Source organism: Spermophilus citellus (assembly GCF_964194105.1).
Source record: "Spermophilus citellus genome assembly, chromosome: 1".
NCBI lineage: Eukaryota > Metazoa > Chordata > Mammalia > Rodentia > Sciuridae > Spermophilus > Spermophilus citellus.
The window spans coordinates 135,602,692-135,746,870 of record NC_138182.1 but is presented as its reverse complement, the minus strand read 5'-3'; the positions used below and the strand labels follow the sequence as shown (position 1 = coordinate 135,746,870).

The following is a 144,179-nucleotide window of genomic DNA, read 5'->3' as shown; positions in this document are numbered from 1 at the left end:
CTTTCCGCGCTACCCAGGGAGGGGTCCATAGGGCGTTGTTCTCGATTCCTGTCGTAACTTTAAAGGGAAACTGTCACAATGTCTGGAGCCCTTGATGTCCTGCAAATGAAGGAGGAGGATGTCCTCAAACTCCTTGCAGCAGGAACCCACTTAGGTGGCACTAACCTTGATTTCCAGATGGAACAGTATATCTACAAAAGGAAAAACGATGGCATCTACATCATAAATCTGAAGAGGACCTGGCAGAAGCTTCTGCTGGCAGCTCATGCCATTGTTGCCATTGAAAACCCTGCTGACGTCAGTGTCATATCCTCTAGGAATACTGGCCAGCGGGCTGTGCTGAAGTTTGCTGCTGCCACTGGAGCCACCCCTATTGCTGGCCGCTTCACTCCTGGAACCTTCACTAACCAGATCCAGGCAGCTTTCCGGGAGCCACGTCTTCTGGTGGTTACTGATCCCAGGGCTGACCACCAGCCTCTTACAGAAGCATCCTATGTCAATCTGCCTACCATTGCTTTGTGTAACACAGACTCTCCTCTGCGCTATGTGGACATTGCCATTCCATGCAACAACAAGGGAGCTCATTCTGTGGGTCTTATGTGATGGATGCTGGCCTGAGAAGTTCTGCACATGCGTGGCACCATTTCCTGTGAGCACCCATGGGAGGTTATGCCCGATCTGTACTTCTACAGAGATTCTGAAGAGATTGAAAAGAGCAGGCTGCTGCTGAAAAGGCTGTGACCAAGGAGGAATTTCAGGGTGAATGGACTGCTCCAGCTCCTGAGTTCACTGCTACTCAACCTGAGGTTGCAGATGAGTCTGAAGGTGTGCAGGTGCCCTCTGTGCCTATCCAGCAGTTCCCTACTGAAGACTGGAGTGCCCAGCCAGCCAATGAAGACTGGTCTGCAGCTCCCACTGCTCAGGCCACTGAGTGGGTAGGAACAACCACTGAGTGGTCTTGAGTTGTTCTGCAGTCACACATTAATAAGCAAGGTGGAAATAAGGAGAATAAGCACCAATTTACAGAAAATAAACACCAATTTCTAAAAAAAAAAAAAAATACAGATGAGCCAGGCATGGTGGTACACATCTATAATGTCAGCAACTTGGGAGATTCAGGTAAGAGGATCACAAGTTTGAAGACAGCCTTAGTGAGACTCCACCTCAAAATAAAATAAAAAGGGCTGGGGATGCAGTTCAGTGGTGGAGAGCTCCTGGGGCCGATCCTCGGTACCATAAAGAAAAGAAAAATACAGTTGAAAGCCTCAAAAATAGGCTAGATCAGGCAGACAAAAGAGTATCAGAACTTGACACAGGTCTTTTAAAATATCCTCGCTAGTTTTTAAAAAAGAAAGAAAAGAATATTCAAGACTGTGGGATACCATTAAATAAATGAAGATCCATGTTTTTGAAATACCTGAAGATGAGGGAAAGGTTTAGGCTATGAAAAACCTAATAGTAGAAAATTTTCCTAATCTTCAGGTATGGACACTCATATACAGGTGACTTAGAGGATGCCAAATATACTGACTGTAAAAGATCTTCACCACAGCACATTAAGTTATTAAAAGTACAAAACAAAGAATTCCAAAATCTGTAAGAGGCAAGTGTCATGTCACATTAAAAAGGGTATTCTTAAGACATCAAGCAGATTTCTCAAAAAAACTCTACAGGCCAAGAAAGAATGGAATAATACATTCCAAGTCCTGAAACATTTTAAAATGACTACCAAATGAGATACTATATCCATAAGAGCAATCTTTCAGAAAGAAATAAAGTCCTTACAAGACAAGCAAAAATTACTAAGGTAATTCACAACAGCAGATCAGCATACAAAAGACATGTAAGGAGGTCCCACATCCAGAAGTGAAAGAAAGACATATCAGCATGAAAGTATAAATCCTACTAGAAGAACAGACATACAAAAGAAAAATAGAAAAGAGTCATAATGGTTGATATAATAAAACATCAAACCACAAAGATGAACAAGAGAGGGTACCTGTCAATAATAACCTTAAATGTAAACAGACTGACTTTCCCCAATTAAGATACAGACTGGCCGAGTGGACAAATAGAAACCAACAATAAGCTGTCTACAGGAACCACAACTCACCAGTAAACATACACAGAGTCAGAAGAGTGAATGGATGAGAAGTGGTTTCCCATACAAATGGAAACCTAAAGCAAGCAAGAGTACCTGTCTGACAAAGAGACTTTAACTCAAAAACTACAAAAACAAAGAAGATCAGCATATAATGATCAAAGTATCAATTCAGCAAGAAGATAAAATGATATAGATCTATACACACCAAATGTTGGAGAAATTTTATAAAACAGTATTAGACCTAAAGGGAGGAAATAAGCCCTAATACAATAATTGTACAGAACTTCAACACCCCACTTGTGGCTTCACGTGACTAAGTCAATCAGGGTCACTCCAAGTGAATCTGGGTCGACTAAATAAAGCGGCGGACACAGAAATTACCTTTTTATTTGGGTTCAGTGACCACTCTTCAGCCACAGCTCCCACAAGGGGGGCAAGGCAGGGAAGAAAGAGAAGGAGCACACCTCAAACCCAGGTTTTATTAATGGAGGGAGCTAATCCATGGGACAGTCTATCCAAAAGGGAAGAGAGAAGGGTAACAAACAAGTGGGTGTAATTTAACCCCATCGTTGACGCCCACTCCTGGAGCTGCACCTTTCTTACTGAGCGGAGGTAAGGTCCAATTGTGTTGCCAGGTGCAAAAGTTAATCAGCTAGATGTTGCTAGGGCCGCTGTGAGCCAATCATCAGTTGGCAGTCTGAAAGTTTGCTGGGGCCCCTTCGGCTGTGGCTCTCAACATCTCCCCCTCTCTGTTTAAACAACAAGCATGTGGCTTAGGGACTGTGCCTGCCTTAGGTTGTCCAATAGTACATATGGTCCTTACCCGTTATCGGATGAGCTGACCTCAAGGCGTCAGCCTCCTGTCTTAGGTTGGTACCATTGCAATTGGATCTTACCCGTTACTGACTACCGGTCCAGTATACAGCCACACCTGTGGAGAGGTCTTTGTACCAGCGGGGGGGGGGGGAGGTTCTTTGCCTCACCTCTGTTGGCCCTCAAATTTTAGCTGAACGATCATGACAAGCAGAGGGGAGGAAGATACACCAAGCCAATTGACGGCTCCTTTTGGAAAAATTGTACCACCGATGACATCATCAGCAAAAATACCCCAACACTACCACAAGTCGCTGCACCAACAGATAGTTCCATTTTGGCTCCGTTGCCAAAAAATGGACAGGGGGGCCCAATGCTCCGGGGCCCCAAACCACAAATATACGGAGCACTGGAGGAACCCAGCAACCCCATCAGGGTAGTGCCCAGGACACATTGTCCATCAGATCCCTCATCAGACAAACCAGAGGGAGCGCAGGGTTGGACATCTGCGCCTCCACCAGATCAGTACTAACTCTAGAGATGGGAGTTCAAATCATTCCCACAGGGGTAAAAGGACCTCTTCCCAAAGGAACAGTAGGCTTATTATTGGGACACAGCTCTTCTACTCCAAAAGGACTTATGATAAGTCCTGGGGTAATTGATCCCGATTATGAAGGTGAAATAAAAATTATAGCCAGTTCTCCAAAGGGTATATCAGAAATTTCACCAGGAGATAGAATAGCACAGTTACTAATAATACCCAGCCTACATGATAAATTTTCCAGTTGTACTGTAGAAAGAGGTTCCAAGGGATTAGGCTCCACAGGTGTAGATTGGGCTATGCTTTCTTTAAATTTAGATTCTCGCCCCATGCTAAAACTAAATATTCAAGGACATGAATTTAATGGGCTACTGGATACAGGTGCAGACCTTAGCATCATCTCTCGTCAAGAATGGCCAAAACATTGGCCATTACAACAAGCCACTCAAACGCTTCGAGGCCTAGGAGTGGGGACTAATCCTGATAGAAGCGCAATGGTATTAGATTGGAAGGATCCTGAAGGATGTGAAGGAACTATACAGCCATATGTATTGGATCATCTTCCCGTAAATTTATGGGGACGAGATGTCCTAGATCAATTAGGTTTGACATTAACAGATAACATCAACCAAAATGCACCGACTATTTTGGCTAGACAAGGTTTTAGGAAAGGAAAAAGATTAGAAAAACAAGATCAAGGTATAGCAGCACCAATACAAATAGATCAAGGAACAGACAGACATGGGTTGGATTTTCAGAAAGGGCCACTGAGACAGTAAAAATTACTTGGAAATCAGAAAGACCAGTATGGGTTCCTCAGTGGCCCCTGACTAAAGAAAAGATACAAGCAGCCCATGATCTGGTCAAACAACAATTAGCAGAAGGACGTATACAACCTTCTGTATCTCCCCATAATACTCCCATTTTTGTCATCAAAAAGAAATCTGGTAAATGGAGATTATTGCAAGATTTAAGAGCCATTAATAATGAGATGGTTATTATGGGACCTGCTCAATTGGGGATTCCTCAATTGTCTGCTTTGCCAAAAACTTGGTATGTTTTAGTTATAGATATTAAAGATTGGTTTTTTTCCAATTCCAATTCATCCTGAGGATAGTCCACGTTTTGCATTTACTATCCCTGCACTGAATCATGAAGGTCCTGATCAGAGATATGAATGGAAAGTACTCCCTCAAGGGATGGCTAACAGTCCAACTATGTGTCAAATTTATGTTAACAAAGTAATCCAGCCACTTAGAAATCAAAATCCTGAACTACAAATATTTCACTATATGGATGATGTATTATTAGCACACAAAGCTAAAAACATATTGCTAGAATGTTATGCCACACTTACAAACTTATTAAAAAATTATAATCTAGAGATAGCAACAGATAAAGTACAATTAAATTTTCCAATTAATTATTTAGGAGTTCTATTATCTTCAACCATGGTCCGTCCACCAAAAATTCAAATACGAGTAGATCAACTCAAATCACTTAACGACTTTCAAAAGTTATTAGGAGACATAAATTGGATAAGGCCTTATCTAGGTATACCAACAGGAGAGTTGGGACCTTTATTTGATATCCTAAAAGGTCCATCAGATCCAAATTCACCCCGAATGTTAATGCCTGAAGCAAGAAAGGCATTAAAAATCATTGAAACATATATGGAAAATATGCATTTGGATAGAATTGATGCAAGTTTGCCTTTATTATTTATTGTACTACCAACAAAAAATATTCCTACAGGAATATTTTGGCAAGAAGGTCCATTATTATGGATACATTTATCTTATTCTCCTAACACTATTCTTACTAGGTATCCTGAGGCTGTAGGACAATTAATACTCAAAGGAATAAAAACAGCAAAGGGAGTGTTTGGAATTTCTCCCAATAAAATTATTACTCCACATACTATGAATCAAATTGATGAATTAGCTAATGATTTAAATACTTAGGCAATAATCATGTGCAAATCTAATGTTTCATTTGATAACCACTTACCATCTAATCCTTTATTGTCTTTTTGGTCATCACATCCTGTAATTTTTCCAAAAATGACAAGAAAAACACCTATCATGAATGCTCCAAATATATTCACTGATGGGTCAAATAATGGTACAGCAGCAATAGTTACACCTGATCAAACTTTTACATTTTTAGTACCCAAACAATCAGCTCAAAAGGTAGAGCTTAATGCAGTATTACAAGCTTTTGTGATGTTTAAAGATTCTGTATTTAATTTATTTTCCGATAGTCAGTATATAGTTAATGCTATAGTATCCCTTGAAGATGCTGGTAGGATTTCCCCTTCTTCTACCGTTTTCTCTTTGCTTTCCACTATACAAAGTCTAATCTGGGACAGAAAAGATCCGTTCTTTATAGGACATATCAGGGCACATACAGGATTGCCTGGAGCCCTTAGTTTGGGCAATGATTTAGCAGATAAAACTACACTTGACATACATATTTTCTCTACACTAGAAGCTACAAATTTTCATAAAAAGTTCCATGTCAATGCTAATACTTTACAAAAGTGTTTTAAAATAACTAAGGAACAAGCTAGACAAATAATAAAACAATGTCAAAATTGTGTGACCTTTTTACCACAAGTTAATCTTGGAGTCAATCCTAGAGGATTGATACCTAACCATATTTGGCAGTTTGAAAGTTTGCTGGGGCCCCTTCGGCTGTGGCTCTCAACAGGTGTCCATCAACGGATGAATGAATAAGGAAAATGTGGTATATATATACACACAATGGAGTTTTATTTAGACAAAAAGAAAAATGAAATTATGTCATTTGCAGAAAAAAATGAATAGAACTATCAACCATTATGTTAAGTGAAACAAACCAAACTCAGGTGGTCAAGGGTCTTATGTATTCTCTCATATGTGGAAACAAGGGATGTAAAAAGGAAAAGGTGGGGGGAAATCTCATGAAAATCAAAGAGAAATCAGTAAAGGAAGGGACTGGGGGAGGGAGGAGGACAGGGAGAAAGAATGTGCTGGGAAATGATATTGAACAAAATACATTGTTATATCATGTGCATACATGAATATGTAACAAATAATTCCATCATTATGTACAACCAATAAAAGTGAGGCAAGAGAAAAAAATGTAAATGGATTAAATTCTATAATCAAAAGACAGAATAGCTTTATAATTATAATAGCTTTATAATAATTCCATCATTATGTATAACCAATAAAAGTGAAGCAAGAGAAAAAATGTAAATGGATTAAATTCTATAATCTAAAGACAGACTAGATTTTAAAAACATCATCCAACTGCATGCTGCCTACCAGAGACCCACTTTAGCCTTAAGACAAACATAGGCTGATATGAAGAGATGAAAGAAGATACTACATACAAATGACGACCAGACAGTGCCAGGGTAGCTATACTTAAAAGGTCTTCACTTATTGATATAGGACTCAATCTATCACAAGAACATCACAACTATAAATATATATGCACTCTATATTGAAGTACCTACATAAAGTAAACATTAATGGTCATAAAGGGATACCTATGCAGCAAATAATAATAGTAGGGACTTCAGTATTCCACTTCAACAATAGAAAGATCAACTAGACAGAAAATCTATAAGGGAAAAAAACAATAAACCAAAACATAAATGAAATATAGAATAGAAAAATCATGAAAATAAAATAAATTGACTTAAAAAAAATCACAAATCCTTAGCTTGACTAAGTAAAAAACATAAAACTGGAAATAACATCACAACAGATATCTGAGAAAAGAGATCATAAGGAACAATTTTCAGTTATACATGTCAACACATTTGATAACCTAGAGTAAATGGATACATCTCTAAGAATACAACATATAAAGGTTGAATCAAGAAGAAATGGAAAGCTGGGCGCAGTGGTGCCCACCTGTAATCCCAGAGGCTAGGGAGGCTGAGACAATGAAATTGTTTTAGGGTGTAAGGTAAGAGTTCAATCAACTCAAAATGGGTATAAGTCCTAAAGCCATAAAACTCTTAGAAGGAAACTTAGAGGAAAAGCTCTTTGATGTTAGCCTTGGGCAAGGATTTTTTAGATCTCACACTAAAAACTCAGAATACAAAAGCAAAAATAATGGGACTGAGGCAAACTAAAAAGCTTTCACAAAGCAAAGAAAACCATCAACAGAATGAAAAAGCAAACTACTGAATAAGGAAATATATTTAGAAACCAAACATCTGATAAGGAATTAATACTGAAGTGCTGCTTGGATCTAGAATGTCCCCAAAGGCCTATGTATTAAACAGTGGCCTCAAGGAGGTGCTGTGGAGGAGGGTAAACTCTTTAAGAGGTGGGGCCTAGTGAAGAAAGGTCACTGGGTCATGCCCTCAAAAGAGATCAATACTCTGCCACTTGTGCCACAGGCCAAAAAGTGATGGGCCAATCAACTATGGGTGGAAACCTTCAAGACTATGAACCAAAACAACCCTTTCTTCTTCTGGCATTCTGTCACAGTGATGGAAAACTGACCAACATACCAACTGTAGAATTCAAAAGCCAAAAAGAAAACTACCATATGGACCAATAATTCCTTTTTTTTTTTTAGTTTATATACCAAAAGAAAACAAAATCACCACCTTATAGATATTTGCACACCTATGTTCAGTGTTGCAGCACTATACTCAGTAGCCAGAATATGGATACAACCTATGCTGTCCACCAATGGATGACTGCACAAAGAAACTGTAGTATACAGACACATTGAAATATTATTTGTTGTTCTAGAAGATCTTGCAATTGGCCACGACATGGGTAGGCTTAGAGGACACTATGCTAAGTAAAATAAACCAGATACAGAGAAAAATGTTGCATGATCTCACATATATGTGCAATCTTTTAAAAAGAAAGTCAAATATACGGAATTAGAAAATAAAACAATAGTTAGTAGAGTCAGAGTAGAGCAAAGGAAATGATAAGCAGATGAAAAGATGCAAATAAATACATAGGATGAGTACATTGAGAGACTAACACCCAACATTGGGTTTATAGTTAATAGTATATCACAGAAGTTTTGTCTAAGTGAGTTAAGTTCAAACTGCTCTGGCCATAAGAAATAGGTAACTAAGCAGAATGATGGGTATGTTAATTTGTTCCTCTATAGGAACTATATGTAAAATAACATGCTGGGAGGATGGAGGGGAGTCATATGGAATCAAATCTACAACTGTGCTACATCCATGTATGAACACATCACAACGAATCCCACAGCCATGGAATTATAAGGCACCAATTAAAATGGAAGAAAAGTAGAGCAAGTGAATGAGGGACAGAGGAGGGGAAGGAAAGGGAAGGTGCTGGGGAGTGAGACTGACCAAGTTACGTTATGTGCATGGATGAATATAGCATCATAGATCCCACTGTTGTGTATAATTACAATATACCAATAAAAAACTTGAATAACGTGTTGTATGATAAATATCATAAAATTTTATTTTAACATAAAATTATGTAGAATAGTAGGGTAGCATCTGATGTGTGTGGCTGCGTAATGTTTAAGTCAGGTTGAACATCCTCATCATTGATATTGAATAATGATTTTCACCATGAAGAAATATCATTTCTTCTAGCTTTGAGTTATGCAGTATATAATGCACAGTAGAATGACTATAGATAATGACTAACACTCCAGAAATTCCTACGACTGCCTAACTATATGTATATCCATTGGTCAACCTCTCTGCATCCCTTCCATTCTCCAGCCTCTGGTAATCAACATTCTCAACTTCGATGAGGTCAACTTTAGATTCCAAATGAGATCATGCAATCCTCATCTTTCTGTGCCTGGTTTATTTCACTTATAATGATCTCTAGTTCTACATATGTTGTTGTATGACAGGATGTCATTTTTTTATGGTAGAATGCTATTCTATTATGTATATGCAGTGCATTTTATTTATCCATTCGTCAACTAATGGACATTTGAGTTCTATCCTGGCATTTGAGAATAGTGCTACAGTGAAGGGTACTGCAGATGTCCCTTTGATATACCAATTTCATTTCCTTTGGCTATATACCCAGTAGTGGTATTGCTGAATCATGTAGCAGTTGTACTTTTAATTGTCTGAAGAACTTACACATCATTTTCAATACCTGTATTAATTTACATTTCTACCAAAGGGTTCCTATTTATCTCTACACTTGCCAGCACTTGTCTTTGGTAGTGTCCATTCAGCCTTACTGAAGTTAGGTGATATCTTATTGTGGTTTCAATTTGTATTTCCCTGACGATTAGTGATGTTAGGTAATTTTTCAACTACTTGGTGGCTATTTATGCATCTTGTCCTGAAAAATGTCTAGTTTGACCTGATTTTAAGATGGTCAATTTTAGTTTCGTTTTTGCTATCGAGTTCAAGTTCCTGTACACTGTGGATGCCAACCGTTGTCAGAGGCATAGTCCAAAAATATTTTCTCCCATATATTAGGCGTCTCTTCACTCTGATTGTTTCCTGGGCTGCACAGGGCTTTTTAGTTTGATGAGATTTCATTTTCTACTTGTTTTGTTCCCCTTTGCTTTTAAAGTCCTGTCCAAAACATCCTTCCCATTTCCGTGTCCACTTCTCCCATTTTTTCTTCTTGTAGTTTGTTTCAGGTCATCTATTTCAGTCTTTCACCCATTTTGTATTTATCTTTCTAACTGGTGAGTCCTAGGTGACTAGTTTCAGTCTTCTGCATGTGACTATCCTATTTCCAGCACTGTGTATTGAATAGCTGTCCTTTCTTTAATGTGTCTGTTCTGTGCCTTTATTGATAGTTATTTGGCTATACATGTATAGGGTTGATTCAGGGCACTAACTTCTGTTCCACTGGTTTGTGTGCAATTGTGCCAGTATCCTGCTGTTTTGATTCAAATAGCTTTGTAGAATATTTTGAAATCTGGTAGAATACTTCCAGTTTGTTCTTTTGTTCAAGACTTTAAAGAAAAAAAATCAACAAAAAGTTGGTTCTTAGAAACAATCAACAAAATTGGCAAAAATTTAGCTAGATGAACCAAGGGAAAAAAAATAGAGATGATTCAAATTACTAAAATTTGGAAGCAGAAGTAGGAACATTACTACCAATCCCACCAAATGAAAAGAAGAGTACTGTGAGAAATTGCATGACAACAAACTGGATAACCTAGGTATAGTGGACAAATTCCTAGAAAAACAAACTCAAGAGTGAAAGACAAAGAAATAATTATAGATCCATTCAGATTTTTAAAAAATTAAATCTGTAATTAAAAAAAATCTCCCAATAAAGAAAAACTCTAGATCTGATGGCTTCCCAGGTAAATTACAACACACACTTCAAGGATCAACACCAATCTTTTTCATGATTTTTGATAAAAACCTAAAAGAAAAGGGAACACTTTCTAATTCATTATGACTCCAGCATTACCAACTATAGACCACCTCTCTTGTAGATCCTAATGCAAAAAATAAAAGTAACAAAAAATCTTAATAAAATCTTAATAAAATTCAACAGCATATTAAAAATATTCTACAACATGGCTAATTGGGATTTATTCCTGAAATTAAAGGATGGGTCAATATATGAAAATCAATGTAATATCGCACATTAATAGAATGTTTTTAAAAACTACATGATCATCTCAATTGATGCAGAAGTAGCATTTTATAAAATTCAATACCTTTTCATTAAAAAAAAAAACAGGCAAGAAACTAGGAATAGAAGGAAACTACTTCAATATAATAAAAGCCAAATATTGAAGACCCACAGTAAACATCATACTTAGTGGTAAAGACTAAAACCTTTTCCTCTAAATTCAGGAATAGGGAAGAATCCTCATTTTCACCAAGTGCAATGGGAATCCAAGCCAAAGCAATTAGGCAAAAAAGAAAAGAAATCTGTGTTCATAGATATACTCTTACATGTAAAAAGATCAAATATTCTACACTAAAAATGTTAGAATAAACAAATTGAGCAAAGTAGTAGTATATAAAGCTAAGACACAAAGAACAGTTTTATTTCTATACACCAAGAATGAATGACCTCATCATTAAAAAGAATATGCAGGAATCAATTAACTAAGGAAGTGAAATACTTTTATGATAAAAGCTGCAAAACACTCCTGGCAGAAATTGAAACCATAAATAAAAAGAAATCCCAAGTACATGGATTGGAAAGCTGTAGAATGTTAAGATATTAATATTACTCAACCTTATCTGCATATTCAATGCAATTTTAAAAACTTCATTTGATTTTTGTTATAAGACATAAAAAGATTTATAAATATACCTATAAATAAAATTCATGCGGAATCTCAGAAGGCCCCTAGTAATCAAGACAAACTTGTAAGAGAAGAATAAATTTGGCAGGCTCATGCTTCCTGATATCAACATTTACTACAGAGCTACAGTAACCAAAACAGCCTTGTACTCCTATAAAAGATGGAAACACAGACAAACAGAATAGAAGTATAGGTATGGTGGTGTGCACCTGTAATCTCAGAGACTCAGAAGGCTGAGGCAGGAGGATCACAAGTTCAAACCTAGCCTTGATAACCTAATAAGTACCTGTGTCAAAAAATAAAGTGTTCAGGATCATAGCTCAGTGATAGAACACTTGCCTAATATATGCAATGGCCTGGGTTCAATCTCAGTATTGGAGGTTAAAAAAAAAAAAGTAGAAGGTCTGGGGCAAAACACCCTCACATATATGGTCAAATGATTTTTTTTTAAACAAGGATGCCAAGTTTATTCAATTGGAAAAGAATAGTCTCTTCACAAGTGGCACTGGGAAAAGTAGATATCCAGATATCATATACAAAGAAAAATCTTATTGATCAAATATTTAGCTGTAAGAGAAAAAAATATTGAAATCTTAAAAGAAAACAGATATGTCTTCTTATTACATTGGATTTTTTCAATGACTAGATAATGGATTAGATACCAAAGGCTTAAGCAACAACAATAAAACAACAACAACAACAATATCCTCAAACAAAATGGACTTCACTAAGCAGCTGAGCAACCAGCCCTGAGCAGATCAGTCACAGAAGCCAAAGGAAGCAAATAAGCAGCATTACCCACACACTTATGACCTCAGAAAACAGCCCAACAGTCCTTCCTGAATGGCATAGCAAATTGTGGCCCCTGGGAAGCAAGTAGGCAGCCCTTCCCATCCTCCTGTGGTTCCACAAAGCACACAACAGCCCATTCTCAGAAGCTTGATCCACCAAGTCCAGAGAAATAGAAGCTCAGCTCTGAGGAGCAGCTGAGCAGACCTGCCTGAGCAGGTCAGCCACTAGAAAGCCCACAAAAATCATCAGTGAAGCCCAGAGACGGACAGATGCCCTTCAGTGTAGCCTGGCAAACATCCTGCCTTTCTGGACCCTTGGGGTGGTCCTGCTCTCACACAATGCAAGTGAGCTGATGGGTGCTCCATACCTATAAGACAGTCCCCATCACTCTCAGAGCTATAGTGAATCTGCTCCATCTAAGGGAGATGCATCTTTACCGGTAGTACAATCCTACAGCCACTGCAGCCTAGGCATTGAGACATCCACAGAATCACCAACTCTGATTACATGTGAAGCAGCTACACAGACACTAAAGAACACCTGGAACCAAGACCAATGCAGCACATTCAACCAATACCCTAGGAAACACCACCAGTAGAAACCAACTGCCAAAGCCCTCAACGTTAATAGAGACAACTGACCCACCAGGTGCACAAATACCCATGTAGGGACACAAGAGGCATGGAAAAACAAGATAATCTGATGCTTCCAAAGGAACAGGATAGCTCTCTAGCAAGAGACCCAGTGAAAATGGAATTGAAACATTGAGGATTAAAAAGAAAAGGGAATTCACAGATTGCCTGATAAATAACTCAAAAGAATAATTTTAAGGAAACCTTATAATAAAGTACAAGATAATACAAACAATTCAATAATGTTGAGGCTAATTCATGATAAGAGAAATTCAGCAAAGATATCATAAAAAAAGGAACTGCAAATTTGGTGCAGCCAATATGGAAAGCAGAATGCAGATTCCTTGGAAAACTGGGAATGGAACCACCATTTGACCCAGTTATCCCACTCCTCAGTCTATACCCAAAGGACGTAAAACCAGCATTCTACAGGGACACAGCCACATCAATGTTTATAGCAGCACAATTCACAATAGCTAAACTGTATAACCAACCTAGATGCCCTTCAGTAGATGAATGGATTTAAAAAAATGTGGTATATATACATAATGGAATATTACTCAGCATTAAGAGAATAAAGTCATGGCATTTGCAGGTAAATGGATGGAGTTGGAGAATATAATGCTAACTGAAGTTAGCCAATCCCCCAAAAAACAAATGTTGAATGCTTTCTCTGATATAAGGAGGCTGAATCATAATGAGGATGGGGGGAAGCATGGGGGTAGGAAAGATGGTGTGGAATGAAATGAATATCATTACCGTAAGTACATGTAGGAAGACACAAATGGTGTGACTATACTTTGTTTACAACCAGAGAAATGAAGAACTGTGCTCCATTTGTGTACTATGAATCAAAATACATTCTGCTTTCATGTATAACAAATTATAATAAGTTTTTAAAATTAATATTATTGATTTGAAACAAAAAATCCAATCAGAAATCTTATTTATAAAATACTCAATGGAATAAGTAGTTGAGAACATCACACAGCAGAATTGATCAGGTAGAAGATATAATTTTTGAGCTCGAAAACAGGACTTTAAAAATGACCTAGTCAGATTTAAAAAGAAAGTAATTTAAAAGAAGGAAACAAAACTTAAGGGATACCTGTAAGCCAATAAACTTTCTCACACAGATATTTCAGAAGAAGAGGAAATGCACAGAAAACTTATTAAACAAAATAATTGCTGAAAACTTTCCAAATCATGGAAAGAAATGGATTCCCAGGTCCAGAGGCTCACATGACCCCTAATAGATTCAACAACAAAAATCCTCCCCAAGACATACTATACTTAAGCTATGTATAAATTGGCAAGAGAAAAGCATCCAGCCACATATAGGAGAATCCCCATTAGATTAACAGCAAGCTTTCCTGTAGGAACATTATAGGCTAGGAAAGAAAGTGGAAACTTATTGAAACCCTTGCAAGAAAAAAAAAAGGGGGGATGGGGAAATCCCTGCCAATGACGAATACCATAATCCAGCAAAGCTATCCTTCAGAAATGCAACAGAAAAAGACTTTCCAACACATATAACACAGGGAATTCATCACCAGATGGACCCTACAGAAGTGTTCAAGGGTGTCCTACATCAGGAATGAAAGTATGGCATACTTACCATCATGAGAACCCCAAAAGGACAAAACTCAATAGAGCAGGCACACAACAGAAAGAGAAGAGAATCACACCCCACTGAAAAGAAAACCACCAAACCACAGAGATGAACTAGAGGAAAAATGGAAGAACATTCCTGGGGAGGGGGGGAAAAAAAAGAAAGACAGGAACAAGTCTTATCAGTAATAACCTAGAATGTAAATGGATTAAATTCCCCATTAAAAGATAGACTGACTGAATGGATTAAAAAAAAAAAAACCTAGACCATTCTTCTGCCTATAAGAAACCAACTTCACTTTAAGTCTGTGTGTATTTACTACTGAATGGGTGGAAAAAATACCATACAAACAAAAAAAAAAAGCAAGCAGAAGTAGCTGTTCTTATATTAGATAAAATTGACACTAAATAAAAAACTAAAGAGAAAGAATGTTACTAGGTAATGACAAAGGAACTAGTTCAACAGGAGAAAATGACAATTATAAAGACATATGAACCCAATGTTGGAGTACCCAGTTATATAAAGTATTTTTAAATAAAAAAAGAGACTAATAGAATAATAAGGGACTTTGACATCCTACTTCCATTAATGGGCTTATCACCCACACCAAAAAAGAAACGTTTGCATTAAACTATATTATAGACCTTATGGATCTAAAGACATTCACAAACCATTTCATCGAACAGTTGCTAAATATACATTCTCCTCAACACCTGGAACATTCTTCAGGATAGACTATGTTAGCTACAAATCTCAAAAATTTTTTGTTAAAAACCAAAACCATAGCATATATCTTTGACCACAGAGGACTAAATCCAAAACTCAGTAAGAAGAACTTTTAGTAAATTCAGTAAATAAGTAACATTCTCTAAGAACTTTAGAAATTGTACCAAAACATGGAAATTAAACATCATCCTCTCAAACTACCATAGTTCAATGAATAAATTGAAAAGAAAATTTTAAAAATTATTGAACAATGAAAATGAAAACATCAAACCAAAAATCTATTGGATACAGCAAAAAACATTAAGAGGTAAGGTTATAGCAATAAGTGTGTGTGTCTGTGTGTGTGTGTGTGTGTGTGTGTGTGTGTGATTTCAAACAACCAAGCAATGCAACTAAAGGAAATAGAACAGTAAGAACCAAACCAGAAATGAATAGAGGGAAAGTAACAATGATGATCAGAGCAGAAATAAAAGAGACTTTTAAAAATATATAGAAGATTAACATGAAGAATTTGTTTTTGAAAAGATCAAAATATGAACAAGCTTCTAGCTAGACTAGCTGAGATTAAGAAAATCAAAATTAATAAAATCAGAGGTGAAAAAAGCATTACAACTGATACCAAAGAAACAAACAACAACAAAAAGAAATATATTAACTACTATGAACAATTACATATCAATTAACTGGAAAACCTAAAAGAAATTGTTGTATCCATATAAGCTATTAAAATTGAACCAGTAGGATATAGAAAACCAATAATTATGAATCAATAATTTAAAAGAAGTCTTTAATAAAGTAAATCCCGGGACTGGATGATTTCACTGCTGAATTTTACCAAAATTTAGAAAAATTAATGCCAATTCTTCTCAAAGTATTCTAAAATACTGGAGGGAGGGAACTCTTCCAAATTCATTCAAAGAGGCCAGAATTAACTTGATACCAAAACGATCAAATAAGGATATACACATATGCAAAAGAAAAAAAACTACAGAATATTATTGATAAATATAGATGCAAAAATTCTCTGAAAAATACTAGCAAATCAAATCCAAAAGCACATAAGATTTTTATATGATGACCAAATAGCAATTATCCAGGGATGCAAGATGGTTCACCATATGTAAATCAATAAATAGAACACAGAGTGAGGGATAAAAACCATATGGCCTTTTCAATAGAAAAAAAACATTTAAAGAATTCAATATTCCTTCATGATAAAAAAATTTTAAAAAAAACAAAGTATAAAATAAAATTTGTACAATTGTATTAGTAAAATGTTTTTTAAATAAACTATATTTACAAAGAATAAAAATGAGGAATGTACCTCAATAGAATAAGGGCTACATATGTCAAAACTACAGACTATCCTACATCATACTGAAAAAAGAAAACCTGAAATCATTTTCTCTTAGATAAGAACAAGAGAGAGATGTCCACTTTACCACTCTTATTTAATGTAGTTTTGGAAGTCTTAGAACAACGTGACATGGAAAGAAATAAAGAATACCCAAATAGGAAAGAAGGCCAAATTATCCCTGCTTGCAAATGAGATTATTTTATATCCAGAAACATCATAAGATTCAAAAAATCTTTTAGAATTTATTAACAAATTCAGTAAGATTGCAGTATACAAAAAAACAATATAAATAAGTCAGTAGCTTTTTAATACACCAGTATAACAAAATTGCTGAAAAACAATAAAGCAATACTATTCACAATAACTAAAAATAAGAAAAATACACCTAAGAATAAATCTGACCAGGTAAGTGAATGGGAAGTGAATGGGCTCTACAATAAGAATTACAAATCCCTGATGAAACCCAAGAGGGGATACACACACAGGAAAGACACCCCCATTCATAGGTTATAAGAATGAATATTGCTAAACTGTCCTTACTCAGAGTGATATACAGTTTCAATCCAATTCCTATGAAAATACCAATGACATTTTTCACAGAAATCGATAAAACATTCTTCAAATTGGTACGGAGCCCGAAAGACCACAAGCAGCTGAAGCAAGTCTGAACACAAACGACAAAACTGGAGGAATTATAATACCTAACTTCAAAACAAACAGCAAAGCACTAGTGACAAGATGGCCTGGTAAGGACATAGAGACAGACACACAGACCAAGGGAACAGAATAGCAAACTAAGAAGTCTATGTATTTACAGCCAACTAATTTTCAAGGAAGCAAGCAGGAAAACTTCAAGTCTGGAGAAAGTAAAGTCTCCAGTATATGGTGTGGGGAGAACTGTATATCCACATGCAGAAGAGGCTAGATCCCTCTCTCTCACCATATACAATAAGAAAAAAAACCTCAAAATGGAACAAAGACTTAAAATATAAGACCCAAAACTATGAAATTGCTACAAGAAAATATAGGGAAGCTGGGTGTGGTGGCACATGCCTGTAATCCCAGAGACTTGGGAGGGTAAGGCAGGAGGATTGGAAGTTCAAAGCCACCCTCAGCAATTTAGAAAGACTAAGCAACTTAGCAAGATCCCGTCTCAAAAAATAAAAAATAAAAAGGCCTGGGGATATATCTCAGTGGATAGGCACCCCCTGGGTTCAATCCCCGGTATCAAAACAATAGAGAGAGAGACACAGAGAGAGAGACAGAGAGAGAGAGACAGAGAGAAAGTGTGTGTGTGTGTGTGTGTGTGTGTGTGTGTGTGTAAAATGCTCAAGGTATTGGTAAGGGAATAAGGGAACAGTTATTTTTGAATAGGATCCCAATAACAAAGGATGCAAAAGTAAAAATTGACAAATGGGATTATATAAAAACTACAGCAAAGGAAACAGTCAACAGAATAAAGACAACCAACCTAGTGGGAAGAAATATTTGCAAACTATTCATCTGACAAGAGACGAGTTCCTTACATATCTGGAAACAAAACAGCAAAAAGACACAATCCGATTAAAATATGGGTGAACAACATGAATAGACATATCTCCCAAAAGATGTGCAAATGGTAGATAAGGGTATTAAAAAAAAAAAAAAGTTCAACACTGCTAATCGGGCACACGCTAATCCAAACCACAGTGATGGTCAAGTTCTTACCTTGCATGCATGAGCCCCTGGACTCCATCCCCAAAACTACGACAAAAGAACGAAACAATGAGATACTACCTAACTCCAATAAGAATGGCTATTATCAAAGACAGAAAATGACAAGTGGTGGAAGAAAGTGGACAACAGAGAACTCTTGCACACTGCTGATGAGAATGTGAATTGTACAGACATTATGGAAAACAGTATAGAAATTCCTCAATTAAAAATAGAACTACTGTGTGATTCAACAATCCCACTCCTGGGTATATATCCAAAATCAGTAATTGAAATCTGTACATCAAAGAGATATCTGTACTCACATGCTTACGGCAGCACTTTTCACAATAGCCTAGGTGTGGAATCAACCTATGGATCCATCAGCAGATGACTTGCTTAAAAAAAAAAAAAATGCAGTATATGTGCACAATGGAATAGTATTCAGCCATAATAAAGAATGAAATTCTGTCATTTTCAACAACCTGGATGGAGATGGGGGTCATTATGGTAAGTGAAATAAGTCAGGCACAGAAATAAATACCACACTGAGGGGGGCCACGCCTGAGCTATTTGAATAGTCTCTACTTGGCCTTGGAGCCAAGGAGATTTCGGTCTGGCATTGCAAGTCCCTTTGTGGCTAATTACACAAAGCACATGGTAATCTTAGTCTTCGATGGACCAGAGAGGCTGCTCTGTAGCTCCAGACTTGGGCATTACCCACTGGATGTGGACAGCCCTCCTCCCAACTTATTTGACAAAAGAACATTCCATTGAAATCCTTTGAGTCCCCCTTGTATAAATAAAGCAAACACGGGCTCCTCTCTCTCCTTCCAGTGTGGAAGCAGGACCCCTACGGTCACAGAGCCGTCCCACTCTCATTTTTCAAAATTATTTCTGTGTCGTGTGATTTTTCACCCTATTTCTCAGCCAGCACATTTCACACAAGGGAAACCCAAAATTCACAGCCTGCATGGGACATGGGAGAGAAGTATAGGAATCGAGACCACACAGTCTTACTTTTTTGTAAAAGCTAGTTTTTAATCACAAAGAATATTGGTTATCATATTCTGGGAAGGATGTAGAAGAGGGAGAGGAAGAGGTAGTAGTTAATGGGTACAGTTGGATGAGAGGAGTAGCTTTTAGTGTTCTACAGCACAGTAGGATAACCATGGTTGCCAACCCAAATTGTTATTTCAAAATTACTAGTACAGAGGATTTTGAATGCTCCTAACACAAAGGAATGATACGTATCTGACAGACCAGCCAATTACTGTGATTTGATCATTATACATTCTATATGCATATTAATACATCACACTATACCCCATAATTATGATCAATATGTTGAAAATAAAAATATATTTTAAAAAACTGGATTTTATGAAAAGTAACTTCTATGTCTCAAAGGCCTTTGGAAAAGCTATGCATGAAAGAAAATATTTGAAAAATCACATCTGATAAGAGCTTAATATCCAGAATATATACAGAATAAAAAATACAATTTGAAAATGGGAAAAGGACTTTAATAGACATTTCTCCAAAGAAAACATACAAATGGCCAATAAAGAACTGAAAAAAAATGCTAACATCACTAATCATTAGGAAAACACAGATCAAAACCACAATAATACTCATTAGGATGTCTCATATCAAAAAACAAATTCAAATAACAAATGTTGGTAAGAGTGTAGAGAAATTGGAACCCTTGTGCACTGTTGGTGGCAATGTAAAGCAGAGCAGCTGCTACAGCCAACAGCAAGTGGCAATTCCTCAAACAATTAAGTGGGGGACTGCCATACGACTCAGCCATTCCACTTGAGGGTTTATTCTCAAAAGAACTGAGAGCAGGGACTTGAACATATACCCATACACCTATGTTCATTCACTATAGCCCACAAGTTAAAGCAAACCAAGTGTCCACTTGTGAATGAACGGATGAACAAAATATGGTAGACACAATGGAACATTATTCAGTCTGAAAAAGGAAGGAAATTCTGAAATGCTGTGGCATGGATGAAACCGGTGGGCATTACGCCAAGTGCAGTTGTCCAATCACGAGACACATGTTATGATTTCACCTACCTGAAGCACAAAGTAGCCAGATTCATTGAGACAGTATATATGGTGGTTTCCAGAGCTGGGAGAAGGAGGAATAGAATGTTATTTAGTGAATACAAGGTTTCATTTCTGTAAAAAATGAAGAATGTTCTGGGGATAGATGGTGGTTATACAACATTAATGAACTTCTATGATTGAACTGTACATTTTACAATGGCAATTTTTAGGTTTGACATATCTTGCCACAATAAAAAAATTGAAACAATCCACCAGGGCCACAGACCTAAGGGAGCCCATGGAGTTAGAGGAATAAACCATGCATACAGGGACTTGTGAGAACATGTTGAGTCTAATGATTACCAGCACTTAGTGAGCTTTCTCCACACAGGCATCAGGAAAGGAACTTCAAGTGCTTTTTTCATATAAACTTCACAACTTGGAGGAAGGTAGGATTATTTGCCCATTTTACAGATGAAGGTAGAGGCACAGGTCTCACAGCTGGTAAGGGATGGGGCTAGGATTCACAGGCTGGTAAGTTTGGATCCTGATCTGAGCTTGTAATCACTAAGCATGTGACAATACACTGTGCAGTGTCTCAATCCCATGGGGTCCCAAGAGTGGGCCTCAGCAAGTATCTTAGTGAGCAAAGGAAGGAGAAAGCTCTTCCAGCTGGGTTAAGACAGAGGGTGAGGGAAAGATCAGGAGGAGTAGAGGGAAGGGGTTCCACTCAAGTCTAAACTTGAAAGACGAGAATCTGCACATGTGGACATGGAAGAAGAAGCACTGGCACTCTCTAGAAGTGAAAAGTAACCTACCAAAAAAGAATGGCCAGGAGATGGCCTGGCCATTGCCAGGTTAGACCAAATTAAATGTGCTTCTACCCCAGCCACACTTCCGTAGACCAGGAATATCACAACTGTACTAAGTGATAACTGCATTACAAGCACTGGTCACCTTTAATATCCGATGCACAGTGTAGCTTATGAGCAATGCACAACCCCAAACATCTGCTCTGACACATCATTCAGGCCCCAGCGTTGCACTTTCCCTCATCTCATGCACATCCTTGGAAGGAAAGGCTAATGAGTCCAAGTTCAGCCAAGGCTGGTGGACTATGCTGCCACTGACATCAGGGATGAAGATTCCCTGGAACTGCATAGAAAATTGAGCTACAGAGGCCTGTAGGTCAGAGAAAAGGCACATCAATCATAAAGGAAAACACGAAAACCCAACTTTCAACCTTATGCATTTATTTAAAAGGTCATGGGGAAGGCTGATGTTCATGGCACTAACTTGTAGCTGAAAATCCAGGAATATTTTCTGTATATATGTATAGCACATAGTTTGAATCTGTTTCCAGGATACATGGTTACAACAACTATTCTTCTAATTCTGTCATGTTATTAGAATAGGAAGATTGAAAATATTTCATGGCTTTGCTCAAAGACAAAACATTTGGTGAAACATCAGATTTCACACGATAACAACTTTCAGATGCTTGATGAAATTGCTGACAAATGCTGTTGAAGTAAGTAAATTTAGACAGGGTAAAAAAAATACATTAAAAGAGTTAACTAGGGCTGGAGATGTGGCTCAAGCGGTAGCACGCTCGCCTGGCATGCGTGCGGCCCGGGTTCGATCCTCAGCACCACATACAAACAAAGATGTTGTGCCCACTGAAAAACTAAAAAATATTAAAAAAAAAATTCTCTCTCTCTCAAAAAAAAAAAGAGTTAACTAATGGAATACCTTCAACTAAATAGTGAATTATGGTCTTTGAAGAAAATGAAATTTTAATTTGCCCTAATTAAAATTATTTGGTATGAACTACTGATTACTATCAACATTACAAAAAAGAGGCATCTTCCATTTTAAAGGAGTTCGAAAACATTTTCATGAATTTTAGACACCTTGTTTTCCTAAATGAAAATGCATGTGGAATTTGCAAAGGGACATTCCAATGAAATATAAGCTAAAAAAAGTTATACATTATTAAAATTCAAATACAAATAATCCTAAACTAACCTGTTTTGCAAGGGTTTTTTTTTTTGTTTGTTTTTTGTTTTTTTTTTTTTTGGCTCTTATTGCTCAAAGTATACTCTTGACTAAAGGTAAGAAAAAATTGAGCTGCTGCTTCTAGGAAGAATTCCTAACAATGCCCCAGGACTGAAAATTTGAGAGAGCTCTTCAAGAAATACTCCAATTCAAATACTGTTTAAAGAGACAGTGAAAATTATAAGGGATATTTATATGAAAAGATGAAAATATTTTGTAATACTTTTTGCAATAATAATTAATCATCCCAGCTATCCCTCTCCTCGGTCTATACCCAAAAGACTTAACAGCATACTACAGGAACACAGCCACATCAACATTTATAGCAGCACAATTCATAATAGCTAAACTGTGGAGCCAACCTAGATGCCCTTCAGTGGATGAATGGATAAAAAAGTGTGGCATATATACACAATAGAATTTTACTCAGCAATAAAAGAATAAAATCATGGCATTTGCAGGTAAACGGATGGTGTTGGAGAAGATAATGCTAAGTGAAGTTAGCCAATCCCCAAAAAACAAATGCCGAATGTTTTCTCTGATATAAGAGTCTGACTCATAGTGGGGTAGGGAGGAGGAGCATGGGAGGAATAGATGAACTTTAGATAGGGCAGAGGGGAAGGAGGGAAAAAGAGGGGGCAGGGGATTAGCAAGGATGGTGGAATGTAATAGACATCATTATCCAAAGTACATGTATGAAGACATGAATTGGTGTCAACATACTTTATATACAACCAGAGATATGAAAACTTGTGCTTATATGTGTAATAAGAATTGTAATGCATTCCACTGTCATTTATTTTTTTAATCAATAAAAAATAATTAATCATGACCCCATTAAAGTGGTTGAATGTGACATTGAAATACACGGTTTTTTGCTAAACGTAAGTATTGCTTTAAGAATTTAATGGCAATTAAGGTGTCTTTCCTATGAATAAAAAATGTCCAAAAAGAATAATGACTCAAGACAGGTGGTCTAATTTTCCATCACAGAGAAAAGAACACAAACTCTGGAAAAATACTGATTATAAGAATATTGCTAAATGAAGGCAAGAAAACTGAAACAGACTACATGCATAAGAGCAAGTGAATTACAATGTCCTTATTTTATCCATCCAACATCACTGGTCCAACCGTAGAACACTTAGAAGTAATAGAATGGTAAATTCAATTCAATTATGTTGGATTTTCACTAACTTTCAGTCATAAAAAAACATTATTTTACAATTGTTTTATATTCAGTGTGATAAAGGTATATTATGTCAAGTCAGAAAGAGATATTTTATCACAGTTAAGGTGATACAGAACTTTTAGTCATTTAGAGGCACATGGTGTGTGGTACCTTTGCCCCAGATACTGCTAACTCTGGGAGGGGCTGGGACTGGCTCTGCCCTCAGCATGCTAAAGGGAATGAAGCCCATCGTGAGAAAGGGACCAGGACATTAATATCCCTCCATGTGGAGGGGAGAATTACCAACTCCCAGAGTCAGTCCCCACTTCCCCATATGGTTTGATTTGCTGTTTTTCCTGCCTGGGCTTCCTTCTGGGCAGATTCCCTGCTGGCTCTCAGATGCTTCCCTGTCTGGCTAGACCTCTCAACAGGGGAAGGAGGGGCTTCCCTGGGAAGATATGCTGTAAGATGCTATCAGAGCCAGAAACCCAGCCCCCGGACTCTACCTTCATTGGTCAGAATAAAACCCAGGGATTTCTGCCTTCTGGAGTTTCAGACCAACAAGAAAGGGGGAACAGCAAAGAGACCCTGGTTGGAGTTTTTCTAAAACATTTTCAGATAAGAAGCTAAGCCTGCCAGTGAGCCAGAGAAAGCAAACAGGGTTCATGGTGAACCCAGGCTGACGGGACAAGACAGCCCGGGTTCCACTCACTGACTGCTACTACACCTTCTCAATTTACTCCTCTTGTCCCCACAGTGCAAATATATTCCACCTTTTGTATTTGAAGATGCAAAGACAAAATCAAAGAGGTTACACAACTGCACCTCTAGCCTTTTTCAGTTCTCCTCAAACCTTATCGCTCCTCCCTATCCCCAGGACCCTCACACCTTCCAGAAATGTCTACCAGAAATGTTCCCTCACCCACATCCCTAGTCTTTACAGATTAATGTTTTTCATCATTGTTCAAGTCTCACTTATAACACTCCTTCCTCCTAGAAGCTTAGATTGCAGATGCTCTGAGAGATGTTCTCCAACCATTCCATCCTTGACCCTCTTGGTTTTCATCAAATTTTAATGCAAAGTTAATTGACCATGTAATTAATCCAGTCCATGAGTACAGGATTGCCTCTGTCCTGCATATCATAGTAATGCCCAGGCCTTGTATGGTGGGTGGCACATCATAAATGTTCCATTTCTTAATTTGTTTTTCCCAAGCCTATTACACCCTCACCACCAAAAAAACAGCTTGCTTTGTAATTGGTATTAACAAGTTAACTGCCATAATATAGCAGCTGTAATGAAATAAAGGGCTAATTGGTACTGGCTGGAAGTATTATAGTTGTACTGTGGGTAACAGGACTGAGGAGGAGGAAGGAGGCGGGAGGCCAGGGACAAATGATAATGGAACAGAATTAAAGCTGAGCATAAGGTTTGCTGGTGCAGATGTTCTTTCTCTTGGATAACCCCTCAACCAACAATGTAGGCAGGAGAGAGTAACTAGTTGGAAACTAGAAAGTATCAGTTTCTTTATCTACAAAATAAAAATAATGGTATAATAATAATACTTACCTCCTGGGTTATTGCAAGGATTAGATGCTAGAATGCACCAATCACTTTGACAAGGTGTCAGTGGTCAATCATTAACATTGGTCCAGAGGACAGGGTTCCACCAGCTGAAGATACTCTTCCTGCTTCAGCCAGGCCTCAGTGCCCCATTTCCTTCTTTCCAACCTGGTTTTCCCTCAGGACTGCCTAAAGGTGATCACAGTCCACCTTGGAAGATCTCACTCTCCCCTTGTTTCCAATCAGTCCAAAGCTATGTTCCAAGAGATTGGGACCAAAAGCCCAGATGTGAAGAAGAAACTAGTTGGATAGGGCTTTGGCCGAACCCAGGAAACCAGAAGTTCAGAAAGATATGTTCCTGAAAACAATTTCCCTGTCTCAGCCCCTCTTTGGCATGCTGCTCAGCCTTCAAGAACCCAGAATTTATTCTCAGGATCTGAAGCCTGGGATCAGGAGTCTTTGGATGGACCTCCTATGTGCCCATTCAATTCCCCACCCCAAGAGGTGAAGGTGAGTCCACAGAGTCCTTTACTACCTGAAATTGACTGCTTAACAAAACTGGACTCACCTGTGATTTGAAGCATTTCTAAAACCTCAGCTCAGCTGGGCACACACCTGTAATCCCAGATACCTGGGAGTTTGAGTCAGGGAAAAAAAAAAAAAAAAAATCACCGGTTCAAGGCCAATCTGGGAAACTTAGACCTTGTTTCAAAACAGAACATAAAGAGCTGGGGATGCACCCCTGGTTTCAAACCCCTGTAGTGGGTGGGGGGAAATAAAAAAAAAACAGCTCAGCCCTGGCCAAAATTCTTCCCTAGATTCCCTCTCAGAGAGGGAAATGTATAGGCAAAAAGACTACACAGAGCTGGGAGAGATGAGACCTGGAGCTAGACCTAGGTTTTCTTCTTTGGACCTCATTTTCTCCATCTTTCAAGTAAGCAAATACTCCAGCTACTCTGAGGAGTTCCTGCCCTGGCAGCCTGAGATTTCCAAGCTGAGACTGCGGATGTGAACCCACACCTACTCTGGGGGAGATGGCAAGAGAAAAGGGAACAAACAAGGTCCTTAAAAGAAAGGCCTTAACTTAGGGGAGCCAGAAACAAGCCTTAAGCATCCATGAACTTGAAACAGTAAGCACATTTCTACTTTAGAAAATGGTCTTTAGCCTCAGAACTGCAAAAGGATCCAAACAGATTAATAACAACTGCTGTCAACTGGGATTTTTTAGAGTATACTTGCAGTGTTTGGAAAGACCTTGGAATACTACTCTTGGGGTGGGAATGAGAGGATGCAGCCTTGTGTTAGTTTCCTGATGCTGCTTTAACAAACTACTTGGTGTTGGAAAGCAACACAAACTTAAATCTTACTCTTCCGGCCATTGAAACATCCAAGCAATCTGGCTTACTCACTGGGCTAAAACCAAGGTGTCCACAAGGGTGGTTCCCTCTGGAGGCTCCAGGGATCAATCTTTGTTCCTTGTTTCTAGAGGTTGCTGGCTTACCACCACATCACTTCACACGGCCCCTAAACTCTGACCCTTTGGCCTTCCTTTTATAAGGACCTTGCTGTTACATTGGAGTCACCTGGGAAATCCAGCAGACTCTCCCCAGCTCAAGATACTTAACTTAATCACACTTACAAAAAGTCCCTTTTATAATGTAAAATGACTTCAGGGATTAAGAATCAGACCTGGTGCAGGGAAATGCTAATATTCAACCTACCACCAGCAGCAGCAGGAGGGACCTCAGGATCCTATTTCTTCTTTAGGTTGATCTTATTAATAAGAACAACTACAAGTCATTGAGTGCTAACTACTGGTGGATACTTAATTGCATAAGTTTTATCCTCACATAAACTTTATGAGCTAAGCAGCACTAACACCATTTCTTAGTGAGGTTGATTGAGGTTAAGAATCTTGCCCAAAACCACAAAGCTAGTCCTGGGACACAAACCCAAGCCTGTCTGATACCAAAGCTATACCACTATAACTAACCTTCCTCTTAGTTCCTCTAGCAGAAGGGTTCTGGAGGCAGGAGGATGTAAGGCTGCAGCTGCAGAAAGACATGGTCCTCTTCTTCATGCATACTAATCTAGCATCCTAAAGATGACCTCAGATCTGTGACTCACCCCTACCCCTTTCTTGCTTAAAATGATGAATATTAGAACACAGTAAATATTAAATTATAAAAGTCACTCCAATTTGGGGTAAAAAATAAACACATAAAGTACAATTCAGAATGGTACAAAATGAAGGCTATGAGTTCCTCTGACTACCCTATGTCTAAGAAACAGTCACCATCATTCACAAATTTCTTAGTGTCCATACATGAAATTGCATACATATACCCACAAAGATTTATATTCTTTTAAAAAAATGAAATCATATTATACAGGTCTCAAGCTTTTCTCTTGCAATGTAATTTGGGTACTTTCTCAAGTTAGCACAGATGGATATATATCATTATTTCTTAGAATACTGAACATTTTTAGAATGTTGAAATGTATGCACATCTCTAACTTAAATGTTTCTGTTGTGTTTTTTTTTTCAGTAGAACAAGCTGTTTTCAAGCTTAAGGATTATAAATTCTGCTGTAATGAACATCGCTGAACATACTTCTTTATATATGTTTGCAGTTACACCTGTAGGATATATTCTAGAAGTGGAATTTTAGGTAAAAGGATATGACTATATAAAATGTGGATCCCTCTTGAACGGCTGGTGGGGATTTTTATCTCTATTACCGATAGGTGTTGGAAAGGCCCCCAAAAAGTATTATCAAAAATTCTTTGGGCCATTCTGAGGGCTGGCAAAGAAAATATAAACAATAGTTACAAGGGTTTGAACATCTGTAAAAATCCATTGAACTTCACACTTAACATAGGTCAATATTCTCTATGAAGCTCTGCCTCCATAAAAATATACAAACATGGAATAGTTTCCCCTTTAGCCCCTCCTCAAAAAAAAAAAAAAAAAAAAACAAGAAAAACAAACAAACAAACAAAAAAAGGGTCATCAACCCATGTTCCCTTGAAATTCAGTGCAAAGTGTTTGTGTGTATCTTTCTGGAGCAAGTCAGTACTTTTTGCCAGATTCTTAAAAGAGATTTGGAGCCCCTAAAAAGATTTTAAAAATAAAAATAAAGATCTGTGAGACCTTCCCTAGCTCTGGTTCTGCTGGGGTTTGACTAAAGCTCAGCCCACTCTACAGACCAGGCTTTCTGAAATGGGTTACAAGAGACACGAACGCTAAGTTCTTTGCGGAGCAAAACGCAGATAATTATCATCTGTTGCTCTTTGGCCCAACTTAAAAAAAAAAAAAAAAAGTGAGGCTTTTTATTGGCTCAGTGCCTAGGCCTGCAGCCAATCCTAAGGCAGGCGGGTGTGCCACGCCCTTGTGGGCGGGACTTCGTCCCTCCGCATCCCCAGGCTCCTAGGGCTGGGCCGCCAGCTACCTCGCCTACTGCCAGGAGGAGTCTTTGAAAGTTGGGGAGTGGGAGAGGGTGAGGCACCCCACTGCCTCACCTGACAAGCTCAGAATAAACCTTAACGCACACTCTGGATTCCTTTGGGTCTCTCATTCAGGTCCTGCTTGCAAACCAGAATTTCCAGTGTGTCTGTGTTGGCAGAAAGTTAATGAGCTGCCAGCCCAGGAGACTAGGTGCTGTGAATCTGCCCAAGGGGAAGGACAAGATGCTTAGTCCTCAGTATCTCTCCTAGGAATGAAGCAGGAGGGAAGGGTGCACGACAGGGAGTGGAAGAATCAAGGGGAGGGAATCCGGAAACTGATATCTAAGCACCACATCTGTAACATTTCAGCTTAAACATCAGCCCCTTAGTAAAGCCTTCCTGGACAATCTTATCAGGCCCTCTCCTGCTCTTATCCTATTTTATTTTCTTTATGTTCATATTTTTTTCTTTGCTTATTTGTGGCATATATACTCCTTTTAGAATGTAAGGTCCATGACAGCAGGGCCCTTCTGTTGTGACATTTGCTGTCACAACACTGTCATAAATTGCAGAACAAGACCTGACATGTAGTCAAATAAAACATACTTATTAAACATGAATTACCATCACTTTGTGTATCACAGCAAACTTAGGAAGCAGGTACCTTTATTATCTCCATGTTACAAATGAAGAAAATGAGAGGAGGAGGAATTAAGTGACTTGCCCAAAATCATGCCAGTAGGAAGTGCCATAGCCTGAGTTGGCAACCAGAACCTTCCAGCTTAAAATTAGCCAGTGCCCTTGTGTGATGCTGTACTGCTTACCCCAGCTCCTGCTTCCAGACCTGTCTAGTCTCTCAAATTGACAATTCCAGCAAGGATTCATCTGAGCTTAGACAAGAGACAGGGAGAAGAGTCAGATGTATGGAAATTGTCTGATCTGGTGCCAGAGGATGGTGGGTAAGAGCATTCCCCTCCCAGTGTTGAGGCTGGAGAACAGGCCTCTCCAGAGCTGCCAGCTAATCCCTGGCCTCCCTCCAGCAAGAAGAGCTGAATGCAGGTGCTCTAACAGCAGCCTCACCTCCAGGGCCATGGACACTCAAATGAACTTCATTTTGTGCAAAACTCCACCAGGCACAATGATAATTAACTTCTTACTTCGCACCAGATGCTATTCTAAACACATCACTAATTAACTCACTGAACCCCCAAATTAGCCTTGTGAGACCTGCCCCATATTATCCCCATCTATGAGAAAAATGAGACCCAGGGAAGCTAAACAAACTGCTCAAGGACATACAGCTGCAGAATGGTAAAGACAGCATATAAACTCAGGCTTTCTGACTCCCCTTTTCTTCTTTTAACCACTACTCTACCTTATATCTCAGCAATGAACTTGAGAATAAGGCTTTCTCTACAAAAAGATCCACCACTGGGGTAGCTGGAAGAACTTGGACAACCCAGGTAGGCTTTCTGGCCCCTGATTATCTTATGTGCATAAGTGGACAAGAATCATCTTCCTTCCCAAATATGTTTCTGTAGAACAGGCTGTTATCAGATGGTATGTATATTGGCAGGGTTGATTCCATGACCTATTAGATTTGGAACAATCTGGGTCAAGCTAAATTTGGAAGACTTTGCAGCAGGCTGTCTTGGTGCCTTTAATATGCTAATATGCAATGAGCATCTCCAAGACAGGGGTGGAGGAGGTAGTGTTTCCCAAGCTTTTTAAAACACAGAACATTCCACATTTGGAATAGTGTCCCATGGAACACAGACTGTGAAACACTTATTAAAGAAGATTATTTCCAGGGAAATTTTCATTTTTCCGGAGCTCAGACAGAATTTTCTTCCCTTTCTCTACTTTTACCCTCTGGGAAGCGAGGAACTTGTAGGGGCCTTTGGTATATTGAACATGGAGCGGAGGAAAGACAACTCATTTGCTAAGCATCTACAATATGCCATGTCTGTGATTCTAATGTAAATTGCCTTTCATGATTTTCAAAATAGCCCTTTCTAACAGGTTTTATTGTAAGCAGGTGGTATAATGATACAGATGAAAATGTTCTTTGGAATCAAATAAATGTGGATTTGTATTTTAGCTTGCTATTTGAGAGCTATAACTTTGGGAATTTGAACAAGCCACCTAACCTCTGGGTCTTAGTTTCCTCGTTTTTTGAATGAGTAACATGACACCTATTTTATAAGGTTATCATGAGGATTTGCTGATGTAATGCAGGGGAAATATACAGAATCTGCACACAGCAAGTATTCAGTAAGAGGTTACTATTATTATTATCATTATTATCATCATTATCCCCATTTTACAGATAAAACAGCTGACAACCAGAAAGGGTGAGTAACTTGCCTAAGGTCACAGAATTATTATGAGTGGCCAAGGTGAGACCCATACACAACTGCCAACTTGTTCCTGCCACTCAGAATCCCTGAGGGAGGCTGGCCCAATTTTATTTGAACTTGCATATAAAACACCACTCCCAAGCCATGCCTCACATCCCATGCCTCACATCAGAAATGAGTGAAATTTTTCCTTTGGGACTCAGACCACAGCACCCATGCAGGAGTGTTCAGACCCATTTGGCAACATTGTGGCTGGGTCCCAGAACCCTGACAAATGGGCCTGGGGAACTGAGAAGGTTTAAGCCTATAGGAGGTCTCTGACCATTATTCTGGAGCTTAGACCAGCTCTGATGAACCATCCTGTAAGAGCAATGGGCAGTGCACGTGATGGAGGCCCAGGAGACCACACAATCCCCCTCTTCAACCCAGGATCTTCCCAGTCTGAACATGGGTAAGAAAGGTCTCAGGAGCTACTATGGAGGAGGGGACAGCAGGGAGACACCATAGAGGCCTGCAAACAAGACACCTGTCTCAAACCATGGCTCACATCATATCTACTCAGGAGGGAGTGGAAATTTCCCCTTTGAATTCAGATGACACCTGGGAAAAGAGGAATCCCTGCCTGAATAAACAACAGGTGTTGCTCTTTATAGAGGTTTGTATATTGTTCTTCCATGTAACTTTCTGTTTGGGGAAAAAGTTGGCTGTCTACTCTGATCCCACCAAAAAGAAGAAGAAAAAAGAAGGAGGTTTTAAAAACCAGTGATATAGTATGAATGCATAAAACCCCATCATTATGTATAAGTCTAATGATTCAATAGATAATGGGGAGAAGAAAACCCAGTGATCTTGGTTTTCGTTGCACATATTGGGGAAACTGAGACCCAGGTAGAAAGGAAATGCCTCCGGTTCCTACATGTTAGTAGCAGAATGTGAACTAAAACTCACATCTCCTGACTTTTAGACCAGCCTCTCAAAGATCAGCATCTGAGATAGGTTCATTAAATGGGGTGGGGAGTGGCAGAGCCCCAGTTTGTCATTGGTTTTCAGGTTGACTTCCCAGTTTTCAATCAGTCTTCCCTCTGGTCATGCTCAGAACTCAGCGCGTCCCTACCCTCCCTGTTCCCACATGCCAAGGGCTGCAGGTCCACACAGGCTCAGGGGAGCAGCGTCACTGATCTCCCTTGATCCCTACCCTGAGGTTGCCAGTGACTCAAAGGAGCAAACAGTAGGGAGCCAGGATGAAGGAGCAGCAGGCACTTTGAGAACCTTCTAAATCCTTACTTAGCTACTTATCATCTATGTGATCTGGAGACAGGCACTTGACCTTATAAGTCTCATTGTTATCAGCTGTAGAATTAGGGTAACTTCATGAAGTCACTGTGAAGTTCACCTACAGTGAGGTTAGCCTAACATGGGATTACTATAAAGATTAGAGGTAATACACATAAAACAAACAAACAAAACCTGAAACCTAGAAGTTGTGCAACCAGTAATAGTTCACATTGGTATTATTATATTCGCTGCAGTTGGATTTTGATAAGATCTGAAGTTCTTATTCATGATTTAAGTGTAGTAGGCTCTCTGCACACGCACCTCAAGGCCAACCAATGCTACACTTCCACATGCATGCCTCAGAGTAAGCTCTGCCCTCTGCAGTAATTTGAAACTGTCTTGAAGGAAGATGTTACCATAAGTGTAAAGTGATTAGCTTGAGAAGAGTGGCCAAGAAATTGGCTCTAGAATTAATCTGCTGGGTTTCATCATAGTTCCACTCTTTAATTGCAGTCAAGTTACTCCACCTCCCTGAGCCTCAGTTTTCTCATCTCTAAAATGGAAATAATAGCGGCACCCAATTCACAAGCTTATGAGAATTAAATGGGATGATGCATATGAAATTTTAGTGCACTGGCTCATTCTTTAAAACATAAGCTAAAAATATTTATGATTTGGCCTCATATTAGTCCTTTCTGCCCTGCTCTGTGCCTCAGTTTCTCCATCTGCAAACCAAGATGGTTGGATTAGGTAAGCCCTTGTAGGACTTTAAATGAGAATGGCTGAGAAGATTGTAAGGCACCCCCAGTAGTTTCTGGATGGCCCCAATCTTCCCAGTTACCCCACACAGAGGAAGATTAGGAAGGGTCTCAGAAACAAAGCTCTGGTCTTACCAAACCAATGCTGTAGCTAAGAGAACTGCTGTAGGGATGCACCAGCCCAACTGAGGATCTGTGTCTGTCACTGTATGTGACCTTGGGAAAGTCACTTCATCTCTCTGAGCTCCAATTCCTTCTTCTGTAAAGTGCAACTTCAAATAGTACCAAGATTGTAATGAGCCCACGAGTTAATGTATGCAAAGTGTTTAGCCCACAGAGGAAGATCTCAGCAATAGAGCACTATGTTAATCATCATTACTGATACCAGTTTCACACGGAGCCCACCATTGGGCATGGTTCTCAGAGCTAGGCCAAATGCACATGTGCTCATTCCAACCATCCTTTCTGATGACAATAGAGCTCTTTATGAGGACAGCAGCCATTCTGAGGACACACCTGGAAAAGTGTGGGCAGGCTCTGCATACCAATGATCTAGATTCCCACGATTCCCTGACAGCCTGAAGAAGGTGACGCCATCTGTCTTTCCCCACCCTGTCCAGAAGACCAGTTCTGCAGAGCAGGAAAAGACTGGTGACTCTTTCTTGCCCAGTCCTCTCAGCCAAGGGAGAAAGGGGAAGTGACCTCCCTAAGCTCCACAGAGAGTTCCTAGAGTGTTTAGGATGGAACAGTGTCTGGGTTTGATTCTTGGCTTCTTGGCCTACAGACTGAGGATCCTGAATGGACTTCTACTTCCTCATCTGGAGAATGGAGATAATTACAGAATCTGCTTCCCAGAGTTGTTGCAAAGATTGCACGAGCATGTACATGATGAACAGCTGGCCCTCAATAAATACCCACCTACATGCCTCATGTCAGGGCTCCTACTTCATTATTTTTTGACTATGCCATAATGGAAACACCAAACACACTCATTTTGGGGTGTCTTTTCAGCTCTGAAGCTGTGTTGAGTAGTAGAATTGGACTGGACTGGTCTGGGGTGCTGGTCTGGAAACCAAACTGGGACCCTGATTCTAAGTGTCTGTGACTTTCTACTGGTCACTTTCCATCTCTGGCTCTCAGTTTCTTCCTCTATAATGGCATTATTTCATGGAAACGTAATGCAGGACACATAGGCATTTTTCAATAGTAATCATTGTATAAAAATTTTAAAAAAAGGTAATAGGTAAATTAATAACCTATTTTACCTGACTCAGTGTATCAAAAAATAGTTTCATTTCAACATGTGATTAATATTTAAAAGTCACTGAGATACTTTAAATTATTTTTTTCTTACTAAATCTTTGAAACCTGGGTGTTTTTTCAACCCAGGGCAATTTTGGCAGTTATCTGGGGTGATTTTGATCTTGAAAACCTGGGGGGAGACAGAAGAGGTATGTGTGTGTGTTCCTGGCAACGAGAGGGTGAGAACCACATAGGAATGATGTGAACAGCCTACAATGCCCAGGCCAAACCCCTACATCAAAGGATTAAATGCTCCAAAATGTTATGAGAACCTGCTTCACTTAAGGCTCATGCCCATTTGGATTAGTCGCTTATCAAGTCCTCAGTAGCCATATATGACTGGTGGCTACCCTATCAGATGGTGCAGCTCTGTAACCCAGAACAATTTGGAACTTGGGTTTTGGTAAATTTGTTTTCCTGCTCATCCTAAAGAGTTATCCAATAGACCTGTGGGCGGGCTAAGGACGAACCCATCTGTCCCTGAGTGGTCAGACCCTTCCAAAGCCATCGGTCCTCCCCAGGGAGACTGAGCCTGGGACAGACAGTAAGCTCTGTTGTTCCTTTCTTAGAGACAATGCTGCAGCCCTGCTACCTGCCTGACAGGGCCAATTGTGGTTCAAGGAGAAAAGGGCTTTGTCAGGACAGCAGCCGAGGAGACTGCGGTTCAATGGGGCCCTTTATGTCTGCTCTGGTCAGAGCCCCAATGCCAGCCTGGGCAGGCCCAGCCCCCTCCTGGAGCAGATGGGGAGCCTGAGGCCCAGAAAGGGTGTGGAAGGCCCTGCACTAGATCTCAGTGTCCTCTACCTTGTACCACTGCCCAAAATATGAAATTTATCTGAGACTAAGAAACCTTTCTCAAAGCATAGGATGAGTTCCATGTAGCCCTTAACCTGGCTAGGACCCTAAATTTAGTGTCTCTTCAAATCTCAAACACATATCAAAACAAATGTGTCAAAGAATACTTAAGTGTACCTGTATCTCGGGTTCTGAGTACATCTCTGGCAACTACAATCCTAAGAATCCTTTCTCATGATTTAAAAAGTCCCGGCTATTCAGAGAGGCTGCTAGAGCCTAAGTGTTCTCATCACACAAACATTCCCCCTGCCAAACACACACACACGGGTAACTATGTAAGGCAGGTAGATGTATCAATTAGCTTGATTATGGTAATCATATCAAAATGTATGCCTATATCAAATCATTGCATCATGTCTTAAATATATATAATTGGTAATCATCAACAATACCTCAACAAAGCTGGGGAAAACACAGCCAGAGGGAAACACTCTTAGTGTATTGTCCTATGTCCTTGGAACAAAAAACAATCGCAATCGAGTCTGGGTGCCGTGACAGTTTGAAGGCTGTACCGTTTCTGTATCAGAATGGACACCGATTCATAGCATAGGAGGATTTGTGCTGCAGGAATGCTTAGGTAAGAGAAAAGATAAATTCTCTTGTCAAATCCTCCCTCTCAGGTTGCAGAGTGCTCGACTTCTTCCATAATAAAGTTGACTTTTCCCACTGAAGCCAATTATCCAGGCTTTTTGCAGCTCTGTGTTCAGTTCATACTGGTCTTAAAGGTATTTACCTCCATTTGAATTCTGGCTCCACACCCCTTGGGGTGTGCTTGCATAAATGACCCACTGGATGTGTTCTGTTGGAAGTGCCTGGGACTACTATACTCTTTCTACACCTGGGGAAGGGCCAAAAAGAGATGTATTATTTGACAGATAAGGAAATTGATCCTCATGAAAAGTGAGTTAAAGTCATCCAGAAAGTTAGAAATCACATGTTCAGAGAACCCATCCTGAAGGCCCAGCTAGAAGAACACGCAGGAGAGAGGAGGACAATGACAGTGGAGACAATAGACTGGGGACCAAGTAGCTTTGTCCTCACCTGGCTCCTCACATGGAGATAATGGTGCCTCACAGGAGACTTAAATGAGATAATACCCAGAAGGAGGCTCTGCCTGTAGTAATGGTTCAATAGATACTTACAGGCCACCTCCTCCAGGAAGCTGGAGACCAACACTTCCAGAACTGACCCCTGCTTTCTTAGTGGCCCCACACCTTCATTGCCCCGGAGCAGGAGTTTATTACAGTTGAAATGCCAGGCAGTTAAGTGTAGCCTTTGATCCTGGCACTTCCATTTCCCAGCAGGGACCCAGGACAAGTCTCCCATGCTCTACTTTCTGCAAATGACAAAGGCATGTCCCTCGTAGGGTTGTCATAAGGATTAAACGGACTTATATTTTTTAGCACTTAAAACTCTGCCTGATCTATAGCAAGCAGTTTTACCAGTAGAGTGTTTTAAAATTTTTACTATTATCCACAGAAATACACACACACACACACACACACATACAATTTTTAAATGGTAAATTTTTATGTATTGGTTTCTAAATAACTGATCCCATTTTGTTCTCCCATCAATATATAAGGTTTCTGGGGACAAGGGCTAATTTTAGTCTCCAATCACTTCATTTCCTCCTTTGATTCAATTTACCAACCTTCTCTCCTTCATTCAGTCAACAAACAAATTAATACATTTATTGGGCACTTATTGTGTTCCTGCTACCTACTGACACCCAACACAGATCAGATCTCTATGTTGAATGAATGAATAAGTCAAGGGAAGAAGGGAGAAGAAGGAAAGGAACCAGGTTCTCAGAATCCTTTGGTCCTTCCAACTCTCACGTTGTCACTTCCCCTCTGCGGGAAATGTGCCACCTCTCTGGCCATCCTGTGGCGCATCCACTCTGTCACTGGGGGAAGTGGATGCCAGCGCAGTTGTCAGGAGAGGCGGATCCTCCGGACACGCCCCCCCCCCCTCGCCTCCTGCCACTGACACTGGGCGGTGACTTTGCGTCTGGGAGCCCGGCCCGGTCCGCACCCCAGGAGGGCATGCGCCCCTCTTAGGGCGGCGGGAGTGCTGGGCCCCCAGCGCCCGGAGTTGCCCAAGGGTTTGAGTGACTCCTCCTCGGGGACCCTCCCTTCTGGGGCACGTCATTCTCACTACCCCTGGGTACCGACCCCGCCGGCTTCTCCTGAGCTAAGCTGGGACGCTGGGACGAGTCGCAGCCACTTGCTCCGGAGCGGAGGAGCCTGGGGCGCCGTCGCCGGCGCGTGGGTCCGTCAGCCCAGGGCCCCATGGAGCTGCGGGCCGGCAACGCCAGCTGTGAGAACGGTGCGTGCTGCAGGGCTGGGGACCGGGCGGGCTCCGCGCTTTGCATCCTAGCTCCTGTCGCCCCATCTCATCCCCTGCCACGGGAACCAAAGGAAGGAAAGGGGAGGGTCAGTACGAGCTGACCCCCACCAGCTCTCAGACTCGCCTTGGTGACTAAGACGAGATGTCCACCTTCGCAGCTGAGGTAGCCAAGCAAGAAAGGGAGGAAAGGAAGGAAACTGAACGTATTGGGGCTACTGGTGGGGGGTGCAGAGCGGCTCAGGGTTAGTGTGTGGTTATTGCAGATTTTAGAACTTGCCACGATCTGTCTGTGGCCCAAGACAGGGGAGAGGACCACAAAGACTCTCCAGTCCCAAACCCACATACACCTTTCTTCAGTGAGGGAGAACCTCAGGCCGGACTAAGGAAAGATGCTTGGCTTCATGTGAAGTTCTTAGCAGGAATCAGGTAGTGGACTAGGCCCTTCCCTGAACTCTCTCATTTAATCCTTGAAACAACTCCATCAGGTAGGTAGTGTTACTCTTTTACTGTCCCTATTTTGGAAATATAGAAACTGAGGCCCTAAAAAGGTGTTTGCTCAAGGTAGTACAATGGGGAAATGGACTATGAAATAGGGCTCTTGGATCCTAAAACTTATAAGGTATGACTGTGCTCAGCTCCTTTCTTGTTCAGACTCCACTTTCCCACCTTATCTTGGAATTGCAGGTGGTGGGGTACCCCCATTTCTCTCACTTCTGCCCTTCTTACCTGAAGTTTTCAAAGCCAGCCTGTTGAGTGTTGGCTGACTTTGGTTTCCTGAGTGACCAGGCGGCTATTTTCAGTCTCACCTCTTATCCTAAGGGATAATGTGTTCCCTGGTACAAGAATATTCTGGAAGAAGAGGCTAGAATAATTTATTCCAACATCCATTTTTCAGATGAGCACTTCTCCAGAATTGGATTTCCTTTGGCTATCAGCCTTCTCTTGATTTTCACCATAGTGGGAGAATTTGACCCTCAACAGAGGGTCCTGAGCCTGTAGGTGCTGCAGGCTTTGCAGTGACAGCCAGGTCCACAGAGTCCTTTCGCTCCACCACTAGAGATGCACCTTCAGGGAGCTGGGGAAGGGAGGGGAATGGGCTTGGCCTTGCTCACAGGAGTTGCCTTCCTTGGCCCACCTCCTCTCAAGCTCTGGCTCATTTCCGGGGACTCAGGGAACTCCCCAGATTCAGCTCTTGGGCAAGGAGGACTGAACTGGAGGAACAGGCGTGAGCAATGCAGAACCAGTCTGATCAGGGACTGCGATGATGATGATGGCTTCCTGTCTCATCTTCCCTAGATTGTGACACAGGTGTTGGAAAGACAGGTCTCTCCTAGTGAGTTCCAAACCCAACTCCACTACCAGGTGTTTGCATGACTCAAGTAAGTCCCCTACCTTGGTGGGACTCAGTTTCCCCAGCTGAAAGTAACAGGGTGAGACTGACTGTTTTTGGAGGGTTCTTCTGGTCCTGTTGTCAGTGGTTCTGTGCCCTGGAGGAAAGGTCAACATTACCTTTGTTTTATTCCAAAAGGTGCCACTCTGCTGCAGATGTGCCAAAGCTGGAGCTTCCTGGCCTTGGACTTTGGGGCTCTTCTAGGCACTGGCTGGGAATTCTAGTATGGTGGGAGAAGTGCCTGGTCCAGGCTTACATCCTTGGCATTGGAACCTGGGCTTCTGTTATACAGCCTGAAAAGGCCCTTCTACCTCTAGAGATCACCAACTCAAATGCCTAAGAGGCTAAGCCCATAACAAAAGTGGCTGAAGGGAGCCAGGTAGACTCTGAGGAGTTGCACAGAACATGTCCTAAGATGTCAACGCTGCTCAGGGACAGATAGTTGTTGCCTCATGGGATGTTATGCCCAGTGAGGTAGCTCTTCTGGCTTTCCAATGTAGCTCCAAATATGAATCTTCAGGGGAGAGCTCCCAATTTTTTTTGGATATTGAACCCAGGATTGCTTTACCACTGAGCTACATCACCAGCCCATTTTGTTGTTTTGAGGCAGGGTCTCATTCAGTTGCTGAGGTCTTGCTAAGTTGCCTTGAACTTGCTATCCTCCTGCCTCAACCTCCAGAGTAGCTGGGATTATAGGCATGTACCACCATGCCAGTTTACAGATTCATATTTTAAAATAAATAAGCAATACCAATTGGGATCTACTTCCCCACTTTCAACCTGCTTTACCGGGGTGGCTGTGGTGTGTGATTGTGATCATGGGCTTTGGCATCAAATGCGCTTGGATTTTAATTTTAGGTTCACCGTTTACTACCTATATATATAGCTTTAGGAAGAATACCAAAATCAGTCTCTTTGACTAAAAACCTGGAAATCATTACCATGCCTGTTTATTGGTTGTTAGGAATCTTCATGGAAAACTCCAGAACAGAGGACCATGTGGATGGTACCATGTAGGAGTGTTGAATGTTCTTTGTTCTGTTTTACTGAACTTCTGTAGCTTAGTTTTTCACTGAGATCTGACCCTTGTGCCCAGGCCTGTCCTTGATGTCATTAGTGTCTGTGCCCGTTGGGAGTCAAGGTTGAACTGACTCTGGGCCACAAGGGCAAATTCAGACACTCAGGGACTCTGGGACTTAGAGAACAAACTAAAGACAGTTGGGGTGGCAAGGACACAGGTCCTTGAGTGGACCAAAGAAAGTCCCAGCCACAGAAGTGACAGAAGCAAGGCCTGAGAATGGTCAGTTCCCACAAACAGGAAGCTCATCATTGCAGGCTAAAAGGGGCTTGTTTAGCCCCACTCCCTCATGCTGTCTATGACCAGTCCCCCATTGCAGCTGGAGCTTAGGAGCATGAAAGTAAATAGACCCCTGTGTGGGATCATAAGCTATTGGAGGCCCACATGTCCAAAGGGCTGAGAGGGGATTCTGGTGGAGGGCAGGGAGTTGAACTTAATGATGCCTGTGAACTTGGGGGACACTGCCTAGTGTTTGGGGCATCAGTACCATACATTGTAGTTCTGCAGTCTGACCCTCTGTGTGTCCTTAAGCAAGTGGCATGACCTCTCATTGCCTTTATTTCCATATCTGTGAAATGGGAACTGACAAGTAGCTGTAGAACTATGATATGTTCATGCAAATAAGGCCCTTAGCCAGGTGACTTTTTAACACACCATCGCTATTATTTTTGGTTCGGGCCCAGTGTGTGAGTGGAGCCCTGGAATAGTGGCCACATGTCAAGTGCACACATGTTCCCAACATGACTCTCACTGGTCTTCCCATCCAGGTTCCCTGATCAGTCTCTACTGCTCCTCCCAAGAAGTCCTGTGTCAGATCGTTGGTGGCCTCAGCCATGAGGTGCCTAACAATGCCACCTTTGACAGCTGGCAGGAGAGGATCAGAAAGAACTATGGCTTCTACATTGGCCTGGGCCTGACCTTTGTGTCCAGCTTCCTCATCGGCAGCAGTGTCATCCTCAAGAAGAAAGGCCTCCTGCGACTTGTGGCCACAGGGGCCACTAGGGCTGGTAAGGTCCGTGGGGCAGGAAAGGATAAGTGGGGCACAGGGCATCTGAGCCCATAGCTGACTTCCCCTCACAGAGATCAGGGCTTAAGTCTGAGAATATGGTGAAGATGGGCACTAAATTCTCAACCCTATTGAGAGTCTCAGCCACCAACAGGAGACCCCCCCCCCCCGCTTTATAATCCAGCATTTCCTGAGAACCTTGTGATGTGGGCATTGATGTAAAGATAGGGAAAATTCTCAGGATCAAGATTCAGATACTCCAGCCTTCGATAGTCCTGTCTTTGCTTCTTAGCAACTGTGTCACCCCAGACAAGCCATATCTTCCATCAAATGGTAGTACAAATGCCCCTGCCCACCACAAGGTCAGGCTCTGGTGTGCCCTCACTTACTGTCCAGTTGAGCTTTCTATGGGCTACAACACAATTATTGAGTCTCTTTTCACAAGGGAGTTGCTTATTTGGAAAATAGAATGTGTATCCATGAAATGATTATTGAGAAAATCTCTACTGCTCCTCCCAAAAAGTCCTGTGTTAAATCATCAGTGAAGTTCAGACCTGGAGGGTAGGCATTGGGAAGGTTTTCTAGAAAAGTCAATCTTCCAGCTGAGACCCAAGTCATAAGGAGACAGAAAAGGAAAAGAGGAGGAAGACATAATATTTCAGGTAGAAGGAACAGCATGTGCAAAAGCTCAGAGGTGAGAGAATATGGGTGATCCTAGAAACTGAGAGTAGTTCAGGTAAGGGGGAAAGAGGAGGTCAGGGCTAGCTCATGAATGGTCTTGTAAGCTGGGCTGCAGAGTATGAATGCAATTGCTATGTGACTGAGAGGCTTTAGGCAGAGGAGTGACACAGTCTGATTTATGTTGAAACGGTCCCTGGCTGCTGGGTAGAGAACAGATTAGGGCACAAGACTGGAGGTGGGGAGACCAGTTAGATAAGCAAGAGGACAGCACTTGGGTCTGGAAATGGAACTGGGGATGGAGACAAGCAGTGGATTCTGGAGTTTGTTTTAGGAGGCAAAACTCACTAGCTTTGATGTTTACTGGCTACAGGAGCAGGTACAGAAAAAGTCAAAGACTACTCAGGCTTGTGACTTGAGCAGTGGGGGGAGCCAATGGTGCCCTTTTCTAATATGAGGAGTGAAGATGGAGAATGTATTCAAGTTTGGATATGTTCAATGAAGGTTTCTGCAGGACATTGCACTGGGGAAGTAGACTACCGGGGTTCCAGTTCTGGCTCCTGGATTTCTGGTGATGGAATCCTGGGCAAGGAACGTTTTCTTTTTTCTATGCCTCAATTTCATCATCTATAAAAGGGGCATAAGAATAATTGCCAGCCTAAAGGGCTACTCAGAAGACATGTACAGATTGACTCTCTCTTATCTAGAATGCTTGGGACCAGAAGTGCTAGGAATGTCAGGCTTTTTTCAGATTTGGAATACTTGCATTGGCATAATGAAATATCTTAGGGATGAGATTCAAGTGCAAACACAAAATTCATACCTTATATTCATAGCCAGAAGGTAATTGTATACATTGTGTTTAATAATTTTGTGCATGAAACAGTTTTATTGTGTGATATTTCCCACTTGTGGTATCATCAGCCCCCCCTAAAAGTTTTGGATTTGGGGAGCATTTGGGATTTTGTATTTTAGGATTAGGGATGCTTCACCTGTAACTTGTTTAGAAAGATGCTTGACACAGTAGTATTGGTATTGCTGTTATCTAAGGAGACACTGGCAGAGCCTGCATGTGCTCCAAAACAAAGAGCTGTGACGTGCAGGTGGACGTTGGAAGCAGTGGCCATTGCTACTCTGTTTTTCACTTCTGGTCAAGTGTTTTGAATACAGTTACCTCCCAAGTGCAAGTGCCAGGGAAATGTCTGCTTATGCTCAGGGCAGAGCAGGGGAAGTATCACCGACCACTCAGAAAGACAACTTCTCTAGAATCCCTTGTTCCCTCCAATGTGCTATTCCAGTGTCTTCTGAAATGTTGACTCTTAGAATAAAATGTTCTCAGAGTTTTTAGCATTTAGACAACGTCCTGACCACTTCTAGAAATGGATGAAAGCAAAAGATGTTCTCCTTATTCAAGAATAGAAGCATTCCAAAAAAGAAACATGATTTTTGGTTTTTCACAGAACTGGTTCAGGCCCATCCATCCATCATCATCATCACCATCACTGATATTTTTGAGAATGACCATGTGTTGGGTCCTTAACAAAGCAGTCTCAATTCCTAACTTTGTAGAGTTTCCATTTTAGTGGGGGAAATGCCAGAAAATTCACAAATCAACCGAATTTTTACATGACACATGCCATGAGGGAGAAGAGGTGGTGTTATAAAAGAGAATCCAAAGGGGAAGTTTTGAGGGGATCGGGGTATCAACATTCAGAGATCTGCAGGATGCATGTGGATTTAGGCAAACATCAGCAGGAAGTGAACTCTAGATACAGGGAAAATTATATGCAAAGGCCTTGAGGGAGGGAAGAGCTGATGATTTTTGAAGAACTAAAAGAAAGGAGAAGAGTGGCAGGAGGTGTGCTTGGCGAGATGAGCGGGGCCAAGACTATGCATGGTCTTGTTAAGGATTCTAGTCTTTATCCTAAGAGTAATTGGAAGCCATTGGCCAGCTATAAACAGAGATTTAATTATAAAAGACCACTGGATGCCATGAAAGGAATAGATTATTAAAAGGACAAGTGTAGAATCAGAGTTGTCACCTGTCATTGTCTCAGCCTAGACTAGAGGTGATAGTGGCTTTGAGTTGGATGGAGGGAGTCAGATGGACATGTGTGAGACAAAGTCGGAAGGAGGAGGAGAGAGAAGGGTCAAGAGCAATTCCCTGGCTTCTGGATTAAGCAACCAAGTACGTGGAGGTACCATTTACCCCAGGGGTTTCATTTGGCAAGTAGGCGGGGCATTTAAAATCAACCTTTTAGGACGGAGATTGAGATGCCTGTGAGATGTCAGGGAAACAGTTGGATATGGATCTGGGCCCAGAAGAAAGGTCTAAGCCACAGATATGAAGTGGGCACCATAGATAGATGGTAGTTACCACTTTGGGATTGGATGGAACCACCCAAGAGAGGTCCTAGAACTAAACCCTGGGGCACACAGAGTGAAGGCAGCATCAGGAAAAGAGCCTGAGAAAGTTTGGCCACGTTTAACTTGGTGTCCATTTCCTTCTACAGTGGACGGGGGCTATGGCTACCTGAAGGACTTGATGTGGTGGGCTGGATTTCTCACCAGTAAGTGGATTCTCTTGCTACTAATAATAGCAGTCTATTGATAGAAGGGATGGAGATGAAGGGAGGGGTGAAAGGGCATTTCTGTTTCTATTATAGAAAGTATGAACCTAAGGGCCAGATTCCTAGAGTGAGTCATGAAAACTTTGATATCTTACTCTTATCTCTGATGGTTTTCTCAGCTTAACCTCAGTTTTAATCCATGAAGCATCTACCCCCCAGAGAGGTTTGTACAGAGCTGATAAGGATAAAGATGTATTTTCTCAACTTTCCTTGAAATATAAGGAGATAGGCTCACTGCCTCTTGATAGTGGACTCTTAGACTTCTCCATGGTAGAAGCTGGGCTCCCAGGAGAACTTCTCCTCTCCCTGGACAATTCATCTGTTGGCCCATTTAGACCATGACTGTGTCTGACACTTGCAGTGTGCACACTCGCACATTTCCCCCATTTTCCATCACCCTCTCTGGCTCTCAAACCCTAATTCTTTTGAGTTTCCACTAAAACCTTTTATTTATAATCCCCTAAGTCAGTTTTGATCTTTGTCCTAGCCAGAGCTATTGCAGTGACCATCTGATTCCAAAGAGGAGAGCCAGGCAGCTATCTGCCCAGCAAAGAGATGGAAAAAACATGGGCATTTGCAATTTGAGAACTTAGAAGGGGAGAATTTAAGCTCTTTGGGATGTCAAGCTTTTCTAAAAACCTGCCTGTTGGTTTAGACTGTCCACAGTTCTCCTGGGAAAGAGGGTTCCAAGGAGCACTGGTACCCAGAGAATCAATAAATTTAACTATTGCTTTGATAATTAACATTGTCTAAAACTTACCTTAAAGATATAGAACAAAACAGGGGCAGTCCCTGAGACAGACTAAACTGTGTCTGGATAGAAACCAAGAGGGAGGAAGAGGAGGAGAAGAAGAAAAGGAGGAGGTTTCTATTCACAAGTACTGCATGTAGCTAGACCTCAACCTCGTCATCTTTAAAATGGAAGGATTTGGTCAGGATAGTCAGGGAAAGAGCATAAGGATCTCCTGAGCATGCATGGTCTTGTTAAGGAATGCTGGTTTGGGTTTCTAGGGATGATTGGAACCTGAAAGAAGCCATCTCCACCCAGATTCATCTGGAATGGAGATGATTCCTTGAAGTCACCCTTGTCTTTTTCTTCCCTTCATTTCCTAGTGGCTGCTGGAGAAGTTGCCAACTTTGGGGCCTATGCATTTGCACCTACAACAGTTGTCACACCGCTGGGAGCCCTGAGCGTCCTCATAAGGTTATTGTCATCTCTCTAGCCATCTTCAGCTCTTTCATGGTTTCAGTTTCTTGAGACCTGGAATTACCTGGTGGGATCAACTGCATCCAGGGACCTGGCTTGGTCCCAGCCCCTAGAAAGAGGCAGTGTGCTATTTGAAGCTCCAAACCCTTGAATTGTTTGCGGCCACTGGCCTTGGCATCTCCTCGACTAATGGGTGGTTAAAGGGCAGGCCAAGCCCAAATCAGTTGTAGGGGCTCCCACACCAGTAGGCTGATGTCTCATGTGAATATCTGGCGCTCCAAGAGAAGCGTGCAAATTAAGAGCACAAACCCCAGATTAACACTATCTGAGTTTTAATCCTCACTTGAACACTTAGTAGTTCTGTTATCCTGGACAAGTCACTCCATCCCTCTCAGCCTCAGTTTCCCTCCTGCAAAACGATAATGCTAGTAGTACCTACCTGGAGGCCCCGTTCTGGGGACTAAATGTGACGCTGCACAGGAAGTCTTTAGTACAGAACTGGCACCAAAGAATAACCACGGCCGTCTTATACTGAGGACTTACTATGTGCTCTGTGTTCTCCATGTGTTCCTTATACTAGCTCATTCAATCCTCACAACCTGAGGCTAAGAGAGGTGAAGCAACTTGGCTGAGGTAACCAGGTTCCAAGTGGCCGGCCCAGGATTCCAACCCAGGCTGTCTTAAGCTGGGTGCTTAGCTGCTATGCTACGTTGCCTCTCAATAAACACTCAACAAACGATTGATCAATTCGGAAATAACTGAGGCTAATCTGGAGATGAGCTCAGTGACAGAGCGCTTGCCCAACATGCCCAGGGCCCTAGGTTTGGTCCCCACCACCATGAGAATTAACTACTTACTAAAATAAAATAACTGATACTAAAAGGGTGTGTTTCCACCACCCCCACTCCTCCTGAGCAACATATAGAGCTAGTTCCTCTGCGACAGTGCCAACACTTCATTTGAAGGAGTTTTGATATGGGGGCTAACCTTGGAAATCTGGTAAATCCCAGCCTTCCACACCCAATTCCCATAGTTTCCTCTGTTTTGTTTCACCTTCTTGATGACAATTTTGCAACATTTACATAGTCAGAAAACAAATATGACCATGACTCACACTGTAGGACTAGCCCAGCTGATTTTAGCTGATGAAGCGCTGATACCTCTCTATTGCATATCTGATAGGTTTACAAAGCCCCACTCCCAGGAAGTTGGGAGAAGCATGTAATCCTGCATTGTGTGACCTTTGCCTATGCAAATTCCACCAGACTTTTTTGAACAAGACATTTTAATTAAGTGTTTGGGGCATTTTTAGAGAAGAGATAGGAGACAGACAAAGGAACTTAAACATCAGTATCCACTCTGCTGACACTTTGCACCAAAATTTTTTGAGACTTAATGGGGTCCCAGGACAGCCAACAGATTGGACCCTACACTAATGCCACCTTCATTTTTTTTAAAAAAAAAAGCTCCAATGATCAGACCCAGCTTGGCTGATTCCCTTTTCCTTCACCTCTGTTGTCTCATCCCTGTCACCAAGGAAGAGCAAGGAACTGGAAGTATTTTATCCAGGAAAGTGAAGACTCAGGGATCCTCTTCACTGAGGTGTAGAGGTTATGAGACAGAACTTGAGCTCAAATCCTGACTCCACTGACTTACCAATTTTACTTCTATGAGGCTCATTTTTTTTTCTCATCTATAAAATGAGGACAGTATATTTTACTTCACAAAGAATTGTGAGATGTTAGTGATATTTAGAGATAATAAATGTAAATTTCCTAGAACAGAACTTAGTAGGGAAAATATGATCAAGACACTATGTCTAAAATTGTCATTGTGATCATTCATATCGACATATACAAATGATTTGTTCTCCATGACCCAAGGAACAGAAATGAAACAAGGAGTAGAAGTTTCCAGAAGGTCTATTTGTGATGGATAACTAGAATAAACCTACAATGAACTAACTCATTTTCCTTGTAAAAGGGATGAGCTCCCTGCTACCAGAGGTACACAAGAAAAGACTGAAAGGCTTTTCACAGCAGTCCTACAAGAGATATGTCCACTGGATAGAAAGACAAAAGCTTTTCCAACCCTTCAGTTTGCAAATGATTTCTGTCTCAAAAATGAAAGAAATCCACTTTCCCTTCTTTTCCTCCTCCCAGAAATGAGTTTCTGTTTTAATCATTTTGGGGAGGTCTAGCAAAGCTTTCACTTTGTCAGAGCAATAGATTAGAGCTCTAATCTATTGCTGTCCATGAACTCAGCCCCTCTGTCTCTTTGGGCTGTACTAACCCCTTTCTCCCACCTCGGTGTGCAGTGCCATCCTCTCCTCCTATTTCCTGGGAGAGCGTCTGAACCTGCTGGGGAAGCTGGGCTGTGTGATCTGCGTGGCTGGCAGCACAGTGATGGTCATACACGCCCCTGAGGAAGAGAAGGTCAATACCGTGGTGGAGATGGCTTCCAAGCTGAAAGACACAGGTAGGCTTCCAGCACGAGAGAGCAGCAAACACCAGGGCTGAGCCCTGAGGAAGTTCCCATTGACTGCTGACCGTCTCAGGTCCACCCCTGCAGGAGAAGGCAAGCTAAAGCAGGCTGGTGCATGTTAGCAAGGCGAGCTTGTGGCTGCCTAGCCTGATGTGTGTGGACACCACTTACCGTATCTTATGTGCAAGACACTGTCCTGAATGCTTCATATGCATTGTCACACTGAATCTCACAAAACCCTACCAGGAAGATCCTGTGGTTGGTCTGTTTCTATACACGAGGAAACTGGGGTCTTGGGGGTTTAATAACTCACCCAAGTCATTGAAAGGTTTGAAGCTGGGACTGGAACCCATGTTGGTCTGACTCAAGAGCCACCTCCCCTGGGGCCCTAGTCGCTGTCTGCATCCTTCACAGCTGGGGTGACCTAATACCGCCTTCCCACAGGGTTCATCGTGTTTTCTGTGCTTCTGCTGGTGTCCTGCCTCATCCTCATCTTCATCGTCGCCCCGCGTTATGGGCCAAGGAACATCCTCATCTACATCACCATCTGCTCCGTGATCGGAGCCTTCTCGGTGACTGCCGTCAAGGGTCTGGGCATCACCGTTAAGAACTTCTTCCAGGGGTTGCCAGTCGTCCGGCACCCCCTCCCCTACGTCCTGTCCCTCGTCCTGGCTCTGTCCCTCAGCACTCAGGTCAACTTCCTCAACAGGGCCCTGGACGTCTTCAACACCTCCCTGGTGTTCCCCATCTACTACGTGTTCTTCACCACGGTGGTGGTGACCTCCTCTGTCATCCTCTTCAAGGAGTGGTACAGCATGTCTGCCGTGGACATCGTGGGCACCCTCTCTGGCTTTGCCACCATCATCTTAGGTGTATTCATGCTCCACGCTTTCAAAGACTTGGAAGTCAGCTGGGCCAATTTGCCCCGCACGCACAGAAACCCCACGCCATCGCCCTCCCCAGAGCCCACGGTTATCAGACTGGAAGATAAGAATGTCCTTGTGGACAATATAGAGCTTGCCGGCACTCCGTCACCAGTGGAGAAGCCCAAAGTATTTATGATCCATTCTTAAAGCTCAGACTACATGAGTGAGAGGATGAGCCCAATGGTGCAACCTGACCTCTTGATTTCAAAACATGCTTATTTTTGGTACAGCTGTTGCCAATGGACTATTTTTCCTGGAGATGTTAACTTATACCTCATCACTGTTTCTAGGAGAAAATTTTCCACCCAAGAAGAGGTGGTGGCAGAAATTCCTGGAAACAGCCTCAGTGACCAAACATCTTAGTTTACGTTGGAGCCAGCAGGTCCCCCGGGCCTCCCTTTCCACTGGTTCCTTTGGTGCCATCTCTGTGTTTGGGAAGAAGATAGAATTTGACCTGTTGAATGTCACAATCTAAGAACTTTCCTGAGATATTAGCCCTCGGGAAATCCTTTGTACCAGTTCTCCTTCTAAGACTGAATCGCCATTCCTTAGCCCAAGAATGAGATAGAGCTGGCTTCCCGAGACCAGTTTGTCAGCCACCCCATCCAGAGCTGACAACTATCCAACCAGTGTTGCGTTTGCCATTTCCTCTCGGAGACAGAAGCAGGACCTCAGCTGACCTTACTGTGAAAGACACCTGATGTCTCAGGAAAAAATTTCAACCAGCCTGTTCTCCGAGTACTCTAGCCTGGTGGTCAGTGTATTGGTGTCCATCCAGTCCCCTCCATTGCCACCTCTTCCCTCACTATGACTGTCCCAAGGAGCCAGTCACTAAGACAGACAGGCAATAATTTTAGAACTCACAACCAAAGATGTGCCACAGCCAAGCTCTGCTGACCAAATCTGATGTCCTGTTTGGCTCTACTCTGGACAGAGACAGCAAAGGCACTCTCTCTTGCAAGTGATCTGACTAGAACCAAGCTGGAATTCAGCAGAGTGCATGGGTGCTTGATGTCACATTGCCCAGCAGGGGAGTTAACTCAGTCATGTGTGAGGTTGGTCTCCCACAGAATACCTTTTTATTTTTTTTCAAGGAGTCAACCAAAATATGATTTGGAGAGGTGGAAAGAAGCATGAGGAGAAAAGTCGGGAGTTGGCAGAAGATAGTCACAAGCTGTCTGGAAACCAGGGGCTCATTTGGGGGTTTACTCTTATGCCCAAAGGTATAAAGGGCTCTTCTGGGTAATTTCTGGGCTGCAGACTTGGAGACTTGGCCAGTGGGATTAGCTCTGAATCTCAGTGACAGAGTCGGAGCACAGACTTGGCATGGGTGCATTTTGGCCAATGACCAGTTTGCCATGGAGTCCCTGGTTCCACTAATGAGTTAGCTATTTACCCCAGGGAGCACCATGCTGGGGCTGCTCCACATCCAGCTAAGGGTGCTGCCTTCAGTCCTCTTACATTTAGCCAGAGGCATCTACTAAATCGGAGCAGCTGGAGATACTCCTCCTTTTCTTCTAGCTTCAAGAATATGGGAGCTGTTGCAAGAACCATTACAACGGAAAGTTAGGAGCCAGTTTACTAGAAAGAGGGAAGATTTGAGCCTCAGTCTCCAGGTGGGTGCAGAGCTTCCCTATGAACCCCCAACCTGTGTGCTATGTTTACATCTTGTGCCTTAGTGAAGCCAAAGCCCAGGCTGAACTCTTGCTGGCCTTGCACTCCAAAGGCTCGGTGGACTGACCGACTGGCTCCCCGCACCTGTAGCCCTGCACCTCCAGGTTTTAATGAATGTGGATTTCTGTCTGTAATTAAAATCAATGCAACATATTGAATCTTGAAAATAGGAGTGAGCTGAGGGTCCTGGGAGTAGGGCTGAAAGGGTCAAAAATAAAGGCTTTGGAGTGTTTGTTTGATATTTGCATCTTGACCTTCCTTGATCTTCCTCTAGTTTTGGGAGCTCAGTCCCCATCTGTAAAAGAGCATGACTACTAAGAAAAGCCCTCCAGAGTCTGCCGTGATGCCCTCACTGGAGCTGGAGAGGTCGTTTTTGGAACAGAGTCCATTGAAGGCAATGCTTCCCGAGTTCATGCCTGGGCTCTTACCAGGCACCAGGCAAAGTAGGCATTCCATGTGAATCCTCGCTTTAACTCCTCACAGAGCCCTACAGGGGATATATTTTTTTTATCCCCAATGTATATATGAGAAAAGGAACTTGGAGAAGATGATTGCCCAAGGTCACACAGCCAGGGAGATTTGGAAGTTGACATCTGATTCTAAGCCCACGGTCTTAACCACCAGGTGGTGTGTTTTCCCAATAGACTAACCTTACACCCTCCTGCAGAGTCTGATACTACTTTACTTTCTTGAGATCTGTGATGTCTTCCTATCCAGATATGAGCTGCATGAGAGTTAGTCTGGGCTTACTGTTTATCCCTTGTTCCTAACTTATAGTTAGAATTAAAAAAAAAAAAAAAAAACAACTGAATTTGGTTGGGGGCCAGATTCCAATCCATGGCAATCCTATGAGAAACCTAGCATGGTAAGCAGAGTGACTCTGAAACCAACATAGTGAGGGCCTTCTGAGCACATGGCCTGTAGTGGGCACTGTCGGGTGCTTTCACACACACAGTGATTTTCAGGTAGGTAGGTGAGTCTGCTTTCTGTCACTTTAACAAGTATCTGAGACAATCACTTATAAGGAGAAACGTACAAGGGTTTTGGAGGTTCCAGTCCATGACTGGCTGGGCCTGTGGCTTCGGGCTTGTGGCAAGACAGCACCATAACAGCAAGAGCACATAGAGCAGGGCACTCATGGCTGGAAGCCAAAGAGAGAACTAAGAAGAATCTGGAGTCCCTATTTTGCTTTGGGACATCCTTGAGGACCTTCCTACTAGGCCCCATCTCTTAAAAGTTAACCACCTCCCAACAGCATCTTCCTGGGAAATAAACCTCCAATTGGGGGACATTTGAGATCCAAATTACGGCAATATTCTTCTTAGTAGCATACAAAAGGAGACTCAGAATTCTGACACTTAATCTTGACTCACACTTCTTGTAAGTGGCAGAGCCAGGATTTGAACTCAGGTCAGTACATCCAAGTATTATTCTGTTAACCAACAGATGATATTAACCCAGAGGACTGGCCAAAAGAGTGGACAGTGTCCTATAAAACAGGCAGAGGTGTCTGCGTAGGGACTCATTTCACAAGCCTGAGTGTTACAGTCATGAAAGCATTAGTGTTTAGATGCCTTTAGTGCCCTTAGGTAACCTCACAACCATGAGAACTTAGAAAAGTATAGTCGGATATCAAGGACCCTCTCTCAGGATTTCTGTGAAGATGAAATGAGATAAAGAAATGTAAAATGTGCAGCATCTTGCATGTGTTAAGTCCTAAGTCTCCGCACAACGTTGTTCCATCTGTTACAGAAACTCAAGATCGAGTAGGGATCAAATGAGAGCGTGAGGGCAGACTCCTTTGTGAACTGGAAAGCACTGGATGTGAGCTGCATTATCACATAGGGCTCTGGAATTGGCCCACGCAGCATGGCCCTGGCTGCACCCGTCTACCAGCCAGGAGACCTTGGGCAAGTGTCTCTCTAAAGTTTCATCCTTAGCAATGAGATGAGTCATTTTCTAAAGGCATAGTATAGGAGAAGTAAACCAGAGAACCCAAGATCATTCCGGCCTTTAATGACCCAAGACCCAGTTAAACTAAACCAGCTCCTGTCTGGGTACAAAGGAAAACAGTCCCCTCTCCTGGCCATGGGAAACCCAGGCTTTGCTGGGGCTCAAGGTCAACCCTAATGGCCTTGTAGGCTGGACTGATGGTCTTTGTCTTTCTGAGGAGAGCTCATGTCATGGATTCTATCTGGTCCAAGCAGTGAGACATTGAAACAAACACACAAAAGAGATGCCAAACCAGATAACATTCCAAATGAAAAAGTTTGTTTTAATTAAATACAAACAAGGAAAAAAAAAAAGGCACCACGGCCCATTCAAGTATTTTGCATAGATGTACAAATATTGTAAACAATTAATAGGTGGATAAGAGAGAAGAGGATCTGTTTTTCCATTAAGCATCTCCCAAATAAAAAGAAAATTCACATTGCCCTGGATCCCTAACGCGTACGTACACACAGTGGGTGGTGCGAGGGGACGTTCAGAGGGTGGCTTTGGGGGAGTTGGGCTTGGATTCTGCAGAACTTCTCCTTAGCAGGCTCCCCTAGGGATGGGACCCCTTTCCAGTTGGCATTCCCTTGGCTTGTGTGGGTGCCCTGCAGAGCTGTTATACACATATTTAACACAATTACTGGCTTTGAAACTTGTCCCCAATTTTCAAAATGCAAGTCTTCCATACCCTTTGTCAACTAAGAAGAAATTAGGTCAGACCTAAGGGGAGGCTTTATTAAAAAGGATTATTGAAGGATGAGGAGAAGTTACTGCTATCGGGGAGGGGGAAATTGCAATGCAGAGAATACTCAGACTTTGAGATCTGCAAGAAGCTTAGAGTTGGGGCAGGAAAGGGCTTTTCTCTTACAGGTAGAAGTCAACATGGAGGAAAGGAACCTACAGCAAGCAGGTAGTGCCACTTGGCTAATGTCCCACAGAGCCAGGGAGCCAGGGGGCTGTCTTCCTGAGGTTTGCATTCAGAGATGGCTCCAAGGCCCCCGAGAAAACCATTCCCAGGTTGTAAAACTGGCAGGAGCCTAGTTTAACTTCTAAAAAGATTTAAATCCTTCTCTATCTGAACAAACAGCATGCTGTTGATGGACAGACCAAACTGGAGTGAAGCCTCCCTCCTCCCCACCAGACCCTGGACCTACACCTACCCTCAGCCCAAGCCAGAACACAGGCTCTTTGTAACAGTCCTTCCCCAAAAAGATGAAGACAGAGACTCCCATGAACACTGTTCTTTCTAGCCATGTCCACTCCTTATAACAAAAGAAAAGGCCTTCTCTGCCTGGGCCATGGGATGCTTGTGGATTTGGAGTCAGTTGGTCCGAGCATCCTCCCTGTGGCCATGGTACCCTCCTCTCCGTATGGCAAAGTTCTCATCTCTTGTGATAATCCTTTGGAATAAAGCCCGCCTTCCCTAAATCCAAATGTGTTTGTATTTGAACCCTCCCAGCAGCGCTCTAGGCAGAGGAGTGACCAAGGGATGGTAACTCTTAGCACTCTTCTCCCTGGAAGCCTCTCTGACCTGCTGGAAAATGACTCCCAGCTCCCTGAACGGAACCAGGAGTAAAATGGCAAATAGAACGGGCTGCCCCAAGTTTCCATCAAATTAAAAAGATTCCACCATCTTCCAGTTCACAGTATAATTTTATGGGATGGAGATGGTATTAAGAAGAAAACCCAAAAGAAAACAAAAGGAAAGGGAACAAAAGCCAGGGCTCTTTCCACTATGGTTCCAGGGATAGTGGATTTGGGGTTCAAAAGGCTCATGCCATCATCATGGCCGCCACATGGTCACTTCAGAGTGACCTACCTCCTGATGTGAGGGAGAAGGGCTGCACCAGCCACAGGAGCATCCAGGAGACACGGGGTTGGTTGGTTCATTTGCAAGGGATGCGGGGGTCACCTTTTCTGGGACCCAGTCTGGAGGCACGGGGCATTGGGTGCAGCATGCTTAAATGGAAGGCTGTGTCCTGTCTGAATCTGGCAGTAAGAAGGTGGGGAATGGACATGGGGGAAGGAGGGCCCGAGTATCGTAGCCACCCTGAGGGAAGAGAAATGCATTTTCCTGAGATCTTTCTAAACCCACCCCATGTTTGTCCCCAGGTGTGCATTCCACATCCCCTACCTGTCTACAAACCCAAGAACATTAGTTCAGCACCTACTATCTGCAGAGAACTGTGAGGAGGCCCTTGGATGGTGAATAGGGAATCAAAGGAGCAGCCCCCTCTTTGCACTGAGGTCTTCAAGAGCAAGAAGGTGGGAGGTCCCTGGAAAACCCTCAAAGGAGTGAACATTAGGCCAGCTCCCCTCTGGAGAGCTGCTCAGCACCTTTCTGGGGGTAGGAGACAGTCTCTAAGAGATCACCCCCAGCTATGCTATAAAAATTGTCCGACTAGTAGAGCACCCCACAGACTTCCTCCTGAGCTCCAGACAGAATGAGGTCCTTGGAGTCCAGTCCCTCATCTGCTCAGAGCAGTGACCAGAGGAGAGAATGAAGGAAGTAGACATCAAAGGCCTGGTTGGAGGGAGGAGACACTGCCCCAGCTCAGACTGTTTCACTGCAGTGATTGACAGCTGCCTTCTCCAAGGACCTCTGATGCTCCTCCTTCACTACTGCCACAGCCATCCCTGGGGGACCTCACCTAGATGTAGGTGAGGGAGTACAGAGGAAGAAGCCCGCCCTGTTGAGGTCACAAACACAAGGAAAAATGAAGCTAGGCCCCCATGGCTATACCCCAAGTCCACTTGGGTCAACACTCTTGAGATCCAGTGCAGAAAATCCAGTGGCCACCCCATGAGGCAGGACCCTGACTCGTAAGTCACAAGCACCTGATTGCTAGAAAAGTCAGGACTGCCGGGGCTCCACTCACCAAAGCACCAGAGTGGGTCTGAGGGGGAGGAAAAGGTAGAAGCGTGGAATGCAGAAGAGAACCTAAGGGCAACCAAGAATTACCAAGAGTCCAGTGGCAGCCTTTGGCATCACGGCTCAGAGGAGGCCCAGGTCTGGTGCTCCCCCTGCTGTCTACATTGCCTACAAATAGTACCTGTCTGAGTCAGTGTGACCCGTGTGAATAAAGGGACTCAGGCTTGGGAGATAGGGGGAAGGGGACTTGGCTTGTCACATGCAGCCATATAGCCAGGAGCTGTCGTTTTGACCAAGCCCTGGGCTGGTTGGACCCTTTCTCAATCCCTAACAGCTAAAAGAGATGGGTAAGGGCCCAGCCTCTGTTCAGCTTGGGATCTCCAAGGGAGACAGAGCAATGAAAAGCTCTCACGCGTACCCTCCATCACAGGCCCTGGATAGATGACTTCTCCAAGCTAAGCTCCGGGCAGAGGGGCTGAGCAGGACTTGCCCCAGCTAGCTCACCAGCTCAGAGGGCCTTGCCCACCTCCATCAGCACCTCTGAACGGGGAGGACAGAGGGCAAAGCTGCCATTCGCCCTCCGCCGCGCTCTCCCCTCCCTACCCAGGGTTGTATATTGCACAAAACAACATTTAGAAGCCATTCGATAGTAGTCCTCTGGGCCTCTGAAGAAGCTGAGGAGGCATGAGTCAAGAAGGAGAATTTCCGAGATGTGGTGGTTCCAGGAGGAGGCCAGGAGCTGCTCAGAGGTGTCTAGACATGCTTCTTCCAGATCCCGTGGTCCTGGGAACTGTGGTGTCCAGAGTCCCCAGGAAAGCAAGAACCTTCTAGGTGGGTCTAGATTTTGGAGCTGGTCATCCCAAAAGCTCTCTGTGGTCGGTATTCAGGAAACTGGAAGGAACGAAAAGGTAGGGAGAAAGAAATCAGCTTGATGTCCACTGGGGGGATTCATGGGGAGCTGTGCTCTTGCATTTTACAGATGGAAGGGCAGATACATCATCCACTAAGAAGAAATGCTTCCAGCAGAAGTCCTGGACCGTCAGCCTGTGCAGAGGTATGGCGGGGCTCCCCTGGCAAGCTGGGGAGCCCACTTCCTCACCTCGGCCCTTTCACACTCCCAGGACTGGCAAGCTGAGAACATTAGCCCCAGAGAAGAGATAAGGAGAGAGGCTAGGATACCCGGCCTACCACAGCCACTGTTGCTTATTACTGCCCTTTTATAGATGAGCAAAGGGGGACTCCAGAAAGGGACTCGTTCAGGGCCACCCAGCAGGTCTGGTGTAGATGCAGGTAGAAGCCACCACAGCTCAGGCACCAAACTGCTACCTTTCACATGAAACCAAAACCCCCATCACTGATTTCAAGCAGGCACCAAAAAATGCTAAGCTTTTGTCCCTGGTTTTTGCTTTGGAAGTTCCATCCAGACAAGAAGCATGCACTGGTTTGTTTTCTCAGCCACACAGGTGACCTCTGGGACTTTCGTGGACTCACCTTTGAGGCAGGAACTACCAGAGGCTGGGACTGCTGAGGGCCAGCAGCAGAGGGCCTAAGCTCTGAGGCACCATTTGGCCTGGGGAGGGTCCTGCGGCCTGGCACAGGGTTTGCAGGGAGCGCCTTCTGGGGTGGCCGAGGCCTGGAGAAATCCTGGAGAGAAACAAGTCAAGCTTCCAGATGGTGCCTCATATACAGGAAACACTCAACACAAATTAGATGAATAAGTGCCCTAAATTTCTTAAAATCAATATGCATTTCTCTACACTAGTTAAGTTTCTTGAAACAGGAATGTATTTCTTATGTAGCTGGGAAAAAAAAAGTTTAGAGGGGCAAAGAATGGATGGCCCCAAAGTTGGTAGGGTTTAAGAGAAGCCAGTTCCTTCCCTGAGAAGGTCACTAATGGGTAGAAAAATGGGCTAAAGGCAAGCATGCAGAGAGGCCAGGAAGAATGCTGAGGACCAGCATGTTCTCTAAGAAACTGTTAGAGAACTGAGAGCAGAAACAAACTCAGACAGCAGGAAAAGTCATGTTCTCCCATTCCCAATGTGATCACCCTTCCCAAACTGCAGTAGCTGCTGGAGGCCAGGAGAGACCTTCTAGGGAAAGTGATGCGGGTGCAGATGTTGCCTGCAGTTGAGGAAATGCAAAATGAGCCACTAGGGAGTTGCTATCTGGGCCTTATCAGAATGTCAGCACCAGGCCTTGCAGAGCAGTGACCTGCCTCAGGCCACATCTGATAGGACCCAGCTCAGCTCTGCCATGGGCCTCAGAGCACTGTTTCCTGGAAGCCAAAGCAGCCCCAGGCTCAGGGTCCCCTTCCTTAAGGGGCGGCATCTCCATCAGTCAGGCTGCACAAGGCAGACACTGGGTGTCATCCCGGGCCAACGCCCATCTGCAGGTGATCCTCAAGTCCTGTTTACTCTTTTTCTCAGTCATTCATCCTCCCCAGGCTTCCATTCCTAACCTCAGTGCAAGCTCCCACCATCTTTCTAAGAACAGTGTTTAAACCTGCTGACTAATATGCTCATTTGCCATCACAGTGACCTTTTTGTTTTCTAAAACTATTTAAAAAAAATTTTTTTTTTTAGTTGTCAATGGACCTTTATTTTATTTATTCATATGTGGTGCTGAGAATCAAACCTAGTGCCTCACACATGCTGGGCAAGTGCTCTACCACTGAGCCACGACCCCAGCCCCTCTAAAACTATTTAAAAAAAATTTTTTTTAGTTGTCAATGGACCTTTATTTAATTAATTTATTTGTATGTGGTGCTGAGAATTGAACCCTGTGCTCCACACATGCTAGACGAGCACTCTACCACTGCGCCACTACCCCAGCCCCTAAAAAACATTTATTTAACTGAAGTGTGATACATACATCAGGGCCATCTGCCATCAGAGTTTCCCTACTAGTGGGTCCTGGACCAAGAAGGCCCTTTCCTCCCCTGCCTCACAGTCTAGCTACCTCCTTCTCTTCTTTCATACCAGAGCTCAAATCAAATGTCACCTCCCAAGGAGGCCTTTTTTTTTTTTTTTTTTTTTTTTTTTTTGGTACTGGAAATTGAGCCCAAGGGCGCTTAACCACTGAGCCACATCCCTAGCCCTTTTTTGTATTTTATTAGAGACAGGGTCTCACTGAGTTACTTAGGGCCTCAAGTTGCTGAGGCTGGCTTTGAACTTGCGATCCTCCTGCTTCAACCTCCAGAGCCACTGGGGTTACAGGTATATGCCACCATGTCTAGCCCAGGGTGGCCCTTCTGAGCACCCTGTACCCCTTCTTCACAAAACTGACCACTGTCACAGCTACATGCATCCCAGAGCCTCTTCCCCAGCGGAATGGCAACTGCTTGCTCATTATGGCTGGTACCAGGCAGAAGCACATGGATGGCAAGCATAGAAGAGGTCCTGAATGCTCAGTCCCCACCTCTCCAGGGAGCCCACATCACCCAGCTAGGAGGATGGGCCTTAGGTCTGGCCTGAGACTAGACAGGATAAGTGCCTTAGGGCTGGGAGGTAGGAATCTCACTTAGCTGGGGGACACCCACAGACCCTGTGATCTTTGACAAGTCCCTCGACCCTGTGAGACAGCAACCCAGGTAAGAAAAGAGGGTAGAAATAGCTCACTTCTTGGAAAGGCTCTGAAGGGGGAGGTGGCTGGCCCCATTTTATCCCTGCAACTTCCCTCAGAGCAGCTGCCCGCACTGCCTTCCCTTGAGAACCCCCATCTGAACCCTAGGTCCTGGAGGAGCCATGCTTGGGATCTGGCTGTTGGGACACCTGCCACTGCCTCCCTCTCCCTCTTCATCCTGTCTCTACAGGGTTGCTTTCTCTCCCTTGCTCCTCTCTCTTTCCACTGCGTGTTGAATTGTGTACACTCCCTCAAAAAAAAAAAAAAGTCAAATGTTGAATTCCTAACTCCCAGTACCTCACAATGTGACCATATTTGGAGCTGAGGTCCTTAAAGAGGTGATTAAATTAAAATGAGGCCGTTAGGGTGGGCTCTCATCCAACCTGGTGTTCTTGTAAGAAGAAATACAGATACAGAGATACCAGGGAGGCAGAGGAAAGGCCACGTGTGGACATTGTGAGTGGGCAGCTGCCTGCAGGGCAAGGAGGGAGGCCTCAGGAGAAGACAACCCTGCCAGAACCTTCATCTTAGGCTTCCAGCCTCTGGAACTGTGAGAAAATAAATGTCCACGGTTCTATCCACCCATTTGGTGGTATTTTGTTATGGCAGCCCTAGCAGCTGAATACACTCCCCTCTCTTGTGCCATGAACAAGGCATTGGGGTACACAGACTCTCCAACAAGGGTGTGATAGTGACAGATACAATTTGGAGGGACAATACTATGAAGAGAGTCCAAGAGCACCAAGCTCAGACCAGGGGGTCAGGGGAAGCCACAGGGAGGAGTGGCATATAAGACCACATCAAAGGGCAAAGGGAGCTGGCCAGACAGAGGGCAGGAGAGGATCAGGCAGAGCAGCATTTGCAGCTATGTAGATAGGAGACGAGCACCGGGCACCAATAGGAGTTAATTTTGGGTGGAAGGTAGGTAGTGGTTGGTCATAAAATAGGCTAAACAGGGAGAAAGTGCCCTTGGTTGAGAGGCTGTCTAGGGACCATATTTCCCCATGCTCAGACTGTTCTAATCCTCTCTGAACCCCCTGGATTCACCAGATTGCTGAAAGGGCTGTCAATTCCAAGTCCATCTTCCCAGATCTGACATTGCAAATTGCAGGTGGCCTTTTAAGGGTATGCCCCGCCCCCGACCAGAACTACTGAGAATCCACTTACCTGGGAAATAATGCAATTTGGTGCAGGGGGTATAGGCCGGCTTGGGGGAGGCCTCCTGGTTGATTCTTTTCTCTCTACTTGAAACGCAGTCCCTGGGGAGTTTCTGGTAGCCCTGTTCAGATGTATTGGCAATGGTACAGGTGGGGATCCACCATGCAGATAGTCTGGAGGGGGCCGGGGAGGAGGCTGGGAGGGCTTTCTCAGGGTTTCAGGGGTGTTGGTCACCTGTAGGCACAAGACAAGGATCATCTGAGACAAGGATTTAAAAACTCAGGGGGTGCCCTGTGTGGGCATCTCATGGAGATGACCAGAGCCCAGGGATAGACAGATATGCTGACCTGTTACCACCCCTGGGATCCTAGAAGTCAGATCTTAAAGCCGTTGATGGACACCAAAACCAATTGCTATGTCTCTCAAGTCATTAAGATGGCTTTTATTACCAGTCCCTTGGGCCTACAGAGACCCTAGGGAAAATCTAACAGGATCCTGAGGAATAAAAGAGAAATAGCAAAACAACACCTCCAAGCCCTTACCTTTCGCTTTCCCTGGGGTGTCTGCAACTTGAAAGTTGGGTTGGCATGACCAGATCCATTGTTTTGAGACACCCTGAAGGGACAACTGGAAACAAGGAATAGAGGAAGAGAAGAGAGGATGTTCAGCAAGGAGCAGAGGCTGAGTCCCTCTGACCCAAGCACGGCCAACCCACTGCTAAATCTTCCTTAGTATAAATCCAGAGGAAGTGGGACTGGTCCACTCTCAAATTCCGTCTCCCTAGGTAAGGACATTTGGCATGGTCAATGGAGAGCTGCTAAGCAACGAAAGTTGGCCTGACACAAAACAGAGCTTTCTAAGCACCTTATCTTCACCTTCTGTAGATCTTTCCTCCCTACAGAGATACAAGAATTGTCAACCAATTCCCCTCAGGCATGGGTTCAGAAAGACCAGAGATTAAAAATTCCCTTAAGGACAAGTGTAATTTAATAGGGGACTCAGAACTTACATTACGATATCCTAAGGGTGGCATCACATTACAAAAAAATTAGTCTACGTTGGGCTGATGTCTAACCACCTCTGTAATGACTGGGCTTGGGCAAGTCATTTCTTCTCTGTTGACACAATTTCCTGCTCTTTAAAATGGGGGGCAAATCAATTAGATAAAGGATGGCAAATGATTTTATCTCATATTCCAACTTTAGTTGGTTGGGGGCATTCTGCAGAGGATTTGGAAGTGATGACCAGGCTCAGTAGAGACTATTACAATGAGATCATCTTAGTAAATGTCTGGCATGGTCACAGAGCATGACACAAAGGAGACGACGGCACGAACTCTACATTCATCTTTCCTGAATCAGACCCACCACCACCACACTTCCAACACATATTGCTTACAGAGAACTTTGTGATCCAGAAGGGAACCCCAAGTCATTGAGGGCACCCTGTCCTACCTGAACTGCTGCCTCAGCTTGAAAGGGAGGGCCGAGGGCTTGAGCTGGCCCAGCTTATTGTTTTGTTTGCAGCAATAGTACATCAGCGTGAGGACCGCCAGCACGAAGAGGGCTGAAAACACTCCCGCTATCACAGGACCAACACCTTCCAGAAAGAGAGCTCAAGTGAGAGACTGAGGAGCTGGTTGAGCTCCAGCAAAACAATATATTCCTGATTCTTCTTCAGACTTGATTTGCATTTAATTTGCATTGCTTATTTTAGCTTATAAATTATGATGAAAATCACATATTATGTACTACTAGGAAACCACTAATATTAGCTTAAATAGCTAGTTAACTTGCTTCAAGGGGACCTTATAATATAAATCTGCCATGGGCACTTTGGTTTAATTGAAGATAGTCTGTTTTAAGGCAAGCAGATCAAGCCCTATTATCATGTGTCACTAGTTTCTGGACTGAATCGTGATTTTCCTGGATACCAGGCAACCAACGCAAAATACTGACAGACTCCTACCCTTCATCCACGATTTCACCAAAACTGACAATCTTCTCATGAATTATAAATTTAAATGCACAAAGTACCTTTACACCAATGAAACACTGCTTTTATCAGTTTTATATATTGAAGCTTCTTCCTTGAAAGATTTTATTCTTGAAAACAGTAACTTGCTACTATTAAAGGAAAAGGTTCAGAAACCACAGGGCTAGAGTATCTGAGATTTCCTACTAAAAAAACTATAAGTGTTCCAAGTGTTCGGTTTCCCACTTTAACCTTTGTTTATGCAAAGAAGTCTAAACTACCAGAATGTACCCCACAGTAATGTTTACTTTTAAGTACCCAAAATAGGACTAGTCACCACCCCGTCCCACCAAAAAAGGATATGACTATTCAATGACCTATAGTCTCTCTTTATCTCTCGTTCCACTAAAGCAGGATCACCTCCTCAGTAAAAGGACAGACAGAGACTGAGCCCAGTCCCCAAACCAGTTGCTGGTCTCAGATCCCTCCTCCCCCCACCCCTTTATCTTGGTTCCCTCATCTACAAAATCAGGAGTATACATCAGTCTCAGTGCAGACACTCTGCAACATGCTACCTGTCCCCATGGTGCCACCCCTCTTACAGCAGGCAGGGGACTCACTCTCGGGGGGCATGGGCCCACTGTCGATGCTGCCTCCTTGGCCCGGAGTGTTGCAGAAGGGTGGTGCCCAGCCCCGGAAGCAGTGGCAGTTCTGATTGTTGTTGCAGACCTGGGGCGAGGGAAAGGCAGGGGCGTTAGCTCGCCAGAGAGCCCCAGCCTCCCACAAGGCCTGTCCTCCCAAAACCAGCCCAGGGGAGCACGCACCCCATGACCATTGCACTTCTTCCCACAGCCTTCGGTTTCAAAGAAGGAGGTGTTCCTGCACTGCCCCTCGAAGCAGATCTGCAGGGAGGAGGAAGCACAGTTGTCAGCACAGCAGACACTGGTCAGGAATTAGGAGATGGGATGTGGGTTTTGCACTTAGAACATACAGGAACCTGAAAAGGCAGCCCACTTCAGGTTACCACTGTGGGAAATGGAAAGAGCTTAAAAAGCCAAAGATAGAACAGGAATTAACAAAATTCTGCTATTACCTTTGTGATTAGGGAGGAAAACACATATTATATTGTTAAAATCCTAATTTAACAATTATAATGAAATATTTATTCCATATTACTACTATATTGATATATATGGGTTTTTAAATTTTTTTTGTACTTTTAAGTGGACAGAATGCCTTTATTTGTTTATTTTATGTAGTGCTGAGGATGGAATCCAGTGCCTCACACATGCTAGGCAAGCACTCTGCCACTGAGCTATAGCCCCAACCCCAATATATATGTTATATTATAATATATATCTATCAATAGGTGCTAGTTTTAATATTATGTTTAACAATAACAATTCTGACAGCAGCCTTCTCTGTGCTAGAAACTATACCCTGAGCTTCAAAGTTCTTTATGAATTCTTCATCCATCTGAGGTAGCTGACATGATTTCCCCAAGGATTCCCTAACTTAGTCCATTTTTAATTCACATAATAACTAATGATATAGACAAAATCAATAATAGCTGGCCCACCTAAGTGTGTTAGAAACATTCTCACTTAATCCTTAGTCTACAAGTGACAGTCTATTGCTATTGCTATATAAGTTTTCTTTTCTTTTTTTTTTAAGCTAGAGATGGACACAATATTTTATTTTCATTTATTTATTTGTTTTTATGTGGTGCTGAGGATTGAACCCAGTGCTTCACACATGCGAGGCAGGTGCTCTACCACTGAGCTACAATCCCAGCCCTATGTAAGCTTTTAGAAGCCACTGAGAATGAGAAGCTGGGGAGGCCTCTCCTTTCAGAGCTCACCCTTCTCAACCTCTCCTCTCTGCAGCCTGGGTCCTGAGTGGGACTGGGGAGAGGGACTCACGTGATTGTAGCCACACTTGGTCCCGGTCATCACCAGGCCTGGGTCCAGCATGTCACCCTCTTCTTCGGGACCTCTGTAGACATGGGTGCCCCGGCACCGGATCTGCCTTCCATTCATGATGATGGTGGTATCGATGGGGACTGCGTTGGACTCCAGGGGCCGGGCCTCAGAGCTCTGACACTGGATCTTCCCACACTTGGCATCCCTGGGCCCCAGAGAGAGGGAGGAAAGGAGATGGAATCAGGCTAGGAAAGAGTGAGGGTAAGGTAGAGCTTCAGTCTTTCTTGGCCAAGAGAGCAGACTTGGGTGGGGTGGGGCAAAGACACAGGCAGTGAGGGTGCTTTAAGGGAGCCACCAGGGGAGACCCTGTATAGACCCAGACCAAGGCAAGGGAGCAGGCTCTTTGTCTCTGAGCCGATCTCGGCCAGAGAAGCTGCCTTGGAAAGTCCTAACTTCAAGGACAACTGCCTGACCTAAGCAATCTGTTTCCTTATGTTCTTTAGGCCACTATCCACCTTGTGCTCCAGCCAGAAGCCTGGGGACATTTCTGACTCCTCCTTCTTCCCTGCTCTTGGATTCAAGCAGATTTCCAGCCCCTGCCAATCCTCCCTCCTACATATCCACCCTAGCACACATCACTATCCTTTCTTCCCTGTACTGTAGGAAACTGATTTCCCTGCCTCCATTCTCACCTCATAGGAGTTTAACCTCTCATCGCTTTCAGGCCAAAGTCTGAACTTTTCATGACCTACTTCCTGCTTAACAGCACAAGCTCATTTCTCATCATCCCCTCTTTTTTGCACCTCTAAATTAAGTATACCAAACTACTGTTAGTTCTTCCAACTGTCAGGTTTTTTTTTTTTTTTTCAACCATCTCTCTGACTAGAACACTCTTCTACACACCAGCACCATCCCTGACCCTGCTGGTTTAGATAATTGCATCATAACTGTGCCTAGGTAACCACACCAGGGAAAACCACACCAGGCCACTAAGTCGGGTTGGGTGTCTCTCTCTCCACATTCTCAGTATCACGCTGTATTGCTAATTAAAAGTTCTACACACTCAGCACAGTATCTTGTACATGGTAAACCTTCAATAGATAATGGTTGGATACATGGATGGGTAGATGGATGGATGGAGAGGTGGATGGATCCAGGTGGTTGGATGGATGAACGGATAGGTAGGTAGGTAGATGAATGGATGGACAGGTGAGTGGATGAATAAATGGATAGGTAGATGGATAAATGGATAGATGGATGGGTACTGGGTAGATGAATGGGTAGATGGGTGAATGGATCCAAGTGGTTGGATGAATGGATGGATAGGTGGGTAGGTGGATGAATGGATGGATAGGTGGATGGAGATGGATGGATGGATAGGTACATAGGTAGATGAATGGGTAGATAGGTGAGTGCATGGTCAGTTGGAATGAATGAATGACAATGAGTCACTCAAATAAGGACATAAGTGCATTCAGTACAAATGATCTCAGAAAGCCAATTCCCTCCCCCTATTGTAAAAAAGGCTCAAAAGGAAGCCTGATCAGCTTTACATCAAGCTTTGCCAACCCTCCCTCTGATTCCAAAGGGCTGATTGGTATATTGTTGAAAAGCAGGCCAAGAATAGAGACTTTAGCTGACTTGGGTAGAGGCCCAGCTCTAGGACCAGTGCTCTGCTGAGCTGGGATGGAGAAAGGCAGACAGAGAAGGATTTACTCTGTCATTCTTCTTCTCATGGGGTCTACACTACTCATCACCTCATGTTGCACTTCTTGTGTTCGCCATTCATGTCCTTCCCACAGTTTCCAAAGGTGTCTCCTGCCACATTCACCTTCTCAAAGCACAGGTCAGGGGCAGGCCGGGCTCCTGGGTGTGCAAGAAACAACTTTTGTCAATACACTAGCCTGCCAGAAGCCCCCAGGGCAAAGCTAGCCTTTGGCAAAATCAAGAGGTTAAGAATGTTTTTTGGGGGGAAGGAAAAACTCAGTCTCTTCCTGTTCTCTTATCAGGCTATTTCATTCCCATTTCTCATCAAGACCAATTCGTAGAAAATGTCTGATATCCATTTTCATGCCCCACTGAGGATTTATATCTCTGGGGGTTTGCATGCTAGGACTATCTCTAATGAAGAAGAATCGCCATATTTTAGGATTGAAAAAAATGATAATGCATACAATAACAATAGCACTATAAAAACATCTTTGTAAATTTATCTTCACATAGATAAGGAAGTACAAGTGTAGGCCCTAGGCTGTTTCCCAGCAGTGGAACTGATGGACCCAATAAGTGCATTTAAAATTTTGATATCTCTGAATTACTTTCCATAGGGATTGTACCTATCTCTTACTTTCACATCCTCCACAACACTATATATGATCACTCTTGTTATATTATTATTTTATCATCAATACTCTTAAACTAACTTTCAGTCTTTAAAATCTGACATATGAGCAGTTCCATCTGTTATAATTTGTTTTCCTTTAATATGACTGAGGTTAAACAACTTTCCATAGCTTAGGGGCCATTTTCCTTTGCTCTTCTGTCTCTATTATCTGTTCATTTGTCTTTTGGATTCTTGTCATCTGTTTGTCCCATCTGAGAACTAAAAGCATCTAGGGTCTGGGAAGAATGCTGTCCATTCATCTTCCCTGAACAGCCACTCAGAGTCCAGGCCGTGAAAGAGGTGGTATCCAGGGGTGTTCTGAGGCCAAGATGGTAAGCTGCCCGAGGGACTGGAGGGGAGGCTGGCTCTGAAGTTCTGGGGGGAGAGGGGCTGTGTTCCCCAGAAGAACCCTTACCAGGACCCCACAGCTGCTGGCACTGCTCCTGGTAGGTGAGGCACATGCCATTGTAGCAGTAGGCCTGGCCGCCCTCGCAGGGGGTGCCGTCCATCTGGTAGAAGTTGGTGGGGCAGTGGGGAGACTTGCCCGTGCAGTACTCTGGGAGGTCACACTGCCGCGCCTGCTCACGGCACAACGTGCCAGGAGCCACGAGCTGAATTTGAACGAGATGGAGGAAAAACAAGTCATTTTCTTGCTTGCCCTTAACCCCATTAGCCAAGGGCTTGTGAGCATCACTCTTGCAGAACAGAATGTTCCAGCCACCAGGGTAATATCACAGCAGTTTTTACCCCATGAGCCTTCTAATGCAAACAGTGACTCCAGAGTTTTCAAGGTGCTAACTCACTTCCTCTTTGCAGCCATCTTAAGTAGAAATAGGTCAGAAATAACATTTATGCAACAGTTTTAGGGCTTACTATGTGATTTAGTAACAACAACAAACTTCATGCAGCTCCCACTCAAGTTGCCCAGTGCCAATATTAGTGCATTTAGTTTTCCTGATAGTCCTATGTAATATAATTATCCCTGTTTTACAGATGATAAAACCTGAGGTTTAAAGGTAAAATAATTATCCAGAGTCTCACAGTTAGTCATGGCAGAGGATCCAGGCCTACTAACACATTCAAATATACACACACAGCATTCATACAGCACCTCTGGATTTATAGAGCATTCCAGCAATAATGCATTCCCAAAACTGAGCCAGGTACTGGGCTAAGTATGTTATATACACTTATGCTACCCATGAGCTATGTGCTGCTATTTACCCCACATTGCAGATCAAATAACCTGATTAGTAATAACACACATCAGGAAAATAGTAAAACCTGAGCTTTCACTTAAGTAGTTATTTTTTGTTTGTTTGTTTTTTGTGTTTTTTTTTTTCACTTCTGGGAATTAAATTCAGGGGTGCTTAAACACTGAACCACATCCCTAGCCCTTTTTATTTTCTATTTTGAGACAAGGCCTCACTAAGTTGCTTAGAGCCTTGCTAAGCTGTTGAGGCTAGCCTCAAACTTGTGATCTTCCTGACTCAGCCTCCTTACTTGCTGGGATTATAGGCATGCACCCATCATGCCTGGTCCTATTTGAGTCTTAACAGCCCCCCCCTCCCCGGGTGATCCATGTTATTAATACTGATAAAGAACCTAGACTCAGTTAATAAGTCCCCCAAAGTCACACATTCTGGGCTTGATGTCAAGGTCTCAGACACCAGGAATGCTTTGTGAGTCTCAGACTGAAATCCTGGCACTAAATGAAATGATCACACCCCATGCTTATTCTTAGGCTTGGGTCCAAGGACTTGACCCAGCACAGCCTCCCTGGGGTACACAAAGTCATACCAGAAGGTCTGCAAATTCCCCCTGAGCGAGGCAAGAAAACTCAGATCTGAGGACAAAGCCCTCCTTTGGTCCTGGGTGACTACACACCAACCACAAGGTCCTCCCAAGAGAGAAAGCAGTCGGGCCCTTCTGCAGGCCATGCTCAGGCCAAGTTACTTGCTGAAAGACAGGGGCCCCAGTTGCAGTGGTGAGCAGGGGCAGTGTGTGGAGGAGAAGCTGCAAGGCGCACATATCTCTACCAACCTGGAGCAGGTTGGAAGCAAAGAGGAGCCATCCTGAAGCCAGTTTGCCGGGTCCAAATCCCAGCTCCTTAATGATCCCATCACTCCCCCAGGATGGCAGCTGAAGCCTGGCCACACCTGCCTCTCACACCCTAGCACAGCAGTCACCTGTCAGGTCAGGTCCCCAGGGAACAGGTCCACTTACCTTGCACTGGTGGCAGCAGGAGCCATGAGCACACTCGGCCCCTTCTCTCAGGGTGCAGTTGGAGGCATTGCAGCAGGGGTTGTTACATTCCTGAGGAGGCAATGAGTGGGCGTGAGTCTCTGGACAGCCAGGCAGGCATCAAGAATGAGAGTCCTCCGGGCAGGCGGCAAGAATGAGAGCCCTGCAGGGGAAGGGCTTTTGCCACCTCCCCAGCCCCAGCCCTGCCCCATGTGCCCCTGCAGCCCCTGCTCCCTAGAATTCCTTACTAGACCATCACTCAACAGCTTTATCATCAAGGTCATGTGCACGTATCACAGACCGTACACGTATGCACAATCTCCAGGGGCACCACGGAGACGCACAATATTTTGAGTGTGACAATTTTCCCAGGCATTTCCCAATACATATGTGTATGTGATTATAGTTATTTTACAAAATCATAGTATTCACACTGCTTTTAATACAACTCCCTCCTTTCTGAAGGGTCTGGGCTCATCTCTGAATTGATGGTAGTGGGGGAGATATCATCTTTAACTTCTGAACGTTACATGCTCATATTTAACAAAAAAAAATAGCCCACCACAGAGGAAGTTATAAAATCAGATTTTTCCATGTACACAGACCCTCACTTTCACCCCTATCATGTACTGTTACTCATGTATTCTTCCCCAATTATTATGCATTAACTAACATATTTTCATCCTTCAAAAAATAGAGATGAAACAACTCAGTTCTGCTTTTTGCAGAACAACATGCTTCTGTTAAAAACTACAGAGCTAGGCTGCACGCCCTCCGCCCTCACTTTGAAGATGAGAAGTAAAGAAGGAGCGTTCTGCCCCTTCTTCCTCTTAGCAGCCCTTCCCAGCCTCGCCGGCACTTCCTACATCCACTTTCAATCATTCCTTCTCCAGGCTAAACAGCATGAGCTTGTTATTTTAAGCAGCCTCCTAAGGCTCATGTTCAAGTTCATAGACCCAGCTGTGCGGCCTCCAGAATAAATTCAGTGCAGCTGGAGGGCCAAGGAGGCCACTGGGGAAGAGAGAGACAACATGCCACAGGGTTGTGGTTTCTGGTTTGACCAGATGCTCACAAAGGCAATGCCACCCTGATCTTGGACACAAATAGTTCAACCAGAGAGAGGCTGCAGAAGCAGTGCACCTGGAAGGCTTCTGCCCACACCAGACATGCGGTGGGGTCTTTGATGGTCACGTGTAGGAAAGGCCTATGAAGAAGTAATTCTTTACTGCATTCTCTTTGGATCTGGAGCTTTGAAGCCAAGGCAAATTCTTCCCTCCTTCTAGCACCGTCTTACCTCTTCCTCCCCACAGTCGCACTCTTCCCCATCTTCCAGGTACCCATTCCCACACCTCCGGCCTCCATACAGTGTCTTCGTGTCTGGCATGTTGGAAAGACACATCCCACCGCCTGACTGCAGATACCTGTCCAGCTCCCTCCTATTGCATCCATTGAACACTCGGGGGAAGGGGTGCCTGGTGGACGACAAGGCTGGAATTGGCTGGGGGTCTGCTAACCGTGAGGCTGATTCCACCTGGCCGCAGACTCCCTAGTTCCTCACACATACATTTTGCCCACTTAGAACTTTCAGACACACTGACTTCGAAATCTTTCATGGCTAATCATGAAATACTAACCATGCCATAATGTTTAATTTTTCTTACTCTGTATGGAAAACATATTTGAGAATTATTACAGCAGTATCTGCCTTTGTATGAGGGAGTTACAATAAGCAAAGGGTAATGCACACCTTACAACAAGGCCTCCAGCTTTAGAACTGAACAAGATATCACCCAACCCAAAATTTTACTGAAGCTGATATCAGATGGGTATTCTCTGTGATGGAGGAACAGTCAAAAAAGGTCAAGATCATAGGTTAATTTTTTTTCACGAGCTAGTAATATGTATGCAGAGCACACTTTGTACTAAACTATCCAACTCACAAACTTGTGCTCTTTATCTTACAAGAGCATGAAAGTTCCTGGGTCCTCTGCTATTAGGAAAAAGAAATGAAAGTACAGCAGTTATCCCTCATCCACAATTTTGCTTTTCATGGTTTCAGTTACCTAAAGCCAACTGTGATCTGAAAATATTAAATGGAAAATTCCAGAAATAAATAATTTATAAGTTTTAAATAAATTTTATTATAGTCACATAATTATATAGTTATTATTGTTATAATTATACTACTTTATTATTAGTTATTGTTTTTAATCTCTTTCTGTACCTACTTTAGAAATTAAACTTTATCATAGGGATAGATATGCAGGAAAAAAACACAGGATACATGAGGTTCTCTGTGATATGTGATTCCAGGCGTCTGAAATGTCTTAGAATGTGTTCCCTGCAGACAAGGCAAAGCTACTGTGCCACAATTTAGATCTAAAAAGGGAGGGTTACCTGCTCCCAATTCTCTTAGCTAATTAAAGGTGAAATACAGAAGGGTTTCCTTCAGTGATAAGGTATGCTATAATGAATGTTAATAATTGTTAAATTAGCAAAATTAGTAAGTTGGGTAAAAACAAATTGAAGTAGTAATGAATATCAACAAATCAGGTAAAAACAAATTGGAGTAGTAATGAATATAACTCTCAAACATTTGTCTACAGATACTCCTTTGAGATTGGAAGAGAAAGGGGTGAATTTCCCCTTGAGCACATGGGCTCTGAGCATGATCTGTGGAGTTGTATCCTCCATTCAATATCATCCATTCGGTGTCACAGCTGAGAAGGGAAGAACAAACACTAGACACCAGAGCTCCCATTTCATCCTGGAGACACTGAAACACCATTCTCTAAGAAGCACAGCAGACTAATGGTTTATGGCAAGGAACATAAGGTCCACCATGATGCCTTCCACTGAGACACTTTGGTCCTGGAAGAACCCAACCAGATAACTCCATATCCAAACAACTTGAAGAGAAGTCCTCTTTCAAAGGTTCTGGTTTAGAAAATCCCTCCCAACTTCAAGGAGATTCAGCTGCTTTGTCTTTTTTTTTCCTTGTGGATAACAACCTGCAAATTCCCTGAAGAGTCACTGTAGGGTACATGGATGGTCCCCTTCCTTCTACTTGTTCTGGAAGCTACATCAGAGCTTTGAAGCAAAGTCTGGGATGTAAATAGCACTAATTGAACTCTTTGGAATGGAAGGACCAATGGCTAAGGCTGTGATCACAGTGGGTCCTCAGAATGGATAAACAACATGTGTGGTCAGGCCAATTTTGCAGCTGAAGACTCTAAGACAGAAATTAAGTATATCTAGGGTTCCACCAACACCGGAATTCCTACTAGGAATCTAGTACTTCTTTTAAACACTTGCCTTCTTGGTCCTCTTCCAATTTCTTTGTGGTTAAAAACCACATTCTCTGCTAAGGCCCTACTAGAGGTTTAACAGAGGCTCTCTGGGACCAGCTGGGAGGAAAATTTGGGTCAGCCTGGATGTGCATGCCTCACCCTCCTCCCCATCCTCACCCTTCCTGTTGACTCACCCAGTGGCGGCTGCCATGATGCACCCACCATCAGCTGCACTGGCCGAGCAGCAATCTGCAGAATCGTGGCTCATACCAAAATTGTGGCCCATCTCGTGGGCCATGGTGGCAGCCACACCAATGGCATTTTCAGAGTGGTCCTGTTCAGGGAGAGAGTTTAGGTCAAGGTCAAGGGGACAGCTCCTCCTCACCCTATCTCTTGTCTTTTCCTTGTCAAAGCCTTTGGACTCCCTATGGATTCCCCAACAACTGAGCAAAAGGCTCTCTATACCTGCTTTCAACAGCAAGTCTAGAGCCTGTTATTATTAGGAAATCAAATGCTTAAAAGTTCCTGTTTCTTGAGTTCTTGAAGGTTGATGAATTCCCAGACCAATATTCCCAGTGTTTTCTGAATAAATGAAAGATAAGGATTTCCTCCATTTTTCCTCTTAACCTATGTACCTCTTCAGGATGTAGGGCAATTGACAGGGAAACCCCACCTCGGACCAATCATAGGGTACACTTGACTCAGTGTCTTCTGAGAGCACCCCATGTGACAGACACATCCCAGACACAGCCCCTGGTGTAGCACGTGCCACTTAATGCTCAAAAGCAAAAGCTACAGAAATAGGAAGAAAACAAGCAGAGCTGGCACAGTGATTGGCACCTATAGCCTCAGCTATTCAGGAGGCTGACGTAGGAGAATGGCTTGAACCCAGGAGTTAGAGGCCAGCCTGGGCGACATAGTGAGCCCCATCTCAAAACAAACAAAAATGAACAGCAAAACAGAAGCAGAAAAATTATTTATTAAACACATATGTTTGTTGTATAATTTCATTTAATTTCCATTCTTACCCAAATATTATAAACCATAAAGTTATCTTTATTTTTACAACTGAGGACACCTGTTAACTCATCCAAAGTCACATGGATGCTCTTTGAAACTAATCCCTTTGGACTCCAGATCCTGGATTTTTAACCTTTATGTCAATAAATAAATACAGGATGGGTGGAGGGATGGACAAACAGATGGATAGCAGCCTTCCTGATATCTACTCACAGGTTAGAAATGAGTAGTCAAAACATTCTCCTAAAGTCAGAGAGAATTTCAACAGAAGTTTCCTAACTGTGATTTTGAGATGGGCTCTTGTTTCATAATGACAAAACTGCAAGCTCTCCAATAAAACAAAAAAACAACAAAAAAAAAAACTAACTATCTTCCTACTATCCTCCAGCCCCTGATGATGGACTCATGCAATCTCTCAGGCCTCTCCTGCGCTTGAAAATCAAAAATAAACTACAATAAATGAAAATTCACCCCTGAGTACCTCCACCTGTGAGAATTAAATAACTTCATTTTAAACAATTGCCCTTCTTGATGTGAAAGCTTTTCACTTTTGCAACCGTAAATATCAGATTATTTTTTAAAAGATGACTTCCTGTCTTGGGAGAAAGTTTTATTAAATTCTGTGGCACCAACGTATTGACTGAGACTTACCATGTTGACCCCTCCCGATTGGTATACGGAGCACATGGCCATGAGGGGGGCCAGACCAATGGTGGTACCCTGGAAGGACATGCCCCTGTAGGAAGGAAAGAGAGGTGACTCAGGTGGGTGCTGGAAGGGCTGCTCCTATGTGTGCAGGAGTGGGTGACATTCCCAGCTCATTCCCAAGGGGAGGGGCTCTGGTGTCCTGGCCACCTGGGCAACTTTAGGTCACCCCACCTCTCACTTCCTCTCACCTCCAGAGAAACAGATTGAATGAAAGGTCACTTTCCCCACAATGTGCCCATAGTCAATTCCCAGGAAGGAAACAGGCAGGGCCCATAGAGCTCCATCCCATTCCCGTTGCACAGGAAAAGGTCACAGGGAGGAGCGGATGGGAAGGTGGCGCAGGGTCTGATGCTGAAATGAATCATGCCCGCTTCCACCAGCTGCCAGGGCCCCAGGGCTTGCCCCAGCTCTGTGGCACACGCCTTATGGGGTTGAGGGGTGGGGAGATTGGGTGCCATTTCATTCTCACAGGTTCTGGGGCCAAGGAAACAGCTGTGTCCCATCAGGAACCTGCAAAGCACAGCTGGGTGCAAGGATGAGCTGTTTCTGCCTTTGTTTTGCAATTATGATCCTAATCTGCCCACAGCCATCCCGGTTTGCCCCAGTTTAATACCTCCCTCTCTTAGCTGTATATATCCAGGGTCGGCAAGAAGGAATAAAAGAAATACCAGTGTTTTTGTGCATGCCACAAAAATGTAGTCTATTTGAAATCTCTATGGAAATGCATTATGGTACTTATCTCAACGTTTGTCTTCTTATCTAGACTTTGAAATCTCTGAGAATGAGACTATCTGGTTTATTTTGGGACCGCTAGAGCTGAGCACAGAACAAACGTTTGCTGAATTCAAGGCAGAGTTATACTCAGAGAGACAATATGCAAAGGAATATGCAAAAGAGATGTAATCTATATGAAGGAAGCCCTACTTGGTATTTTATAAACTTGGACATGGCTCTGAGGAAGTCCAACTGGAGACCTAGATTTAAAGTCTTCCCAAAAATAGTACTGTGCTTCCAAAGCTCAGGCAAAAGTTTTGGTAACCAAAGACTCTTCCTAGATGTATGTTCTGTTGTAAGTCACCTCCCATAGCCCAGGTCTTTGAGACTATTACTTTCCTTTTCTTTTCTTTTTTTTTTTAAAAAAAAGGTAAACCAAGGTTTAAATGATTATTGATTCAGAGCTACATCTAGGAAACTGAAGAAAAAGGGCTATATGTCCTTTATCATAACTGCTTCACAATACCTTTGGAAGCCAACACTAGTAAATGATCACCCTCAGGAGACAGTCACGTACCTCCACAATCCCAGAAGTGTCTGTCCTTTCTGCAGAACTGATGCAACCCAAAAGAATTCCTACCCAGTGTCTTGCTCCCACCAAAGTACACAGTGTCCGCACTCTCTGTCACTTTGACCATCTCAGGCACTCAGCTCTGAGCCTCTGGGGAACCAAGTGAAGGATGGCCCAGGAAGCCCCTCTCCTGCATCTGTGGTGAGAGATGAGCTCATCTCCTAGATCAAAGTGTGTCTCAAGGTAGCCATAACCAACTGTCAGTCATTCCCAACACCCAGTCGGTTCGCCTGCTCAACTGGTTGTACGTGAGGCTAATTTTCTTAGGGAGACAGTAACCACTTCCTAGAACCATTATGCCTCTTAGGCTTTTTAATATTTTCTGAGGTGTGCTGGGCACAGAGTACATGTCTGAGAAATGCCTGATGATGTGGACCTGGGAGCCTGCGGGTTCCTTGTCCAACCAACACTCAGCACGGGGGGAAAAAGGGCAAGCTCTGAGTACATGCACTGTGGGCAGAGGCATCGAAGCCAAGGCCGAGGCTACACGCGTGGGAAAAGCTACTTACGTGATCAACTGAGCATTGTCATGCTTCTTCTGGGTGAGCAGCTTGCGCCTCCAACTAAGAAAGGACCAGAGGGTAGAGTACGGATTCTCTGAAACTTCACACAAGTTCCCATGAGTCCACACTTCCAAGCCCACGAGAGCGATTCGAATGTTCAAGGATCTGTAAAACTGAAAAGACACAGAAAAGATACCGTAAACGTCATGTGGGATTTATCAGCCTCTGTGTGGCCTAAGAGTTCAGAGCACAGATCTCTCTTCGCCCGTGTCTCCAAGGGCAGCAGGGACAGGAATTCTCCACACTGTTCAGAAGGGGAAAGGGATTCTGAGAGAAATGCCTAATATTCTGGTGCAGAACTGGCGAGTGTTTGTGTAGAGGAGACATAATGTTGCTTCAAACATGTCCAGGGCTATCATGTGTGAAAAGAATCAGTGTTTCTGGGCCTGGTCTTCCAGAAGGGCTGGGGTCTCTGGGCAAAACAGGCAGGATGACAAATTTCATACTAAAACAGGATGAAAGCTTTCAAACAAAGCTGGTCATGAGTAAGCTCAGAGCTGAGCTCTGCTCACTTGTGTAGGATCTACCCTTGTCCTGGCTTTCTGCACAATTTTCTCTTCCTTTATCTTGTTTATATGTATCTAAAATTTTTTTTCTTGTATATGGACCTTTTAACAAAAAAAAATTTTTACTGGCTGGGTGCAGCAGCACATGCCTATAATCCCAGTGACGTGGGGCCAAGGCAGAAAACTGTTTCAGCAACTTGGCAAGGCCCTAAGCAACCTAGTGAGACCCTGTCTCTAAATAAAAAATAAAAAGGGCTGGGAATGTGGCTCAGTGGCTCAGTGCCCCTGGGTTCAATCCACTGTACCAAAAAAAAAACCCAAAAAAACAAAAACCCAAAACCCACAACCCCTCCCCCACCTTTACTGAGGTATAATTTACATGCCATAAAACACACCTATTTCAAGAATACAACTCAGTAGTTTTTATTAAGCTCTACCAAGTTACAGAGCTATCATCATACTCCAGTTTTAGAATGTTTTCATCATGCCAGTAAGGTCCCTCATGTCCATTTATAGTCATGCCCCATTCTAATCCACAGTTCCAGATAACCATTAATCTTCTTTCTGTCTCCACAGATTGGCCTTTTCTGAAACTTTTTTTTTTTTAATAAACAGAATCATACAATACAGGTTTTTTCCCTGGATTCTTTTACTTAGCCTAATGTTTTTGGGATTCATTCATGTTATAGCCTGTATCATTTTGTCCTTCCTTGTTATCACTGAATAATATTCCTATGTGGATATATGAAATTATATATGGATTTTTTTTAATTAAAAGAAGACTGCCTAATTTTTGGAAGTGAATAAGTAAAATTATACACAAATAGATGGGAATAAATTTTTATCATCAAAAATAAATGAATAATACATAAGAGGACAGACATGCTTACTCTAACAGGTTTCCTTAGAAGCTTGGGTTTTTTTTTTTTTCAAGGGTTCCACAAACAGATAGTAAGCACAAGACTGCAAAGCTCCCAGGTGATCTTCAGGATTCTGTCCAAACCCAGAGACCCTGAACTTCAACAAATGAGACCTCTCAGCTTCCTTAAGATTAGAGCTGCACCTAACCTCTAATGCCACAGCCTCTCTCCTGTGCACAGAAGTAGGAGGAGGGTTTTCTTTATAGTGAAGGCACTAGAAGGTGTGGGTTCAAGGGGTTCTTTGATGCAACTGTCTTAGAGGCTACTGAGCTACTGAGAAAGAAAGAAAAGAAAAGCATCATGCACTATTCACAACAGCTAACGATGCAATCAGTCTAGGTGCCTGTGGAAGGATAAAGAAAATGTGTTATATATACACAATGGATTATTATTCAACCATAAAGAAGAATGAAATCATGTCATTTCCAGGAAACTGGACATCACCATGTTAAGTGAAATAAGTCAAACATAAAAAGACAAGTACAGCGCGTTTTCTCTCATATGTGAGGGGAAAATGACCTGAAAGTAGAAGAGGGACTGTTAGGTAGGGGACAAGGATCAGGGTGGGGCAACAGGGAAAGGCAAGAGAGGTGGGGGGGGCATGACCAAAGCATGATACATTAGTCAAACCCCATAATCTGTACAATTAATATCTTTGATGATTATGATATTTATTTAGAAAATCATGTATGCAGAGGCCGCATGAGTCATGTGAACCGGTAAGACCATTTTAATCTAAAATTGGCAGATACTGCCCCACCTAAAAATAATAACCCAGGCGCCAATGTTTGTCAAGCATTTTGTGTTCTAAGCCCCAAGGTGCAGATAAACAAGGAAGCCAGGATGAGGGCCCACCTCGTCACCTCAGAGCCCACTCAAGACCCTAGTTGGCTAAAGGGCTGGGGTAGATACAGACCTTCTTCTTGCCCCAGAGAAATTGTGGCTCCACAAAGTATCTATGGGAATTCTGATTTTTCTGTTTTATACCACATCACTCACTACAGAAAATAAAGGGCTTAGACTCTCATTTAACTTTGCTTCACTAGGGAGCTTTGAAATGAAAGAGACTTGGCCTTCTCACAGGGGAATATATTTCAACAGGGCTCATGATTCAGCAAATGAGTGCAGTTCATCTCAGCTTTCATTGAACAATCCTTTAGTTCAAGTAGCTGGGTCAGCAAACTTCAGAGAAGTGGGTGTGTCTACACACACACACACACACACACACACACACACACACACACACACAGGGAATGTCTAACCTCAGCTGCCAGGGAGAGAAGCAAGTGGCTCCGCAGAGTGGACCAGTCAGTAAAGCATGGGTTTCAACTATGGCTGGGGGTTTGTGGCTGTTTCTCTTTTACTTTCATTTTTTTTCCTTTTTTTTTTTCCAATCAGTGCCCCCGATTCCATCACCTAGACCAGCTGGAGTGGTCACAAAGGGGAGACCCAACCAAGTCAAGTCCCCCACCTGCCACGTCCCCAGGACAACAGACGTCACGTGGATGACATCAGGGTTGGCGCCTGTATATTCCCCAGGGAAACAAGTTTTCCTCATTTTCCTAGATGTTGAGTGCTTGGGTTGCAGGATTATTTAAACGGTGCTCCTCAGTGAGCTGGGAGCTGGACAGAGGACTCTGTTGTGTCTGACTCCTTCCCTCCAGGAAATGCCAGTGTTTGACTTGCACCTGCCTGTGTTTCCAAAGCCTTTGAGGTCATCCCATCTGATGACCTTAGAACACTTCCAAATTTGCTTGCTAGTCCCTTTAAAAAATATATTTTAGATTCTCTTTTTTATCCTCCAATGTTTAGGTAAACAATTTTTTAAAAAATTTTAAAAATTCCCCTTCAGACTTGGGATCCATGAGTCCCTAGCAGGCCCAGAATTCAGTTTTATGAGTGTCTAGAAATTGTACATAAAATTGCTATGAGATCCTCAAAGAGATGTGGGACCCCAAACATACCCAAACCTACTTTTTAAATGATATACTGTTAGCCTGTCAAGAGGTTGCTGTCATACCTTTTCTGCAATCTGTACTCCAGCAAGTACCCTCTTTCACATTTACAAAGTATTTCCAAATCCCAGGACAGCGTATTTTAGTGAAATTTAAAAATTTGAGTATTTCTTAAAAGTATGTTGTAAAAGGTCATAAGCTGGGAAAGTTAACCATTTGCAGGCTCCCTAAGAGATAAGAAATCATTTTACGGCAGTTTTTACAGAGGGAAACTTTGCAGATTGGCCCCAAATAAACCATTCCTCAACTTTTCCGGTGGTGTACCTTTCCCATCCTGACCTACTTAATTCCTCCTAATTCAAAGAATCGTTGGGCTTTATACCTGAAAGGAGCCTTCAGAAACTCTCAGGCATTCTTAAATTGGGCTCCTCCATACCCTCGGGAGCCACTGCAGGGGTGAAGGAAGGGCTGAAGGGGGCAGTGCTCACCCCTGCCTCACTCAGAGCAGCGTGTTTCCATAGGACTTCTACATAGACATGGACATAAAATTTCACTTAAAAAGGATTCCACCCCTTTGTGAAAATGGGAGTTCAAAACACAATTTGAGTCAAATGTATGAGAGATGATATATCATGAGCTATGTAATGCTTTAAATAATCAATAAAAAAAATAAAAAAATTAAAAATAAATAAATAAATAAAGTCACTGATTTAGGCCAATTCCTCTACCTTATAAATTAAAACAAAGCAAAACAGAAACAAAAATTCCTGCAACCTGAAGATGAGCAACTTGCCTGCGGTTACACAGTTCAGGGCTTCATTATGACCACCCAGAGCCTTGATGGCACCACTTGGCCCTTTTCAGAAACCGGCTGGGGAGGCCAATGCAGCAGATGGCACCCAGGTGCATGTGATCTCTGGTCCTGAGGCACCACTGTCGTGTTGGCACCTGTCCCACCAAGTACACACCTGGTCTCACCTTATCAACATAGTTGGCAACCTCGATGAGCTTGTGTTTGGTGGCATCCTGGTCTCGCCGATTCTTCTGAAACTACATAAAACAAACAGAACCAGGTGAGACCCCAGAGCTCTTCCTGTGCCCATGACTTGCCTTTGACTTTCTTATTTTCTTCTGTCTTCTGTAAGCAGCCATTTCTCATCTAACTCTCTTCTCCACCACAGCAACAGCTCATGATGTACAGGACTTGGGATATATCCATCTTGGTATCTGTACCTACCAGCTAAATGCAGAGCACATAGCAGGCAAGCAGTAATTGTGGAGTGAACTGAATTACCTTCTAACCCTTGCAGTAAATCTTATTTTCCTGCCCTTCAAATTACAAAGCTTCTGGCAAACTCCCATTGAGGCTTAGAAGAGGGACTGACCTGATTCTTGCCTTGGTCATCACCCCAATATGAATCCACCGCCACATAGATCTCATGAGGCTCCCCTACATGTGTTCAATCAACACTGGTCAAACCCCTGTTGAACAACAGCTATGGGCAAGACTCTGTTTAGCATTAGGCAGCACACAAAGAAGTGTGAGGTTGTGGTCCTGGAGCTTCAATTAAAATGGTGAAAGGACCAGAAATAGCTAGTATAATAGATCCTGTATTTAAGGATTTCACAATTAAAATGGGTTAAGAAAACTTGCTGAGAAAATCTTCACAGAAATTACTGCAATGGAGAGCATTTGAATGACACACAATGGGTGCTGACAACAGGACTATAGATATAAGCAAAGAGACTTCAGACTGCACCATTGAGATCAGCCAGCAATGCCTTCTACAGAGAACCTGGACTAAAACCAGACATTTCTAATCAATTTCCTCTACTTGATTAGAAATGTCTGCCATGGGTACCAGGAAGATGATGTATCAGTATGAACGGACCATTACTGCCTCAAAGGATAGATTTGTCTCAGCTGCAATAATGGAGAAAAGTTTAACAATGTAAAGATAAGATTTTTTCTAAAATTGCAACTTGAATTTGCAAATGATGGGCAACTCTTGTATGCTGTCATCGTTACAAAGATTTTGGGTACCTATATGATTTACCACAGGTATGCAACATAAATGTCACTTCAAATACAAACCTTCACATTCTTCCTCTACCCCACCCGACAAGAATATCCAAGCCAAAAATAAAAAAATAAATAAATGAACAATCAAATAAAACATTGTCAGATATTTGTATGGCCAGGATTGTGTTCTCAGTCCTTATGCATGGAAGAAATCAACCATTTCTTTTCTTCCACTGATTATGGGCTTCTTTGGAACTGTCACTCACCAGAAGGGAATCTCACTATCCTTTCTGCTTCCTATAATAGTTAAATTCTGAGACCCTGTGTGACATAGACCTTTCCATGTTAATCCAGAAGTTTCCATCTTGAAGGCTTCCTGATTTCTGAACTGGCCTCGTGGCACAGAAAGTATTGCAACATTTCCATTCATTTAGTAAACATTTATTAGAACATTGGGGTCAGGTTTCGCTGTCTTTCAAATATGTTATCCTATCTTCAAACAATAAGGCCCAATAAGGCCACCATAGTTGGAGTGCATCATGTTGTCCAGCACAGGCTGAAGCAAGAGTCAGCAAACTTCCTGTAAAGGGCCAGATAGTAAATATTTTGGTCTTTTTGGGCCATACTGTCTAAGTCACAACTACTCAGCTCTGCCTTGGTGACCTGGAAGAAGCCACAGGCAATAGGGAAACCAATGGGCATGGCTCTGTTCAGCAAAACTGTTTACAAAAACATGTGGTGGGTGGCCACAGACTAGATTTGCAATCCCTCTGGCTTAAAAAAAAAATCAACTTTCCATTTTCTAGGGTGACACTGAAAGTACATATGGTGTATCCATCCTTTCTCAGCTACCCCACATTCTGAGGTATCATAAAAGCCTTTTGCAGCCCTGTGTTTTCAGGTGCTCTGTCACCTCCTATGACACTACACTCTCGGTTGTTCCCCTGGACTTCTGCCTCATCTAAGGAGTGAACATGCTGACATCCACCCCAGGAGCTCCCACCTGAGCCCAGGGAGCAGGAAGCTGCTGGCACATTTCCACTAGTGACAACTGTCTCTCAAGGCAGCAGTGCCAGGCCTCCCTGTTCCTACCCATTCTGCACTCAATGCAGAGCCCAGAGAAGGTTGTCCTGTCTCAGCACCCCTGCTTCTGTGGCTGCTGGACATTCCTATACCTCCCTGGGGGTATATCTTGGTGGCAGAGTGCTTGGAGAGCATGCGTGAGGCCCTCGGTTCCATCCCCAGCACCAGTAAATAAATAAATATATTCAAAACCCTTCTCCAAGGTTCCCCTAGGGAGACTGAAAGGCTGCAAAGGAGAAACACCCCTCCTTCCAACTGGCACAGCTGGGTTTTATATACTTCACTATTGGGCTTCTATCTAACAAAGGATTGAAAAAAAAAAAAAGAAGAAGAAGAAGAAGAAAAGGCTCACGACCTCTTTATTAGATGATCTTAGACACAAGGTTTAAATGGAAATGTGTCCTGGAGTCCAAAGAATTCAGCTCTCTCCCAGCAAACCTCCTGCAGGGCAGGGGATGGAGCATGGCGCGCCTTGGCTGGCTTTGAAACTGGCTTTTGATTTTGTTCCCCATATTGCTCCCCATCCTCTGCACACACTTGCCTTTAGGAAGAAGCAAAAGTCCTAGAGAAAACACACACACCACACACACACCAACACACACACACACACACACACACACACACACACACACACACTCTTTGCTGGAAAAAACATATTACTAAAAAACTAAACTCTTCTCAAAGTGGAATACAATGTTCCTTCGCTGGAATGCCCTTCACCTCCACTCCTCTGCCCAGTTAACTCTTCCTTGTCCTTTAACCCAGGGCCACCTCTTCTTGCCACTCACACTGGGAGGCAACTCTTCAGGCCTGAAGGTCAGCACTCTTCCCACCACTGACACTGTTCCAGGATCTGCGCTTTGAGATGGTGCCCTGAGTAGAGCCACCTTAGAATGAGGCCTTTTGGGGAGCTGGTAACCCTGTCTGCATGGAGTACAACACAGAGGGGAGTTGTAATGAGCCCTGCCTGCAGGGCAGCCCAGGCAAGCACACCACGTGAGAACAGGCACCTGGTCATGGAGGCCCAGCGTGCAGAGGTGGGGCTGGGTTGTGTGGTTGGTAGAGTCTACAGAGGTGAGACCTGGAAGTAGCATCTGGCTAATTTAGGCCAATGGGGCTGAATCCAGTCTGCAGGTGTTGTCTTCAACATTGCCACCTCAGAGAAGATTCCCCAAGTCCTTGAACCATGTGGGATTCTCCACTCCACGGACTCGAATCCTCCCTAAGGGATAACCTTGGTGGTTGCATACTTGGGAACTACAAAGCTTTTGTGCTGTTGCTGCAAACTCTATGATGCCAGAGATGGATGTGACTTCTTGAGAACTGTATCCTGAGCATCTGGCCCATCACAGAAAATCAGGGAATCATTGATGAATGAAGAAAATGAATGAGTGAGCCAGGCAGTTTTCATCAAATTCCACATGAAAGGAATATAAATTAAAGTCTACCCTGTTGTTGTAGTTTGGATATGAGATGTTCCCCCCAAAGTTCCTGCTAATGTAATTAGAAATATTTAGGGAAAAAAACGATCAGCAGCTCAGGAGGCTGAGGCTGGAGGATCATAAGTTCAAAGGCAGCTCAACAACTTAGCAAGGCCCAAAGTAACTTAGCGAGACCTTGACTCTAAACAAAATACTTTTTAAAAGTTCTGGGGATGTGGCTTAGTGGTTAAGTGCCCCTGAGTTCAATCCTTCATATCTACCTCCCGCCCAAAAAAAAAAAAAAAAAAATCACATCATGACAGCTGTAATGGAATTAGCTCATCCTAGGTTGAATGGACTGGGTGGTAACTATAGGCAGGTGGGACATGGATAAAGGAGGTTGGTCACTGGGGGCATGCCCTGGAAAGATACATCTTCCCAGAGACCCCTCCCTGCCACCCCTCTCTCTCTGTTTCCTGACCCCACCATAAGCTGAGCAGCTTTCCTCCACTGGGCTCTTCCTCCATGATGTGCTGCCTCACCTTGGGTCGAGAACAATGATGTTAACCACCTATGGACTGAGACCTTTGAACCGAGCCCCAAATAAACTTCACCTCCTCTAAGTTGTTCTTGTTGGGGATTTTGGTCACAACAATGCAAAAACCTGACCAAGACACCTGCTACTTCTTTAGATAAGTGGGTTTCCAAAACTCTCCTGGGCACAGAAATCACTGAATTATTTAAACACAGACTGTTGGACCCCAACCTGGCAGTTTAGAATTCAGTAGGTTAGATCTGAATTTCTCACAAGTCCCTATGTGCTACAGATGCTGCTAATCTGGGAACTATATTTTGGGAATCATGGCTTTATGTTCTCATTTGATAGCCACATGGTTATAAAAATGGACCCACACATGGGCAAGAAAATGGTATTCAGCTATATGACAGAGAGTACAGTTATTATCTCTATACAAAATAAAATTTTTAGAGAATTCATGGGCCCACTAAGAATAAGCGTCAGGACCTAAATTAGGACTTCAGACCCAGTCTGAGAAATGTCACTCCAGATAATGGCCCTACTCTTTTCCTTCTGATGAGTGTGTGGAGCTAGGAGAGACTTTTCTTGTTTTCTTTTCTCTTTTTTCCCCAACTATATTAAAAATAGCCAAAAAAAAAAGGATGGTTAGATTTAAGGTCAAAAATCATATGATAAATCAGAGAGAGATGAATGTGCCAGCATTTCCCCCAAAGTAGCCCGAAGCCTGGAGTGTCAAAGCCATCAAGAGAGTAGATTCTATGCTCAAACCCATGGCCCCCTTACCTCTGCATAATCAGCCACAAGGTAAAGCTCCACATACTTCATGGAGTGTATGTCTTCCCTTTTCATCTAAGGAAGAGATATAAGCAGATCAGAGGTATAGAAACCGTGAACTTGGCCTCATTTCAAAATCTGCTGAGAAAACGAGCTGGTGAGCTGGCGGTGAGCCTTCTTGCTTACGCTGTACTTGGACACTAGAAACGGCTTGGGCTGTGGCCACCATCAGCCTCACTTCACGACTCTGTCCACCTGCCATTTGGTTATTGCTGGAGGTGGCTCTGGGACATGGAATCCAGGCCTTTATTCTCAAAAACTAATGAGCTGACCTGACTAGCACAGGTAGAAGAGAGGGTGACACACTGTGAGGGAGCCTGCTGACGACCAAGTTTCCCAATAACCTTTAAACTACAGACGATTTTCAGCATAAATAACATTTGGTGTACAAGGTGAAGTGGTTATTTCAGAAGGGGAAACATACTCTTTTTTTTTTTTTCTTATAGTTTCTACAATCAACATATTAGAGCACTGTAAAACTAGCAGCATTTCCCTCCAAAGTACTTATTCTCACACTTGACCATGACTTCAAATAAAAGAAGAAATTCTTCCCTTCTTCTCCACCATTCTCTTTCAATTGATAAATACTCTTGGGTTCAAAGTAAGGGTGCTCAAAGGGGACAAGCCTAGCCCCAGGTTGACTCGTGCACAGAGAGTCTTGGAACTCACCCTGCGAGGTTGTTTCTTGGTCTGGTGTGTAAACTGAAGGGCCCAGTCCCTGGTGGTGAGCTTGGAGTGCTCGAACCCACAGTTCCCCGGGGGCAGCTTGAGATGTTCGGATCTGTAAATAAGGTGTTGGCTCTCGCTGTCAGGGAGGGGCTCAATGATGTAGCTGAGGTTACTGCTCACCATAATCAGTCCTCTGTTGATAGAAGAAATAGAATATCTGGTCAAAGATTTTTTTTCAAGGATCCTGAATAAGTCCCTTGTACAGGCCCATAGGTATGTGGGCAGAGTTGGTTTTGATCATTGGTTCTTCACCTTATTGTGGGGCCATGCACCCCTTTGTGAGGACCCGATGCAGGGTCAGACCGCCTCTCTAGAGAAATGCACTTGTAATCTGAGATGTGGCACACAATTTCAGGGCTCTGGGGCCCCCTAAATTCATCACAGGGCTTCCGGTTAAGAATTTCTGAACTAGTAAAGTCAGAAGTTGTTTAAAACGCTGGGTGCGGTGGCACACGCCTATAATCCCAGGGACTTGGGAAGTTGAGGCAATAGCATTGCAAGTTCGAGGCCAGCCTGGGCAACTTAGCAAGACCCTGTCTCACAAAGAAATAAAGGGCTGGGCATGAAGCTCAGTGGTTGAGCACTCCTTGGTTCCATCCCCAGCACAAAAAAAAAAAAAAAAAAAAAAAAAGTTTAAAAACTTGTACCTAGGACAGTTAAAAGTGATGAAAGACAGTAAGTTCAAGATCCCAAAAGCTCTCCCAAACCAAACATGGCCTATGATAATCACAGGTCAGAACTTTATAGACTCTTCCGAAAAGGCAGTGGCTAGAGAAAGCCCAATGGCCTGCAGTTAGGAGACCTGGGACTCTTTGCTTCTCAGAAAATGTCCTAAATCACCCTGAGCCTCAATTTCCTCAACCCTAAAATGAAAATGGTAATTCACTAACTTATGAGGACTCCTAATAAAAATGAAAGGCAGCTGTCCTGGTACTTGGAAGCAAAGCTGGAAATGCAGGACTGGAGACGTTCCTGCTAGTCCCCAAGGCTCCCTGCCAGCATGGCAGCTGTTTGGTGAAGTGACACCCACAACCAGGCATGGGTGGCAATTTTTTTTCCCTTGATCATAGATTTTAGCCTAGAATTAGAATAAAGATGTGTGCTCATTTATTTTATTCTTCCTCTCACTAAGCTTTGACCATGTTCCAGTTGAAATCTAGACATAATCTTTGTCCTTAAGAAGCCATGGGAGGGATGGGGATGTGGCTCAAGCGGTAGCGCGCTCGCCTGGCATGCGTGCGGCCCAGGTTCGATCCTCAGCACCACATACAAACAAAGATGTTGTGTCTGCCGAGAACTAGAAATAAATATTGAAAATTCTCTCTCTCTCTCTCTCTCTCTCTCCTCTCTCACTCTCTCTTTAAAAAAAAAAAAAAAAAAAAAAAAAAGAAGCCATGGGAGATTGGGTCCAGATTCCCCAAAGATTTCAAAATCACAGTCCCCTGTAGAAAATGGTGTAGAATTTTCATATAACCTACTAACACTCCATTTAAATCAACACTAGATTACTTATAAAACCAAAACAATGCCAATAATATGCAAATAGTTCTTATGCCGTATTATTTAGGAAATGATGAAGAGAGAAAAAATATATGTGTTCAATAGAGTTGCAAATGTTTTTTCAAAAATTCTCATCCCTGATTGATTGAAAATGCGGATGGATGTGAGGACCATCCATCACTCAAGGCCCATAGGAGGAAAGACACTCACTCCACAAACATTGGCCAGGCTCCTGCTAGGGGCTGAGAATGGAATGGTGAACAAGATGGGCAAAGCCCCTGCCCTCATGAAGCAGAGAATAAACATGGGGACAGTGACTGCAATGGAAATGGAGACGGTAAAGAGGACTCCATCAGCCCTCACACAGATGGACTAAATGCTCAGATGCTACCAATGAGGTCTCTGAGGGCTAATCCAGACTCCATGAGGAAGAGCTCCCCCTTCTTATCTGCTGCTCTCCCACATCATCAATGGCAGGATGAGGAGAAACCCAGGCAGCAGGTATCTGCATCCTCCATCCAGTAAGATGAACACCACAGCAAGAGAATGAACCCAAGGCTCTGGGCAGAAGGAAACCCAGGAGGAAGTCCCAAAGGCCTGGAAGTGCTTCAGATACTTCAAGACCCTTCCTCAGACTCCTGTCCATCCAGATAGCGCCAAACCTAAAGTGTCCCCAGCTCTGAATCCGTCACTATGATCTGGAAGGACTTCTCTCTCAGGTCATCTTGGCCCCACCCACCCCCAACCCCACCCCATTGGGATGCCTTCCCAGGTTTTGTCCTTTGGGAAGAGTCTGTGACGCTCTCAGGAAAAACAATGCCAGCCCCTGGTCTGCAGTAGCCCTGCCCAGGTCCCATCCCAGACAGCTCATTCCTGTGCCAGCGGCCTGCCCACTTCCCAGCTGCCTCACCCAGGCGGATGGAGCAGTGCCTGCCCAGCCCCTTGGCAGGTCACCTAAGGTGCTCCCACAACAGCTGGGGGTGAAGCGGAGAGAGCAAGGGTCACATCCACTCCCTGATTCAGACAGGAAAGGGCAGAAGCAAGAGTGGCTGAGGGCATCCTGTTCCCAAGCTATCTTCTCACCTCAGCTGACCAGGACATCTCCCACCATCTTGGTTTCCCTCAAAGGCTACAAACACAGAAGGCTGGATCACAAGCCAACTGATGCTCCCGTGTGTGCCAGGGTGTGGCTGCTGGAATTACAGCAGAGAGTGGAAGTTTCCACGTGAGAATGGGTGAGTTCCAGTATAGGGCCACAAGGTACAGTTGACCCAGCATCACATGAACAAGCCTCTGAGCCAAACAGAGAAGAGACCAAGCAATGGAACATGGTAAATAACCAACGTTGTAGTGGCAATAAGTTATTAAGCCTTTGCTACAGACCAGGCATTTTATTATTCACACCAACTTTTATGATCCTTATGAATGTTACCCTCATGGCATAAATGGGAAAACTAAGGCTCAGTAAGGTCAATTAACTAACTGAAAGTCACAAAGGTAGTAAGAGTAAAAGTAGGGGCTGGTACCTCAGCCTTCTGCTTCTGAATTCAACAGCTTTAACCATGACCTGACACTGCCTCTGTCACAATAGCTCTGTAGCAAGGATCAGAAAGGCATCCCCAGTTTACAGTCAGCTGCAAAAGAAGGTGCCAGCAACTCTCTTCTGAAGTGTGATTGGCCACTACCCAACTGGCCTGTCTGAAGACGTGAGAAGGTGAGAAGACAGGAGCATTTAGTCTACATTCTGTCCTCAGACATGGTATACTGAGAGCTCATGGCGTCCCATGCGCCGTGTTGACAAGCATCACTCTTCTTTTATTCCCACATCACATTACAAGGCGTGCATCACCATGGGTCTCATTCTACAGATGAGAAAACTGAGGCTCAGAGAGATTAAATAATGAGCTCTCACAGGTACTATGGGGCTAAGGATTAAGGGCCATAGGCTCTGGACCCTATACCCTTAACCTCTATGCTATCTGCCTCCATTGGTGAGTTCCAAACCTGTGGGTTGGAGATTCCTAGGACCAGAGCTTCCAGAGTTATAAGCATATTCTACAGTGTTGCTAACACAGATGCCCAGCCACCCTAGGACTCTGCAGGCTTATGCATCTGGGGACCTGTTGTCAGGTCCCCAGATGATTCCCTGCACAACCATACTCTGGCCAGGAGCCCACACTCTGTAGTAGGCACCTATTCTGTCTCAGGGATTATGCAGATTAGTTTGAGAAACATCAGCTTGGAAGGTCACTGAAGGTCCACCTGGCAATAGGATATTGTGATCACTCCCCTCCTTCCCCCACTGCAGCCCCTGGTGATTCACCCTGTGTCTCAGTTACAATCCTCCCAGACAGCCTGGGGGTGAATGGTGGAGTTTCTGAGAATGGGTTCTGGGACCCTTTGCTGCCATCACCCCCAAGTCCTCTAGCCACCCTCCCCTGAGCACCCACCAGTCATTTATCCTTCTAAGAGCCTGAGTTGATCTAATTTGCTAAATGCTAGCACTGGCAGAGTTAGAGGTCAGCCAGGAGGCAGGGGCGGGGACCCAGGAAGCTGAGGGCCAGGACCTCACACGCTATTCTCCATTCTGTCTGTCCTATTCCTCATCGTTAAGAGCATGATAAATATGAAATTATATAGAGGAAGCTGGACAGCAGGCAGTTCGTGTTTAACCCACAAATGACTGAAAGGCTCAACCAAATGCATCCCATCCATCAAGGAATTGAGCCAGAAAATTTGCCCACTTAACCATTCCTGGAAATATGCCCATTTTCAACTAAACCCAGAGGGACATGTCTGACATCCCTGCATCTAGACCTATCCTAAGATGCAACCACCCTGCTCCCTTTCTTCCCTGCCTCCCCTCTCCCCCAGTCTGCATCCATGTAACAGGGAACTTCAAAGTCAGTACAGAGGGAGAAGAGAAGGTGTACAGATGTTGTGCTCCCTTGGGACAGGGTGACAGGGCACAGACAGAGAGCATTGGCTCTGGACTGAGATATACCTAGTTTCAAATTCTAGGTCTACTGCCCTCAAGCTCTGTGGTCAGTTATTTGATAACACTGCCCATCTCCCGAGATCATTATGATAAAGAACTGAAGCAATGGGCAACGTTACCAATAACAAAAGTACCATTTTGAAAGAATAGCTGATAGTCATTGGGCACACTACTGTATGCCAGGCAAGATCAATGGTTTCTTCCGTAGCCTTTTGACACATTCACACTGGTCATCTGCTATGGGTCAGGAAGAGCTCCAATCTCTGGGGTACAGCATAATCAAAACAAGGTCCCAAGGAGCTGGTGCCCATCACCTAATAGAAATCCACCAGTGACATCAATATTGATGTTCCTACTTGACAGGTGAGAAAATAGGAACTGGAGAACTGTAGTGGCTTGTCAGGTTTTAAAGCAGGAACATTGCCTGACTCCAGATTGTAAGGTTGCACATGCTAATGGTGTTGCCTTCTGAGGGCTTAACTCACTCAGTGACTGACACAAAGGAAACATTTATTATCTATTCTGCAGGAGGAAGTAAGATTTTCAAAGTGAAAAGGACCATGCCACTTCTTAGGGGCTAGCTGCATAGACCCAAGCCACCTCCTTCCATTCCAGCCCCCACCTCCCTGAGATTCTGCCCCTTCTCTCTGCAGCCCAGAGCTTCCACAATAAAGGGTATTTTTGATGATCTGGTCTTCCCTGCTTTGATAGATGAGAAGAAAACCTGGAAAAAAAGGAGCTTGCCCAAGGTCAGCCAGTGAGTTACTGCAGAGCTGGGGCAGATCCCAGGTCTCCTAATGTCCAGGCTCATTCCTAGAGGATGGAGTCCACACATTTACTGTCCAAACCCACCTCCAGGACTAAGCCATCTATCTGTAGGACTAAAGGTTGGCAGGATAGAGAGCTTTCACTGTTTTTAGTTTATATGTTCCTGTGCCATTTCAATATTTAACATTAAACCTGTATTACTTATAGAATGACAATTTTCAATAAGTATTGCCTTCAAAAATCAACAGCTCAACAGTCAGGCACCCCTCCTGCTGACAGACCACGAGCTTGAGACACACACACTCATATGCACAGTTTCCCAGGATGCACAAGCTCAAAGACACTTCATCCCTGACCTGGCTAGATTTCTTCACAAATACTAATCACTCCTGACATGCAGATCAGGGGTCAGTTGCAAAGCTGTTGTACATGCAAGAAGTTGTGGTAACATCTAGAGGCTCGTCCTTACTTCATCTGAGACAAGCTTGGGGATGGGGACACTTGGCATTCCTAATAAAATGGTATGTCACATCTTTTTATGTGTGTAGTGTGTAAGTATCCATGGCTTCCACCCAATTCTCAAAGGGGTCAAAGGCTCATGTAAGATTATAAAGCACTATCTTACACGTCCAGGTTCTTTTTTGCAAGGAATATTTCCATAAAGGACACACAAGAAGCCAATAACAATGCTGGAGGTGGGGTCTTAAATCTAGAAATCTGGGGTGAGAAAGAGACTCATCTTCCATTGCACATTTTTTAAAATACTATTTGAATTTATTTTTTTTTCTATGACCAGGAATTACTTGTTCAGTCATAAAACCACCCACAGAGCTGCTTTGGAGAGAGGAGGGAACCCAGAAACTATCTGGAAGCTCCACTGAATTCCTCTAGCTTTGTATCATCAGCCTGATGATCCCACTTGGTATAAATCCTGCCCCTTTTTCCCCATCACAGGAGCAGGTTTCCAGGAGAGACAGGATCACAATGGAGATTCTGCACTGCAGTCTGGTTCTATGAGCCTTAGGGAACAACTTGAGTCTGAACATCTTGGGTTTGAGTGCTGCTGCTGTGGCAGCTGCTCCCCCTCCAGGGTCCAGATGGAGCCATCTGGCATGAGTCTCCAGCTCTTAAGTCGGGCTGCCTACAACCTTGGTTCCTTAAGGTGTGCAGTGACAAGGCTGAGAAAAAAACACTGGCGGGCCCCACCAGACGGAAGCACACTAAGCAGAAATACTTGGGCAGCTCACCCCATTTCCCCCATCAGCGCGGCTGCTGGAATGATTTCCAAGAGGCCATGCCAGGTTCCCACTGCTCCAGACGGAGGGGACAGAGGATGAGGCAGAGAGAAGCAGGTCACACCTGCATGCTCCCTTTCCTCTTTCTTAGGAAGGACTTTGTTTACTTGCAGACTGCAGGTGGTGGTGGCTGGGCCTGTAAACACCACTGGGGCCAGTTGGCTTGGCTCAACCAAGTTGCTTGAGTGGGGGATTTGAGGCCACTCTGTTAATCACCTCCCGGCCAAAACCTATTTCCTGCCTGATTCCCTCTGGTGACTCACCACATGGCCTTCCAGAGGAGACATGGCCCAATTCATAAACAGACTTGTGGGGCCTGCAGGGAGAGGGGCCTTCGATTTTTATGGGAATGTGGCTGTCTTAGCATGGTTTCACTGTCATGGGATGATATGTCTGCCATATGCCTATAAAGTTCTGTAGACTTAACTAAGCACTTAAACTTAATCTCCAGCATAGCCGTCATTGATGGTCATCTTGCAGATGAGGAAACTATGGCTGTCTGTCTTCCACTTGTTCAGGACATGGGCATACCACAGACATCCAATACTAATTTGTTGAATGAAAGAAGTTGTCATTGAATGAATCAATTGATATGAGGAGAAAGGTGAGCAGGGCGAGTTGGCGCTGGCCTGTGATCCCAGTGGCTTGGGAGGCTGAGATAGCGGGATCGCGAGTTCAAAGCCAGCCTCAGCAACTTAGCAAGGACTTAAGCAATTCAGTGAGACCTTATCTCTAAATAAAAATTTTTTTTTTAAAAAAAGGGCTGGGGATGTGGCTCAGTGGTAAAGTGCCCCTGAGTTCAATCCCTGGTACCAAAAAAAAAAAAAGAGGGCCACCTTCTACTGGCTCCTAAAAGCCAGTGGTGGGCATGTATTTCCAATTCTGCCTTCAATAATGTCACATTGGTAGATTGAAATTGGCTGTGATAAGAAACAACTCTACCAGCATACAGATGGTTGCTACAAATCATAGATTTTTCCCCCCCTTTCTCTTTCTTTTTTTAAATAGAGCCAGTTTCTAGCATACTGGATACAGGCACCAGTGTAGGCAATCAGAATCCAGGTTTTTGGATCATTACCTCTTTTCAAAAAAATAGAGAAGGGAGAGTAGGGGGAGTCTAAAAATGTGATACTTATCACTTCTACGTGGCTAGATCCTGCTATATTTAAGGCTGATGGAGACAAATGAATATGTGAAATATAATTCACATGCTGAAGAAACACAGTCTCAGGTACAAACTGTAATGTGTGCACAGATCACCTGGGGTAAAATGCAGACTGTAAACCAGCAGGAGTGGGTAGGACCCCCAGAGATACTGCATTTTGAGCAAGATCCCAGGGAAGGCTGATGCTGTCCATCTACAGACCACACCCAGAGAAACCAGGCCTTGGAGGAGATCGAGTGCTATGTCAGAGGTCTACTCACACATTTAATCTCACATCATGCATACAGTCTCTTGATCCACCTTCTACAAATGAGACCATGGAGACCTAAGGTCACCCAGCTGGTAAATTCCTACCAGCAGGAAGTCCAGATTGGAGACGGAAGAGTTGCCTTCATACAACACCATCTAGATAGAACTTTTCAGTTGATTCTCTGTCTTGAAAATTACCCTGGCCTCCCCCTTCTCCTCCCATCTTCTCTTTTCCCTAATTGCTTATTTTTCTATTTTACTGCCTCTATTTTCACTATCCGTCTACCACAGAAGAACTAGAAGTGGGAAGGAATGCTCAAACTCAGTTTCAAGTTTATTAACCACGTCACTTACTTCCTGTCTTGTGTTGCTTTGACAGCTAGGACTCGCTGACCCTGGAGGGACTGGCCTTCCCACAGTTAGCCAACTCCCAGAGACAATAAACAACTTGCCAGCTACAAAGACTTTCTCATGCAGGCTGGCCAGCCAAAGCCCATAACCCACCATCTACTTTCTTGAGCTCACACCTTCTGGGTAACTGCCCACCTGCCCCATCACCCCAGGACCAGGCACCAGACAACTAAGGACAGACAGCCCCTGAAACTGTGCAAAAGAGAGAATCCTAAACCTGCTTGCCCTGCCCCCCAGATCCTCCCGGTAGAAACCACGATAAAGACACCTGCCCGCATTTTCTCCTCGCTCCTCTGTCTCTCCACCACCCCAGGGATCCCCATGTGGCCCTCGTGGCATAGTGTGTCCCTTCTTCTTCTGGTCAAATCTCCCAATTTGTTGGCATTATGATTCTTAAGTAAACATAAAACCTTTATTTTTAAACATCAAGTTCCTTAGTAAGGGTAAACCCAAAGACCAGTTAACATGTGAATGATCTAGATTTCCCTGGCACCTCCCAAACTGGGCCCTTCTTAGAATTATCTACACACACTCTCAGTGGGCTCTTTCCCAGGGTCCTTGCTGTGAGTTAGTCCTGCTTGTCTTAAAAATCCCACTCCTGGGAAGAATGTCAGGTGCCCTCTGCAGCTTCAGGATCTCTTACCTAAATCCCCTGCAGGAGCTGAGTGTGACGCTGGATTCTTGCGCCTTCCTCACCATGCCATGGTAAAAGCAGTGATCCTAGCAAAGAGAAAGGGACTGGTCAGGCAGTAACACTGATAAGGATGGCAATGTTAATGTCTCATGAAGGTGATAGACGATTGACAGCTTATACTATGTTTACTCTAACCTTACAGCACCTTTACAACATGCAAAGAGCTCTCTAAGCCACCCTTTTCTCTAGTTCTCAGAATAATCCTGAGAGGTGGGGCAGAGCAAATGTCATCATGTCCTCTGAACAGATGGAGAAGCTGAACTCACAGAAACAGAGATTTCCCAAAGGTCTCCCTGCCAGCTGGAGAACAGAGGTTCTGGAGATCTGGTTCAGAGAGATTTCCACGGTGTGATGTCAGCCACAGAACACTGGCTTCTGAAGGATCCTACTTCCCCGCAACATCACCTTTGTAATCCCTTGCAATGGGTTCAACTATATCCTCCTAAAATTCATGTCCACTTGGAACCTCAGAATAGGACTATATTTGGAAATAAGATCTTTGCTCATGTAATTAAGTTGGCATGAGGTCATACTGGATTAGTGTGGGTCCTAAATCTAACAACTTATGTCCTTATAAGAAGAAGGGGAAAAATCAAAGGGAGGTCGGTGGAGGAAAGAGACCAAGGGGGAGGAGGCAGAGAGGGAGGGGAAAATGCTGGGGAGCGATATTGGCTAAATTATGTTGTTATATTGTGTGCACGCATGAATATGTAATTTCAGATTCCAACAATATGTACAATTATAATATGCAATAAAAAATGAAGGGAAAAAGATTACAAAAAAAAAGAGGAGGAGAGGAGAGGACACAAAGAGACATACACAAAAAAGAAGTTGTGTGAAGATGGAAAAAGGTACACTCATACACTGCTGGTGGGACTGCAAATTGGTGCAGCCAAGTTGGAAAGCAGTATGGAGAATCCTTGGAAAACCACCATTTGACCCAGCTATCCCACTCCTCAGTCTGTACCCAAAGGACTTAAAAACAGCATACTACAGGGACACGGCCACATCAATGTTTATAGCAGCACAAATCACAAGAGCTAAACTGTGGAGCTAAACTAGATGCCCTTCAGTGGATGAATGGATAAAGAAAATGTGGTATATATACACAATGGAATGTTACTCAGCAATAAAGGAGAATAACCTCATGGCATTTGCAGGTAAATAGATGGAGTTGGAGAATATAATGCTGAGTGTAGTTAGCCAATCCCAAAAAACCAAATGTTGAATGTTTTCTCTGATATAAGGAGGCTGATTCGTAATGGGGTTGGGAGGGGTAGTATGGGAGGAGCAGATAAATTCTGGATAGGGCAAAGGGGTGGGAGGGGAAGGGAGAGGGAGGGGGATAGAAGAGATGGTGGAATAAGATGGACATAATTACCCTAAGTACATGTATGAAGATATGAATGGTGTGAATATACTTTGTGTACAACCAGAGAAATGAAAAAAATCATGCTCTATTTGTGTTAATATGAATTGTATTGTATTCTGCTGTCATATATAACAAATAAGAATACAAAATAAATTTAAAAAAAAAAGATGGAGGCACACTGGAGTAAGGAAGCTCCTGGGAACACCAAGGAGCCACTAAAAGCTCTAAGAGTCAAAGGAGGATGATTTTTCCCTAGAGGCTTTGGGGGGAGTATGGTCCTGCCAATACCTCAATTTTAGACTTTGAGCCTCTAAAACTTTGAGAAGATTTCTGTTGTTTTAATCTTCAAGTTCATAGTGCCTTGTGAGAGCAGCCCTAGGAAATGAACACACTCCATGCCCTCCAGAGCTCAGGATGCTCTTGCTCCCCTGGATCCCTCCACACCTGGATCCCTCCACACCTGAATCCCTCCACACCTGGATCCCTCCTGGCTGGGCACTCAGGTCCATGAGGCCTGGTACTCTTCACTACTCATTATGTTTCACAGCCATCTGGTCTCCCCACCCCAGCTGGATTTCTCCATCACTACAAATAGCACGTGCCAGGCCCTGGCTAGGCTTCAGAGATACAATAATAAGCAAATGGAGACATACAGCTCCAGTCTTCAAGGGGTTTGTGGTCTTATTATAGCCACTCATTTATGAAGAAGCTTTAAAAACATAATTACAAATAAAAGCCCGAGGTGCTAGCAGAGTAGCCATGGCATTTGATAAGCAGGGTAGCTATAGTATTTACGAGGCAATTAAGGCACTGTTGAGAGTGCTAAAGCAGACACCTGGGGACAAAACAAGATGGAGGGACAATAACAGGGGACATGTTCCTATGAGCTTATTCCCAAGTAGGTCCACAGAGATGAGCTGCCAATAATAGAAAGAAGGTTCGGAAAACATCTGAAGGAGCAGTAAACCACACAGCTGCAGACGTGGGAACGGCTCTTCTTCTAACACCTGAGCCTGAGCAAGGCACATCATAAATGCTCAGGCTTTCACCTACGTGACAGTCCAGGGGACCTGTCTCTAGGACCATGCTGCCTGCTGTTTCCTTGTCCATCCCAGGCAGAGATGTGCTTGTCTCTATTCTCTGCCTCCACCTCCCTCCCAGCACTAGGCATGAGTACAGCCAAACAACAAAATTCAAGCATTTCGGCACAGCCAGGCCAAGGACAATGCAGCCTCCTGCAGGCACCAGCTGTGTAAGCAGTTCCACAGGCTCTCTCTGGCCTTCAGCATCCGCAGCCTTGCTCACAGAGGACTGCATACAAAGAGCAAGCTTTAGGATTGACAGAGGGATTTCACTATACCTGGCCCAGAGTGGCAGCCATTCCACATCTGTGACCATGGTATCATTAACTCCTCCTTCATTCAAGACACAATGAGGGATGTGGAAACCCACGAAGGGGCTGAATCCATGGTTCTCGCTGTGCCAATTCTATCCTGTCCAGCTGAGCTGTGCAGCCAGATCAGAGGATGCAGGCCAAGCTGACACTAAGCTCAGGCCAGTTCTCTGGACCACAGGTGCCCTTTCATCTGCTGATAATCCGCCGAGCAGCCATGTGGCTCCTCTGTCCATGAACATCCACACAGTTGGGAGGAGGAACAGGCATCAGCCCCCTCTTTGCATCAAACTCTCCTGGACTTTTAACAAGTCAGATTCTGACCTTCAGAGGAATGCAAAGGAAATTCACTGAGCTCAGGGGACGTCCCACAGCACCTGTGAAAGAAGGTGAGGCAGACACAAAATCCTCCTTCTGGCCAGGAGTCCATCTATCTTCAAATGTCAGCCTGTCACATAGCATCTCTGCCTTCCCCTGGGCTCTGGGACCTGGAGGTGGATCATCAAATGATCCAGTTCTGAACCTGGTCCTTAGAACTCAAGAGTGAGGCCACAGACTCCACAGCACAGGAGCATTCACCAGAGGAAAAGGGGCCAAGTACTCCCAGGGAGAGACGGGGCCGGGACTGTAAGGGGTAAATGGGGTTCATAAAAGTTGCAACACTGGAGAGTCAAGGAGTTCAGAAATGTAGGTCAGCCACAAGCTGCAAAATGCTGGTACCCTCACACGGCAAAGAGAACTCAAATCCAGAGGCAACTCTGAAGAAGCTCTATACTGCTTCCTGTCTTTGGACTGATGCTAACAGTGCACAGCCCAGATGCTCTCTAAAGTAGCAAAACAACTGATTCTTACAACAGGTTCTACAATTGACAGAGGGCTTTCACATGCATTGTCACATGTGATCATCACACCTGCCACTTACTGTTAGTAATAGTAAGCACTGCCGACTCTCGGGCTCTTACTACCTGACAAAAAACTTTGGTAGGTTTTTTTTTTCCTTTAATTTTAAGCACAGCCTTATGAGGAAGATAGTATTATTCCCGTGTTTTAAAAGGAGACAACTAAAAGTTAGAGTGGTCTTAATTCACTCACAAAGTGACAGACAAAGTAGAGATTTGAATCCCAGCAGCCTAGCCCTCAACTCCAACCTCTGCTTCTCCCAGCATCATAATGATATAGGACCCGACTTGCCAAAGCTTTGTCACCCTCCAGCATCTCAAGCAACAAAACAGAGAAGTTCCAGTCTAAGCCTTGCCACTTCTGAGCGTGGGCAAGTTACTCTTCCTCTTCTCCTCTCGACTCTCTCTTCTGTAAACTATGGAGCTGCAAGAGATGTTTATAAGTTCCCATAAAAATCAGTGATTCATCTTACCCTTCCAATAGTCCCAAGAGTCAGATATCAGCATATCCAATTTTTGAGATGAAAAAAACAACAATGGTATGGTCCAAAGGGTTGATTAAGGCCACATAGCTGGTTAAAGCCAAGACTACAACACTGGCTTGGGACCTGAAGCCCTGTAACTCTTTTTGTTGGAACACATTCACACACCCATTCCCCCAGTGACCTGACCTAGATCAGGGCTACAGCCTTGATAAGGTTCCCAGAACTCAAGGCCAACAGTGGACACAGAGTGTAGACCTCACCATTCTATAGTCTGCCTTTTTGATGTGAGTCAAGAGCCCCTAAGTGGTTTCTTCCATTGCCAATGCTCCTGGATTTCTGTTTCCAGATGAGCTGACTGGCAGCCCCGTGGGTCTGGGTAGGGGCTCTGGAGGAGTACAGTAGCAGAGGATGTAAAAAAATAGTGAGCTGTGCCAGGATTCAGCTAGGATGTGCCTCGGTCAATACGACCTTCAGGAAGGAGGAGGGTTCTGGGGCTGAGGGGGAGTTCTCTTCCACTCCTCTGTTTCTGAAAGGCCTTTACAACATCTCTGCCTAATGCACAAGCTGAGAGCACAAAGAACAAGTCAATGATCAGCCATGAAGTCATTGCATTATGCAGCTTCTCTGTCTGATGGGGTTACCCCCGGGGGTCTTTCACAGCAGGAAGCATGAGCTCATGGGGAACTTGTGGACTGAGACCCATTCTTGAGCTGTGGGCACAGAAATGGGAGGAACTCAGAGGAGGGTGCTTTTGTGAGGGTGTGATAACTAGGGGCTTTCTATGCCAGGATGTTATTCAGCCCCTAATGCTGCCCCAGAGGCACAGAACTGAGGTCTGAAGAAGGGAAGAGAAATTCTGACCAAGGGGCAGAGAAGAGGTGTAGAGTCACAGCTGGACAGCCTCCCGGAAGATAGGAAGACACAGTCCAACATGCCTGCTGTGGACACTGGCCACTCTTTCAACTCTTGGTAGAAGGTCTTGGTGGAAAAGGTGCATTGACTACTTTCATGCCCTGAAATACAACACAGCCCCTCCTACTGAGACACTACACTCTAGAGCTCTTAGATCTTCCAAAACTTAACTGTTCTGTACCCCTTACCCCGTTCATGAGTAATCTCTTAAACTTATCTGAGCTATTCTTGACTGATAGTAGTTGTAGTCTTGTTAGACATTTACCCTCTAGTAGGGAAATCTCAAAGAATGGGCCATGTGGAAATCTCAGGTTCCGTGAGAAGCTGCTGGAATAGCACTGAGGCAGAAGGATGTCCTTGCCCTTCTCCATACCACATCTCAGATCCACACACCCCAGGAGTCCACTTCACTCTGCCCCAAAGGCAGAAGGCCTCTCCTTCTCGGCCTTTCCTTACTCCACCCCATCAGCCTAGAAGGGCCACTCTATCCCAGGGTTTCTCAACGTGGGCACTGTTGACATTTGAGGATGGACAATTCTCAGTTATGGAGGACTTCTCCTGTGCATTGTAGGATATTTGTCAGCATTACTGGCCCCTGACCACTACGTGCTAGAGTGTCTCCCACCCCTCGGTCATGGGACCAATCAAAACTATCTCTGAATATTGCCAAGTGTCTCCAGAAGGGGAAAATAGCTCCTGGTGGAGAACCACTGTTCTGAGCCTACAAATCTCATAGGCATCTCTGTGGAAAGAGCTAGCAAACCATGAAATACATATGATTCACTCCCCCAAGTGTCCACCATTGGGATGTGATGAAGCAAACCAATGTGACCATCTAAAAGACCATTTTGTCACTGATAAATCTTTGGCTTTGTGCATATATCCTGGCTCAAAAACAACTTGGAGGGAGAAATGTCCAATATAAAGACAGACACAAAATAAGAAAACCTTCATAACATAAAAGCACTTCAAAAAGGCAGACTATAGAATGAGATGGACATCATTACCCTAGGTACGTGTGTGACTGCACATGAGGTGTGACGCTACATTGTGTGCAACCAGAGAAATGAAAAGTTGTGCTGCAATTGTGTACAATGAATCAAAATGCATTCTGCTGTCATATATCCCTAATTAGAATAAATAAATATTTTTTAAAGGCAGACTATAAAATTTGAATGTACAGTGATTACAACTCTGTAAACCCTAAATATCTACTTAAAAGGGGGGAGCAGACTGATCAAAATGTAATTGGGTGAGATAACAGAAGTATGAGCAAATTATTTTACTTAAATTTTTGTTAATATGTGGATAATTGACACAACACCCAACATCTTCATGATGCTTTACACCAATTTTAATTGGTGTGATTATCCTAAAACATTCTATTTGTTTAGCAACTTTAGCCAGCAATGTACCGTGAGCACATGTTTTGCTTCTCCTGTTTGCTCCTTTGATCTTTAGTCAGGGGAAGCAATTCCTTTTGAGAAGGCACCATGTCCATTACACTTCTCCTCAGTCCCTAGGGGTGGCACCCAGATAGGGCGGCTGCAGGAAAGATATTTGTTGACCTGAATTTACCTCAGGTTTCAGCATGGAGGTTTGAGGGTTTCCATCTGGAGTGTAGTGGGTTTCTGTGTAGGCCGGAGCAAAAAGTTGCCTGCAAAGAAGAAAAACAAACATTTCAACCTATAGTTAATAGATTCCAACCTCCTGGTAACAGCAGTTGGTCATTTTAATGGAAGCAGAAGTGTCATCCCAAGCACCTCCATGCAGAAGACACTGGGCAGCCATAGGAGTTATGGAATAAAAAGAAAATGGGGGAATTTTTCACTAATTTTATATACATTGAGAACTCCAACCAGATAAAGTTGATAGAACTAAAGCAATAATCTTTTCTTTTCTTTTTCTTTTTTCCTTTATAGTTCATGAGAAAATACACAGAGGAACATACAGGCAGCATTTTCTAGGTTCTGTGGACACTTTTGTGACCCTTGATTGATTTTCCAACTTCGAATGCACCAATTTTAAGCATCAGCACTTCAACTTTTCTCTCTGAGGCATGCTATAGTGAGATTATCAATCAAGGGGTCCCACCTGGCTCTGGCCAAGGGCTTGGCCCATGTTTTAGGCAAAGCCCATAGAGTGGTGTTGCAAGGTCTAAACAGACTCTTGTTGCTTATGCCTGAATTTTTTGAGAAATAGAGCTTCAGATTTCCTGAGTCTTGGTAATTCTGTACATCCCCCATCCAATAATTTTTTTTTCTTTCTCTTTCTAAACTGGGACATTGGTTTTTCTTTTGTCACAGACCTCTGAAGCTGAGAATGAGAATCCTCACCAAAGGCCAGAAGACACTGAACAAGGTTCCTAGAATTTCTCCAGGAGTCAAAAGAAAAGTAAAAAGAGTCAAGTGGATGTTTCAATTAGCCCAGCAAAGCATTAAAGGCACAATTATTCTATAGACAGTCAAGGTTAGGCATTAAAAGAAAGGATTCTCATGAAAGACACTACTAGAATTGGAGTCTGACCCCCAAACAACAAAAAAGTGATACAGATCTCTATCCACAGATATGGAAAGATGTCCAAAATGAAGTTAGATAGAAACAGTAAATTTCAAGAAAGTTTGAATTTTCATTTTTTTGGTACCAAGGATCAAACTCAGGGGCACTCAACCATCTGTAGATGTGTAGCCACATCTACAGCCCTATTTTGTATTTTACTTAGAGACAGAGTCTCACTGAGTTGCTTAGCACCTCACCATTGCTGAGGCTGGCTTTGAACTCGCGATCGTCTTGTCTCAGCCTCCTAAGCCACTGGGATTACAGGCGTGCACCACCACTCCCAGCCAGAAACGTTTGAATTTTAGAAGTCATTTTATTGAAAAACTAACAATCGTACACACTTGTGCATGCATTGAAAACAACTGGAAAAACAAATGCCTCTTGTTAACGGTGATTATCTCAGGACTGCAGAAGATGTTCACAGCGTAAGTTACAAGCTTCTGAAATCTATTTTTAAAATCATCTGAACTGAAAACATAATTCAAAACTGCTTTTGAAAAGAAGAAAATGTAGGCTGAGGCCAACCCAGACAGCCAAAAGAATCTGAAGGGCTAACCTGGGTGGGGGAAGAGGTGACATTCCCTAGTGAGAGAAGGTCATCAGTACAGTCACTAGTGCTGCTTCCAGCTCCAAGTTCTCTGACTCCTGACTCAGGTTCCCTCACCACCCCCCCCAAGGGTGCAACTGAAAGGCAAATGCTAACATCCAAACTCCACAAGAAGTAAAGAAACCCAACAGGGATATGTAAAAGCAGCAAAACACAAAACCCAGCTGGTGCAGAGAAACTCATTCACATGGAAATACTGGGTCAGCAAAGAACATGCCAAAATCTGTCTCCCAGCCCTTCCCTCTTCCTCCTTGGCTTCTCAGCAGCCCAGGAGCTAGGGGAAGAATCACTCCTTGGTCTACAGGAAACAAACTCCATGAGGGCAGAGGCCAACTAGTTTTGCTCACTGGTACGAATCAGTGCTTCACATAATTTTGTGTAAGGAAAGAACTAGTATCTAGTGACTGAAGGAATGAGTGACAGGTTCAGGAGACCCAGAGCCTGGAGCACGGTCTGGATTCTAGAAGACTCATGTTCTGATTCTAGCTCTGACTTCTACTGTCTCTCGGGCCATAAGCTGGCTACTTGACCTCTCCAGACTTTTGTTTCTTCTTACACACACCCATACACACACACACACACACACACACACACACAAAGAGGGTAATACACTAGTTGATAAGGGTGTCTTAAGTATCAAATAACCCAATAATCCATGAAGCGGGCTGACCCAATGCCTGGCACAGAGCCAAGGGTGGTAAAATTTAATGATTATCATTACTGCTTTCAACAGGGATTATGATGGAACAAGCCAGAAAAGCTGATGAAATGTATCTGTTTCCCTGACTCTCCTCAGCCCTTCACTCCCCATTTGAGGAGGTGATAAAAAGCAGTGAGTTCACAGTGCCGCCCCATTTCCTGGGCTTCCCTCACAGGCTGCATGATGGATGGCTGGTAAGGGGTCCAGGGTTTAATGGCCCATCCTGGGTGCCAGTGGGGAGATGTCAACTTTCCCACAGGAAAAGCACTCATAGTACACACATTCTCAGCCTCTTTTGAGTACCAGCAGAGAGAGAAATCATGGATCCAGTGACATTTAGATGTGATCCAAAGTGAGTCTTGGCAATGTCCGCATTCTTCTCAGCTGTCAGACACACGTCCTCAGAAGATATGACTCTTTCTGCAGCTTCTTATTCTGAGGATCTGTTCCCATCCTCATAGGACTCTTGGAGCCACAGCATTGAAAGGGACCTTAGATCGTCTATGGTAAAATCCATTCCACCGTGGCTCCCTGAAGGCAAGCACCTCTGCTCTTTTAAGGTCCCTCCCCCAGGTCCCAGCTCTGACCAGGCAGTCCCAAGTTTATTATGAATTTCATAAGTGGAAAAATGAATAAATGAATGAATGATGCTTCCAGCTACTATAGGAATCTGCAAGGTATCCATTCAGCATTGGAACTTCCAGGGGCAGGAGCTCATTAGACTACCCTCTCCAGTTCTGACCACATGTAGTAGTTATGCATGTTTGTTTTGTTGTTGTTTGTTTGTTTGTTTGTTTGTTTTGGTACCAGGGATTGAACTCAGGGGCACTCAACCACGAAGCCACATCCCCAGCCCTTTTTTGTATTTTTATATATAGAGAGGGTCTCACTGAGTTGCATAGGGCCTCGCTAAATTGGTGATGCTGGCTTTGAACTTGTAATCTTCCTCTCTCAGCTTCCTGAGCTGCTGGGATGACTGCTGTGTGCCACCTCACCCAGCTAGTTAAGTACCAAATTGAAAACCTCCTCTCTTTAGGCACCCTCCAGCTTTTATCCTGCCTTTTGAACCTTCAGAGAACTATCTGCTTTCTCTTCCACCTAACCACTTTCAAATCAACATTTATTTGAAAGTGCAAATTGTCCAGTCCCACCACAGACTTAGAGAATCAGACAGAAACCGTGGCTAGGGCCACGCCTTCTGTTCTAGCAACTTTCCAGATGATTCTGATGCAGGATCAAGTTTAGAAACACCGCCCCAGACCATAAGTTCTCTAACCAACTTCAGAAATGCCTAAACATGTCTCACTGTCCAAGACCCCCCCTTACCTTCCTGCCTCCACCACATCCTGGATTGTTCTGAGTTTGGGAAACCCAGAGAGTTCGCCATCGGAACCGTCTGCATGTGTCCCAAGTCCTAGGTCCTGACTTGTTTCATTTTTCCATCATGGCACACCCGCCAGGTAGGTCCTCATACCTTCCCTGTTTTGTACTTGAGGACATGGAAGCTCCCCTTACCCACAACATGGTGCCAGAGCCAGATTCCAGCTCATGTCTGTGGGCCCCAATCTTTAAATACTTTCTGACTCTTGTAGGTGGAAGCATAAAACTCAAACATTGCCCAGAACCTGTAGACCAAACTGTAATTTGATGATGATGACAAGTGACCTTAAGGTCATATATGAGACCATTAACTCTTGGATGTGAAAGTCTGCTGAGAAGAAAAAGTGGATAAACAAGAATTGCAGGGCTAATTATATTGAAATAACCCTTTCCCCAAATGGGTCTGCAGACTCAGCCAGGTCCTTCCTTCTAGAAGCAAAAGGAAAGGTCAAGGTTTATCCCTCTCTGCATGATTTTACCAAGAGGGGATAGAAAATTGCTTTCAAATGCTCCCCACTGCCCTAGGAAGAGCTGTCCATGTCTACATGCCCATGTACCCGGGTGGGTCTCTGGTGCTTTTAAGACAAAAGATACTGTTATCCACACAGAGAGGAGACAGCATGGACACTGAGTGGCCCAGCCTGGCCCAGCTGTCCTTTCTCTTGACTACATCTTGTTCTCATCTCCTCCCTGACAAGGGGCTGGCTCAGCACATCGGCAGGAAGCTGTCTTTCACCGCTGGATTACATTAGGATTTTCAGGAAACAAGTCGCGAGTGATGTGTCTCCAGGAAGAGAGGAAGACTGTCCAAGATTTCCCACCCCACCCCCTCCTTTGGCTGCTGGCTTTGATAAAAAAGCCATTCTGTTGTATCCTATTACCTCCAGCCCTATATAGCTGTTCTGTGCTCATAAGCTCAGGGGCAGGCAGAGATCAGCAGAAGATTCTCCATCCTGTCACAGCATCCTCTCAATTAACCACAGGTGGCACTGGACTTTGGGTAAAACCAAGATTGCTAGATACCAGAGTCCTGAGGCAAAGCTACCACCTCGGAATCCCACCTAAGAAAAGAAGCTGTCCCCCCAAATACCAAATAAAACGTTAAGATCACGCTCCAGGGAAGAACAGAATTGTCCCTGGGAATCTGACACCTTCCTATTCCAGCAGCCAGGAACCTAAGGCTCGGAGTCTTCAAACCCAGGACTATCTTTTTAAGTAGGATTTACTGTCAGACAAATTTCAAAAGCCTCTCTAAGCTAAAACTCCCTCTTGGGAGGGAGGAGCAGAGAGACTAAAATAAATCAGCAAAACATCTTCTGGGAGCTCAACCCGCCTTCCTCCCTCATCAAATAAGCAAACCAGGGGAGATAAAAAGATAACAATTTCCAAACCACCTTGAGAAAGAGCTCTCTCGAATGCACATGCTCTGCGTCAACACACGTTGCTCTGATCATTCCGGGGTTGACCCTGACCGCTGCCTCCTCCACCAGGATCTTGGCTCTGTAGAGTTCCAAGTCTTGTACCCTGGTAATGCCTGGGGAGGTACAGCCTTGCTGCTCCCTCTCATTTGGCCTGAAAGGGCCTCAGCCAATCAGGGTTAGTGACAGCCTAGGCCCACATTCTAAATGCCATTATGGTGACACTCAGTCTAATAACCATCCAGAAAGGCTCTCTCCCAGCCCTACTGAGAATGACTTTCTCTAATTAAGGACCAAGAAATATGCATGCTTCGTTTTTCCAGGTGATTTTTTTTTTTTTATCAACTCCAAGTTCTCTTTCCCATTCCCAGACTCCTAGTCACCTTCTAAAAAACTAAAACTGATTTATACATACGTACTATTTTTATGTGTCAACTTATTTTTAAAAATCTAAGGAGGATATAGGCACAGCATTGAGGGAAAATGTAGGCTAAGACTGCTTTGCTTTCAGTGTCACTTTCTGACTGTCCTTCTAAGTTCTGAAATGAGGCAAAAGATGATGTCCTCTTAGGGCCACACCAAAACATTGTCACGTCTTAATTCTCAAAGAATCAGGGCCTGGCTAAGGTTCTTGGGGGCTACAGTGGGAAATCAGAGCTTTCCTTATTTTTTTTAATTTTATTATTATTATTATTTTTTTTTGCAGTACTAGAGACTGAACTCAGGAGCACTCTACTACTAAGCTGTATCCAGCCCTTTTTATTTATTAATTGGGGGGGGGGGGGCAGGCAGGGTCTTGCTGAGTTACTCAGGCTGTCCTCAATCTTGCTATCCTCCTGCCTTATCCAACTTCCTGGGATTGTGATATGTGCTACCATGCCTAGCTTTATACCAGTTTTAGCACCTTGCTGATTACTCCATTAATTCAATAAATAAAATTTTGATAAGTGCTGACTGTGTATTTGTACAAGAATTATTTTCACTTGGGCTACCTAAACACCTTCCATTTCCTAGACTGCAACAATAAACTGGGTAATAATTACCATCTCATAGCAATGAAGGAAGCTCAAATGAGAAAACGCATTCAAATCCTAGCTCTGACACTTAAAGGTTGTGTGACTTTGAGCAAGACAGTATGCTGTCGGTATCTCGGTTTTCTCATTTATACAATGGGGAGAATGATAGCATCTCCTTCAACAGGGTTGCTGTAAAGTCTGTGCCTGGCATATAGAGAGGCTGTATGACTACTTGTTAAATAAAGTTTTTTAAATGTGAAAAAAATTCTTTATGCAGTATAAAGTATTTGCAATCTACAAAAATCAACTGTTACCATTTTCTCCAAGACTAGCTATGAACAGATGTGGCAAAATCTAGATAATTGTTGACTCCAGACAACAGGCATTTGTCTATTCCTAAGTCTCTCTCTTTTTTGGGTATGTTTGATTGTAAATTCTGATACTAATGTTTCAAATTAGCTAGGAGATACTGGGCAAGTCATAGGCTATTCAGCTTCCCTGTCCCTTTCTATCAAAAGGCAAAGGTTCAGGACAGACAGGCACTGATAATCCTTTCTGAAAAGCAGAGAGTATTATTTTAATGTGATGGTCTATGCTGGTCCATATTTGAGACACAGATAACAAATTCGGTATTATTCTATTTTTATGTTTATTTATATTGTGGTACTAGGAGCTACAAAGGTGCTACATCCCTAGCTTTTCTAATTTTCATTTTTTTTTTATTTTGAGACAGAGTCTCATTAAGTTGCCCAGGCTGATCTCAAACTTGTGATTCTCCTGCCTCAGTATCCCAAGTAACTGGGATTACAGGTGGGCATGACTGTACCTAGCCTTATTTTGGATTTTGGAAAGTGAAAGAAAGAAGGAGATGCAAACTGGAGCTATTTCAGAACCAAGACTTGCAGGCCAGCGCTCATTCCACCTCTGACTCCAAAGGAATGGAAACAGAGATGCCAAAGGCATGGCCCCAAATCCAAATAAGGCATGGATAAGTCCGGGGGCCTAGTTGCAGAGAGATTCTTTTTTGAGGGAGCAGAAAGGCCACGGAAGGGGCAACCTTAAAAGTTGTTCCTATAGTAAAGAGCCGGGACCTTCTCCTAGTCCAAGGACTCACATGCCCAAGGAGCCTCACTGCCAAAGTGTATAGTAAGCAACACTATAGAGTCAAGATGGCGCCACCCGCAAATCCGGCAAAAAGCCAGAGCTACTCTGTATGTTGTCTTTAACCTCCTATTAAGGAAGTTTCCAAACAATGCATTAAATCAACACTCCTTTTTCACTGCTTCCAATTATATCTTCTCCCAGTCCTCACAAGACCTGGCACCCTTCCGACCAGCTCCTGGTCCCATGTTTTGCTTCTACAATATACACCAAAGGATGTTTGGATGAGTACTGCTTACTCCTTGGGCCAGCGGGATCTTTATTTAATCCTCTTCTTCTCTCCCTCTTGGATGCCTCTGTGAAGATGAGTAACCTGTCTGTACAAATAGGTCGACTTCTTGGCATACGGTTGCTTAACTGGCAGGGGCCTGAGTGGCCCTCAAAATGGCTCACCAAGAAGGGTTTGCAATTTTGTTTAAAACTATCCTAAATGACCCATTATGGGTACTTACCGGAAATGGGTAAAACCAGTTCAGAGAAATGACAAATTTCCTCAGAAATACAAAAAAATTGAAAGCAGAAGTATTGCTTGATAGCAGCTTCTCAAGCAACCATTTGGCAAATAACCACTGTGTTCCTATATCAGATTAGCTGATAGCACTGATAACTTGGAAGGGAAGTGCCAGGGCACAAGGTGTGAGAAACTGCCATTTGTAAAGATAAACCGTGGTTAAGGCACAAGGGGAAGTGAACAAAAGGACCCTCTTCGATCACTGAACCTTTGAAAATATACTTAAGAAGGAAACAGGTAAACCACATCCTTAAAAAAAGCAAGCAAGGAAACATTAAAAAGGTAACTGAAGACCCCAAACTAACCTGCCCTAAATGTCGGTGCTTAGTCCCTCTTAGCTTCTGATTAAATATTACAGTAACTTTTATAAATGTGCCCAATGTTTCCAAACAACTTAAAGCACAAACCACAACCACAGCACAAGTCAAGAACATCAGGACTTGAAAGGTCCTCAGAGATCCTAGGGGACATCCACTGTTCTGGTCTGCTCAGCATCCATCCCACCTTGGAGGGACGACAGTGGCCTGGTCTGTAGTTAGAGAAACACTCCCCACTCACTGCACTGCTGACTGAGGCACCTGAAATTAGCCAAGGTTCCTACCTTTGCCTGGCCATGTGCACGGGACATAACAAGCCTGGACAGTCAGTCAGATCTCATCTCTAAATTTCAAGAAGAATGTCATGTGCATGGAAGTCACCGTCCCCAGTGGTAGAAGGGACTGTTAATTCCTTTATCTCATCCTTTTCAAACCCTCCTTCTTCAGCTTTTCCTTCATTCTATGTGGCCCATTTGTTGTCTCTTCCCAAAAGATTTTTTTGCCCCCTAGGGGCCCAAGTAGTGTGTAAGTTATGGGGTTTACTGTAACAAAACAATCTTGATATACTACCTGCCCTGCACACCCTTCCTTTTACAGATAAAAAATTGGAAAAAATAAAAGCAACTTGCCCAATATCACACAGCTGTATTTTGTTTCTAAACCAATCAGTCTCAATAAACTAGAATAATCTAAATGTTTGTAGTAGGTAATGCAAAAGTTAAGTCATCCATCCAGACAGCCCCAGAAGACAAGAGAGGAAGAATGTTCATGCAATCTCATCAATAATCACTTATTGGTGGGAGTGTGTGTGTAAAATAGTACAAATTTCAGGGCACGTGGCATTGGGAAGCCCCCGTTCCCCATGGCTGGCTTTCACCATGTGTTTGCTCTTGTGCTTAGCCAAGCTGTGGTACCTTGACTGAACCACAAGCCCTACATCTGCAAGCCCACTCACTGCACAAATATTTATGGAGGCCGATCATGTGACAGATGGGAAGATAACAGGCAAGAGGCAGGCCTGGTTTTCCTGCCCTCCACCTGGCACCTGCATCTCCCATAAGATTAGAGGAGGTCATTCATGAGAGCACTTGCAAACATTCATAGGCCATGCAGAGGGGGCAGACGTCTGATCGATCCCCAAAAGGCACGTTTCACAGTCCTTCTTTCCTCCTTCCTTCCTACAATAGTTGAAAACTGGTGTGGTGACCATCTGCCAGTCTCCCCTAACAAGCTGCCTACATGGATGGTTATGGAGGAGTGAGTTCGTGCGTGCAAGTATGCAATGGAGTGCATTGAGGGGAGAGAACAAGGCTGGCCTCGGCATCCAGAGCTAAGGATACTCACTCCACATTGGGGATCTCCTTTTCCCCAGCCATATTTCTATCAGCCCATATTTGAGTGGCCAGCCTGATCTTTGCTTTCTTCTGGAAGTCCCACATCTAGGATGAGTACATCAAGAGATAAAGAGCTTCTGGAATACAAGGAACCCAAAGACATCCCTCCCATGTTAGATCACCCTTTCTCCAGCGCTTGAGTCTCTCTCTGAAGGAATCCTTTTTCATGATTTGCCCTGCCCTTCCCCAGGAGGTGGGGCCTTGGAAAAAGAAACCGTGCTTGATATAATACAGTCATTATAGCTCCTTGGCCCATCTGGACCTCTCTCCAGGGAGACTGATGCAAGAGGAGGACATTGGAGCTGCCAAACCCACAATCTCAGTGAGGAAAAGGAGGAGGAAGGGGAGTCATGGGTCACATGGGAGCCATGGAAGAGGCTGGAAAGGAGCCATAGTACAGAAGTCATAAAGACCCTGCTTTTACAAATGGCTGAGGAGAGCCTGGCCCAGCTCCACCCACTCAATGATATCATTGTTTTCAACAAAAGTGGGTTTGAGAGCCCCAGAGAGGCCCCCGGTGAAGCCCCAGCTGCTCCAAGAGCTGAGTTCCTGGGAGAACAAGTACTTAGAATTTTAGATAAGGAGGAAAGATAGAGATAACAAAGGGAAGGACAGATTTATGCTTCTGCTAGGCCCTTTAGTGTTATGGAGAGTACAAGACCCTATTTCTCCTATGGATCTCATCAGTGGACAGTGGATCCCCACCATGATTCTGTAAGGGTGATGACTAGGATTATTACCTTCACCTAGTGAGAAAACTAAAGACCCAACAAAAGAAGTGGCCTGAGGTCTCAACCACAAGCTAAGGACAGGCTTGAGACTGGCACCATTGCCCTGCTACTTGTTCAAGCTGGGGACCTCAGAATAACCCTCTCCCTTTGCTCATATCCCCCCACTTCCCAGTATCTGTGAGTCCATCATATAAATATCTCTGGAATCCATGTTCTTCTCCCCATATCAGCTGCCTCATCCCCAAATTAGTCCTCTTAAAATGTATTTGGATGCTGTCACTATCTGGCCGCGATATTTTCCCCATGGTGTTGGGGACGGAACCCATGACTTTACTCATGCTAGGCAACTATCTGGCTCTTAAAACACCCATCATCACTTCCCATTGCCCTTGAGAGAAAACTTTTTAGAGGGGGTGGGGTGGGTACTGAGGATTAAAGCCAGGGGTGCTTAAACAGCGAACCACATCTCCAGCCTTTCTTTCTATTTTTTATTTTGAGACAGGATCTCACTAAGCTGCACAAGTCCTTGCTAAGTTGCTGAGGCAGCCTCAAACCTGGAATCTTCCTGTCTCAGCCTCCTGAGCTGCTGGGATTACAGGGATGCACCATCACACTCAGCTGCAAGAAAACTCTTTAAGGAGCCTATAAGGACCTTCCAGGACTCACTCTAGCAGCCTCCACAACCTCTCATTTCCTTCCTCTTGTTCGGTTCTAACCTTGGAGAAGCCGATTTGCCTTCACATGTCACTCTGGCCTTAGGGCCTGTGTTCAAGCTGCCTGTGCTGCTTGGCATGCACCCACCCCGCCAATGGAATGAGCCAACTCCGCCACACCCTCTATGACCACCACAAGCTTTCGGTTCTTCCTTCCTCCTAGAAGCCATCCCTGACTCCAATCCAGAACCAGTTCCTTTTCCCCATACTCCTCCATCCTGGAGTACCCCATGTTGTTCGGTAATTGTGCAACCATCTCCACCACTAATCTCTAAGCCCCATGATGGCAGAGACTGTGTATGTCCCCTCCTTGCTTCTCCCAGAAACACCCACAGCTACTCCCGTGCCTGCTACATGGTCAGCTCTCACGACATCTGTCAAATGAAGGAAGTAAAAACAGAAGTGAAGCATTCTCAGTGGGCAGTCCAGAGCTCAAGTTCAAACATTAGAGATTCTCATCAAAAACGCCAGAGATTCTATGACCCACAGCTGCCCCCAGCTGAGTGAGAGCAAGACCTGCCCCCAACTTGCCCAGAAGTCTATTCATTGAGCATTTGAGGGTCAGCCAAAGGTCTGTGTATGTCACTGAGTTCTAAATAGAGGTAAAACTAATTTTCTAAAAGTCAAAGTATCTCCCAGATGAGATGTACATGTGGTTTCATTTTCAGGACAGAACCAGTCCAGAAACCCCAGTACTGGTCTCACCTCTCAGAGTCGGGCACTATTGTCCAAGCAGAAACGTTAGTGGGTAGGAAACATCCTGATTTCCAGGGAGTTAAGGTAAAGAGTTCAGTTACATCCTTGGAGCTTGGAGAAATGGGAGGTAGAAGGTGGTCACTTCCAGTGCATCTTCCAATTCAAAATGTCCGTCCATCCATCCATGTAATCACTCTCCATCCTCCCCATCATCCTGCTTCTCATGAGATTCCCCATCTAGCCAAGCTGTGAAGAGGCCCCCATTTTTATGTTATTTATTTATTTATTATTTTTAGGTAATGGGATCGAACTCAGGGTGCTCTACCACTGATCTACATCCCAGTTCTTTTTCATTTTTACTTTGAGACAGGATCTCCCTAAGTTGCCTAAGGCCCTGCTAAGTGGCTGAGGCTAGCCTCAAACTTTTGATCCTGCTGCCTCAGCCTCCCAAGTCTCTGGGATTATAAGCATGTACCACCAGACTCCAAAGAAAAAGCCATCTTCACCCTGTGCTCAGCCCCTGAAGTCATGAGCTCCCTCTGCCAGGTACACCTCCAACATCCGCTCAGCTCAAATTTCTCTTTAGTGGGTATAGAAAGATACCCACTATCAAAGTATAGAAAAAGTATAGAAAATCTATCAAAGTATAGAAAAGACAACCTAGGGCGGGGTTGTGGCTCAGAGGCAGAGTGCTCACCTAGCATGCGCGAGGCACTGAGTTTGATCCTCAGCACCACATGAAAATGAAGTAAAGATATTGCAACTGCCTATAAAAGAAAAGAAAATACAGCCTAGATTTAAAGTAGTCTTAGAGCGTCTTTCCTAGAAGTAGTCCACTTACTTTGTGGACCACATGGTTTTAACTAAGGCAAGAGAGAACCCAACTCAAAGTCCAAAATGGAAGAACAAAAAATTGAGCTCCCCACCACTCAAATCCTCTGGTAGCCCAGCTGTAGAAGGAAAAGCAACTCCTTCCCCACCTTGACATATCACCTTCTGAATTCAGATGATTTGGCTAGTTAGGAATACTGAATTCCTAAGACATTACGAGCACCAGAGCTTTGAGTTTCTCTTGATCCACACCAAATATTTATATATTATTTTCTCAGTCTGAATTCCTTTCTCATTCTTCCTCTCATCTCTTCTTTCTCCCTCTTTAAAGCCGCCCCCACCCTGAAGAACAGAGCTAGCTCCAAATGACCCTCTTTGAGGAAGCTTGCTCAAATTTTGTCATAAATTTTCTCTTCCCTGTTGCCTCTGCAGCATTCGACTTTCTGTTCTACTGTGTAAATCTGTTATCTGCCTCGGACCATGCTTTTTGTACATTGTTTCCTCTGCTACAGGGACAAAGGTAGCTGTGTTTTCATCCTTACCTCCTACAGCACCAAGCACAGGACTCTATACAGAGGTGCTCAATGGATAGCCCTGAAATCAACCTGGTAGCACAGAGAAAAGTTGGCTCAGGCTTAAAATTAACAAAACATGGTACCTCCACATACTGGAATACTAAAGAGCAACAAAAAGAAATACTGCAGCTGGGTGTGGTGGTGCACACCTATAATCCCACTGGCTCAGGAGGCTGAAGAAGGAAGATCTCGAGTTCAAAGCCAGACTCAGCAACATAATGACATCCTAAAGCAACTCAGTGAGACAGGATCTAAATAAAATATTAAAAAAGGCTGGGGATGTGGCTTACTGGTTAACCACCACTGGGCTTAATTCCTGGCACCGAAAAGAGAAAAGACAAGAGAAGACTGCAACATATTACAACATAAAGACCGGAGCAGTGGTGCACATCTGTAATCTCAGTGACTCGATAGTTGAGGCAGGAGGGTCCCAAGTTCCAGGCCAGCCTCGGCAATATAGAGAGATACTATCTCAAAATAAAAAATAAATAAATAAATAAATAAATAAAGAGGGATGGGGATGTATCTCAGTAGTAAGGCACACCTGGGTTCGATTCCCAATACTAAAAAAGAAAAAGAAAAAATTCCTGCAATATGCAAAAACCTCAAAAACATTATCCTTAGTAAAAGATCCATATTGAATAACCCTATTTATAAGAAATATCCAGAATATGCAGAGTTAGAGATAGCAGATTAGTGCCTCAGTAGGACTGGTATGGAGGAGGGGGCTGGAGAATGGGGAATGACTATATTAATTTGCTAGGGCTGCCTTAACAAAGTGCCACAGACTATATGACCTAAAAAACAGAAGTTAATTATCACATGGTTTTGGAGGCTTAGTCCAACATCAAGGTGTGAGCAGCCCATGCTCCCTCTGCAGGTGTAAGGGAAGGATCTATTCCAGGCTTCTCTCCTAGATTCTGAGTTCCTTGGCTAATGGCAGTGAAATTCAATTCTTCATGGGGTGTTCTCCCCATATGCAAATTGAGTGTGAATTTCCTCTTCCTGTAAGGATTCTGGTCATCTTGGATCAGGGTCCCAACACACTACAGCATGACTTCACCTTAGCTAAATATATCCACAACTTAGTCCCCAAATAAGGCTTCTCTGAAGTATTGGGGGTTAAGACACCAACATATGAATTTTGGGGACACAATTCTAACCACGGTACTGCTGTTTCTTTGGGAAGTGAAGAAAATATTCTAAAATTAGTTTATGGTGACATTTGTGCAACTCTACAAATATACTAAAAAACATTGAATTGTATACTTTAAATAAGTGAAGTATATGATATATAAGTTGTTTCTCATTAAAACTGTTTGGGAAAAAAAGGCAGGAGGGTTTCGATTTAAAGAATCTGCCCAAAATCCTCAGTGAGAAAAGCGAAGCAGGAGGCATCACAATACCAAGCCTTAAATTATACTACAGAGCGATAGTAACAAAAATGGCATGGTATCGGCAACCAAAATAGACATGAAAACAATGGTACAGAATAGAAGAAGACAGAGACAAACCCACATAAATACAGTTATCCCATACTAGAAATAGGTTCCAGAAACATTCATGGGAGAAAAAATGGTCTCTTCAACAAATGGTGCTGAAAAAAACTGGAAATCCACATGTAACACAATGAAATTAAATCCCTCTCTCTCATCCTGCACAAACTCAGCTCAAAGTGGATCAAGGACTTAGGCACTAGAACAGAGACCATGTACCTACTAGAAGAAAAAGTAGGCCTAAACCTTCACCATGTCAGCTTGAGAATTGAATTCCTCAACAAAACTCCTTAAAGCACAATAAATAAAATCAAGAATCATACTTTGATGAACATATACATAGTGAAGTGTTATGGTTTAGATGTGGTGCCCTCCAAAAGCTCACATGTGAGACAATGCAAGAAGGTTCAAAGGAGAAAAGATTGGGTTGTGAGGTCTTAACCCCATCAGTGATTTAATCCCCTGACAGGGATTAACTGAGTGATAACTGATATGGTAGGGTGTGGCTGGAGGAGGTGGGAATTGGGAGCGTGGCTTTGTGGTATATATTTGTAGCTGGAGAATGGAGTCTATCTGCTTCCGGATGATGATGTAAGCTGCTTCCTTCCGCCACTCTCTTCTGCCATGATGTTCTGCCTCACCTTGAACCTTGAGGAATGGAGCCTGCCTTCTATGGACTAAGACTTCTGAAATCATGAGCCCCTAAATAAACCTTTTCTCCTTAAAAAAGAGAATCAGTAAATGGGATGATATACAACTAGAAAGTTTCTTCATAGCAAAGAAAACAATCCAGACAGTGAAGAGAGAACCTATAGCATCTTTGCCACCTGCACCTCAGATAGAGCATAAATCTCTAGGATATATAAGGAACTCAAAACACACCAATAAAACAAATAACCCAATCAATAAATGGGCTAAGGAACTGAACAGACACTTCACAGAAGAAATACAATTGGTCAACAAATATATGAAAAAATGTTCAACATCCTAGCAATTAGAGGATTGCATATTAAAACTACACTGAGATTTCATCTCACTTTGGTCAGAAGGCCAATTACCAAGAATACAAGTAAACAGTAAATGTTAGTGAGGATATGGGGAGAAAGGTTAACTCATACATTGCGGATGGGCCTGCAAATTGATACAACCACTCATGAAAGCAGTATGGTGATTCCTTAGAAAACCTGGAATGGAACCTCCATTTGACCTAGTTATCCCACTCCTGGGCATATAGCCAAAGGATTTAAAATCAGCATACTATAGTGTTGCAGCCACATCAATGTTTATAGCAGCTCAGTTTATAATAGTTAAGCTATGGAATCAACTAGGTGCCCTTCAACAGATAAATAGATAAAGAAACTCTGGTACATGTACACAGTGTAATTATAGAATCTGCCAATAAATGGATGGAACTGAGACTATCATACTAAATTAAATAAGCCATCCCAAAAAACCAAAGGTTGAATATTCTCTCTGATATGCAGATGCCGACTCACAATAGCCAGGGTGAGGGAGGAGAGGAGGTTCACCGGATTGGACAGGAGGGAAGCAGGGGAAGGGAGACGGATGGGAATGGGAAAGACAGTAGAATGAATCAGACATAACTTTTCTATGTTCCTATATGAATATACAATCAGTATAACTCCACATCATGTACATCTAGGCCAGCCTGTACAACCACAAAAATGGGAAGTTATACTTCATGTATGCATAATACATTAAAATATATTTTACTGGCATGAATAACTAAAAAGAACAATTTTTTTTTAAAAAAAAAGTATGCCCAAGCTCAACAATTAAACTATTGGTGGGAGTTTATGAAAACATGATCTTTCAACAAGAATGGTGGGATATGAACATGTAGAGACACCAAAGACAATTTTCCTTTATCTAGTAAAACATTAGTAAATCCTCCTTGACCTAGTGATTTATTCTATAAGGTAACCCTCTAAAAGTAACATCCAAAGAGTAAAAGTGCATTCAGCCCAGCACTGTTTGTAAAGTTTAAAAAAAAAAAAAGGAAAATCCTGAATATCCATTGATAAGGAGTGATTAAATTTATCATAGCATCTTGGTTACTGCTAAACTGGATGATGCATATACAGGGATTCACTGTTTTTCTCTCTACTCTGTGTTTAATAATTTGATAATTTTTTATAATTATCAAAACTTTGATAATTTTTTGTTGTAAGAATTTTTAAATGTTAATCATGGCATACACATGCAATGTAATACCATACAGCCATTTAAAATGATATGATAAACTGGGCATGGTAGTACACACCTATAATTTCAGCTACTCAGGAGGCTAAGGCAGAAGGATTGCAAGATCTAGGCCAGCCTGGACAACTTAGTGAGACCTTGTTGCAAAATGTTTAAAAATAAATAAATGAGCCTGCATGTAGCTCAGTAGCAGAGCAATTTCCTAGCATGCAGGTCTTGGGTTCTATCTCAAAGAAAAAAAAGTATGATAAATATACATGGAAATATATCCATAATATACTCTCACACTCAGTCATATAAATGTAAAATGTTACAGCCTTTAGGGAGATACCTGTGAAGTGAGAGGTGCCTTCCTCATAATTTAAAAACATTTTTAACCTATGTGCCAGATAATCTTGCAACTCTACTTTGAAATGCCAATCCTAGAGAAATATTGGAAATGTGTTGAAAGACGCTACACAAGCCTATTATTGCTGCATTATCTGTAATAATAAGAAACCTGAAACCTAACTGTCCATAGAAAAATCAATAAATTTTGATCCATCCATTCACAGCAAACCTACGTCACCATTAAAGAGAATGAAATGGGACTACCAATGTGCCAACATGCAAAGACATCAAAGACAAATAATAAAAAGGTAAAGTATAAAATAGCATATAAAGTATGATCTCGTTTATTTCAAAACTGTAACTTTCTTTAGAATTCTAGAGTTTTATTCTGAAAAATATCAAAAATTCCAAAAAGTTCTTAGGTCAATCTTTTAAAGTGGTTTAGTAATATCCATGCTATATTTCCAAGTGAAAAAAAAATATTGGTTTAAAAACTGAGTATGACTCCACTTGGTTAAATATAGATAGGGTTAAAAAAAAATCTAGGTAAAACCTGAAGTTCAAGGCCAATGCCCAGTCACTGGATGTTAGCTATTGTTATCCTAAGGTAAACAGCTGATGATGAAGGGATTCTCAAACTCAAGAACCGCTGGCCTCTTCCAACTCCCCAGCTTCCCTTCACTCTGACCAGGGTCCATCTGAGGCCAACAGGGCAGTTGACAGCTTCCTCCCATTCATTTTACCCTGGGCTCCCGCTGAAGGGCAGCCAAAGAAATGAGCTAGAGACAAAAGAAATCCATGCACATCCTTCCTGCCTGCACAGGCAGCCCAGGCTGCTGGTCCCTGGAAGGAGATAGAGGCGGAACTGGAGAACAAATCCCAACCTCCTTATCAGACAGTTCAGGGCCTTGCCCAGGGAGGGGCCAGGTGCTGACTCTGCCAAGCGCTCAAAAGAGGTACAGTTTGGCCGACTGGAGAACACTGCTAAGCTGCATTCTTGAGATACAGGTAGGTCAAACTGGGCCTTGCTGGAGAAAAGAAGTGAGTTTCCTCCCAGGGGCAATGGATTCTAAAGTCACTCTTCTTAATTACATCTGGAAATCAACTCAGGGGAATTCCCTCTTACATCATCCTGAAATGTTTTTCAGACCCTGCAAAATACAAATAATGGTGGCTATAGACTGTGCTCTCATGGTGCACCAGGCACAGTGTAAGTCCTTTAAAAGCATTACAACATTGAAGTCACAGAACATCCTGTGAGGTGGCCACTGATATCCCTAGCATGGGGGTGAAGAAACTAGACTCCCAAAAAGTTACTTAACTTTCACACCTCCAGAGACTGCAAAGAGCCAGGTTCAGATCCACACGTGGATTATGCCACTACTTTACACAAACATTCAAACTCTAACCAGGGCAGGTGAAAAAAAAGGAAAGTGAGATGGTTGAACAAGGAGAAGTAATGCTGATTCTAACCAAGACAGGGCTCAAAGCACACTGAGCCAGGGTGGGACATCTGCGAATAACATCATTACCTGGTTAAGGCCCTTGTATTTTAGAGTCAACCAGACCTGGCTTCACCTCCTGGCTCTGCCCTTTATACCCAGGTGACCTTGAGCAAGTCACACTGCTCTACACTTTGGGGTGCCCATCTGCCAAATAGTGGTACCTACGCCTCATTGGGTGGTCATCATGATTAGAGGAGCCGCATAAAGATTGCATGACAGTGCCTGTCACACAGGCATGGCTACATCTTGACTATTGCCACCATTGTCATCATTACTGGTATCTGACTATCAATTCTAGTTACTCTCAACCAGAAGTTCCCTATGGGGACTGGGCATCAAGGAACATGACCCGAACTGAGGAAATGTGGATGAGCAATAACCACACAGATTGTTTCTCAATCTGTTTTTCTCTTGTTACTTGCACGCCTGAAGAAAGTAGCAAGGGTCACATGTAATTCCTTGCACCACCAAGAGACTTCAGAAAACTTTTGTCCTTGACTCAGTATTAATAAAAGTTGGCATGTACTAAAATACTACATGCTAGTGCCGGATAGAAGACTAAGCACATCATAATATGTTATCTCTTAACCACAAACCCTGTGTGTTTTGTTTCCTAGTGTGTTTTGTTTCTTAGGTTTGCTGTGTAATAAAGTACCAGGAAGTTGGTGAATTAAAACAATAGAAAGATGTTTTTTTTTTTTTTTCACAGCTTTGAAGGCAGAAGAATAAAATCAGTATCCCTGGGCAAAAAAATCAAGGTGTCAGCAGGGCTGTGCTCCCTCTGGGAGAATCTGTTCCTGCCTCTTCCTGCATCTGGTGGCTGTCAGCATTCCTTGGCTTGTGGCTGCACCACTCCATTCTCTGCCACCATCATCTCTCTTGTCAGTGACCAACTCTCCCTCTGCTTCCCTCATAAACACATTTGTGATTGCATTTAGGGCCCACCCAGATATCTAGGACAATCTTCCTGTGTCAAGATCTTTGACTTAGCCATTTCCATGCCATCCCTTTCTTTCCTTGTCAAGAGCACTCCTGCAAACATGGTGAACGCTCCTAAAATATAGCACAATTTCTGTAAGCAGCGTGGCTAGCACCAATCCCACCAAGTGACACACTCCAAGAAGGGTAAGGATTCTCTGCATGTCCAGGGAAAGTGGCATTCTGATAGGAAGCAAAGTGGCTATGGGGGGCAAACTAAGCTGATGCTCCAAACAATGCTAAAACTCCATAGAAGACGGTGTTGGGGCTCGAGTGTGTCCAACCCAACTGCAGCTCAGAGAGAATGCTGGTTACCAAGAGATGCAGGCTTTTGAACCAGCAAGAGACAATAAGAGAAAGCGCCACATGATCCAGTTCCAAGTCTCCTCATAAAGTTGTTTTACTATGAAGACAATAAAATCTTGAGGCTATGTTAAAAAAAAAAAAAACTCTAATCACACTTACAAAAACTCTTTTTTTTTTTTTAAGGCAATGTCATCACATGTTCCAAGGATTAGAATGTGGATACTTTGGGGGGAGGAAGTGCATTTCTTAACCTATAACATCCTGACATGAAGGTAGTAATGGCAGTTTCCATGCAGGGATAGAATGTATGAAGGGGCAGGCAGACCTGTGTTTGACTCCTGGCTTTGTCTGATTTAATTAAACTCCATGCTTAAGTTTCCTTATTTATAAAGTGTAGATAATAATAATAATTCCTCTTTCAAAGGGTGCCATGAGAATTAAATAGGACATTGTGTCCAGAGGCTTTGCACAGGGGCCAGCTCTCAGTAAATGCTTACCAAAGAGCAAGTATATTATTATGAATCAGATAAAGAAGTAAAACATAGAAGGCAAGTGACTTGCTAAAGACCACCTAGCCAGGAGGCATCAGAGCCTAAAATTAAATATAGGTCTCCCGTGCCTAACTTGTAGCCTATTCCACTCCACAGACAGTCTCTTCCTGAGGCAGAGACTTTTTCTATTTTACCACTTCCACAGTGTCCTTTAAATAGGCAGTGTAGAAAGAGCTCTTAAAACCCAGCTGGGACAAAAGCCCCATCTGACAGATCAGAAAGTGAGGCTAAGGAGGGCCTGACTGGCATGTGGACCAATTCCAAATTGTCTGCCTCTGAGCTCAGTGCTGTGTCCACTGAACCAGGAGGCCCCAATCTCAAGTCAGTTCCCCTAAACACAGCTAGGCACCAAGGTTTGCAAAGCACATGTTTCCATGTGTATAAATATTCATGTAACAAACCATGTCATATATATTCATTAGAGTAGAGTACTGCCTTCACAACCTCTAGCTGGGTCTAAAAACCAAGAAGTAGAATTAAACATGCACCATAATTTCATCTCTGCTTCCCCTGCCCCAACCACATCAACAGTCTCCGTGTGTGCTTCTGCCTTGTGTTTCTGTGCAGCTGTGTCTACGAGTATCCATGTCTGTGTTTTCAATGCACATTAGTTTGGGGCTAATGTGCTCATGGCCTTCAGAGTCAACACACCTGTGTTATTTCCATCTGGGATGCTTCCTGACACTTGCTGAGGCAACAGTATAGCAGCACCTCTTCAGATCACCACTACCCCTACTGAGACTGAGTTTCAACAATGGGCCCTAAGAAGGTATATTGTGTTTCCCATGATTTAAAAATAATGCTGTCTTAGTTCATTCAGGCTGCTACTACAGAATGCTATAAACCAGGTGGCTTATAAGCCATGGTTATTTTTCTCACAGTTCCAGGGACTGAGAAGTCCAAGGTCAAGGCCTTGGCCTATTTGATGTCTGATCAGTGCTCACTTTGTGTTTCACACATGGTACTTCTAGCTGTCTTTTCCTATGGTAAAAGGGTGAGCCATCTCCCTGGGGTCTCTTTTTCAAGGACTCTAAATCCTATAAGGACACTTGGGCCTCCTACATGAACTACTCACTTTGTAAAGGCACCACATCCTAATAGTATCACACTGGGGGGTTAGGATTTCAACAGATGGATTTTCAAGCAATGTGATCACTTAGTCTATTGCAACTGGAAACCCTGTGGATGCAGAGATGTGCTTGAGAACTTGGCTTGGACAGTTACCTCAGACTGTCTAACAATCCATTTGTTCTGAAACTCTAGGGGCTTCATACAAGATGGGAATCATAAATGAAACCAATCTCAATCTCCAAAGCCACAGGTGGAAACTTCACTTCCAAGAGGACCACTAGGTCTCTCTAGGGCAAAGTACCTAGCATTGCACTTAGAATTTAAATTCATTCATGCATTCACTGCCTTTAAAGCACCAGGGTTAATTCCACTCCTGATACTCCCCTCAGCAAAAAAAAAAAAAAAAATTAGAAGGAAATTTTAGACTTCCACAGGCAACTCCCATCAAATTCTGGTGTCCCCACCCATCCATCCAAGTGTTTCCTCGGCACTGGTCGCCTTGGCTCATACAATCTTGGCTGGAGGGAAAGGGGAGCCCAGCTGTGAGTAGAGTTTGGAAAAACATTTTGAATACTTTGGATCTGCCAAATACTTGGTTAAAGAATGATATCCTTTAATTTCTTAAGCCATATGTGTTTTAAGTGGAATATAATCCATACATCTGTGAGTCATTTAAGTGCAAGTCGGTGAAGCATTGGGACTCCATCTAAGCCCTTCTAAGCTTCTCTTTGATTCAGGAAATTGAATTTTGCCAACAACAAATGAAGCTCCTGAGAAGAAAGGGGTGAAATAGAGCTGCCCTTTATCCTAGATGTTAGAGTCTCCTGACCCAAAAGGAAGCTGGGAACCTAAGAAGGAGCACCATGCCTGGGTGGTGTTCGGGGTTCTGCTCCATGTCAGCCCCATATTTCTACAGAACCCCTTGGAAGAAAAGTTCAGGAATAAGAAGTGGTAACTAATCCATCCTGTCTATTATTGAGAAACCTTCCATCTGCTTATCCTCCCCTTCTCGCTTTCTCTAGCATTTATACAATCCAAATAGAGTTGAGGCAAAAAGAAGAAAACAGAGAACTAGATCACCCAGGTAACCGTGAAGGACTGTTAATTTTCCAGGCTGTAGCTTGATTTCCAGCATAAGAAAAGCAATCTCCTTTCCCATTGTGTCTCTGAGATATGAAGAAAGATTAAATCAGAAGTCATGGTGGGTATCAAAACCCATAAACCTCTGACTGCTCAAATTCTACCTTGACAATGACTGTTCCCTGTGGGGTTCAGCAAAGAAAAAAAAAACACAAAGGAAAACAAATATCCATTCATATCAGCTAGACTTTTGTAAACAGGACCTCTCTTTAGCTAACTGGACTGGATGAGACCAAAGAACGCCTCTTCCTTCCTTAAGCCAAAACCGAAGTATCCTCTTCTGGACCCAAAGGCAGGCAGTACACCGAAGAGATGAGGGTCCTAGAGTGTGCTTAAGAGACTAACAGAGATACATGGCCACAGGTCCTCTGGCAAAGTCCCCACCCTTTGAACTGTCATTAGCCTTCAAAAGTGACCTTGTCATAGAGTGCTCCTGCCATGCACAGTGTACCCAGCGAGCATCCTGGAAGCGGGGTAACAGTTCAGCATGCCCTCCCCTTGGGAAAAAGCCAAGAAACGAGAGGGGAAGGCCAGGGCCCATGCCTCCCCGGATGCCAACGCTAAGGAAGGAAGACTCCATCCGTTTCAGCAAACAAGACTTTGTCTGATATGGTCCCTGGGCTGATAGAACAGTCTTCAGAACGTGGGAAATGGCACGGAGAAAAAATATTATGGATTTCTGCCTCAAAACTGTGGGCTGTGGAAATAGCAGCCTATCATTTCTGCCCTGTAATTTCCCTCCTGACCCGAAGAGTCCTGAGCTAGTAGTTCATCCCCAACCTCAAGGTCTTGTGGCTTTCGGGTGCGATTGCCCTTCAACCCACTGCCCGCTATCACCAGGGAGGTCACCACAGCTAGAACAAACTTCCTGAGGCAGAGACTTTTTCTATTTTTGCACTTCCACAGTGTCCTTTAAATAGGTAGTGTAGAAAGAGCTCTTAAAACCCAGCTGGGACAAAAGCCCCATCTGACAGATCAGAAAGTGAGGCTAAGGAGGGCCTGACTGGCATGTGGACCAATTCCAAATTGTCTGCCTCTGAGCTCAGTGCTGTGTCCACTGAACCAGGAGGCCCCAATCTCAAGTCAGTTCCCCTAAACACAGCTAGGCACCAAGGTTTGCAAAGCACATGTTTCCATGTGTATAAATATTCATGTAACAAACAATGTCATATATATTCATTAGAGTAGAGTACTGCCTTCACAACCTCCAGCTGGGTCTAAAAACCAAGTAGTAGAATTAAACATGCACCATAATTTCATCTCTGCTTCCCCTGCCCCAACCACATCAACAGTCTCCGTGTGTGCTTCTGCCTTGTGTTTTTGTGCAGCTGTGTCTATGAGTATCTATGTCTGTGTTTTCAATGCATTCCAGGGTAGCCCACTAGTTAACAGTGAGTCTTATGGGTGGGAAATTTTCTTCCTTTTATTCATGTAGCATGGCTACATGGTTTACATGAGCATGCATGAATTTTGCAATTTAGAAATAAGGAGTGAGAAATAACAGCTGCCATTTTCCATGAATTTTGCAATTTAGAAATAACAGCTGCCATGTACTTATAAGCGAGGCACGACGTGGGGCCCTTCATCTGCACCACCTAGTTTCATCCTCCCCGTGGCTCTAGGACTGGACTATGCTTATACTCCAGGAGTGGGAACTGAGGCTTTGAAAGAGGACACGCAGTTGTGACATGGCAGAGCCAGGATCTGAATGGAGCCCTGTCCACCATGAAGCCACACACACATTTTCCCTAAGAGTTCCTTCCTTCTCGCCTGCACTCAGTAGACAAGGAGTGCATCTCTCTCAGGAATGTCAGCCACTTGTCCCCAGTTGCTTCAAAGCAGAAAACAGGCTGCAGCTGCCTGGCCATGGGAGCTCTGCGGGTCTGCTCCGTCTGCCGCGTCCCCCTCTCCTGGCCCATCCTGCTCCTCCATCCTCACCATTCTTGGCAATGATCTCTCCACGTGTGAATTCCATTAAAGGCTCTCTCACTGCTATTTTGGGCCGTGCATTAGCACATAGGCTTTGATTTGATGGGAGAAAGCCAGACACCTCGGGATGATGAAAAAGATACTTGTCCTCTCTCTTACCCCAGAGACCCAGAAACCCCTGCCCATTGCTCTTGAGATGCCTGAAAATCCAGTATATGGAGAAATACTATATGGATCCTGGGGGGTGGGTGGACAGAAAGCTTCATAATCTACAGGGCCTCTCCCTGAATCGTCCCTCCCACTGTCCATCTGGCTTGGACCCAGGGGTCATCCAGGTCTCTGCTCAAATATCAGTTCAACAAGGACTTCCGTGGCCACCAATCATAAGCAATACCTGCCCCTATTCACAGCACCTGTCCTTATAGACTCTCCAGGGAGCCTGTCCAGTCACCAGCTTGCTCACTGTCTTCCCCAGTTAGGGTGTAAGCACCTTAAAGACAGAACGGTTGTATCCACAGCTTTACCCAGAGTGCCTATGCTGGGACCTGAAACTTACGGAGGCATAGTAATGAAAAGAATGAATGAACGGGTGGAGGAGGGTGCAAACCAGAGCCTGACAAATCACTCACAGGGCCTCGTTGCCCCCCAGATGTCACCGTCTTAGAGAAACTTTAACATGCCAGCTTGAAAAATCAGAAAAGCCTCCCCCCGCCCCATTCCAAAGCTGTTTTGAATCCAGACTCACACGCTCCATGAATGAGAGGGCTTTGGGAAATAAACACACGAGGAAGTCGTGTGCAGTTGGAGTTCCGCTCACTAACACATGTTCAAAAACAAAAAACCCCATTTGGATGAAAATAGCAGGAAGCCGTCCCCTAGGGACACCTGGTGAGGTCATGCTTCTTGGCTCTGCTGCTTCCATTTTTGTCAACTCTCCTGCTTCTGCCAAATTAAGGAGGCCGGGAACCAACCCCATCCAGCCCCAGGCGCTCACTGACACACAGCTGGGCAGCAGGCAAGAGAACCTTACCTGCAGCCTCCTGGAACCTCACTATGGGCAACATAAATCACGGCATCGGTGGGTGGACCACTCTCCTCCCGCCCTCTAAGCCCTTCCTGAGACCACCTCATCCCATCCTCACAACCACCCTGTGAGGCTGGCTTTACTACCCTCGTTTTGTAGATCAGGACACAGAAGTTCCAAAGAATTTGCCAGGTGTGCCAGTGCATGCCTGTAATCCCAGTGACTCCGGAGGCTGAGGCAGGAGAACTGCAAATTGAAAGCCAGCCCCAACAATTTATCTCTAGGTCCTAAGCAATTTAGAGAGACCCTACCTTAAAATGAAAAAAAAAAAAAAAAAAGAGAAAAGAAAGAAAGGAATCTGAAGGATGTATCAGTTTGCCCCAGGTCACATTCTGTGAATCTAGAAGGAAGCCAAGAATACAAATAGACTACCCAAGTCTTATCTCTCTTGTTTTCTTGCTGTGTGACCTTACACAAGTGCCTATCCCTGTCTGAGTCACAGTTTCAATAGCTGCATATAGACTACTGTTTTCAATGTTTTCTAAGGTGTCTTCCTGTTCTAACTTCCTATTAGATCTTGCAAAAAAATTCAAAACGGGAGGGAAGAACAAGGTCTCAAGTCCTGAGGTCTCTGCTTGGTTGATCCAACTCTTAAGTCTTTGCCCATAACACCAACACCAGAGGAAGCCTAAGGGCTGTACTGGGGGCAGAACAGGCCAGATTAAACTCAGGTGACATTTAGACCCAGAACCAAAGGACTGAAGGACTAAAGCAGGCCCCTGAGAGCTCTCCAGAACAATCCCTGTAAGGGTCTTTTTCCTATAGGACCCCGGGAGACAACCAAAGAGAAGCCCTGGGCAGGGAGGGCCTGCGCCCTCTGGGGATGCAGCCAGCCAGATAGGTTCCAGGAAAATGGGAGAAAAGAAACATTCCACTAAGCCAGTAAAAGCCTAGTTACACTCTGGAGGAGAGTCGCAAAAGTAATGGCAATGCCCAGCCCTCTGTCTTCCCAAAGGCCACCACATCCCAGGGCAGAGGAGAGATGTGAAGGAAGCCTCCTAATCACCCCAACTGCTAAGCTGTACTCGCACCACACTTGGGACACCACTCATCCTCCTCTGCAAGCGTCCAGAGAGGCCAAATTTGGAATAAATTATATTGTCCCTTTGCACCCAAGCCAAGCACCATTCCCATCCTCTGGGACATGCAAGGCCCTTCTCCATCCCTTTCTTGGCAGTGATGTATTTGATTACTCATCAGCTTCCAGTGGGGGTTGGAGGCTGCCAAGAGGAGACGGGCAGCTCTCCAAGGCATGCATCCTTATCTTCAATGTCCACGTGGTGGGTGAAAGTGGGACTGTTGGTGAGGAGAGTACAGAGGCCTTCAGAATCCCTCAGGCAAGTAAGGAGAGCCGCTCAGTGGCCAGGCAGACCGTGACTAGCCAAGGAAGTTCTAGGTTATATCTACTCATCCCACAATGATAAAATCAAGACACAACTACACCTGGTGGCAAATCAATGTGGAAACGGTTCTGAGCCAGGCACTACCCAAGGTGGATGAGGTTAGGGACCTGGAGGAGCTGGGGCCTAGTGAGGCCAGGAGACTGCAATCAGTGCCCTTATTGGCCAAATCTCAGATGTAACTGATCCAGGATAGACGGACCAGAGGTGCCCAGCGACGGCATGCTCTGCCTGGCCCCTCTCTGCTGATTGCCTTCGCTTCCTGCCAAGTACTAGGCCTGAGCTAATAAGGCAGCCGCCTCCTGCTCATCCCCTCCATTAATCTCACATATACACCAACCAGGGCCTGCAATGAGCTCCAAGAGGCACCGGAAATATAGCCTAAGAAAGTTCAGGCAAGATGTTAGGAGTCCAGTGACTTCACAGCAAGTCAACAGATTGTGCAAAAGCCCTGTCTTGGCAAGATGCTTCCCTACAGGAACCAAGGATTGATAGCTTGGTATCACTCCACTAAATGCTTCCTTCCCAGTGACACCTGTGTCCTTGTTGAAAGAGAAGTTAATTGTTTCATTTCAGACAAAGAAGGAGTCCACTTACTCATTCTTCTCCAGGTCCAGGATCAGTTCTCGCCCCTCGGCCATTACCCTGAGCTCAGCTTTGAGTGGATGCTAAAAGGAACAACAACAACAACAAAATGTTAGTTCCTAAAAGCAGGGACCCTGGCTCCCAGGGACAGCACAGGGTCAGCACAGCTCACACATGGATCCACAGGAAGCGAGCAGGAAAAGGTCAATTGCATTTCCAGCCCAAACATGAACTGACTTCAGTCCCAGAATGACCCAAATCCTTCCCCCATCCGCTTTCTCCTGAGAAGCCAAGGAAAGAATCTACAAGCCAAGATTCTGTGGAGGTGTATGCGTGTGGTCTGGCCAAAGGAAACACAGGAAAGCAAGATCCTCAACAGTAAATTTCCTGGGGAGTCAGCCTTGGAGTCAAGTCCTGGCTCTGACACCTGCACCTGTGCAAAACTGGATGTGTCACCAACCCTCCCTACAACAGATCATTTGAGATTCACAAAGGGCCCATGCACATGAAAATCTGCTCAAAATCATGGGTGAATCATACCCCCACGCACGCTCTAAAATATATGCCATACCTGACATGAAGTCAAAGTGACAGAGATTATCTTAAACCACAAATCCTAATGCAGTAAAATAGGCATTTCGTACCCTAGAACAGGGAATTCAAATTGACACCTACCCTCTGGAAAATAATTTGACTATATGGACCAAGAGTTTTAAAAATGGTTAAGCCATTTGATTCAGTAATATAAGACTGGCTGAAACGAACGGAAACATAGGCAAAGGTTTGTCCACAAAGATGCTTAGTATGTACAATAATAAATAATTAAATATAACCTAAATGTCCCAAAGTAGAATGTTCAAATAAACAATGACTCATTCATAGGATAGAACACCAGAAAGTCATTGAAAACAGGGATTTTAAGTAATTTTTAAATTACTAAGAAAGTTTACACAATAAGCATTAGGCAAAAGGCTTCAAATTTAACACTGTATATTTTATTTAAATACATTTTTGTAAGAAGGGGATGTAAGGTGTGCATGCCTGTAATCCCAGCAACTTAGAAGGCTGAGGCAGGAGGATCACAAGCTAGAGACCAGCCCCAGGCACCTTGGTGAGAACCTTAGCAACTTATCAAGAGCCTGTCTCAAAATAAAAAGGCTGGGGATGTGGCTCAGTGGCAAAGCACCCCTGGGTTCAACTGCCAATACCAAAAATAAATAAATATGTTTTATAAAAAAGGAGGGGTCACGAAAATAGAAGGAAGGCTAGTGGAGTAGAGGAAGGGGACCAAGGGAAAGGATGAGGGAGGGAAAAGGGAGGTAGTGGCAAATGAAATTGGCCAAGTTTTGTGCATGTTCAAATATGTCACAATGTGTCCTACTTTTATATATAATTACAATGCCCCAATCAAAAATTAGTTAAAAACAAATAAGCAAAAAATACTTATCATATATACATATACATACACACATACACACACACACACACACACACACACACACACACACACACATTCTGTAAAGAGAAAAGGTAGAGAGAAATAAACCTAAAGGCAACCATAGTTACTCTAAGCAGTGGGATTATGAGTTAACTTTATTTTCTTTTGTACTTCTTTCCATATATTTATAATTGCTTATATCATTTAAGAATAGAAAATTTCAAATAAATTTGAAAGTTAAATCATAATAAACCTACATCATAATAAACCTTGAAGTGCTTCAACATTTCAAGTCAAGGCTATTGAACTTTCCTTGAAGAAATAATCTTTTAAAAAGTTTTAAAAAACATTCATGTGTTTATAATAGTAAATATTCTTTGGGATTTATTTATTTATTTATACAGGGGTGCTTTACCACTGAGCTCCATCCCCAGCTTTTTTTATATTTTTATTTTGAGACAGGGTCTCACTAAGTTGCTGAGGCTGGCCTACAATTTGTGATTCCCCCTGCCTCAACCTCCTGAGTTGCTGGGAGTGTTACCAGGTGTCACATGTTAGAGTTTTCTAACTTGGAACCAAGGAACTGATAAATTCTTAAAGTCCCTTCAATCCACAAATGTCCTTATGGAGCTTCTACCCCTTTTAAGGGTGACTCTAACTTAGTTCAGGCATCTCTGAGAAAGTGGGTCACCTGTTCTGTCACCTCTGGTTAGGCACCTACGTTTTTCTAGCATTCTTTCTTTTCCCCATTAGGGTCCAGCATCCCTGATGAACTCTGAATGTTCCAATACTGACTCTTGGGCAACCTACCTATTGCCTAATTAATCCTATTACCTCATTTTAAGAAGGGACATTGCAAACCCTGGGGCAGGAAGCTGGGGGATATGTTTGCCCAATCACTTTCACTAAAAGATTCACCTCTCCATTTCTGCCACCTTGATTCAGCTTTGCCAGCACCTATTCTGGTAGCAAGGTCCTTTGCCACTTTTACTCCAGGGAACTCCAGAGCAAGTGCCCTGCCCAATCACACTAAGCACCAGGGACGCAGCCCCACGTGAGCATTTGAGAAAGAGCACACAGCGACAGAGCTGTGGCAGTTATCCAAGAGGTAGACAACCACGTGAGGCCCACGTAAAAAAAGACTGTTGGCACACTCGCAGCACTATCAACTCTCCCCCAAAGAGACACGAGCTGCCCCATGAGTACTAAAACTTATTTTTATATGGGGAATCCAAAAACAATTCTCTCTGCTCTGGAAGGTGCTTAGACACTGATACTTAAAATAAGATGTTCTTTGTTTCCAGGGGACATTTGAAACAAAACAATGAAACTACATTTTGAGGATCTATGAAGCTTCCCTGTCCAGCCCTCCTGACCAGTTCTTCTCTTGGTACTCCGGCTCTGTGCTAGGGAGGGGCAGCATCAGCTCTCCCAGGAACCCTAGGGAGCTGACCCTCTGTCAAAATTGCCCAAGGGAAGGGTCAAAAGTCCTTTGTGTTTAGGGCTAGACTAAATAGATCTTCAGCTCTATAAGTTATTGGAAACCTGACCTATATGTTTATATGCACCTTAAAATCCAGCAGAGCATTTAGTATCTCAGAGACTAACTGATGTTTAGCAAATGAATGAAATACATAAAAGAATAAGAGACCTGAATGAAATCCAGCTTTGATTTCCCCTCTCTCTCTCTCTCTCTCTCTCTCCCCCCTTCCCTCCCTCCCTCCCTCCATCCCTCCTTCTCTCTGACATTCATTCAACAAATATTTATGGTGCTGGGCACTGTGCTCACTGTTCCCTCAGAACACAATAGCCCACGTTCTGGGCAGACAATGGTTGGGAACAAAGACAGGATTTGGTCCTCTGCTTTGTTCCTCAGCCCTTCCTGAGGATGCCTGGCATCTCACATCTGGAAGGAACAAAGAAGCCTCTATAAAAAGTATCAGATCCATTCCTCAGGCAATAATGGTGGGTTGAAATATCCAAGATCTGAATTCTTAAAAATAATCTGCTCTAGGATGGCCATTCATTAATTTGTCTAGATTTGTTCCTGAAATTATTTTCAGCCTTTCCAACTTTTTGACAAAATGATTTGCTGCTTTTAGGCCAAAATGTCCTTAATTTTATCTGCCCTAAGTTTTTCATTGTGAGTTCCCCCTAATAAGCCCAAGTGGAGCATTTGGGGACATGTGTGTACCACTCTCACTATAACTTAGAGAATGCTAGGCATTTCTCCTCTCCTCTCAGTTTCCAGACTCAAAAGCCACAATGTCTGAAGTCTTTCCTGATGCATCTCTCTCCTGCTATCATCTTGCTTCTAAGTGCTGACAAATCACACACCGTTTGAACCCAGGGCTCCTAGAAGCCAGTCCCTGTCTCCAGTTTTCTTCCTGCTTATTCCCTCTAAGATGCATTTTATAAATGAGGAAGCTCAAGTTCTTTAGAAGATCACATAGCAGGCTACTGCCATATAACAAGAACATCTTCCTTTCTGCTCTTCATGTCTCACTTTCAGCAGTGAACCCCAGAACCAGAAACAATGTCCTAGACACACAGGTCCCAATATTTTCAGTTTTATTCCCAATCACCTTGATAAAGCGTCCACATTTTGCTGGTGTTCTGGCCCAAGGAGACTATAGGATTTTAACATACATTTCTTGGGCCTAGGTCCAGCCCTGCTTCTTATTAAAAAATAGTTTAGATCCAGGATAGTAGCAAAAACCTGTAATCTCAGCTACTCAGGAGGCTGAACCAGGAGGATCACAGATTTGAGGCTGACCTGGGCAACTTACCAAGGCCCTTTCTCAAAATCACTTTTTTTTTTTAAAGGGCTGCAAATAGAGCTCAGTGATAGAGCACTTGTCTAGCATGTGTGAGACGCTGGTTCAATCACCAGCACCCACACACAAAAAAAGGAAGATTAGGAGTTTAGATTAGCCCTTTTCTATCCAAGCCCATAATCCTGTTAACAAAACAAAGCACCTATTATGCAAAGCAAAAATTAAAATGACAATATTTAATATATTCCAATCAAAAGTGATTTCCATGACACTATTACATTTGCACTTTTTTTGTGTCAGCATTAGCGTGAATTTTCATTTTTCTCAACTAATAGCATTTGGAATTTTCTAGAAGTTTGTCATACAATGAAGGAAAGTCCCATTGAAGCTATCCAAAACCAACCCAGAGAGGATCAAGTGAGAAAAGCAGAACCAGTGGTAACGACTGGGCCTCCAAGAGCGCTTAGTAAGTGGCCCCAAGCCTCACAGAGTTGTCAACTCCTGCCCCTGAAGATGAGAGCTTTAGACTCTTACCTTTTCTTTCATGGGACTTTCTGAAGTCTTCCACTGAGGTATTATGAGTTCATGCTGTAGCTGGGGGCTGCCTTCCTCACTTCCTCCTGCCAATACAAGATGCAGAACCATGGGAAGCCGACCCTCCGTACCTTAGCCAAGCCATACATGTACTTTCTGTGACAACTACTGCCACCTGGAGAGAACTCTGCAGGGGGTCTTCAGAAGACCGGCTGGTTGCAGGTTCTTGATACTCCTCCGGGGCTGTGAACTCTTCCAGGTGTTGGTTATAAAGGGGTGAACAGGACAAACAAGGTCTTTGTACTCACCAAATCTACCTTACAGAGGTGAGAGACAGAAAAAGAACAAACACTGTGGTGCTAAGTGCCCTGAAGAAAATAAAATAGGGTCATGGAATAGAGACACCTGGTGCCTATTTGAGACAGAGCGGGGAAGTGGCCCCAGGAGAGCAATCCCCCCAGCTAGTGCAATGCCGGGGCAGAAATGGACTTGGCCTAAGGAATGAGAAGGTAGAGGTAGCTAGAGAGTGAAAGGAAGTCAGTGAGAGAGGAGTCAGCAAGACAGCTGCGGGTCTGATAAATGTAAAGCCATGGAAAGTGCCTGGATCTTATTATAAATAGACATGGAAGGCAATGGATGTTTTAAACACAGTGCAATCTGATCTGTATTAGGTTTAAAAAGATCACTCTGTCTGCTGAGTGGGAGAACGGGAGTGGGGGGATGGGGAAGCATGGAGGGGCTGGGAGTAGAAGCAGGAAGGAGGCTGGAGACTAGCAGGAGCCCTGGTGAGGGATGACAGTGGCTCAGACTTGAATGACATCAGTGGAGAGGAATGAAGTGGTGGGATTCTGGGTATAAGCTAGAAGTTAAACTCAAGGGTATTGTTCCCACTGAGCTTTGGTTTTCTCGTTGAGGATAATGATACCCACCTGCCCATCTCACAATGTTTGTGGGGGAAAGTCAATGTGAAATTCCTTTCCCACTGGAGAGAAATCACATGTAACTTGAGCTTCCTAATGGCAAGTTTGCATATGTATTTTACTTCCTACTCAACAAATCATTCTCACTCCAACCCTGAGAAGTAGACAGCAGTATTTCTAGATTGCAAGAAGGGGAATTGAAATTACAGGGTACAAATATTCAAGGGGAAGAGCAGATATTAAACACGGGTTCCAGATTATCTTAATGAAATGAGAATTTCCTAAGACCTAAGCAAATTAGTCTAAAGAAGAAGCTAAGCCCAAAGGACTTCTGGGGATGGGGGTGGGGTAAAGGCTCCAAAACTATTCATTCTAAACCAACCCTATTAATTACATAGAATGTAATGAGTGATATAAAAGATGGCTGTAGTTCCATTAGAGTTGTAGGACGGATTATGATTGATTATTATCTTTCCTTTCAGATTACTGAGATGATATACTTGCAATCAAAATATATCATAATGGTGGAATGAGATGAATATCATTACCCTAGGTACATGTATGAAGACACGAATGGTATGACTCTACATTGTGTACAATCAGAGAAATGAAAAAATTGTGCTCCATTTGGGTATTATGAACTGAAATGCATTCTGCTGTCATGTGTAAGAAATTAGAATAAAAAATTTTAAAAATCATAAAAAATAATTTATTCAACTAGCATTAGCTTTCTAACACAAGTAAAAAATCAGAAGCAACACATTACCAAATATTTTTTGAGTTCTTGACTATGTGCTGTGTACTATGCTAGGTGCTTAATACTCATGGGGGTGGGGGAGACAGGCACAATCCCTATCCTAAGTCTAGATTATTTAAACAAAAAGGAATTATATGATATTTAATGGAATATTTAAAGGCACTAAATGATATTTATCACATCTTTTTCTAACAATCAAAAAGTTGGTACAAACTTGGAAACAAGGCAAGGAGAAAGCAGAACTCTCTAGTGTCAGATTGGAGCCCTCCCATGGATTACTGACTTATCTAAAAGAATGCACCTTTGACTTTTTATTCACTCTTGACTAAAAGCCTATACTCTATAAAGATACATATGAACTACAGTTTTCTCTTGGGAAGATACAAATGATTTTGCCATGGTAGAAAAATGACCAAGAATTACGGTTATTTTATGCTTGGGGCATCCACCACTTCTGTATCTGTCTTAGCCACAAGATTTCAACACTCTTTCTCCAATACCTTTATGACCCTGTTACTGTAATTCTCCTTTCCACCAACTTTACCCTCCTATTCATTGCCTTATTAATGAAATGAGTACATCTGTGCCACATTTGTATGGGAGTCCAGTTTCTAACTTTTTGAAAATTATATTTCTGCAGTCCCTTGATGGAATTTGTAGTCATAAAAAGTATGTTGTTGTTGTTGTTGTTGTTGTTCAGCATGATGGAGCATGCCTATAATCCCAGCAAATGTAAAAGCTGAGGCAGGAAGATGGCAAGTTTGAGGCCAGCCTCAGCAAGTTCGCAAGACCCTCAGCATCTTAGGTGAGACCCTGTGTCAAAATTTAAATAAAAATGAAAAGGTGTAGGAATGTAGTTCTGTGTTAAAGCATGGGTTCAATCCCCAGTACCAAAAAAGAAAAGAAAAAATAGTTGTAGTTTGGGAGAATGTAATGATTTGGAAAATGCTTGTAATGTGAAAGGAAAACTGCAAGACACAAAACTTTATGGTACCATTCCAATGTTATCAATATATATTTTTAGGCAACCAAAGAAGACAATAGGGAAAAACAAAAATATTAATAGCAATTGTGAATTGGGGATTGCATGTCATTTCATTTCTTTTCCACTTTTTATTACTTCCCAGGTTATTGTACAGCTAAGGTCTTTGAGGACTCAGACTCAGAGCACTGGCTTTCCTGTCCTTTCTGCCTGCTTTTCTCCTGCAAGAAGCACAGACTCGTGCCTCCCACTGGACTTCAAAATCAGAGACGAATAGAACCTAGTTCCCTCTTTCTCAAGAAGACCCTAACCATGGAGAAATTATGGAATTTCTCATTTCTTGGACTTACCGTGAAACCCCAGGGCCATGATTTCCCTTTTGGCACAAGAGCTTTAAAAGGCGGTTCCATCCGCCCGCGGACGCGCGGGAGGACCTTGGGATCTCGCACTGCAAGCTCCGCACGGTCCCCGCCAGCACAGCCTCTTCGCTCTACCTCGGCTGAGAATGCAGCCTGTCCAGGCCCCACCCGGCCCGCTCTCTCTTGATTTAAAACGCTGACAGTTGGTCCTGCAAGCGTCGGTCTGGAGTCTGCCCAGCCAGTCTGCGGCGGCGGCAGAGTGAGGGCTAAGGTTTCTGGGGTCATAAAGAGAACACGGTCACCGCCCCCGGGGAGCGCCTCTGAGATCGACCCAGAGAAAGAGTGATGTCTGGGAAACTAGCTGTGAGAACAGTAGAGTTCACCGAACATCAAAGCTTTACGCATTGAGTCCAATCCCTTTACTTTACTGAAGGAGAAACTGAGGCTGGGTGAGGTCGGATAGGATGGAAAGAGAGCCCTGGTTTCCAGCCAGCACAACCTCAATCTGTGGCGGAGCTATGGGCAAGTCCTTCCCTTTTGTGGGCCTCAGTTTCTCATCTGTGTAAGGGGTGAGCTGGACTTGACCTTTATTCAGTAGGGTGGTGGGGTAGTTCAATGGTTATCGCCAGTTCCAGGGTCTGCACATCACAACAGGCGAGACACCCAGCGAGACACCTTACCAGCAAGTCCCGGGGGCATTTTATTTTCTCCCACCCGCGTGCGCCTGGCACAGTGCATGGTGCCAGGGGGCTGCTCTCCAGGCCGCATGAGCAGACGATTGGGATGCTGGAGCACGGCCAGGGCACTGGACACTAGAGACAGGCGGAGCGAGGATGAGGGACCATGAGAAAAGAGGAGAGATCAGGAGAGCAGCGGAAAGAGAAGCCAAAAGCAGAAAAACAGAGGAAGGAGAAAGAGAGGGGAAGGCAAGCCAGCGAGAGGACCGGCTGTTTTCTGCTAGCGCCAGGTCTCCCCGATCTCCACTACCTCCCGGGGGGCACCAAGTGGAAACAAAGCCTGGAATCCTAGGCTTGGAGCGGCCGAGGCGCAGGCCCCGGGGAGTTGCAAGGGGGAAGCAGAAATCGCGGTCCCGACGCTCCGGGGACGGGGAGACTCCCAGGTCCCTGAGCCACGCAGCCCACCCTCCTCCATCACCCCCAACGCCCCGCCACTTACTTCTCGTCCATCCCAGCTCCCGAGCCGCCCGCGGCCGGAGCAGCTGCAGAGCCAGAGCCAGCAAGCAGAGCCGGGCGGCGCCCGCGCCCCCGGGCATGGTGACGGCGGCCCCTCGCTCTCCGTGCTCACACGCCCTCTGCCATGCCTGCCCCCGGCCCAGCGGCAGTGGCTGCGCGCCTGGAACCGACCGCTCGCCTAAAAGCCTCGGCTCCGGGCTCCCAGCCCTCGGCCGAGACGCTCCGCCCCCAGCCCCGCGGGGCTCGGCCAGGGGGATGGAGGAGGGGAGGCGCGGCCGGGAGGGGGCTTTGGGACTGGCCAGGGGAGGAGCCGACGAAACCCCTGGGGAGCCAGGCTGACTCAGGTGAAGGGGACTTCCGCTAGGGTCACCCGAGCCCACGGAGGAGATGGATTCACGGTGGATGCGGCCTGGGGAGAGTCGGGGGGGCTTGGGTTTGTTAAGAGTAAAACTAGACCCCTCGTTGCATCACGGTCGGTTGACTCAGTCCTGCACTGTGCTAGTTGCTGTGGGTGACAGAGACAGCGGACCCAGCGCTGTGCGCCCCCCCCCCCCAGGCCGCCACTCTTGGAGGCAGGCTCCTAAAGAGTTAACCCAACCACTAGGCACGGAGAACTAAGTGCTATATGGAGTTGTTTTCTTAGCGGGACACAAATCAAGGAGCCAGCCATTTCTTCTGGCTGGGGGAGGGGGGTAAAGATCAGGAATCCCAAGGGGAAGACATCTGAGCTCTGGAGGAGGAGAAATGGAACACTAGGCGGAAGCACCAGACTGGACGAACTGCTGGGGCCAGAAAGCCCAAGGACCTTGGAGGGGCAGGGGGCAGAATTCCCCATGGTGAGGGTAAAGGGTTTGGGATGAAATAGAAGATGAGGCCCAAAATAGCGACCATCACTTACTGACTACTTATCTCTAGAATGAGAAAATCATAGCTAGGAGTATCAGACCCTACCCTCAGCACCTTATGTGTACTAATTTAACATAATAAAGGCCTGTTATTTTTTCTTTCCATATGTTTATTGTAATTGTACACAATGATGGGATTTGTTGTTACATATTCATACATGCACACAATATAACAATATAGTTTGGCCAACATCACTCCCCAGCACTTCCCCCCTCCCTCTCCTCCTCCCATTCCCTCCTTGCCTCTACTGACCTGCCTTTGATTTTTCATTAGATTCCCTACCACCCACTTCTTTTCCCTTTTCCTCTTTAGCTTCCACTTATGAGAGAAAACATGTGACCCTTGACCTTCTGAGTTTGGTTTATTTTCTTTAACATAATGGTCTCAAGTTCCATCCATTTTCCTGCATATGACATAATTTGACTTTTCTTTATGGTTGAATAAGACTCCATTGTGTGTATATAACACATTTTCTTTATCCATTCATCTGCTAATGCTTCCATAGTTAGGTTATTGTGAATTGTGCTGCTACAAACATGGGTATGCATGCATCACTGTGGTATAGTGACTTTAATTCTTTAGGATGAATACCAAGGAGGGGTATAGCTGTTCAAATGGTGGTTCCATGTAAAGGTTTGTTATTGGCCTTTATATGTACTAGGGATACTGCATACTTTATTTCTTAATTAATTCACTAATCCTATAGTGTAGGATTAATGAATTAATTAAGAGTATTATCCCTGTTTAGAAATGAGAAAATCAAACCTGAGAGGCTAACGAAGTCAGGATCTGGATTCAAACCCAGATCTTTACAACTTCAGGATCCAAAGTAACCCACCTTATTTTGCCATGGAGAAACTGATAACCAGAGAAAAGTGATTTGTCTAAGATCCTTTAGCAAAGCTCAGTTCTAAAAATGAGGCCCCAGACATCCTATGAATCTGTTCCTTCCACTGAGCCTCATTGATCAAGCCCAGATTTGTACAGTTGAACAAAATGTTATGTGTTAGGAAGACCAAAGAACTCCTGAAAACCATGATAGGTGTGTCAAAGCCTGCCTACGGTTCCCCAGGAGGAAAATAAAACATGTAGTTCTGGTCATTGGTGTTGATAAGACTGTATAAGTCTCATCCAGCTGTCATAATAAAATACCACAGACAGTGGCTTAAACAGCAGAAATTATTATCTCACAGTTCTGGAGGCTTGAAGTCTCAAGTTCCAAGTGTAGTCAGAGTTGGTTTCTGGTGAGGCTTCTCTTCCTGCCTTGTAGATGGCTGACTTCTCACTGTGTCCTCACATGGACTCTCTATATGTGCAGAGAAAGCACGGTTTGGTGTCTCTTCCTCTTCTTTTAAGGACACCAGTGCTAGCCTAGCAGGACCTCACTCTTCTGAACTTATGTAACCTTATAGACCTTATCTCCAAATATAGTCACATTTAGGGGTTAGGGTCTTGCTAAGTTGCCTCGGCTGGCCTCAAATTTGCAAAACACCTGCCTCAGCCTCCTGAGTAGTACACCACCACTCCTGGCAAAAGTCCACTATTTCTTAAAGCTCTTCAGTCTCTTTGGCTGGATGGTCTGCCCTCAGGTCCACTGGCACAACAGTGTCATCCGCACAGTCCTAAGCAGTGGACTCCCTCCCATAGCTCTTTGCCACAGCCCTGCCCCTGAAGTACTGGACCCAAAGAAGAGAGGGTCCAACTTATAGAACAGCCTTGCTCTTTGGGCCCATGGAGGGAGTGGCAGCACAGTTGATCTCTGAAATGCCTTAAGGGTCATTCTTCCTTTTTCTTTTTTTGGGGGGTGGGGGTACTGGGGATTAAACCCAGGACACTTCACCTCTGAGCTATATCTCCAACTCGTTTTTATTTTTTATTTTGGTATAGGATATCACTAAGTTGCTGAGGCTGGCCTTGAATTTGCAATCCTCCTACCTCAGCCTTTCTGAGTCACTGGGATTATTGGCAGGTGTCATTCTTGAAGGATAAAGCAAGTTCAAAGCCTAAAAGATCTATTGCCCTGTCCTGTAGAATTCCAGAATTCCGAGAGCTTTCCTTTATTTCATCCTGATTCTGTTCCCTTTGATCCAAACTGGTAGTGTCTTTGCTTGTACAATCCTATCCCAACGCCTGACTTCTGCTAAAAATGGAGTTAATCTTACAGAGCAATTTTTCAGCCACAATCTTGGTGTTCACTCCACAATATGCTTTCTCATCTTTTACAATATTAATGGGATGAAATTTTCAAGTTCTGGTTCTTCTGGGTTTGGCAATTCCTTCACTGTATATCCCCTCTCCCACATTTTGCACAAGCATCCAGGAGAAACCAGGCTACACCTTCAACTCTTTGTTTAGGAATCTCTGCAACTAAATACGTGTCTAAATTTGTCAAAACACTAGAATACAATTCAGTCAAGTCCTTTGCCCCTTTATAACAAGGGTCACCTTTCCTCTATTTTTTTTTAATTTTAGTTGTTGATAGACCTTTATTTTATTTATTTATATGCAGTGATGAGAATCGAACCCAGTGCCTCACACATGACAGGCAAGTAGGCTACCTCGAGCCCTAGCCCCAGCCCACCTTTCCTCTATTCTAATAACATGTCTCGTTGCCACCTGAGATGTCACTAGAATCATCTTTAACATGTACATTTCTATTACATTACGTTCATGGTGATATATGTGTTTCCCAAGTTTGTAGAAGCTTTCTCTATAACTCTTCTTCCTGAACCCTTTCCAGAATCATCTTTAACATCCACTTTTCTACCAACAGTCCTTCAAGGTAATCCAGGCTTTTTCTAGCATGGTCCTCCAAGTTCATCCAGCCTCTACCCATTACCCAGTTCCAAAGCCAATTCCATATTGTTACGGAAGCACCATTTGTATTAGTATTAGTCTGCTAAGGCTAACAGAACACCACAGTCCAAATGGCCTACACAACAGAACTTACCTTCTCTCAGTTTTGAAGACTAAAAGTCCAAGATCAAGATGCCATCAGGGTTGGTTTCTGGTGAGGTCTCTCTGCCTTATAGATGGTCACGTTGCAGGTCCTCAAACTTCTTCTTCTCTCCACATGCAGAAAGAGAGCAAGCAAGTTCTGGTGTTTCTTATAAGAATAGCAGTTCACCAGAGCAGTGTCCCAGGCTTGTAATTCCAGTGACAGGAAGCTGAGGTAGGAGGATTGCTAATTCAAGGCCAGCCTCCCCAACTCGGCAAGACTCTCAGCAACTTACTGGGACCTTGTTTCAAAATTTAAAAATATATTTTTAAAGGGACTAGGGATGCATCTCAATGGTAAAACACCCCCTTGGGTGTGATTCCCCGGTGGAAGGAAGGAAGGAAGGAAGGAAGGAAGGAAGGAAGGAAGGAAGGAAGGAAGGAAGGAAAGAAAAAACAGTAACAATAACTTCTGTTCTATCAGAGCAGGACCTCACCCTTATGACTTTTTTTAACCTTTATTGACTTTTTATAGGCTATCTCCAAATGCAATCATATTGGGTTTAGAGTTTCGGCATAGGAATTTGGACTGTATGCGTGCTAGGAGCCACAAGCATATATACGATGTATGGCACCTTTGGTTGTAAAGTGACGCCAGCTAGCCACTGAGATGATTATGTTAAAATTTACATTCATATGCAAACTGGACTCCCGCTGTTCACCTTGGCCTGCTACCGGACTCAAGTTACGGGACTTTACGGGACTGCTGGAGAGTTCCCATTGGTTGGGGAAGGATAGTAGGAGGGAATTCCGGAGGAGGTCGGAGGAGACGGGGGGTTCCGGGACGCGCGGTTCCGGTCAGACACCCTCGTGGGAGGACCGGTTTTTGACTCGCTGGCGCGGAGAGTGTTAGCGGCTTTTTCAAAATAAAGTTTTGTTCCTGCTTCAGTGGCTCGTGATTCTGTGCCCAGCCAAGACTGCGGCATTTGGCGGCCCGTGCGGGGAACGCCTGAAGCTTAGAGGTGAGTAAATTGCTCGCCCCTGAGGGAAGGCGACAGGATGGATGACCTTCTCAGAAAACAATGTGTTCTTGTTTTGATTTATTTTGTTTTTATTTCGAGCTCCCTAGCCCTAGAATTTTCTCAGGCGAACTGGAAAAAATGGTTGGCTCAAGGTTTGAAGTTATTCAGCCCTGAGAAAGAGAAAATTGATACAACCATTGTCTGCTCCGTCTTTGTTTCATTCTGCTTCGGCTTTGTTTTATCCTACCTTATTGGGTTAGGTTATAGTAGATTAGAATCCAATAAAAAACAAACCGAAAAACTGTTAAGTAAATTGTTAGAGGTCCAGACTATGGTAGAAAAAACGCTAGGTCAAGCAAAAGAGAAGGTCTCTCAAGCTAGTCAGACAGAGGAGAATTTAAAGAAAGCAAGCTTAGAGGACAAGCAGCCATCAGGTGGAGAATTACAACAGGAGGTTGCTACCAACTCCGTTCTATCACCAGAGGGCGTAACTCAGCCAACAGCTCCATCTACCGCTGAGCGGCCCTCAACTACCGTAGTTGATGGACGGAATTCTGAGGCAGGACCCCAAAGATTAGCATGCCCTGTACTTGAGCAGGCAGGAGGGCAACGAATTCACCGTGCTTTAGATTTCAAAACAATAAAGCAATTAAAGGAGGCTGTAACGACCTATGGGCCGCAAGCTCCCTTCACAATAAGCATGGTTGAATCTGTTACCAACTTGGACATGACACCAGCAGATTGGGCTAACATGTGTCGATCTGTGCTAAACGGAGGACAATATTTGTTATGGAAGGTTGCCAATGAGGAATTTTGCATGGAGACAGCTAGGCGAAATGCAGAAGCTGGGTACCCTCAAAGAAATATGGACATGCTATTGGGAAAGGGACCATATGAAGGTCAAAGACAGCAAATTGAATATGACCCTGGCGTATACGCACAAATTGCTGTAGATGCAGTTAGGGCATGGAAAACTTTACAGGGGCATGGAGACTTACAAGGTCAATTATCTAAGGTAATACAAGGAACTAATGAACCTTATGCTGAATTTGTAGATAGACTTATTCAGTCAGCCTCTAGGATATTTGGAAA

The 144,179-nt window shown here is 43.7% G+C and overlaps 2 protein-coding genes and 1 pseudogene across 3 annotated transcripts; 2 read left to right on the top strand and 1 right to left on the bottom strand.

Annotated features, from left to right (window-relative positions):
* Positions 1–43: 43 nt before the first annotated feature.
* Positions 44–1,029, top strand: LOC308653673 (small ribosomal subunit protein uS2-like; annotated as a pseudogene). The gene has a single exon. The product of its transcript is annotated as a small ribosomal subunit protein uS2-like (transcript).
* A 36,388-nt stretch (positions 1,030–37,417) lies between these two features.
* Positions 37,418–51,049, top strand: NIPAL4 (NIPA like domain containing 4). The gene is made up of 6 exons (XM_081303359.1): positions 37,418–37,716; positions 40,973–41,212; positions 44,403–44,459; positions 45,633–45,723; positions 48,044–48,204; positions 48,655–51,049. The coding sequence occupies exons 1-6, from the start codon at positions 37,680–37,682 to the stop codon at positions 49,281–49,283; spliced, it is 1,215 nt and encodes a 404-aa protein (XP_081159485.1). The 5' UTR covers positions 37,418–37,679; the 3' UTR covers positions 49,284–51,049.
* A 2,010-nt stretch (positions 51,050–53,059) lies between these two features.
* On the bottom strand, positions 53,060–138,448 carry ADAM19 (ADAM metallopeptidase domain 19). Its single transcript, XM_081273127.1, has 23 exons — positions 138,206–138,448; positions 134,012–134,097; positions 129,275–129,345; positions 101,634–101,712; positions 94,944–95,020; positions 85,855–86,047; positions 85,135–85,200; positions 80,265–80,336; positions 75,852–76,018; positions 73,941–74,025; positions 72,464–72,603; positions 70,274–70,451; positions 68,962–69,051; positions 67,151–67,346; positions 66,110–66,218; positions 64,353–64,557; positions 63,255–63,332; positions 63,051–63,159; positions 61,911–62,055; positions 60,999–61,083; positions 60,466–60,690; positions 57,169–57,321; positions 53,060–56,568 (listed from the first exon to the last, which is right to left on the bottom strand). The coding sequence occupies exons 1-23, from the start codon at positions 138,300–138,302 to the stop codon at positions 56,515–56,517; spliced, it is 2,760 nt and encodes a 919-aa protein (XP_081129253.1). The 5' UTR covers positions 138,303–138,448; the 3' UTR covers positions 53,060–56,514.
* Positions 138,449–144,179: the final 5,731 nt, after the last annotated feature.

Bases quoted from the DNA above. Each gene is read 5' to 3' on its own strand.
- NIPAL4 (XM_081303359.1), top strand. From the start codon at position 37,680: ATGGAGCTGCGGGCCGGCAACGCCAGCTGTGAGAACG. The intron at 37,717-40,972 runs GTGCGTGCTGCA...CTTCCCATCCAG, and splicing joins CAACGCCAGCTGTGAGAACG to GTTCCCTGATCAGTCTCTAC. The intron at 41,213-44,402 runs GTAAGGTCCGTG...TTCCTTCTACAG, and splicing joins CACAGGGGCCACTAGGGCTG to TGGACGGGGGCTATGGCTAC.
- ADAM19 (XM_081273127.1), bottom strand. From the start codon at position 138,302: ATGCCCGGGGGCGCGGGCGCCGCCCGGCTCTGCTTGCTGGCTCTGGCT. The intron at 129,346-134,011 runs GTAAGAGTCTAA...TGTTCCTTTTAG, and splicing joins AAAGTCCCATGAAAGAAAAG to CATCCACTCAAAGCTGAGCT. The intron at 61,084-61,910 runs GTAGGACAGGGT...CCTTGTTTCCAG, and splicing joins AAGCTGAGGCAGCAGTTCAG to TTGTCCCTTCAGGGTGTCTC.